Source organism: Triplophysa dalaica, chromosome 1, assembly GCF_015846415.1.
Source record: "Triplophysa dalaica isolate WHDGS20190420 chromosome 1, ASM1584641v1, whole genome shotgun sequence".
Taxonomy (NCBI): Eukaryota; Metazoa; Chordata; class Actinopteri; order Cypriniformes; family Nemacheilidae; genus Triplophysa; species Triplophysa dalaica.
Window position 1 is genome coordinate 29,054,889 of NC_079542.1, and position 130,223 is coordinate 29,185,111.

Below are 130,223 nucleotides of genomic sequence, written 5' to 3' on the forward strand. Positions count from 1 at the left end.
ATAGCACTATAGACATCATACTAGACATCATATTAAGTTGGTTCATACGCATATACTCATATTGAAAAACTCATGATCTCTTTTAAAACTGCATTTGCATGTTATGGAAAATGGAAGAAACTCCTTGCTGTACGGTTTTGTGTGAATTGGGGTCTATTGACTGTTTTTAAACAATAATGTTGTGACGACATACATGAACTGACAATTTAGAGGTGTTATGGGATAGTAAATCAATGCTACTTAACTTGCAATACTGTAAGACACCATCTTCTATTTATGTTATCCTATGCAAAGACTTCTTTACATACCAGCAAATCTAGTTTATGTGCCTATACACTTTGAGAATAATGTCAAACGGTTAAATGACTGTCTATCATTTGTTTTCATGCCCATACTTACTGAAATTGTGGGAAAAGCGGAACTGTTGTTTAATTGGTCTGTTGTTTGCCATTTTAAAATAAAAAAAAAATATTTTTGAAGCAAACAAGGTTTTTTGACTTATTTAAATTGCAATACATTTTCACGAAAAATTACAAATTATAAAATTGGATTAACAAAATAATTGTCACAGAATTTTTTTAATGATTGTAAGACTTTTTCTTAAAAAATGAAGGTTGTCCATATGACTGGTGCTTTATGTTTATTTGTGTAGCAAATTGTTCAAGCCGAAAAGACACATATGAAAAGAATTGACCACTATTTAAACCATGCGCAATTTTCTCTCACTGAGAAACCCCTGAAGTGAAGCCTATATAACGAGGACGGTATTTTGTATTTTAACCTCGAGCTGTGGCTACACAAGCACACAGGCGGAGTTTGTAGGTAAACCTGCCCCTTTGACTTCTGACTTTACCTAAATACTGCCTTTGCGACGGATGTGAATATGTCCGAAACTGAATGCGTTCACGTATAAGTTGGCCATTATAAGTCTTTCTTTTGTGACGAAACGCGGTTGGTCACCTGCGTCTCACCTGAAAAAAACATCATGGACAGCGGAGGAAGAAAAGTGGTCGTTTGTGACAATGGCACTGGGGTAAGACATTTTAGTGTTCCATAAAGATTAAGGAGGTGCCGTGTATTTCAACATTTAATGTTACTCATTTAAACCATATATATGCAATACTATTTCAAAGTTCAATATTTCGCACCGTTACGTCATATTATATTAAAAACCTACAATTTTACTATTAATGTAAACGTTCAATTCTAAGAGTTTATAATAAAAGCTATATAGCGGTCACTATACGACTATGTATCATTATAATTTCGTTTTATATATAGTTTATACAACTTTTAAAGATTTTGATACATAAGCTAAAAAACTAGTTATCTTCGAAAAAGTCTTTATTTACAGAAGTTAATTCACTGCATGGCTGCTGTGGGTGCACTTAATGCATGGGCGTGTTAAATAGTTTGAATGTGTATGAACATGTTTTAAAAGGGAACGCCGAAAAAGCCATGCACATCACCTTAAAAGGTCGTAGGGAAAAAGATTAATGGTTATTGGCTACAAATAAGGAAGTTCTTGTTACACTTTATTGAAGCTCAATCAGTCCCAAATGACACTAGTAAATAGCATACAAACAATGGTTAAATGTAATCATTTATATTAACATTAAATCCCTGAAGTGAAGTATGAGCAATTATTTTAAGACTGCTAATTAGACGTCTACCCAACTGTTTGCAGTTTGTCAAGTGTGGTTTTGCGGGGTCCAATTTTCCCGACCACATCTTTCCAGCCCTAGTGGGTCGACCCATCATTCGGTCAGATGCAAAAGTTGGAAATAAAGAGATCAAGGTGAGTTTAATGTCTAATAGGCTATTTGTAATCCCTTTTTTACTTTTCGCTTTACTGCTCTTTCCTTCTTTCATCTCAATATCAGGATCTGATGGTCGGGGATGAAGCGAGTGAATGCCGCTCCATGTTAGAGATCTCGTATCCCATGGAGAACGGGATAGTCCGCTGCTGGGAAGACATGCTGCACCTGTGGGACCACACATTCGGCCCGCAGCGGCTTAACATCGAGCCTCCTGACTGTAAGGTGCTGCTGACAGAACCACCTATGAACCCGCTGAAGAACCGCCAGAAAATTGCTGAGGTCATGTTTGAGACCTATAAATTCCATGGTGTCTATATGGCTATTCAGGCAGTGCTGACTCTGTATGCTCAGGGTAAAATCAGTCAATTATGTTTTTAGTAATAAACTGGTGTAAAAATATTCTTTGACCTGTGCTATCTCCCTGTGGCAGGTTTGTTAACGGGTCTAGTGATTGATTCGGGGGATGGTGTGACTCATATTTGTCCCGTGTATGAGGGCTTCTCTCTCCCACACCTTACTCGCCGTTTAGACATCGCAGGACGTGACATCACACGCTATCTTATTAAGGTGTTGTACCTTTCTTCTGTTTCCATATTAATGAAAACTGCTTAAAGTTGAGAAAAACTGTTTGATATTGTCTAAAGCTAAACTCAGTTTGGAGACAAGCTGAATTCAACATATTTTAATAAGCACTCAATTGCAAAAAATCTAATAGATTAAAGTTAAAACTAGACTGTTTTGTTGATGTTAAAAAAAATTCAGAAACGACTGTTTTTGAGAAGGATAAATTTATGAGGTCAATTCATGAGTGATGAGCTTATGAAATTTATTTTTCGCAAAACATTTCTTTATCTAGCTGTTGCTTATGAGGGGCTACGCTTTCAACCACACGGCGGACTTTGAGACCGTGCGGATAATGAAGGAGACGTTGTGCTTTGTAGGCTACAACATCGACCAAGAACAGAAACTAGCCAATGAGACCACAGTCCTGGTGGAGTCATACACAGTAATGCACTTTAAAGAGACAGTCTAAAAGTACACTTACGGTTGGTGGAAATAAAAATAGCATTTGCATAAATCAATTGAAGAACGCTATGTTTTGTGTTGGAATATAATTGAAGAACAATTGCCACAGGGCGCAAAAGAGCTCCTCTTAGTTAATTAGTTTTATCTTACTGACACCTATAAAGAGATATTTAAATGATGTCTTGAAGAGATTTGCAATTATATCAAATAAAACATTTCTTTGTGTTACCAGTTACCAGATGGGCGGATGATAAAGGTCGGAGGTGAAAGGTTTGGTGCACCAGAGGCCCTTTTTCAGCCTCATCTCATAAACGTGGAAGGTGTCGGTGTGGCTGAACTTCTATTTAACACCATTCAAGCAGCAGATATTGACATAAGGTAAGAATAACTGAGAGTCGTCATTGTCAAGTTGATGTTTAATGCTAAACTGCAGAATGTTCTGCTTCCTTTTGAGTAAAATTGTATAGAAAAGTGGTTCTTCAGGCAGAAATTGTATATATTATAGAATATAATTATATGTACTATAGAAATTATAGTATTTAATGTCTATAGGTTAATAAATAAAAATGTAAAAGTTAAATACAACATAATCATTTTTGGCATGCTGTTGCATATCAAAGAAAGAAAACCCTCTAATTCCTGACTAAAATAAATATACATTGTACTAGTCCTGGGTTTTTAAATGTTTGGGCTACATTAGCATTAGTCTTGTTTGCACCAACTTGGCCTACACACTTGTGCAACCACCTTCTAATGTAGTATACTCGGCACATTACTGTAACACAGGGTTATAACATGGTATATAGCTTCATGTCTTTATGTCTATTATTTGAAGGGCGGACCTTTACAAACACATTGTTCTGTCTGGAGGCACCACCATGTACCCTGGACTTCCATCCCGATTGGAGCGTGAGATCAAGCAGCTTTACCTAGAGAGGGTTCTGAAAGGGGACACAGAGAAACTCTCTGTAAGCTTAATGCTAATATACCACTTTCACCACTTAACATTAACATAAACATTGTAAAACCCTATGTGGAACCAAGCCACCTAGAAAAAATCAACACTGTTGATTCAATACTTGCTGTTAGCGAGGAATTGAAAACATAAATAGTCTCCTTTATGTACAGTTCTTCAGATATTATGCAACATCAGTAAAAGGATGCTTTGGCAAATCAATATGAATTCTTTAAGGCCGACAAGTTAACTGAGGTTACATTTTTTAGTAATTATCTAAAACATGCCAATTTCTTTTAATGTCTCCAATATTAAAATTTTAAATATTGAAATAATATTAATCTGTAATTATTTCTTCCGCAGAAATTTAAAATTCGCATTGAAGACCCTCCACAGCGTAAACACATGGTGTTCATGGGTGGTGCTGTTCTGGCCAACATCATGAAAGATAAGGAGAGCTTCTGGGTGTCACGGGCAGAGTATGAGGAGAAGGGCCTGAAAGTGCTGGACAAACTGGGAGTTGCATTACGATGAGCGAATCAGCAGGAATCTTTCCATACACATGCATGTCCCATTCATGTTTAGTATTATTACATAGTAATTTTAATGACAACCCCTAAAATGGACCTTTGGGTAGGTTTAGACAATTAAAATAATTTTAAGACATAATCCAGCCCATATATAAACTTTTTGTTTTCTTAGGGTTTAACAGGGGTTTGCTACTCTTGGGAGCATTCCATTCTCATAAACTTGGCAAAAACACTGAAAAAACAAACATATCCTAGTTAACTGCCATATTCCACACACTATTATTGTACAAACTGAAATTATTAAAGACTTTATATTTTAGATTGTAATAGATTGTTTAGTGTTTTATGAACTAGTCCTATTGGTAAAACAGCAAAATGAAACGGAACAGATAAATTAGAGAAATTTAATGATTTAATCCGGAAAAAAGTTAAATAGCATTTTATAACACTTTTGAACATATTCAAGTGATTCATTTGAGGAAATAATTAAAAAACGAATTTACTTATGTACTTACATAGGGAAAAAGCATTTGTTACATTGTACTCCGTGTGCGTTGTTCTACGTAGGTTTAGGGTTAGACATAAGTTGTAGAAACTTAAATGTTAGTACAATGTAAAAGCACATTTTCACAATAGGTACATTGTATATAACACATTTTATCTTATGTAAGTACATATTAGTTAAACACACCTAAACTCCACTTAAACTGCCTTAAATCCTACTGGTAATGAATAATTACTAAAAATAAAAGCAAAAATTCTCACTGCGTCTGTACAATACTGTCATTTCTCTTTTTTATGCAAAATACAATTTACTGCTATAAAACACACAACCATTCAAATATTTCCATACTACATTATAAATGATAACTCAATTGCTGCCATCTAGTGGACTACAAGCACACATAATTTACTTTGATTATCAAACTTTTACAAATGTTCACACACCAGTGAGAGTGTTACACACAAATATTAGCAGTCAGCATTACCATTGGAGTTTAATATTGTATATTAGTGAACAACTTTACAGCACCATTCTGTAAGCAGTCAGCGTTCATAAAAGAAGAGTATGCATAATGTTATATGAAGCGCACTGTTCATTCATGCATCACAATGAACCGCATCACAATCAAATGCATGCAGAGGTCAAGAGTTAACTGATCTAACAATTAAAGCGCCACTATTTAAAATTATTTCTAAATCAGAAAACCATTACAGAAACCATCTCTTCATAGTTCTAGAACATATTGTAAAAGAAAATGTTATAATGTCATATTCAAGGTAAAATAAGAAAACTAACATTTGATGGAACAGTCATGTGTAGGTCTTTCTCAGAAAATAGGGATATTTGTGTCACAGTTAAAGGAACTTTTAATGTATATTCTGTTTAACATCAAGTAAATTTAAACATTAAGTTAAAATGTAATCAATTCACTGTGCATTTTTACTTAAAAACATTTATTATCATTAACATTTCTTTTAAAATAATGGATTAATCATTTTTACATAAATTTTTTACTGAATTATATTCAAATAAAATATTATTCTTAAATCTTGAAATAGTTTTAGCATTTTCATGGTTGATTTTGTTCATGTTCTTTTCTAATTAAGTATCTACATTTCAAAATGATATAATTTTACTGAATTGTTTACGAACACATTTACCCATTTTCTAAAAATGACCCTGGCTCAGAACTAGAATCTATAACTAGAATCTGTCTTTAAAAAAATATTTTTCATATTTTGTGGCCATTGAAAGCAGGAAACCTCCACTGTTGTTCCATTTCTTAACTTTACTTGCTCAACAGCATTGGAATTATCTTCATGATTGCAGCTGAATCAAGCTCTCGTGTTTATCTGCCCACCAAGGTGAAATTTGTACATAGCAACACAATATAGCATTTATTATTTGTTCTTCTGAATCTATTTACATGAAATATTCACATAATTATAAATTGAATCACTACATCCCTCTTTTCAGATAAAAAAAACTTACATTATTCATTATTCAATGTTCAGCTCAACTACTACAGTTCAGGTAATACTTTAGCAACCACAAATTTTAAAAACGAGGGAAAGGTTTATAACAAAATTGTGGGAACATTTTAGAATTGAAGTTTTTGCTCTACAAAATTTTATTGTGACACATTTTGTAGCAAGAAGCATGTGTTCACATATTTATATATAGTGTGATATGGACAGGAAATTAAGATTCTCTCATTATTTACTCATTAGTTTTCCATGGAAAATAACAAAAGACACCATTAAGAATCATTTCACAGTTATCAATGACAGTTTTGGAAAAACTCTCTATTCCCTTAATGTCACTATGAAACAAAACATAATCAGTCCATCACACACACAACATGTCAGATGCGTACATACATACATTTGGTATTGTTTTGGGCAGTAAACACTTCTGACAAGCCAATCAATGAGTGACAATTGAAACTTAGATTATTAGACTTTTCACAGCAAGTCTTTTAAGCAGATATTGCCTTTTGCATTGTTACCATCTCACCTTTGGATCACCTGTAAGTTTGATTCATATACACTGCTGTTGTTCTTCCTGACTGCACAAACCAGACTCACACAACCGTGTACACATAAAAAATAATTATATAACATCCATAAACCCTTCAGCATTAAAGATCAGAATTCCTTACTCCTCATACACAGACTCCCCCAGATCCACAGCACCCCCTCTGGTCAGTCTGCGCATCTTGCTGAAGTCATGATCGGAGCGGAGATAGGACAGAGAAACCCCCTCATGCATGCCCAGTTCATTAGGCTGAAAATTGGCAGGTAGTGTGCGCATTTCCCCTTCATTCCTCCAGAACAGACAGTAGCGCTGGGGCTCTTTCACACCAAAAAGCCCAGCGCAAATTTGGGCTAAAGCGTCTACATTTTCCCCCGCCTTCCAGAGAAGTGTTCGCATTGCACTACGACTGTCGTCCTGAAATAACACACGTACGAACCTCTACACTCACACAAGAAGCCAAGAAAAACACAACATGTTTCAATTTGTGACAGAAGAAGTACACACTTCTAAAAACTACACATGATTATAAAAAAATATCATGTTTTGAATTTTTCATCAAACTCTAATAATGTTCTTCGCCTCAGGAATGACTTTTCTGCTGATGTAACTAAGGCTGTGTGGGTAATATAATAATTTCATAGATTAACATGTTTTACCCCCACACAATCTAACCCAAACTAAACATGTAATTAGAAACCTGCATGTTTTTCTTTTCTGTTTTAACGGAAGAACAGTTAATCTGTTAATTACAGTTAAGATTCTTTTTCATACAACTAAAATGCAACAAAAAGTGACATTAAATTCAAATCATTGGTTATTTTTGGGTGAGTGTTTTTACTGATCAAACAGCCTGTTGTAAAGAAAAAATATTAGATAAAAAAACCTGTTTCTGCTGATTGTCTTTCTGGGTTTTGGCCTCTTGGCCACGCCTCCTGCTCCACTCGCGCAAGCTTTCTTGAGTCTCACTGGTTAGACTACAGGTGGGCACGGTCCCAGGCTTGCTCTGGATCAGGTACAGGCTGGCATACACAGTTGTCAAATAATATCCACCTATGACAAATAAATGACAACAAGAACATTATACATGATTATAAATATGAACACATTTTGAGGTTAGACTGTTATATTTGTCTATACAGAAAAGTATAATCAGTTTACATGAACAATTTTTGTAATAATTTTGCTGCCTACATCTGGAACAGCCTTTACATCGGAAATATCCTTTTAAGGTCTAAAATATTTCCTACGTTGTTCTTTTTGGTTTTTAGATGTTGTTTTTTCTGGTACCTTCTCCTGTCAGCCATGATGCATCAAGCAACTCCATCATGTACTCTGTCTCCAGCAGTAGTTGTGGGATGTTAGACTGCACTAGGACATAGGCCAATGCCGGAAGGAAGTCCTCTGACCCCACTGGCTGATCTGCAAAATAGTTATACTTGAAACATCATAGAAAATTAAAGCTTCACAACCAATGAGACATTTCTCAAAATCTCTTATTTTGTGTAACGCAGATGAAAAGTCAAAGAGATTCGAAATGACAAAAGAGTAAACAAATGACCTAATTTTTATTTTAGTACTCACCCGGTTGGGTCCCCATGGCTTTGTACACGCTCTTGCACACCTGCAGCAAAAGCAACACCTTATCAATAGGCGAATGGCTTCGTTGCATAAGTGTGAGCTTAGTCTTTGCTCGTTCTATGCCTCGAATATCCAGGACCCCCACTCGTACACCCAAATGCTCTAGCGCCCCCTCCTGGCAGGCCAACATCCTGTCTGTGATCCTCTGTAAGGAGCCGTCCAGAGTATGCAAAGAGACGAGCGTCTGGTGCAGCTGAACCTTCAACGGCTTTAACACACAGCCAAACAGAGCTTTCTCCAGAGCAAGATCTGTAGGTCAAATGTCATAAAAACAGAGGGTATATATGCATGTTACAGTATGGGTTTATGTGTGCAATTATTGAGGGACACAGTAATATCGATGCTATCATGCTAAGTTATTATTATTAGCGACACTTTATGATTGTCACTGGGTTTTGGAAATATATAAACAATAAAGAGTATTAAAAAGTGCTTGTCAACTTTGACAACACAGTATTTTAAGAAGCAATGTGGAGATTTTAGCGGTATCCAGGTATTGCGAATTGCAACCAACAGCTCACTCCTCCCCCTCCCATTCGAAGCACTATGGTGGCTGGACAGAACCAAGATGTCGTTGCTTTTTCGCTTTGCCGAAGGAGATAACGAATTTATGAAATGCTCTTAAGAGCAGTTTGTCTGTTTAGGACTACTGTAGAAACAACATAGCGGATTCCCTGCATGGGACCCGCGGTGTATGGAGATATAAATAGCTAAGATAATAAAAACATATTGTCACGATCCTGTCTGTATTTTCCCCAGTAGTTTGGACTTTTAGTTCCTGTTTCCCTATGTCATTTTGTAGTTTCTCAGTTCAGTTTTTCATGGATTGCTTATGTTCCTTGTTGCTTTATTCTTTTATTACTTTGTAATGAGATCTTTGTTTAATTAAATCATATTCTGCACATGGATCCGTTTCCCTGCTTAGTTCCTCATTGTGACAGAACTGAAACAACGACTGAAAAATTAAACACTAGGGATATATATACACATGGACAACAAGCGATAAAAGAAGGAACAACTGACAATTATTAACACTGAACTCATATTCAAAGAAACTACAAAGAACTAAAAAATGACATGGGGAAACAGGAACTCAGGAAAACAAACTAAAAGTCCAAACTATCAGGGGAAACATAGACAGGATAGTAACACATATCGCTTCATTTTGTAATGTCTTTAAACACCTCTGAAGACTTAGTTATGTATACTATATTGCATTTCTGTCAATAGATCCTCGAAAAAACTAGGACTGAACATTTAATCATTTTAAAATAAAAAAATTGGCAAATTTAGAGATCCAAGCTTTTGGAAGGACAGTGACGATATGTTATAGATTCAATTAAGCGAATAGGGATAAAGGGGGAAAACAGGAAAAAAATCAGCAACCAAACCAGATTTATGTTAATAAAGAAATGTAATATAGATCCCAGGTCAAATATGGAGTTCCACAGGGACCCGTTTCAGTCTCTATCTTTTTCTCATTGTACAAGCTTTCTCTAGGACAGAGCCCCCCCCCCCCCAGAAACATACCTAGCGCTCAAAGGCACCCCATTTTTCTTCCGTAGTAAAATATTTTTTAATTAAAAATAGAACGTTGAAAAATAGACACTATGTAGATACTATTGACATTGTATTACTTACTATTTACATTTGTGTAACAAAAGCTCATAATCTTTAATCTTGTCACAAACTGCTCTGAGGCTTGACAGGTGCGGATCTAAATGCATCTATATTCCACATACAGTACAGGCAATGGTTAGGGCAGGCAGGAAACAGGCGTAAACAAGGTCACAAGCATGGGTCGAGGCAGATGGCAGAGGTTCCAAAACGGTAATCAAATCCAATGATAAAAACACAATAATCCAATAGAAGACTGCTCAGAAATGCACTGTAACACAAAAACAAGACTTCTCAATGAGTGAATAAAATGATGGGGTTTCAATAAGCAGAGGTGCAACAGATAACAAGACACAGATGAATGCAATACTGTCTAATGAGTCCAAAGGCTTATGGGAAATGTTGTTCACAAGTCTGGGTAAAGTGGAGAGTGCTCTCTGGTGGAGCACGAGGACACTGCGGCTGACAGATGTTACAAATCTCTGGCAAAACATGTTATAATTAAAATGTAATGCAATAATTAACCATTTTGATGGTAAAAGCTCACTGGGGACACAGTCCACAATCCACAGTTTGAAAAGTACTGCCCTAAGAGGTAAAACTAGGAAAAATAAAGTCCGTTGTAGTGGAGTAGGCGGGCGAGACCGTGGTTCGAGACTGGTGAGTAATTGTTGGTGAGTGCCAGCTGTGCGCGAACCGGTCTCGATTCACGTAGGTGATCGGGACCATATATAAGAGGACGAGGGACCGGACCGTCAAAGAGAGAGGACCGGGCCCGAACATGTTTGTATTTATGTTTTGTTCGCCGGCGGTCGGCCTTGAGGGGCCGCGGGCTGTTATTACTTTATTAAATATTTAAATGTCTTCCGGTTCCCGTCTCCTTCCTTTCCTACTTTGAATCCTTCTACATCCGTTTTTTCTGCTATGCTGATAATGCATAGCTTTTTCATTACCTCAGAACCTGGTGGTTTCTAATCTCAGAGACTGTGTTAATAAAATAATTTCAGATTACTACTTAAAGGATATACTGATTATTGAACCACATATCTCATAATATAAAAATGCATATGTAATATTTCTTCAGATGGTTGTTTCTTTTGAGATTGATGAAGAGTAATTTGGGGTTTGTCTGTATGCTTGTTTACATATGCAGTGTCCAAAATTAACTTCTGTTAATTTGCCATGTCATGTAGTTAAGGCGTGCAAGGTATAATATTACTGTTTTAATGATGGTAGGTCTTTCACGAGTTCGCCCTCGCAGATAAACAGCTCCGTTATGGGGAAAGATTGGTAAGCAAGGGTATGCAGGTTATGCGTATTGACGTGTTGTGCAGGGAGTCGGCTCCGAGCTCACCGGATCTATCTGAACCCGGAGCACTCTACCTTGGTCAGGGCAAGTGCGCCGTGCTTGGAACCGGCTCGAGCCCAGAACACACCCCCCAAATGCTGATAAAACTGAACATCCGCGAAGTACGCATATATCCCCAAAAAGAACCATGCTTGGCGTAACGGAGGTGCAATCCGGAAGTGGATAACTATGAGATGATGAGGGCCCCGCTGGGGCGGTTGCTGTTGTGATGCAGGCCTGAAGATGTGTGCTGTCTGCTGAGAACACTTTTTGGAAGCTCTGACCACTGCAGGGCTGTTGCTGCTATGCTGCAGGCTTCCTGGCGGGTGGTGTCTTTCTTAGCTGGTGGCGTCTGCGCTGCGGAGCCCTAGTTGGAAGCTTTGGCCCCTGCGGAGGCGGTCGCTGCTGCAATACTGGCTTCATGACGAGCCGTGTCTGCGTTGCAGATCACCAGTTGGAAGCTCGGCCCTTGCTGGGGCGGTCGCTGCTGCGATACTGGTTACATGACGAGTGGTGACTGCACTGCAGATCACGAGTTGGAAGTTTGGGCCCTTGCGGGGGCGGTCGTGCTGCGATACTGGCTTCATGACGAGAGGTGTCTGCGCTGCAGATCACTAGTTGGAAGCTTGGGCCCTTGCGGGGGCGGTCGCGATGAGATACTGGCTTCATGACGAGATGTGACTGCGCTGCAGATCACGAGTTGGAAGCTCGGGCCCCTGTGGGGCGGTCGCTGCTGCGATACTGGCTTCATGACGAGATGAGACTGCGCTACAGATCACGAGTTGGAAGCTCGGGCCCCTGCAGGGGCGGTCGTGCTGAGATAATGGTTTCGTGACGAGAGGTATCTGCGCTGCAGACCACAAGTTGGAAGCTCGGGCCCTTGCGGGGGCGGGCGCTGCTGCGATTCTGGCTTCATGATGAGATGTGACTGCGCTGCAGATCACGATTTGGAAGCTCGGGCCCCTGCAGGGGCAGTCGCTGCTGCGATACTGGCTTCATGACAAGATGTGACTGCGCTGCAGATCACGAGTTGGAAGCTCGGGCCCCTGCGGGGGCGGTCGCTGCTGCGATACTGGCTTCATGATGAGATGTGACTGCGCTGCAGATCACGAGTTGGAAGCTCAAGCCCCTGCAGGGGCAGTTGCTGCTGCGATACTGGCTTCATGACGAGATGTGACTGCGCTGCAGATCACGAGTTGGAAGCTCGGGCCCCTGCGGGGGCGGTCGCTGCTGCGATACTGGCTTCATGATGAGATGTGACTGCGCTGCAGATCACCAGTTGGAAGCTCGGGCCCCTGCAGGGGCAGTCGCTGCTGCGATACTGGCTTCATGACAAGATGTGTCTGCGCTGCAGATCACGAGTTGGAAGCTCGGGCCCCTGCAGAAAGATCTGAAATAACCGATACACTGTGAACTACTGGAGTCTCAGACATCGTAAAGAAATTGGACGATGTTTATCTGGCGAGAAGCATCAGGTAAGATTGTTTGTCTATTTATAATGCAGCTTTCCTTGAGCTGATAGGTTAGATGCTGTGATTGCTAGTGATGTACCAGCCGAGATGGTTGTGCTGAGATTGCGTGCTCGGCTGATAGGTATTTGCCGGTGATGGAACGGCATGCTGATTTATATGCTTGGGTTCCTCCCGAACTTTTTAAATAAAACATAATTTCTTGCTGTCCAATGAAATTCCGTCTCACATTTACTTTGTATGAAATGTAGGAGAGGGGGTGTATCCTAAAACTGAGCCGAAAGCTGATTGGTTGCCCCCACGTATGTACTGTCCAAAAGCATTTTTTTTTTTGATTGACAAATGGATCAAGAAAAGCATTTGACAAAACGACAAAGAAACGCAATTTGCAAATAGAGAAAGAAAAGCATTTGTCAAATGCTTATTTTAAATGCTTTTTTTAAATGTGTGTTAAAATGATTTATTAATTACATTTTTATTGTTTTGTTTTTCTATGTTTTAGAACATTAATTAAATAAACAGTTTTAACTTCATCTATTTATTTATACATTCAAAAACGGTCTATAAATGTATTGTTTTATCTCTCAATTAAACTACATTTTAAAACACAACTTAAATAAACCATTTTAAGATACAGGAAAATAATAGAGAAATAAATTTTAACTGAATCGTCTACTGTCATTCCAACTCTTTCCAAAACAACTCATGAGACCTAGAATTACTGTGCGAGAGATGAAGTGAGAAATTAAAAGAAATACGTTCTTGCAATGTTCTTCAATAAGAGCTGGATGCAGAGAACCAACTTGGGAAAGAACAAATGGCTTTCAAAGCACATTTCAATGTGAACTTTACACAGCCCGGTTAACACAGTTTCTAGAATGTGAGAGGAATAATGTAGCTTAAAAAAGTGACGCCATGAGTGTGTAACATAGCACAACAAAGACAAATGAACAATACTTTGTGTTCGAGGCTGTAGAACTTTAAGCATACACGGTAAATTATTCTTTGAGTCATTGAAGCTTGTTCATATAAATGCAAATGAACTGAGTCAGTGCATCAGAAATATAGAACAGATATAATTCTATTTGTAAATATGTACATTACGCTCTTATTTTCACTTTTTAAAATAGAGCTTATAAACATAATGTTCATATAGGAAACATCCACTAAACAGCTTGGTGAAACTAAATAACATCCTCTGTTCAGTTCAAATTATTGTTTGTACACCACAAGAAAAAGGGCCAAACTCAGTGAGCAAGAAACTCTGAGCACTGAGCCAAATCTGCCACCTATCCTTCCTCTCTCTCTCTCTCTCTCTCTCACTCCTTCTCTCTCTACGCCTTCATTCGATTCTGAAGTATGCGTGGGAATTTGTTATGTGCTAATGATAAATGTAAAGTAGAAAATGCAATTGCCTCCAGGAAAATCTGAAACAGCATCCTTCCCTACAGAGAAATGTGGATGATCTTACTTTGATTTAGTGCGATAACTCATAATCCTATGATAACTACATTATCAGTTCTTCCACCTATGTAGGGTATTAAAAATTTGATGGTTTTATTTAAAGTTTTGATTCTTCTGTAATAAATGATGTAATTAAAAATAATCTAATTTCATCCTGTGGCTTAAGCGCACATCGTACCATCTGAAGTTAATGAACTGCAGAAAAAAAGAATTTCACAACAAAAACATTGCTTCACGTTCGGAGAATATGATATTATCCAGGTGCAATACTAATTTATCATCTAACACCATTTTGAATTTTGTTGCCGGATACAACCAGAAACACCTCTTTTCCTTAAAGTAAATTTTTCAAGAAAAATGTGATTCTGAAGATAAAGGATCCGTACTTGTAATGATCGATTTGTATGTTAAAAAACTACAGGGGTTATAAAGGAGTATCATCACTGTGTTTCTTATAAAGACGCTTAGTTTCATGTTCCTCCAGGAGAAATGTCTCTATAATAAGTATCACTGGCAAGAGGCCTTCTTACCTTTCTCATTCTCAGGCACCAACGTCTCAATCGGAGGCTCAATTTCTCCTGCTTCCAGAAGGAGGCTCTTGGCTTGGGACAGAAATCTCCTCAACCCTTCAAGAATCTTGACAGCAGAACTAGAGGCCTTCATCTCCTGCCTCTGTTTCTCTAGAAAATCTTGCACCAATGACCCAAATGTAGAGCGTCTGTCGCGGGAGAGTTCATCTACCAATCGGGCAACTCGTCGTTCAGGAGCAAACACACAGACGAAAGCGGCAGTCATGCGGCGCAAGGTGGAAGTGGGGTTCGCAGAGGGGAATCGAGTACCTCGTGCGGCAGGTGGCCATTGTTCGGCAGAGTCCAAGAGGTTGTCCTCTTCTTCCAGACTACTAAAAGAGCTATTGCTGTCCAGTTCAGCAAGAGAAGGAGCATGAGTTCTTTCCAAAGCGAGGCAAACCCCACCATCTTCAGGAGCTTTGTTGAGTTGATCATCGTCACGCTGTGGCATTAAGTTACTCTAAAAGCACAACAAGATGTAAATGTGTGTTAATTTTAGGACACTGCACTACAGAAATACTTCAAAAAACACATCACGATGACAACCTTCCTGAACTACGTGAAGCGTGGGCACAGCATGTTGAATATCATTACATTGCTTGTAGGAGGCGGTTAAACCACTAAAGGTTACATTTGTGCTAACCTTCCTCCACCCGCGCTAACACGCTACCTCATACAAATGCATGGTGACTGTGATTTAGCAGGATCAACATGTTTTCTTAGTCCTAACCTTTTCCACAACCCTTAGCCTAAATGATGGATGCTCATTCCTGCTCCTGGAGACATTATATTCATCCAACCCCTACAAACCTATGAACATGAATCAGAAACTCTGAGTGTGGTTGAAACTACACTCGTAAGAAAGTAAGATCTACCTATGCAGGTTGGTTACTTCTGCCCTAAAACATGTGTTTAAAAAATACAGAAACGCAACATAACAAACGAACATAACCGAATGTAATTTCTTCCATTTCTCAAATACCATTCACTAAATAAGCGGCTCTATTATAAGCAGGAGAAGCTTTTGTCTTCCATCATTATGAAATTATATATTGCGATGAAATTTTGCAATGAAGACACATATTGGAGTGTGATTTTCAGTTTAAACCTGTGAACCGTTTGAACTGTATTTACATTACACCATTCACGCATTTTGAGAAAGTTACGTTACCCATTTATTTATTATATAACATAAAAAAACATAAAAATAAAAAGATATTAAAGTGAGCACCAACTGCAGTAAATATTCAGATCAGTTGAACGGGTAAAAAACATAATGATATGTTAACTGTAACTGTGATATAGCATTGACTCTCATGTATCTTGTGACCAATTGTTTCATTACGAGAGATTTTAATGTGAAGTGTCATTGGCTCTCAAGACCGATTGAGTCATGACATCTAAAAGTTTAACAATATCTTACTGTGTGCATTGTATTCATGTAAAAATTAGAAGAAACTTATATAATGCCTCAATTCCGAAGGTTTGCAATGCAAGTTGCTTTGTAATATACTGTTTTTTTGGTCAATGTATGAAATATATACCTGTACTTTCACTCATGTGTTATGTTTTGTATGGTTGAGAAGTGGTTAGGTTTAGGCAGGGGTGGGGTCAGGGGCTCCAAAATATCTGGAAATCCATAGATATGCATTAAACTACTAATGCTATGAAAAATACAAAGAATTATATGCATAAAGTGAACAACGTAATGCACATTAGAAAATGGGTACTAAAATGGTACTAAATGGTACTGAAAAAAATTAAATGTAGTACATAGCGTAAATTTATGTATGTGTGGAAAAAATGTTTATAATGTTAACCCTGTTTTTATTCAATGTTCACAGGTCTAGTGCACTTAAATGTCTAATACATTACTCGTTCAGGAGAATAGCCGATACAACCTTTAAAATGTATCTAAAAATACAGTACTTCACAGATGATTAATGTAGCATATATGGTCAACCTTTGTTAGTTACCTCTGTTAGATCACATATACTGTATTTAAAAATAAACGTAGAAAAAGATGGAAATGCTTTCCCTTTGAATTTTGAAGTTTTATGTACACACAATACGAACTACATTTATCTATTACAAACTCCCTTTATAATTTCAGGCTGATGATCCAATGGTTTATGTGTGTGTCTCAGCAAGCCTGAGTGACATTTCACTCTGGATGAAGGACCATCACCTGCAGCTGAACCTTGCAAAAAATAACTGCTTGTGATCTCGGCAGACCCAAATATTCATCACAACCTCTTCATTTTCAACTAGATTCATCAGCAACGGAGCTTCGTTCAATAAAAACTATTTAATACCAAAACCTCAAAAAAGTGGACAGACTACAGAGAGTTCACTCAGCTCTTTGACGCTGTGATAGAGAACACAGGTTCGCGTCTGATTTCTTCCCCCAAACAGCGCATGAAATTTGCATGCTGGTCTCCGCCCCCGAATGTCCGGTATAAAAGGAAGCCGGCGTGCAGCATTCATTTACCTCTTGTTCTGAAGAGCCTGAGAGCCTCTCACGACTGCAGCAGAATACGATACGTTTTTGTGGCATAAGGAACACAACGTCTCGTTCCCTCCATCAGGGAACTGAGGTTACAGACGTAACCAAGACGTTCCCTTTCTTTCGGTCTCACAACGTTGTGTCGAGAACGACAGATTGGGTTACCTATGGAGAACGCCTCAAAACTGTATCGCGTCACAATCTCTAGCGAAGCAACGGTAACAGGCCTGGGCGTGTCATCTCAAAGCGTTCGCGAAACTTTACCTTCCAATGTGGTGGTCCAGGGGTTCCAGAGCTTTCTTGGAGAAAGATGGATACAGCCCTGACCGGTAACCTTTCACGGACGGAGGCCTTAGCTCTCTACTGGCGAGTGGTCGTCCGGCTCGGGTTTACACCTGGAAAGCGCAACTTCCTTAATTAGGGATGCGCTGCAGAGGCCACCTCCTACCCGTGGGGAGGAATATGGTGGACATAGGTATGGTCTCGTCCTTGGAGGAGAACGCATGGAACGTGCGGGCTGAGTAGTTAACCGCGAGGTGGAGGTCCACCTGGGGAGTGGGAGTGGGAACCATTTCATGAGGATACATCGGACGGAACAGCCCACGGAGGGGGTGTAACAAACTTCCGGTAGCACTGGGTCCAGTTAGAGCTATCTGTGATAGTTCATATGGTGTCCCGGCCTAAGGAGGAAGGCTGCTCTGCCCAGCCAACCCCCAGGGGGTGCTTGCTTAGTGATGGATGGAATGCCTGTTCTTAACCAGTGTTCGGGTAAGAAGGAAGGTTGGTGAGATACCTGTTCTTAGCCATATGTTTGGGTAAGAACGGAGGTAGATAGCACACTGACCCAACCTACTGGAGGGTGGAAAGGTGCTTTCGCAGGCATACGCCCCCCCGGATGCCAGTCCTACATGTCGCCATGAAGGACGTGGGCTGACAGCGGGTTTATGCAAAGGTTGTTAACCCTTGCGAAGGTGTTTGGGCGTAGCCCAACCCGCAGCTCTACAGATGTCTGCTAGAGAGGCGCTTCTGGCCAGTGCCCCGGAGGTGGCTATACCCCGTGTGGAGTAAGCCCTCACTGCCAATGGGCATGGGAGATTCTGAGATTGGTATGCCGTCGTAACCGCATCCACGACCAAGTGCGCCAGCCTCTGCTTGGAGACAGCCTTCCCCTTCTGCTGTCCTCCAACACAGAGAAGGAGCTGGTCAGAGCTTCTGAGCTCTGCGTGCGGTCCAGGTGGAGGCGCACTGCACGGACACAACACGGATGGGGTTGGGTCTTCCTCCCCGATGGGGTGCGCCTACAAGTTCACCACTTGGCCCCGGAAGGGAGTAGTGGGAACTTTTGGGCACGCATCCGGGCCTGGGTCTCAAGATAACGTAAAAGTTTCCAGGGCCGAATTCAAGGCAATCAGGGGACACGGAGAATGCTAGGAGGTACCTAAGCCTCTTGAAGGAAGCGAGCACCATCAGGAGGGCCGTCTTACTCGTCAGGTGAGGAAGATCGGAACCCAAGAGGGTATGGAGCATAGACGAGGCGGATTCCGCCCTCTCGCGCCCCTTAGAAACCTGGTGAGGCTCATTGGGGGGGAAGGGGTACTTCTGCCCGTCCGGCGGTCAGCTTAGCGCAAGGGTATCCGTGCCGAGGGGGCCTCCTGTGTTTCGGGAGGGGGCAATGGTGGGGGCAATGGTGGTGTTTCGGGAGGCGAACAGTTGAAAGGTTGAAAGGGAGAACAGGTCGATTGCCACAAAACCAATCCTGACACCTGATAGATGTCAGGATGCGCCTCTGCGTGAGCATCCTAAACGGCAGCTTGTGAAGGTGCTTTGTTCAGGGTATGCAGACCAATGGGGCATGACCCGCCGTCTTTCATGGGAACAATGAAGTGTGGGCTATAACCCACTGAACATCTTGGTTGAGGGACGAACTCAATGTCTGTTTTGCCAGAAGGGGCGTGACCTCTACCCAAAGTACGGAGGCGTCCCTGCCTCTGACAGAGGGAGAGAGGATGCCCCGAAACTTGGGAGAGTCTCTGGCGAACTGGATCGAGTAACCAAGACGGACCGTCTTCATTAGCTACCAAGACAGTTTTGGCAGCTCTCGAGCTCCCAGGGACTGTGACAGGTGGACCTAGGGGACGGTCTGCTTCACCATTCCCACGGGGGGTGGTTCGTCGGCTGGCGGAACTAACCATATGTCCCGGGGGGGTCCCCGGAGGGAAGGTTGGCTCCGCCTTTTTGCCTGCCTGGTAGGACAGCTGCAAACACTGTCGGTTCGAGAGTGGTGGCAGCTGTCGTGTGTGTACGACCCTACGCCTCGCCAGGGCGTGAGTTCAGGTAGCTGGGCACAGTCCAGTGGAGTGTGCGATCGGCTGCAAGTACACCTGGGGAGAACAGAAAAACTCTGTGAGTAAGTGGGCGCCCGGCCCTAAAAAGGGTCCGGCTTTGGTGACGACGCAGGAGCCGTCCGGTACCGACCGATCAGAACTGACTTCATTGGTATCTCAGGGAAAGGGGCCCTCCCATCTGGGGCGAGAATGGATTCGTGTGCTAAATTTGGATTGGTCAAAAGTCAATTATATAGGCGATCCTGTTGAAAAAATGTGTGCGCAACATGCAGACATGTTTAGCTCACATTTGGGCTGTGCAAAAGCCACACTGCCAAATTGAGAGTGGCTCCGTGTGATTTCATGACAGATTGAGACTGAACTGAAGCTGTATTTTGTGTGAAAAACAGAGCTTACGGTGGAATCTGATTGTGTTCTTTGGGATTTTCGAGTGGTAGTTCATGATTTTTGAGGGCACAACTGCAAAAAGAATTACATCACAATTTCCGGGGATGGTAAAAATGAAGGCCATAGCTCGTAGCCATTTCTGGTGGCCAAAGCTTGATGCAGACATAAAAGCTGTAGTTAGCACATGTCGAATCTGCAAAGCAGATAGAAACCATCCTGCCACAGCTCCATTGAATAATTTGAGTTGGCCTGTTAGGCCCTGTCATAGAATACACATAGACTTTGCTGAAAAAGGAAAACACAATTTTCTGGTGGTTACAGTTATTCTCGTTGGCCAGATATTGCGCTGATGTCAAGTACAACTGTGGACAAAACTATTGAAGTACTAGGGGGATATTTTCCCACATGGGGTCTTCCAGATGAATTGGTATCTGATAATGCAACTCAGTTTGTTTCCAGGGAATTTCAGGACTTTCTGAAGAACAACGGGGTAAAACACGTTCGGAGTCCAGCTGACCATCCAGCTTTGAAAGAGGCTGCGGAAGGCTTGGTACAGAACTTGAAAAGAGTGTTGGATAAGTGTCAGCGTGAAAACATGTCTTTGCCTCATTATATTCACAACTTTTTTTTTATTACCGGAGCACCCCACAGTCTACAACGGTGAAGTCTCCTGCTCAGTTGTTTATAAAACAGGAATTGAAAACCAGGTTGTCTCTCTTAAAACCCTGTTTTTCCGTTAGCATGACAAACAGACAGGAAGTTCTACAGATGAAAAAATCTGACGGATCCAAGAGAGTCAATCAGTTTTTGCCAAAACAACAAGTGTTGGTTCGAAACCAAAGGGGAGGAGAAGGTGAAAAGTAGGTATCAGGTAGGGTTGTTAAGATACTTGGTCCTGTTACATACTTGGTGAAATTGTATGAAAAACTGTACAAGAGACATGTCAATCAGAAATAAGGGGAGGAAAATTAGGATTTATGTCAGGTTGATGAAGTAAACACAGAGGTGTTAACAACAAGAGCTCATGGTATTGTGTCTGGGTATGGGTCTGATGTATGTACTGTAACTCCAGGAGAATGAACCACTGCCATAAGGTGGTGTTGTATGTTTCATGGTGTTAATTTTCTGATATACTGAAGATGTGATCCCAACAGTGCAGCGTGGGTTGTGTATCGTGTAACCTGTTTGGCCCGCACATGCCCTCTTCTCTCGGTCAGCAAAATAAAAAGGCATAAACCCTAAACTCTAGTTGTGGTTCTTTCTGTTTGAAAGCAGGATACATGACATGCTCGCAAACAAATTAAAAGCCCTGCTCTTGGCCTACAAACCAACGCTGGTCAGGCAACCCCATACCTTCACTCGCTAATACAGATTTATGTACCCCCTATATCCCTGTGCTCTGTTAATGAACCACATCTTGTCGTGCCATCCTAAAAAGTAAAAAAATCACTCTCACGTGCCTTCTCTGGATCTGTTCCACACTTGTAGAATGATCAACCTATTGCTACAAGATCTGGAGATTTTGTAGCCATCTGTAAGATTCGGCTAAAGACTAACTTCCATCAACACCTGACCCATTAATACAGACTTAAATTTTTTCTACTTCTTTTTCTATCCTTACAAAAAAGGTACTTAGCTTTGTGTACTTTGGTAGGCTAACTGAGACCAGATTTATTGCACTTTTGCATTGTTGTCTTTGGGTTGTTCTAATTGCTTCCATTGTTTACCTCATTTGTAAGTCGCCTTGGATGAGCGTGTCTGCTAAATGAATGAATGTAAATGTCTAAATACATTACATCTACATTTAAGCATTAGGCAGACGCTTTTATCCAAAGCGACTGTGACGAGTCTCCCTTAGCGCAATCAGTGTCGCCATGGAAACAGAGGGTTGCAAGGAGGCGCAGCTGCCGGTCGTCGGAGATTGATGAGATGCAGCATAAAAGCCAGACCAACCCAAGGCATGGTGAGCTACGACTCCACAGCATGAGTTAACTAACGTGTCTCTCCCATTCTTTCAAACCAGATCGTCACGCCACCTGCAAGCACAGCACAGCACATCACACCCCACCACCTCCCGGACCGAAGCCACGAAGTCAGGAAACTTGGGCAAAACCCACAGCCACGGGAGCACTAATTCATTTAATAAAAATCCCCTCTGGGGTGTGTGTTTTTGAGATCTGGTGTACGTGTCATTTCTCCACTCGCCACAGCGACTTTGCATTATCCTATACATTTGTTTCTTAGTATGTGAAGCCCTCTACCTTGGCGTTGACCTTACCACTGAGCTACAGGAAAGCTCACCTGATGCCCTGCAAGACTTGAGCTGACATCGATTTTACACGGAGGCTGTAGAACCTTGCAAAGGTGTTGGGCACAGCCCAACCCGCCGCTCTGGAGATGTCTGCCAGAGAGGTGCTCTGAGCAAGTGCCTACGAAGAGGCTCTACTCCGGGTGGAGTGAGCTCTCACTGCCAGCACGGGCAATCTTGGGACCGGCCCTCCCTTCTACTGACCTACAAAACAGACAAAGAGCTGATCAGAGCTCCTGAAGCTCTACGTGCGGTCCAAGTATAGGCGGAGTGCGCGTACTGGACACAACACGGATGGGGTTGGGTCTTCCTCCCGGGTGGGGAGCGCCTAATCGTTTGCCACCTGGTCCCGAAAGGGAGACATACACTTTCAGTGTGGAAAGGGAGAGGTTAGTCTCAAGTCTCTCTTGTAAAAAGGACAACACGTTTCCGATTGAGCAACTCCGTGGGTCTTCTCTCCAAGAAGAACATTAGGACATGAAGAGGCGCCACTTATAGGTGTATAGCCGCCTAGGGGCCGGGGCCCTAGTCTGAGTGATGGTCTCAACCACCGCGGGGAGTAGATCACTTTGGGCCAGACAGGGAGGTTCCAGATGACTGGCCTGGGATGCCACAACGTGCCCTCCCCCTGAGAAAGCAGGTCCTTGGTCAGGGGAATCCGCCAGGGGGGAATTGTCGTCAGAAGCATTAGCTCCGAGAACAAAGTCCGGTTGGGCCAGTACGGCACAACTAGTAACACTTGTTGCTCCTCTTCCCTGACCTTGCATAGGGTCTGTGCAATGAGGCTCACTGGGGGGACTTGCGCTAGTTCTGCGGCCAGCTGTGCACTAGAGCATCCGTGCTGGGAGGGGCCTCGGGCAGAGAGTACTACAGCGGGCAATGGGTGGTGTCCAGGGAGGCAAACTGGTCTACCTGAGCCTGCCCAAGCCGCACCTAAATGAGCTGGACTGCACTGGGGTGGAGTCTTCACTCTCCGTGAGGGGTCGACTGACGAGAGAGCGTACCTGGTAGGGCATGAACACCTCCTAGTCATAGTCGATTACGCCCCCCGGTACCCAGAGGCCATACCCTAAAGGAGAGCCACCTCCAAGGCCATCGCAAAGGAGCTGTTCGTATTCTTCAGCCGGGTGGGAATCCCCTCGAAGATCCCGACTGACCAGGGAGAGCCGTTCATGTCCCGGTTGATGGCGGACCTCTTTCACCTACACCAGGTCAAGCAACTACGCACGTCCTTATACCACCGCCCAACTGCGTGAGTTCCACCCCGGGGACCGGCTACTGCTCCAACTGCTCACAGCCACGTCAAAATTCCTGGCGTGCTGGAGTCTTCCCTATACTGTTGTGGAAATGATCGGGATTACTGCCTCCGCCAGCCGGGACGCCGACAGGAGGAGAAGATCTACCATGTGAATCTCCTCAAGAGATGGATAGCCCCGCCAGCCCAAATGGCAGCCCTCAAGGAGAAGGAGCCACCAGAGATTCACATGGGAGAAAACCTCTCGCAACGGCATTCATTGAAGACCTCTTCATCCACTCGGAGAGCTGGGGTGATCATCGCGACAGAGTGCGGAGAGTGCTATGCGGCCTAAGGAAAGCCTGGCTGGTTGCGAACCCAAGAAAGTGCCACCTTGGACTCAACAAGGCTCGGTACCTAGGGTTCCGTTTTGGAAGAGGACTGATCCTGCCCCAGGAGAAGAAAGTGGAAGTTGTCCGGAACGCCCCATGGTCACGGTATAAGACCCAGGTACAAGCGTTTCTGGGGTTAGCAGGGTACCACCATTGCTTTATCCCCAACATCTCCTCTGTAGCCAGCCCGCTGACCTACCTAACCAAAAAGGGCAGACAGAACGACTCAGATGGAGCTCCGGGGCTGAGTAAGCCTTCCTCACCCTGAAAGAGCACTGACATCATCACCGGTACTCCACACTCTGGTTTACGGCTGCCCCTTCATCCTCCAGACCGATGCTTCGGACACCGGCCTGGGAGCGGTGTTATCTCAGGAACAGGGAGGGGAAGAACACCCGGTCATCTTCATCAGCAAGAAGCTCAACCCTGCTGAAACTCGATACGCTACTGTAGAGAAGGAGGCCCTGGCCATAAAGTGAGCAGTCCTGGTGCTCCGCTACTACCTGCTGGGAAGGAGTTTCATGCTAGTGACAGATCACACGCCCCTACAGTGGAGGGGAAAGTGAAGGACACCACCGCCAGCTTAATCCTGTGGTTCCTGACGCTCCAGGACTTCCATTGTACCGTGATACATCGAGCCTGGGCCTGTGAGGGTAGGGTGTACCGAGGTTCTGAGGTGCTGAAAGTTATTTGCTGATGGATGATGTTTGTTCAGCGAAAAGTCAGCGAAGTCCTTGGCAGTCGAAGATAAAGTCGTTGGGGGAGGAGGGGGGCAGACAAGAGAGTTGAATGTCTTGGAAAGCTGCCAAGTGTTAGGTACATAACTCACCTTGGTGTTAGAATAGAATAAGAATAGAATAAGAAGGGCTTTAATTGTGGCCACTATTGTCAGATCTCAGAATGTAATCTTAAAGAAAATGCAAAAAAGTTTGACAAGAGACATTTAGACATACTTCACGACTTCCATGTCAAAGTGAAATGACACCCAACTTCAGTACAGAACAGCTGTTTTATGAGCTCTGACGTGGAGACACTGTACCTTGACAGACCAGGCGCAAGCAGTAAAGTGCTCTTGAAGGTCATCCGAGTAATTCTAAAAAATGGGGAGAAAGAGCTTGACACATACGCCATACTCGATGACGGGTCAGAAAGGACCCTGCTACTGTTTGAAGCAGCACAGAAACTATATCTTCAGAGATTACCCGAAGATATAGCTCTCCGTACTGTAAAACAAGACATACATATTGTTCATGGGGTGGCTGTTTCTTTCTCTGTAGCAGCTGTTGCTCAGCCAGACAAAGCCTACACTATCGAAAGAGCTTTCACAGCCAAAGAACTGAGCCTCGCAGAACAAACATTCCCATTTAAGATACTGCAACGGAAATACAGACACCTGCAAGGTCTGCCTATCCCCCCACTGCAGCAGGCACAACCACTCTTACTAATTGGGTCAGATTACCCACATCTAATCACGGCCACATAACCTCTATGCCCTCCGTGAACAACAGAGTACACTCAGGGCTGCTGAAAGGAAATGGCGCAAGACCAAGAATCCTGCTGACCTAGGGGACTACCAGTCACTACTCTCCTCGTTCTCTGCTAGTGTTACCACAGCTGAAACGTCTTTCTATACCACCAAGGTGAGCAATGCACCTAACACTCGGCAGCTTTTCAAGACTTTTAACTCTCTTCTTTGCCCCCCTCTTCCCCCACCATCTGATCTTTGACCAAGGAGGACTTCAATGTATTTTTCACTGAGAAAAGTTAGACACTCTAAATCACCAGATACTGCTAGCAACCCTGTCATCTCTAGGAATCTAAGGCTCTCTACTCTGCTGGTTAAAATCCTACCTCTCTGGCAGATCCTTCAGGGTGTCATGGAGGGGATCGCTGTCCATTGCTCACCACATGATCACTGGGTTCCCTCAGGGATCGATGCTTGGACCGCTTCTTTTTTCCATCTACACAACATGCTTGGGACCCGTCATACGAGCAAATGGCTTCTCGTATCACTGTTATGCTGACGACACCCAGATCTACATCTCATTTCATCCAGACGATAGCACTGTAGCAGTTTGCATTACATTTTGCCTAGAGAACATCTCAGCTTGGATGAAAGAGCATAACCTCCAGCTGAAGCCGGCCAAGACAGAACTACTCGTGTTTCCGGCACACACCACGGTGCAAAATGATCTCACCATCCAACTTGACAATACCACAATAACTCCTTCCAAAACAGCCATATTTGATGAACAGCTGTCCTTCAAAGATCACATTGCAAAGACAACGCGGTCATGCCGATATGCCATATTCAACATTAGAAAGGTTACGCCCTATCTCACTGAGCATGGGGCACAACTCCTTGTCCAGGCCCTGGTAATCTCAAGGTTGGACTACTGAAATGCTCTCCTCGCTGGTCTTCCTACAAATGCTATCAAACCACTCCAACTGGTTTAGAAAGCAGCAGCACGCCTCATCTTCCAACAGCCTAAAAGAGCTCATGCGACTCCCCTTTTCATCTCTCTCCACTGGCTACCCGTTGACGCCCGTATCAGATTCAAGTCACTAATGCTTGCCTACAGGACTATCACTGGATCTGACCGGCATACTTTCACACCCTCCTACACTCCTACACCCCATCAAGATCCCTGCGTAAAGCAAACCAGAGGCGTCTTTTACTGCCATAAGGGCAGTAAATTGCTTTCCCACTCATTCTCATTCACAACTCCTTTCTGGTGGAACATTCTTCCTAATTTGTCCGGTCAACCACATCTCTCACAACATTCAAAAAACGACTTAAAACTCAACTCTTCTGTTAATACTTGACAGACAAATGAGAAGAAGAAAAAACTAACCCCCTCTGTTACTCTCAACAGGTAGTGGTCAAGCTTTTGTTGAAACCAGTAACTTTGTATTGGCACCTATTGCATTATTGCTCCTGTGTGACATATTGCTTATTGCTCCTTAATTACTTTGTAAGTCGCTTTGCATAAAAGCTTCTGCTAAATGACTAAATGTAAATGTCAGAACACAAGCATTTTCTTCATTTCCTATGCAGAAACCTGGAACAGGAAAGACCCCCTTCTGTTTATGAGTGGCAGGTTTTGCCCTTTGGCACAGGTTGAAGCCCCTGTTGTGTAACCTTTGTTTGCAGAACCATGTCTACAATCACAGCAAACCAGGAGATAATGTGCATGTCTCAGTAGAGCACAACTTCTACATAGACAATTAGCCTCAAAGTTTCTCATATGCCGAGGAGGCACAGAGTCTTTGAATTGAGGCAGTGGGCTACTAACACTTCATCTGTCCTTGGTCATTTCCCTGATGAGCTGAAATCTGCAAACAGTCACCTTCGGTTCACTCAAAGTGGAGAAGACCCACAAGAGATGACTCTGGGCCTTCGTTGGCAGTGCCCTTTAGATGTTCTCGGTTACAGATCCAGAAAACAGGAAGATTCCGTGCCAACACTGAGGAACAAATACAAGACACACTACACTCGCACACTACCAGTCGATATGACCCATTAGGTGACTCATTAGGTTTCCTAATCCCATTCACGACAAGACTAAAAATGATTGTCCAACGCCTCTGGGATAAAAAACGTGAATAGGATGATCTAGATCTAGGTATTTTCAGAGTTGAACCCGGCAAATGAAATTACACAAGGACTCACTCTCTTAACCTTCAGAGCAGAGCAGATGGAATCAAGGCCCACAGCTCTTAACTCAGCCATTCAACCCAAACAGCCACTGCCTGTGATGACGCCCAAGAATGCCGTCATTCACAGGCTCAACTGGAACTTTTAAAACACGCTCAGGTTGAAAGCTTTCCAGACGAAACAGCATAACTTCAGTTAAGCAACCCTGTATCTCGCTGGAGTCATTCTCTAACTCTATCCCCAGAATGCGATCACAAAGCCAAATTAATTAGAGTTGGGGGATACCTGCGCCGATGTGATGACCTGGACTCAAATACTCTCCACTCTATTGTCTTGAATCCAACCTATTGCTATATTAAGGACCTGAATGTGTGATAACAGAATTGAGATGAAAATACTGGATCATGAGAGGCAAAGAGGCAGTTAGAGGACATCAGCGCAACTGCTTTGAATGCAAGAAATGGCAAGGGAAGCCAGAAATACCCAGGATGGTTGATCTTAAAAAGTCTAACCTTAGACTGTTTCGTCCAGTTTTTTACTCGACAGGCATTGACTGTTTCGGCCCTTTCCAGGTAAAGTTTGGACGCAGATGTTAAAAAGACTGTGAAAATGCCTTACCATCAAAGCTCTTCATATATAACTTCTATCCTCCCTTGACTCTGACTCCATTCTCATGTCTCTAAGAACATTTAAAGCCTGCAGAGGAAAACCACACAGAATTCTTGTGATCATGGGACAAATTTCAGGGGAGGTAACACAGAACTTCAGAATGCCTTCAATGCACTTTACCCAACCTTGAAAGACCATCTGTTTTCTTAACATATACATTTTCATCTAAATCCGGCAAATGCACCACATTTCAGCGGATCATGGGAGAGATAGGTTGAGTCTATCAAGATTGCACTGCGTACATCTCTTGGTTCATAATCCTTTCCAGAGGAAGTACTGACTACCATACATGTGGAAATAGAAGGAATACTAAATTCCAGACCCCTGGGATACAGTATGTCTCTTCAGATATTGCGATATAGACTCTGTAACACCTAATTGCCTCCTTATGGGACATCTTAGTTCTAAATTATTACAAGTCGTCTACCAAGAGTCTGAAATACTCCGCTGTAAGAGAGCCGGATTCTGATTGAGAACTTCTGGAAATGCTTCTGTAGCGGTTTTAGCTGTTGTTAAAATAGTGATCAACTAAGCTCACCAAATATGATTCCCAACTAGATCCATCAAGATCACATCCACGAAATGAGTTATGTAGCGTTAACTGTCACCCGTTCCGTATTTGGGACACCTAAGTTTGCGTGAATATTATGCATGTCATTTCTTATCGAATAATGACAAACTATATATCATGGGAATGGTCTAAAACTCTAGAATACAGATAAAGTAAAGGTTAAAGACAAAAGCTACACAAGACCAGTGGCTCGGTTGAGTAAACTGCCTGCACAACCATCTAATGGCAACAAGAACTAATCTGCCTTTTCAAAGGTCACACATTTGTTAAACAAATTAGGGAGCGGCTGTACAAAGGTCACATTGAAATGACATTGGCGCCCTCTATCAGACATTTTGTGCTACTGTGTTTGAATGTATATTTTGTTACCCGTGAGAACCAGGTGACTTATTCCTGCAATTTTATTGTTGCAAGATAGCCAAACTAGCTGTCAACCATGAATAGTTCGTTTTCAGGCATGTACCAAGGCTAATAAGCTTGTTAGAAGTTATGTTGATCGTCGCTATTATGTAGTTCAATTTCTAATAAAATGTGTTGATACTGTCAGAAATCGCTCGCAAGAACCCAATTGCAGGCAGCAGTTCAGGGGTTAACAAAAATGGCTTTTATTATACAAGAAACACAAAACAAAGACCCACGATGGGGTATAACAGGACAAGCAGAGTAAGACAGGACGTAGACTGACTATTATTTAACTGAAATAAACAACACTTGACATAAACTAGACTGCACACTTACTAGACTGGACAATATCTTCGACAACTGGAACAGGAACATGAGTATGAGTATAAGTACATGGAACAGGTAAACACACTCAAGGTACTATACACGATGATGCACAAGTGAGTAACAAACTCAAATAAACACAATGACCAAGCACAGGACCATGGAACATGCAGACTATTTAATGGGGAGGAAATTAAGAAGGACAGGTGCAGCATGAACTAATTAACAATCAATAACGAGGTATACAAAAGGGCAGGAACAGAGATGAGACATGGAGAGAGCATGTGGTAGGTCAAAATGGACAAAAACATCTCTCTCCACGTATAACAGGGAGTCCTGCCATGATGACACATACTCCATGCATATATCTGACAGGTAAATTGCTAAATCCTTCCCTTAATCTCTTGTTACATTTGACACCTGTGTCTTGTTTGCGCTACTAAATGTCGGTTTATCCTCTGAAGTATGATTTGGTGAACACAGAATCTCAATTGCCTCCTAATACCAAACTAAACATGATTGATACGATTTTGATTACAATTGTTCTGAATATTACATGGAAAATGTAATTCTGCTTTTTGCATAGTTGGTTTAAAGTGAATATTTATACATCTGAGGTAATTTACATCCGTTGTAATAATGTACATACGTTCTTATGCAATTGCACTATATTTCATGTTGTTAACGTCATAGTACATTGTTTATTTAGTTATTATTGTTTCTAATTCATTCACTTATACTTAGTTTCATTATTATTCATTTGCAGAACCACACGTGTGTGTATCTATTGGAAACAGTAAAGATGTTTATTATGGATATGGACCGAGTGATTTATTGTTCGCCTGAACTTTCTGCAGCAGTTGCCACCCAGTTTAAAATGTCACCTTATCACACTCATACAATCTGTCTCGTCGTAGTGGTGCACTTTTAATAACTATGTTGAGTAGCACAAACACATTTCTGCATGCCGGCATTGTTGTTTGGATTATACTTAGCGCATTAAACTAAACATGTATTATGCATGATGTGATCACAATTTTTAAACACTTGCACTTTTTACGGGTTCAAGTTTATGGTCTCAGCTGCCTCAAAACGTCATTTTCATGTTCAAATGAAAATTGTTCTTAGTTGAAATGTGTCATTGTGTAAATGGCCTCTTAGGAAAAAAAGGTTCTCTTTTTTTTAGAAAAGTCTGTGATTTGTATGACATGAAATTACATTTAGAATTGTTTAACTGTCCGTGCGCACTGGGCGAAAAGCTTTATTTTTATTCTGTTTTGGTTAAAAATGTTTGGCTCTTATTTGTTAATAGGCAGTGTGCGGCTGATGCGCGTAGACATGGTTTTCTTTTGCCGCTCGGTTAATGTGAAATTGTGCTGCTATTACAAGCATGATTTGGTTACTACATTGCATTTGGACCCAATTTTCTACGATTATCAAGGAAAATGACTATGCTGATAAAAAAATTAATTGTTAAAACATTAACTTGAGAACACCATTGGGACATGATGGAGTGCTGCTTCTTAACACCAGAAGAGCCGCACACTGACACAGCCAGACCGTCAGCCCATGAGGCACAGCCCATGTTAGACCCTGCCCACAAACCCCCCCACCCCACTGAACATAGCGACCCCCTCCCCCCCCTCCGCCCATAAACCCAGCTCTTAATCTGCATGTTTTCCCTGGACCAACAAGGATGTTGATACTGGAACACAGCCTATTTGGCAAAATCATTCAAAAAAACATACCGACGGTATTTGGCCCATCATCTGTTCGTCCTCCTCTTCTGAGGTGGGAGACAGAGCTTGAGTCCTCCTGAGCATGCTTATCCCTCCTGTCCTCCTCTGGCCATCCTGGTTGGCATTCTCTTTAGGTCGCTCCCCCTGGGTTAAATCCGATTCTCCACCTGACAGACTAAGAGAGGTTTCATTGGACACACGGACCCTGAGGCTACGTTTGAAGCGGTGACGTTTATGTGAGGCAGCTCTGCTGGGCTGGGGTGGTTGAAGGAACAGGGGATTAATGAAACAGGGGTTTATGACCCTGGGCGTTCGGTGGGGTTTTGAAGGTGGAGGGGGACCATTTGGAAGGCCAGGAGATGTCTGAGAACTCCAAAACTCTAAAGACACCATGGAAGATTGAAAAGATCAGAAAAGAGACAAAAAACACTATTATGTTCATTATAGTTCAAAAGGATACTACCCCCCCCCCCCCCTTATAAATGCCTTTGGAAGAAAGATGTTTGGAAGAATGTTAGCAACTGACATTTCTGGGACATCATTGACTACCATAGTAGGAAGTTTTAGACTCAAAAAGCTCATAACAAACTGGCTACGTGTTTTGCTTTCAGCTATTTTCAGCAGGCAGACATGCCTCGAACTAAATGGGAAAGAAACTTAAAAAGTGAAAATTTCATCCATTGTCCCCTTTATAGCAATTGCAGACCGATTTTATTTTCTGATGCAGATCCAAGCAGAATTTCCAGTGGCTCTGAACCACAAGTAATAAAAAAAAGAAGTTAATTCGCTATAATGAGATATATGTTTTGTTAAAACGAGATGTTAATTCTTTATAACGAAATATTAATCCGTTAAAACAAGATATTTAATTTGTTATGAAAAAATATTTATCTGATAAAACGAGATATTAATTCATCATTTCGAGATATTGCAAGAAATTTTAAAGGAGGGATAAATTAAAATCACAGTTTTAACCCGAGCTTTTATTATATAAGAGGGAATCGTATTTAAGTGAACATCATGTGTCAGAACTGAAAACGCCCTTGTTACTGAGATTATATCTGTTATTGACAGACGCCAGGTTCTGGAATGCACCTATCTATGACGACATTTATAGGTTGAACACCATCTCTTTAGAAAAATATCAACGGCTTGTTCTCTTTTCTAACCCCCGCCCAATGGTTTGCGCATGACAATTCTGAAGTGGCGCGGAACTAGATAGAGCAAGCAAGCAATAAACAAACATGCCATTAAAGCTAAATATTGTGTCATTTGTAATACTTGCAGAGGTTGTCTGTGATATTAAGCCCGTACGAATCGGCATCTCTGTGATTTGGTGGGCTCATATATAATTTTTCAATGTATAATCCAATGTATAAAGCGAATAATGGCTGTTTTAAAGTGTTTTGGTATTATTTCTGGTGCTGGGTGATATCCATAAGCTACCGGGAGTCCCCCGCTTGTATATTTATTATGGAAACTCTTGGGAAATTTGAGACCCACGATCGAGGTGATCTTTTTTTTCCGGTTCGCGATCAAGGGTCTCAAATCCAGACAGGCACGGTCATATGTCCTTACACACAATAAAAGTATAGGGCATACAAACTATACGCAAAGCCTTGTCATCACATCCGGGAAATAAGTCAGTCAATTTGAGTAAAATCCTCCTGTGCGATTGCGTCACATGAAATACTGATGTGGGGAGGTAATTTATAAATCACAGGAGGTCTCCAGATAATACTGATGCCATGCAAAAATCATATTCACAGAAGGCTCAAACTACGCAAACTGCTATCCAATCAAAGCAGTGGGTGTTTTTTTAATAAGTCTTCATTGCGGCACCCCCAAAACCAGTGTAGAAAATAGCCTATTACTTATTGATTATGTTTTTGAATGTACAACCCATGCCAACGTCGTAATTAGACCTCATAAGCAGTATAAAACAATAAACAAATACAGTTCATGGGACCTTTCATTTGTTAAAACGAGATATCACAATACATTTTAAGTCGTTATAACGATATTTTAATCCGTTAAACAAGATATTAATCCCTTTAAACAAGATACTAATCCGTTAAAACAAAATAATAATTCATTATAACTAAATACTAATCCGTTAAAATGGAAAAAATAATTTATTTAATAACGAAATTGTTATCCGTTACATCAAAATGCTAATGGGATCGCTTCATGTCAACTCTTTGATGCCCGAGTTTTGCGATAGTGGCGTTCCATGACTGAAAACAATAGCTTCTACAACAGCTTATACTTTGCTGCTGACACAACAGAGGAGTATAATAGACCTCTAGTCATTCATTTTTGTTTCCTTAGTGTCTGTGCCCCATTTAAACGCACAAGCCGGTTTTCCATACTCGCGCGTTCTCAGATCACACACCAGAGGCAGCCTATGGGACAATAGAGGGAAGAGTAATGCAGGGGCTCTGTCGTCCTGTTAAGCAACATCATGGTGTGATTTATTGAAGTTAAATATACACTGTTAAATTTTTTTGTTAATTTACAGTAAACTACTGGGAGCTAGATTTGCCAGCACATAACTGTAATTTTACAGCAGTCCTGTAATTTACAGCAATAATTTTTGGTAATTTCAGGACTCACCAGCTGACAACGTAGCTGGCACCTCCAATGAACGTTATTTCATTATCATTAAATTACCAATTCATGATGTCACCTACACAAACTCATGACGTTACACGATAACAAAGGACAGTCCAGGTACGTAAAATATTCATCCTATTTTGGTAATAACATGACCTACAGGTAAAGTTAATGGCAAGGTGCGGGCATGTTATGTCATAACCAATCATTTTTTTGATTAACAATAATGATTTAAATCCCGTTTACATTTTAAATATGCGTTTTTATAACGTTTTTAGTCAGGATATTGTACATCTGTTGATTAAATAAGCCAAGAGATATTTAATACGCCACATGCAGGCACTTGTTGTGGGAATGTAACAGTGCGCGCCTCCTGCACACTCAAGTTCATAACTGGCGTGCGCCTCTTGCGTACTCAAGTACAGAACATCGCATGCCCAGCAGAGCTGCGTCCAACAGGAGTACCGATAGTTTCTCCGAAGACATTTTTTTATTTCTCATTTGTCGTTTAATACTTGTAGAAAACGAAGTTCAACTGATTTTTAACTTATATTCTGACAGAATGTCGTCTGACAGCAGTAACAAAGCTTTTTCGAAGGGCTTTCGTACTGACAGGAATTAAAGTTCCTATGACAGGAAATTTATTTTATCAGGTAATATTACTGCTCAATGAATAAACTGCTTTTCCGAAAATAAATGAGAGTTTTAGGTTTCATTTAATTATATTGTTCAGGTACACAGCACCGGTGACAGTTAAGAGTAACAACGGCAAGGGGACATTACACAGTGCCTGAAGAGGACATATAACTCCAGCAATCACATTAAGTATATTTGAAGTGTTTTTTGTTATATTTATGCTTCTGTAATTATCTGTCGTGAATCATGATCGATGCTGTTTTAAATAAAGTTTTGAATAAAGTGTCTGTTATATGAAGTTAAGTATCTGAATAAACACTTGTTGTTCATTTTAATGTTTTCAAACATACTTGTAGCCGTTTTAAACACGATTTGATTTGTTGCTGTTATTATGGTTTCATCTATATAAATGAAAAGTATGTCTGTGTTATTATATGTTATTTTAAAAGTCTCTAAAATAGTTATGGGCAAATAAGGCCCGTTGGTTCTTGTCACATGATTGCGGTGCGTTTGCAGCTTTCTGAAAAGTTTAGATTTTTTCATCTTGATGCTGCGCCGACGTTCCCGAAAAAAAAGAGTGCATCGCACCATATGCGCGTCGGCCCCTATTTCCGTATGGCAAGCCAATGGTGTAACAATTAAGCTATAGATTAAACGCAGTTATATCCCAACGGCATATTTGAAGTAAGTACCCTGCGACACAGATAAACATAACAAAATCAATGATGTCGAAATAGACCCCAGATCCAAGCAGGATTCGAACTGGCAAATGTCGCAACATGCCAATGCGAGCCAAGCGAGCACACACCAGTGAGCCATTCAGTTAACACAGGTTGCAAAACATTTTCACCTTTAACTGGTTTAACTCACTGACCTTAATCGTTACACCCAGGAATGATTTGTAGTGTTGGAAATTAGCGAATAAAATATTTTATTTACCATTACTTTTTTGCTTTTCACGTAAGCAATTAACTGGGCACTATATGTAATAAGCATGGATACGTACAATGGGATTGGAATGGTATATTTGCTGATCACGTTGTGTAACATTACATTTCCCAAAATAAAAAGTCCTTCCTTTAGAAAGCAAGCTATGATATCTTCAATGTTAGCAGAGGTACAGTAACTGTAACACTGCACACATAATATCTTGTAAATTCAAAGGCATTACATGATCAGTGGTAAATTTTTCTGGTCTTGCTCAGTTCATCAGTGATTGGGTGAGAACACTTCATTTTTACTGGCAGTGGAAACCAGCAGGAGGGGCTCATTATACGACAAGCAAAACGCTGTAAATAACACGTGGACTGTGCAACCAAAACGGCGTCATATGGCATATGGCTTTTCGGGCGCCTGAAAACGCTATTAAATACGACGCTATAGATGGCTTTTTACGTGTTCTTTATGGCGTTTGGAATCATATTTTGCGGCACATATACCGTTTGAAAAGCCGTCAAATACGGCTCGGGATATAAACGCGTCTAATCTACAGCGTAATTGTGACACCATTGGCTTGCCATATTTCCCCGCGACTACATTTAAAATAACAAATATGCGTGTGGAAAGACGCGAAATGTGAAACGGGCCTTAAACATTTGTTATTATTCATCCTTTACTTTTTAAATTATAGTTGTGAGAGTTATCACATATTTTAGAGATTTTCGATCATTTTGACTCGTTTAAATGAACTGAGCATGATGTTTGTGAATGGGCCTAATGAATCTTTTGATTGTTGTTTTTAAAAACGGACAACCTGCTTAATTTACATTTTTAAACAACAATATAATGTTAAGCTTAAACCAAATGTTTATTAATCTCTTTCATTAAATATCTGCTTTTAATCCTTGTAATTTGCACTGAGAAAGAATATTCTTGTGGATCAGTAAATATTACCTATGCAAATCAGTTAAATTTTACTTACATATACTAGGTAGCAAAGTAAAATACATGTAAACTTCCTGAATCTACTCAATAAAATTGAGGCAAGGATTTACACTCAGTTAGATTGAGTAGATTTTATTCTATGTTTTTAAGTAAAGAGTACCTAAATTTATAAGACATGAGTCATGACACACAAAAAGAAATTAGATAAAGTCTACCTAATATTTCTCAATATTCATTACTTAAAAAAATTGAGTTATATTAGTTTATATAACCGACAACAGTTCATCTGCTTATTATGAATGATAAATATTGAATTATTAAACAATAAATATGACTTATTCAGAGAAGCTTGAATTGACCTAAAAATGGTCAGAAACAGGAGATCATTTGCTTTTATTGGGCAAATAACAAACGTTTACAAAACCCCTTTTTGACAATGAACACAAGAGTCATTTGATGTCACCATTATTGTGATCATTTTTTTTCAAATACAAATTCCGTAGTTTTTTTACGGAAAAATACCGGCGCCTGTGATTGTCAGCAAACTACTTATTCATCCAATCAATTCACAGTGGAAAACATGAGCCATACCCACTATTCATCTTGGAAATATGTCAGAACCACTTGCTGTTTCACAGGAACTGCAAACTAACATCCATGACTTGATGTTTTATTGTTGTTTAAAGTCATCGTTATTGTGATCAGTGTTTGCTTTAGTTGGGCTCTTACATCCTTCATGTGTAAAATTCCAGATTTGGTTGGGCTGCTATGACAGTGTTTTATATAAAACATAGTTTTGTAGCAAATAACATCTAAAGAAAATGTGATAAGATTCTTTCACAAACGTTTCTCTGATTTTGTTTAATTTCTCATTGGGTTTATAATACAACAGTCTGAGTGAATATACATTCAAGATTCAAATTTCCTGCAACAATCAATATAAAGAGTTGCATTTGGTCTTTGACTCGGAAATCAAGAACCAGTGTATGAATCTCAACAGTGATGACCAACAAATGAAAAGCTTAAAGCCGCAATGCATGCTGGGAGTCATGGATGAGTTTTGTGCTTTGATGATACCCAGAATGCATTGCGTTTATTTTAAGTTTGGTTTTTCGGGTTGTCACCATTGTTGAGACAAATTGTTCAATTCTTGATGTCTGCTAAAACATCGTCCATGTGATGGATATGCTGTTAAAGACTTTCAGCATATTATTTAATTTCATACAATATCATAAATGAAGACAACAAATCAGTTTCAATCAGTACCCAAACTCTAAAACGTAAAATGTAATAACACTCCCAACTAAAGAACATATCGCAGTTATTTTGCTGAGCTTTTTTTCCCATCTGTTTTGGGAAAGCCTTAACATAAGATGCAAAGGGTCAAGATCCCAACTAAAGCAAACACTCATCACCATCAACTTGTAAACTTGTGTCAATTCTCAATTAGAACTTTTGTAGACGTGTAACAGTGTGACTGTGGTGTCTGTGATTGTGGTGTCTGTAAGTGAATGTGATAATTGTGTTTGTGGGGTGAAAAAAAACTCTTTGTAAAAACTATGGAATTTCAATGTTCATTTCCCAGGAAATTTGACAGTGTTTTTCTTATTTTACGTAACTTTTTAGGGCATTTTTCACAGGGCTTTTCCGTAAAAAACATGGAATTTTTGCTGTTAATCTTACAGACAATTTTACAGTTTTTCCTTTTTTTTACGGGCGCTTTCTGATAACAGGTATTTTGTGTGAAAACAACAGAATTTCACTTTTAATTTCAGGGGCATTATTTACAGTGTAATTTAACGGTCTTTTCAAGCACATTGTGCGTTTATACGGGGCACAGACACTAAATTAAACAAAAATGAATGATTAGAGATCTATTACACTCCGTTCTGTCAGCAGCAAAGTAGAAGCGTATTGCTTTCAGTCATGGATCGCCACTATCTCAAAACTCGGGCATCAAAGAGTTGACATGAAGAGATGCTATTTCATTTGAAGAAATTAATCTTCCGTTTTAACAGATTAGTATCTCGTTTTAACTGATTAATATTTCGTTTTAATGGATTTATATCTTGTTATAACGAATTATTGTTTCGTTTTAACGGATTAGTATTTCGTTATAACAAATTAAAATGTATTATAATATCTCTTATGATATATATATGAAATTAAAATTTTGTGTAATATCTCGTTATGACGAATTAATATCTCGTTCTAACAGATTAATTTTTCGTTGTAACGAATTAACATCTTGTTTTAACGGAATCTATATCACATTATAACGAATTAACATCAAATTTCTAATCACTTGCAGTTCCCCCATAAGAATTACTCTGTTCTTATGCCTTAACAAACTGAACTAAGGAAGAAAACATGACAGGTTCCGATAAAAACACTCCAAATGAGTGTCTTTGTTGTGTAAGTGTCTCACTTTTTGTGTGAGCTATTTTTTTTAACAATTTGAGTGGCATATTATAGTGTTGACTGTATATTAAATGTTATAAAATAATATGAGAGTTAAAAACTATAATGGACTCAAAAACAAACCCCCAGTTAGTGTCTGAGCACAGCAAACAATGCTATTACTCATTTTACACACAGAATGGAGTTTAAATAAGGGACAATGTACAGCCAGCCGGCTGTTATTGCAGAAAATTTTGCTACAATATGATCAGGATAAGCTGTACATTGTCCCTCTTATTGTATGATATGACATAACATTTTTATTCAAAATATTATTTGTCATATAAAATATGTTATTTGTGTTTGAGGCAAACCAGATCTTGGAATGTGGCTACTGGCCAAACAGAATCAAGTATTCCAGAGATTGTGTGTAATAAATAGTCTTAAAGGGCACAAAGTCAGAGAGTCAGTCTTACCCAAACCCAAATGTGAAATGTTTTCCAGCTGTGTATGTGTTGTTGCCTGTACAATTGCTTCTGGGAGCTCAAGAGGTAAAGGCAACACATCTCTGTTGAAAATACAAACATACAAATGACACACAGTAGAAATTATTACATTTACATTACATTAATCTACAATGTAATTTACACTGGTCTAATGTACCTGCTGACTGTGTAAAAGGCCACAAGTCTGCAGAGATCCGGGAAGCTCAGGGCTGAACATTCTAAAGAAAATGCTACACAGAGACAAAGCACTTTATAGAACCAAAATAAAAACATTAAAATGTTTTTATAAACATATAAAATGCATACTGTTATTTTTCAACTAAAGAGGGAACACTCTTAAAATGATATTATAGTAGGCTAATCAGAAGATTTAATCATTATTATTTTTTTATTTTAAGAAAAATAAAGACAAAAGATGTCAATAGGAGGTCCTTAAAGTTTTAAATCAATTTTAAAGTTTGGGTTTCGGGTAAGGTTGGGGGTGGGTGTAGGGCTTTATTATTTTATAAATATAATGATTTACACTTTGTCATTATTGCATAATGTTTGACACACAACAATTCTGAGGTGCAAATAGTATCTGCTACTATCTATAAGTATTATAGATATAAGTATTATAGATAGTATAGTATACCGACTACACTTAATCCAAAGAAAATACAGCTATTTTCGGTTAGTGTAAATAGCGTATCGCTAAGACATGTTGCTATTTTCACTTAGTGTAAACAGGAGCTACTGATATTTAAACGTAGTGTAAATAGCATCTGTTACTTTTTTTGATTAATGCAAATAGCAGCTGCCTAAAAATAAACATCTTTACATGTGATGTGTTAAACTCACTGGAGTCTTCTTCACGGATGGGATACTGTGAAACACACACACCAGACTCCCCTACTCGCACACAAAGAACCTTTCTGTGGGAGGCGCTACACTTACACACCAGAAATGTCTATGGACAGAGAGGAGACACAACGTTCATTGAATAACATTAAATATTATGTCAATAGATTAAAAAGGCATAAAATATTAACATTTGTTGTTGGTACATACATATTAAAGGTTGATGAGTTGCTAATTACAGCCATTTCATTAGGCATTGTCACTGGATGATTAGTGTAATTATGCTATATTATATTATCAGCTATGAGAAAAAACATGGCTTGAGGCCAAGTGCTGATGGGCTGATGTCTCACCCCCACAATCTCTCTCTGTAGGATTTGGTGAGCAGAGGTAGGGTTGACGGACAGCTGCAACCATATGGAGTGTGTAAGGAGAAGACGATCCAAAACACTCAAACTCCTTTGGAGAGACACATCCATCTCTAAAGAAGAAAACAGGGTTAAAAAAACATACATTAATACACATATACAGATAGAAGCAGTGGTGTAGTGGTGCCTGGAGAAGTGGGTATATTGTTAATTTATGCCTCCATTTTTAAAGCAGCCCAGCAAAGGATGAACTCCTCTGTGTTATAATGTAGCCAGGTTTCCATCCTGGTTTTAATGCACATTTTGAAGTTTTGTATCCGAAAAGAGTGATGGCCACAGAAGAGGTGCAGATTCTGAAATCAATCCTGGCTACAAGCTATATGAAGAGACAACCAGGGCAGTACGCAGGATTTTAGAAATACTAATGTTCAAAAAATAGTTGACTTCCTTGATCTATATATGTAGATTTTAGACTTTTAGAGTGCAAATTATAACAATAGCTAAAGTACAACCATGTCTGTCTTTTCATGATAACCCTCGACTACACCACTGGATAGAAGTATGATTTCCATAGAAAGCATGTTTGTCAATTAAAATTGTTTCTTTCCTATATCTTTCCTACCTTTCATCGGACGTGTGTGGCTAGTGTCTACACTGTAAAAAATGTTCCGTAATTTTTACAGAAAAATACCGGCAGCTGTGGTTGCCAGTAAAATTCCATACAAAATACAGGAAAAGAACCTAAACAGCTTTGCAGTTTAAAACTTCAGGGCACAAACTTCAAACAGTGAATGAACCTAATACATTTGAGTATTTTATATCAACAACATTTCTTTATAGAAAATGAAAACTTGGTCCAAATGCATAAAAGTGATAACATTACATTTACTTAATTTATTTCTTTGTAATTCATTATTAAAGTCACATTTAAACAAAGCAACATGCAAGCATGACATCAGAATATCTTTGCCTGACCGTGAGTTGAACACAGACTCAACTCTTCAGCTTAGTGGTGACCCACAAAACATTTGATATCAGAAAAGAAAGGAGAAAATACAAATTCCGTAGTTTTTACGGAAAAATACCGGCAGCTGTGGTTGCCAGCAAACTACCGTAAAATTACGGGAACATCCTGTTTTTATTCATCCAATCAATTCACAGTAGAAAACATGAGCCACACCCACTATTCATCTTGTAAATACGTCAGAATACTGAAGACGATCATCACTTCTGCTTCACAGGGACTGCAGCATAACAGCCATAACTTGATGTTTTATTGGTGTATTCAAAGTCACCGTTTTTGTGATCAGGGTTTGCTTTAGTTGGCCTCTTTCAGCTGTCATAAATAAGTTTACAGTTTTCTTTGTGCTGCTATGACATTGTTTTATATTTAACATAGTTTTGTAGCAAATCACATCAAATGAAATTGTGATTAGGTATTTACTCTTTATCTGGGATGTTGTTTAATTACTTATTGTATTTTTTGTTACAAATGCCTCAAATGAATCTACTTTTAAAATTCACATTTCATGCAACTATCAATCTAAAAAGTTTTTGAGCCGTTAAAAAGCTTGCATTTTGTCTTTGACTCAGACATCAAGAATCAGAGTATGAATCTCAACAGTGGTGACTTACAAATGAAAAGCTTACAGCCGCAATGCATGCTGGGAGTCATTGATGAGTTTTGTGCTTTGATGATACCCAGAATGCATTGCGTTTATCTTTAGAGGTTTTTTCTGTTGTCACCATTGTTGAGACAAACTGTTATATTCTAGATATCTGCTAGAACATTTATCAAGCGTTAGATGTGCTGTTAAAGACATTCAGTATATTAATTAATTTCATTCAATATCACAAATGAGGACAACAAGTAACTTTAAAGCACCACCTAAACTCTTGAACATGTACTTACTCTCCAACACAAATAATTTAATGCGTTAGCTTTATCTGAGCTTTCCACCCACCTGAGTCAGTGTGTTCCAACTCATAGATGTCAATACTGGGGAAAGACTTCTTCACATGGAAGGTAAAGGGTCAAGACCACAACTAAAGCAAACACTCATCACCATAATGGTGACTCAACAAAACCATCGACATGTAAACTTGTGTTCATTTTCAATTAGAACTTTTGTAGACGTGCAACAGAAATAAAGTGACAGTGGTGTCTGTAAGTGAAGGTGATAATAGTGTCTGTGGAGTTGAAAAAAAACTCCTCTTGAAAACTTTGGAATTTCACTGTTAATTTCCAAGAGAATTTGACAGTGTTATCCGTATTTTATGGACGTTTTTTGACAACAGTTTTCTCTGTGAAAACTACAGAATTTCACTGTTAATTTCACAGCATAATTTTACAGGGTTTTTCTGTATTTTTTACGGACACTTTCTGATAACAGCTTTTTTGTGTGAAAACAACAGGATTTTACCGTTAATTTCACAGACATTTTTTACAGTGTAACTACATGTATTTTTTTCTGCACAGTCGAATTGCCCAATAGGACTTTATGGATGACAGGGGGAAGCGGCCAATAATAGAGGAATGGAAGTCTGAGGTATCGTGATGGAAAGGGCAGGAGTCAGATGCAGGGTTACAAAAATAATGTTTTATTCAAATAATACCAGCCACAACACAAAAGGTCCAAAAAAACTCAAAGGTAAAAATATGGACAGGGCTTGAGCACTCGGCCGGGGTAAATAAAACGATAAACAATTCTTATTAAGCTGGAACTAGTCGGTAATAATCCAGGGGGACAAATGTTAAACCCCACAGGGAGAGCGGTAGAAGATTCCGTTAGAACAACCCAGAAGGGAGAGATGAATACTCCGCTTGAACAACCACGTAGGGAGAGATGAATACTCTGCTCAAACAACCACGTAGGGAGAGCTGTGTAAACAACCCCCATGTGCTCTACAAACTCCAAACACATACAGCATCTGTAGGTACCCCTCCCCAGCAGCATCCCCCGCTAGGAGGGGGCTCACCTCTTTATCAATCAGTCCCTTGCACCCCTCGACCGGCCTACACCACTTGTTGCTCTATGCCCCATGAGAGAGCCCTGACCACTTTCCTTTAGGGAGGATGGCCTCTGCCGAGAGCTCACCCCAGCGGCCTCGAACTGATGAGAAAGAGCATCTGGTTTGAGGTTCTTAGACCCGGGACGGTACGAGAGGGTGAAGTTGAAACGGCCAACGAAGAGTGCCCAGTAGGCTTGGCAGGAGCTCAATCTCTTGGCTGAACGGATATATTCCAAGTTTTTGTGATCTGTCCAGACCGAGAAGGGCTGCACCGCTCCCTCCAACAATGACACCACTCACCCAGAGCCATTCTTATCGCTAACAGTTCTCGTTTGCCGATGTCGTATTTGCTTTCTGCAGGGCTGAGGCGATGAGAGAAGAAAACGCACAGATACACCTTTCCATCATGAGGGGAACCCTGAGATAGGACTGCGCCGACCTCTACAACAAATTGGAGAGCAGGATCTGGAACAGACAAAATAGGTAAAGACAAAACGGACTTGATTGAGTCATGCTGTGAGAGGTGCGGCCGTTTGGCCGAACTTCCTGATGAATCGCCGATAAAAGTTGGCAAAACCCAAGAAGCGAGGCCTTACGAGAGTCAGGGATGGGCCATTCGGCGACAGCCTTTACCTCAGAGGGATCAGCCTTGATTCCGCTCAAGAAAATGCTATGGCCAAGGAACGTAACTGACTCGGCATGGAATTCATGCTCCTCCGCCTTCACAAACAACTGGTTCTCATGCAGACATTGGAGGACCTTTCTTGGAGGACCTTTCTTGGAGGACCTTTCGTGCTTGGTGTACACCTGGAGGAAGGGGGAAAAAATTGTATATCATCTAAGTACACAAAGACAAATCAATTAATAATGTCACCCAGAACGGTATTGTCAAAGTCCTGGAAGACGGCTTGGGCATTGGTTGGACTGAAAGGAAGAACCAGATACTTGAAATGTCCCATGGGTGTGCTAAATGCCGTCTTCCACTCGTCTACTTCCTGGATGTGGACGAGGTGATATGCGTTGCGGAGCTCTAACTTGGTGAAGACCCTGGCTTCCTGCAAGAGTTTGAAAGCAGAAGACATGAGAGGTAAGGGGTACCTATTTTTAATAGTGATGTCATTCAACCCCTTAATAATCAATACAGGGCCGCAGGGAGCCACCCTTCTTGATGAACGAAGAAGAAACCCGCACTAGCCAGGGAAGAGGAGTGACGAATGAGCCCAGCTAGAAGTGATTCCTGAATATATTTGTCCATCTATGACACAGTCATAGGGGTGATGTGGAGGAAGAGAGGTAGCTCGGGACTTGCTGAACACCATGCTGAGATTGCGGTACTTCACCGGGACACTGGTGAGGTCAGAGGGCTGCCCCTTCGGAGCACAAAACACAGAAACGGGAGAAGAGGCAGGACCCAAACAAGACACATGACTGGAACCAGGCTAGAATAGAACTGTTCTTCCAGTTCACGTGAGGATTGTGCTGTATGAAGCATGGATGTCCCAGAACTACTGGGCTCTTAGGACAATCCTCCGAACAGCCAGCCAGAGGGAGTACCAAGGTCGCCAGGGCAGCAATCTACGTGAACAGTGGAACACCTAGCAGGGTGCAATGAGCTCTGGAGCCTGGACAGACAAGATCAATTAGCTAAGCATGGGACAAGACTTGACTGTGAAACCGGTGTGACGTGATTAGCAGGAGTGAAGTCCGGTGCGAGGTGATGAGAGGATAACGAGGAGGATGGGGCACACACACAGAGTCTGAGCACATGGAGAGCTGTCAAAACAACCCCCATGTACTCGACAGTCTCCAAACACATACACCACGAAACAAGACAAGCAGGCGATCAGAACCGGGACCTGACATGAGGTTTCACTTGTTTCACTAATATTTTAATATTAATATATTAATAATTGTAATAAATATATGATTTATTGAATTTTGTTGTATGTTCATATTAATAAAAGATCTATTTGATAAATGGGTCCTGTAGTCCGGTCGCATTTAAACAAACCGCAGTGTAGTGTATTTCGGGGAAAACTATGAGTTTGATAACAGTAAAAGACGTATAATTAATGATGATTAACTATACCTGTTTATACACTTTATTGGATTCGGCAGACCTGATAATAGCGACAAACTAAATTCACTCGTCCAGCGAGTGATCCGCAGATCGTATATCAAATCTAAGAAATATTACTTTCCTGGCCCTGGAAACAAAACACTCTTACTGTATGTAGTACAGTACCGCTCCAGAAATTATAACGAAATCAAGCAGTTTAAGTGATGTTAATATGTGATAAAGAAACACAGCAACAATTCGAGCGTGCAGACAAATCCAGGTTTATTGACCACACTAAAGGGAAAACAAACCAACTAACTAAGAAATAACAAACAAACATGAAACGTAAAAGCAGTAAAGAAATGGAAGAAATAGACAAAGCAAAGATTGGCAGTATTACAAACAGCTATTCACATCTGCATGAACCATCGAGGACCGTCTCCTTAGTTAAAAGGGGTTACAGCTTAAACGCACCTATTTAGGAAATAGTTGATACTTGCATTGGTTTCCTTTTGAGTGTGCTTGGACAAAGTTTTGTGCCCGTGGAAAAGTGTTCTCAAAGTCCTGATGGTTTCAAAGCAAGCGGGTGAGTCCGTCTACTTCTTTCTTAGAGCTGGGATTGGCTGACGATGTTAGCCGAAGTAATTCTGCCGAAAGGAAAAACTGTCTCCGAAGAGAGAGACAGGTCTCAGGAGGTGTTCTTGAACTGGAACGCGCGAACACACGGAAGTGCTGAGCATCGATAGCTCCGTTCACGGGTGTTTTAAAGCCTGGGGGGTTCCACGCCCCTCCACATCCAATGTGATGAGCTGATTTTGGAGCGAAGTCAAATCCCTTTGTTTCGCCAATTAGCTCATTTGTATTTAGGATTACTTAGGAGTTTGGTGCTGTAAAACTCTTAGAATTACATAAAATGAGTATGGTAGGAAACACCTTACTGTGCTATACATCATCTTTCAAGGAATGAAAAAAGAAACATTTAGATATAAAACATGCCAGGATTATAAGTACATTGACCTGAAGTTTGTACAAGAATGAAAATATAAACAGAATACAACTAAACACATATGCTTTTGAGGTTAAAGTCGAGGCAGAATAACATGGGGACAAACATACAATGTGGAGATATAGAGGTATATCCATTTAGAAAATTCTTTTGTGGATAAGGAGAAAAGATAGACAATTTCCAGAGGAGATGAAACCTAGGCCACATTCCTTTTAGAGCAAATGGTCCATCTTTGGAGAAGCACCCCATCCTCCCCGTTGGGACTTCTTTGAAGTCCAAGGGAGGTGTTAAAAACTATCCTGACCAAATGATGGATGCTTAAGAGAGAGCAGTTGGATCAGACTTGCTGGTACCGGTTAGACCCCTACAGAGAGGTCGTAGAATTTTACGACGACAAATGGTCACCTTTGATCCGGCCAAGATCCTACAGCAGGGTAAATTGATATCTAATGTTTGAACTTGCTATCGCAGTCTAAATTCAAAATATTGGAGAGACAAATTTAGCCAACTAACGCTTATAATCGGTTTCTTTTGATTATTGTGATAACAAATCTACAGGCACTCTATTGTCTGTGAATGTGTACCGAAAGTTCAGTCAGGTCACAAAAGTGCGCATGCTTAGTAATGCTTGTTTATGTTGTTAAGTTGAAACAGTCTATATATCCTGAATAATTAGATAGGCTAATGCTTTCAGCTTCCAACAAAAAGTGGCACACTTCCAACTCCATCCGGTTTAAAGAACACTAAATCACTATGTGACAATAATAGATATGAATTTGATAATAGAACAATGATAAATGACACCTTATTCTGAAGAACAAAGAAAGCCTGTTATATTTTAGCCTATTACACTCTTAAAGATAAAGGTGCTTAAAAGGTTTTTCATAGCGATGCCATAGAAGAACCGTTTTTGGTTCCACAAAAAAACATTCAGTCAATATCTTTCTTACCTTTTTATAATCTGAAGAACCTTTTTTCGACACAAAAACCTTTTGTGAAATAGAAAAGTCATTCAGATGTTACAGGTTCTTTACGGAAAAAAGGTTCTTCTATGAAATTTTCAGTGTATTAAGAGCTTGTTCATCTCTCTTTACTGGCTACCATTTTAAGCCTGGCTCAGGTTTAAATTACTGATGCTTGCATACAGGACCATCAATGACTCTGCGCCTTCATACTTTCACACCCTCCTACACTCTTACACCTCATCTAGAACCTTGTGATCAGTGAATGAACGGCACCTGGTTATACCCTCACAAAAGGGTACTAAACCAAGTTCCTGCTCATTCTCATTCACTACTCCTTACTGGTAGTAATCCAAATGCAGTCCGGTCAACCCCATCTCTCTCAACATTCAAAAAACAACTTAAAACATATATTTTCCGTGAATACTTGACTGGTAAATGTTGACTTCTCTCTCTTGTGTCTCAGCTTAGTGAAAACTAGTATCTTGGTATAAGCACTTATTGTTATATTGCCTCCCAGTGTCAAATCACTACCATAGTGGGAAAATTTTAAATGGTAGGCAAAGGTGCCCTAAAACATTTTGCTTTCCTAAATTCTTCAAAAAAAAAAAATTTGTGCTCAACAGAACAACAACAAAATGATTTAAAGAAATTCTACTATGGAAGTCAATGGTGTCCCAGAAATGTCAGTTGCTAATCTATTTCCAAATATCTTTCTCTCTGTTCTTCAGAACAAAGATATTTATGCACGTTTGGAAAAACTTGAGGGTGAGTAAATTAAAAGGAGCCTGTAGTGTTATAAACTTCATGTAGCCAAAGACACCTGCTTGTTACTGTTACGCATTTGATTTTTGTGATGTGTGATTTTTTTGTTATTAGGTGCATTTGGTTGGAACTATACTCTGCAGTAAAGTTGCATTCCTCAACCATGATTGAAAAGTCCTGCTGTAGTGAGAAGACTAGGTGGAGATTATAGCTCGGGAAGTGTATAAACTCCAAACAGTCGGTGAGTTGGACTCCCAATCCATAACCATGCCACAGTGGTTCTTTTTTTAAACCCAATGTATAAGCCAGCCACTATAAGTTAGTTTTCATGACCCTTCAACAAACTTACCATGTTTGAATCCATTCCGCAAAAAGTGTGCAGAACCGGGCTCAGCATACAAACAGTACGACACACATACACACACAATGAGTGGCACAGCAGTCACTTCTTCAAACGGTTTCTTTCAATATCTCGCTGTGATGACACTGTGTGGGCAGCCCAAGAGGATGCTTATGCATAACAGCAGATGGTTGTCATGGCAACAGAAGCCTACACGTCCTACCAGGCAGTCCCACTCAGGCACAGACACCTACTTACCCATAACACACACACAACACAGACTGTGCTGTAAAAGGCAAGGAACTGGTGGCAAAAACGGAGGATGTTTTAATTTGTCTTTCTCTTGCCCTTTTTGTCAGAAAGCTCTTATTTGCAATCACGGCACTTCATGTTATTTTTATCTAAAGCCCACACCCCCATCCCTTCCTCTACAGTTCTTATTTCAGATTGATTTAGCAGCTGACTGCATTGTAGATGCATCATAATGATGAAAGGCCAGGGATGTCATTGAAGTAATTATACTGCTGTGCTTTTTTATGCAGTAAGTAGGTAAAAGATGTGTTTTCTTAAAAAGTTAGTTAAACCAAATATTACACTTATGTTAAAATAACTCATCCTAATGAAGTTATAAACTGAAGACTTTCTATATGTGCAATACAAAATTCTGAAGAATGAACATAGTGTAGATTTTCCTCCATATAATGATCTGAGGCCCATTCACATTCAACACTTACTTTTGTATTCTACATTTAATGCAGAATAAACTACAGGTTTATGTTGCATTAACAATCGTCTGGATGTAAATTATTCCTCTCAGTACATTTCCTAGTGGCTTTTCAGAGCTCCATGTATTCAAAATATTAAATGAAGAAACAAATGTCAAAATTTTCATTACTGTTTCAAACAGTTCAATGCAACTATTGTATCAGCTGCCTATATATGAAAAATGTCAGTGTTTTGAACGTCCAGTTAATGATATAAATATTAAAAGTTTTATCACATACCAGAATAAAATACTTGAACACAAGAAATGTAATGTACTTTATCAGCGTTTTCATCAATTTTGCATATTAACTTTTCCAGATGTTTATATACTTATTACCAGTTAGGAGTCAAGAGAGTCACCAATTGTATCTGTTAAAGTTCTTATTATTATTCTGCCATTTATTTTTCTCTTTCTTCTTCTGCCATAGAAGTCCATGGCAGCCCATAGAACCGTACATAGGAAAGTTGTGAAATGTGCTGTGTTGGGTGTAACTAGTTACTAAGTAATTAGTAACTGGAATTAAATTACTTTTCACTTACAAAGTAAAGTAATGAATTAATCTTATTTTTTTCTGTAATTTAATTACAGTTACTTCAGATGTAACTGAATCAAATGGTATGTAATGTATACAATAGTGGAATTGACATTAGAATTCAAAGTCTTAATTATAAAATGCATGCATTAATGTATTAGTAATGCCAAGGTCATGGGTTCGATCCCAGGGGATTGCACATAGTCAGAAACAAATATATAATACATTGCAATGAAGGATAAAACGTCTGCCAAATGCAAAAATGTAAGTGTTCATATGTAGCGTGTATTTCCCAAACTTTCGTGTTTTGACTTGAATGTCATCACAGTCATGACCTAAGGAAACATCCACAGTTTGGGCACAGCGCCACCTAAGGGTCCAGAGGAATGGCTATTTTTGCTTATAACTTTGAAAGTTTGGTCTAAAACCATGAAAGCGAACTAATTTGATTCCTTGATTTATCAGATTTGTAGAATTGTGGTATATAACATCTGGAGACAGTACTGAAAAAATGATATTTAAAGATTTTTGATTGGTCTAACGTTTCTCGTTTACAGGGTCATGTGGCAGTATCTTCACGACACTTTTGTATATTGAAACAAACCTTGGTGTGTATAAGATATGCACCAAAATTTTGGCAACCGAAAAATAAAAACTGGCCAAAATAAAAGGCGAAATAGCCAGCTCCCGCGTTTCCCTTAAGTGCTCGCGATCACTCTCTCACTATCTGTTATTAAAGGTGATCATGTAAGCGCACCACTACAAAGTCTAAAACTAATACATATAACAATAAAAGCTCAAAACACGCGAACAGAAAATGACAAGTCGAACTTTAAACGCAACAGACTCTTCACAGACGGCAGTGATCAGCTGAACGAACTGTCAGTAACTGATGATGTATCTCACGTGGACCATCATCCGGCAGGTGCTGATATCACTGAAGCTAATGTTAAGCCTGTTTACATGAAAAGATTCACTGCCCCTCTGTGTTGTGCCTGTTATTTTCATTAAAATGATTGTGCACTGTGTATATAGACTTCTTATATGAGTTTAAGTTTGAATATAACTTGACTACTGTTATGCATATAGGCCTGATAATTCTAGAACTACAATGTAAAGATGATTGGTAAAAATATGACAAGGAAAATCATATTTGTTGTATTGTTTTAAAATCTAGTGGTGGGCCGTTAACGCCGTTAACGCCGTTAACGCAGTGAGACTTTTATCGCGCGATAAAAAAAATGTCGCCGTTAATCTATTCTCAAAGTTGGGTTGGGAGCTGGGTCTATACTACGCAAGCATAGATGACTTTCACCTTGATATTTTAGCGCGGATGTATACCAGCTTAACTGCACTGTACGGGGCGAGAACGAGATTTTTTAACTCGCGTGATTCGCGTCATTCGCGGAAGCAGAAGCCGCCTCATCATCTCATAACCAGGGCTTCATTCGCGCGATTCGCGCAGCAAGTAGGTCTATTGGCTCTTTGCATTACATTTAAATCACTCGCGCTTGACATGCCATTCGCGTTTGGTCTGAACACAACATAACGTTACTGTGAAATTACCGCATCAAACGTGACGTGCTAACATGGATGCAGCTATGAAGCCGCCGGATTTGCTTCAGGGAATATTAATTTTTAAGAAGCTTCCCAATAGAAACATCGACAAGACTAAGGTTGTTTGCACCTTGTGCAATGTGGAATCGGTTTAAAAAAAAATAAACTTTCTTGTCCATGTGATGATTAATTTGATGATTGTCACCATTGTTGAGGTGTGTATCATTAATGTTGATCTATAAGTGTAATCTAGAGCTCAAGTTTCTACATGGTAAATGTAGTGGTAAATTTATTTTATCATTTCATTGTAGAATCTGATTTATAGGTCAATTCAATCTTCTCTGAATGAGTCATATTTAGTGTTCAATTATTCAATATTTGTCATTCATAATAAACAGCTTAACAAAATTTTCTATAAGTAAATATTATTGAGAAATATTAGGTAGACTTTATCTAATTTGTTTTAGTGTGTCAAGACTCATATCTGATAAATTTAGGTACTAATTTTTACCTAAAATTAGGTAATTTTAGGTAAAAACATAGAATAAAATCTACTAACTCTAATTGAGTGCAAATTGCATCTCATCTTGCCTAGCCGACATCTCGCTCTGGATGAATGGCCATCACCTGCAGCTGAACCTTACAAAAACAGAACTGCTTGTAATCCCGGCCAAACAAAGACTCATCACAACCTCTCCATTCAACTGGGCTCATCAACAATCGCATCTTCCAGAAAGGCAAGAAACCTGGTTTCTGATGTGGTGATCGATGATCAGCTAAACTTCACAGATCAAGTTGCCAGCACCGCCCGGTCCTGTAGATTCATCCTCTACAATATTCGGAAAATTAGACCCTTCCTATCAGAGCATGCTACGCAAGTCCTAATACAGGCTCTGGTCCTGTCCAGACTGGACTACTGCAATGCACTACTGGGTGGACTTCCAGCTTGCACAACCAAACCTCTGCAGATGATCCAGAATGCCGCAGCAAGAGTTATCTTTAATGAACCGAAGAAAGCACATGTCACTCCTCTATTAATTAAGCTACATTGGCTCCCTATAGTCGCTCGCATCAAATTCAAGACTCTGCTCCTGGCCTACAAGACCACCACTGGTTCGGCACCCCCTTACATTCACTCGCTAATGCAGACATATGTACCCCCCAGATCCCTACGCTCTTCAAACGAACGACGTCTTGTGGTGCCATCCCAAAAAGGTAAAATTCTCTCTCACGTACCTTCTCCGGATCGGTTCCACCTATGTGGAATGATCTGCCAGCTGCTACAAGATCTGCAGATTCTGTAGCCATCTTTAAGAAATGTCTGAAAACACATCTCTTCCGTCAACATCTGACTGATCAGTTCTGACTTCGATTTCTTCTCTACTCTATATTAAAAAAAAAAAAAACCTCTAACTTAGCTCTGTATACTGTGTTAGGTTATATGAGACCAGTCTTCTTTTTTGATTGCACTTATGCTTTTGTTGTACTTATGCTGTCCCAGTTGCTTCCATTGCCTACCCCACCTGTAAGTCGCTTTGGATAAAAGCGTCTGCTAAATGACTAAATGTAGATGGCATGTAAATGTTTACTTTGCTACCTAGTATATGTAATTAAAATTTAACTGATTTGCATGGGTAATATTTGAAATAAGGGGTTGTACATAATTTTTTTATTGCACATAGCACTGGTGCTACAGAGGTTTAAAGTGTTGTAGCACAGGCCAAACAGTTGTACAGGTAGCACAAGTATAAAATGTCTGTTACCATCTTTAAAGAACACAAATGCAGATCATCACATAAATAGACTGGTTAACAACAAAAGGACATTAATGTTATATACAAATTGATCAATTAGGTCCATTTAATTTTTAGTTTACTTCTGTGTTTTCCATTTTTTACTTTTCAATAGTAATGTATTTTTCCACATAAAAATACTTTAGTATCCTATACTCTAGTATTTACTAGGCCTAAAGAAAACTGCAGTAAAAATTCTAGATAAATTTGTGTTATTGTGTCTCCCCTGCAAACAAAAACAAGTCCAATAGACATCTTTTCTACATCGTTGATGAGCAAGGTCAAATAAAAACACACAAAGACATGACTAATTGGTCTATGAACGTCAACAAAGGTGAAAAACCACATAAGCATACTTTGTGCTGCAATGCATGCTGGGTGACATCATAGTACAAAACTCATCCATGATTCCCAGCATGCATTGCAATAGATCTAATTATCTTAAGTTTTTGTTAATTGTCACCATAAATGAGGTTTGTATGATGAGTGTTGATGTCTAAGTGTGTCAAGGAAGACTTGTAGATAACTATGATTCAATGCTTGTGCATTTGCTAGCCACGTCAGTCATGAAAGATCTAGGTTTATCCAAACCAACTTTGTCATTTAATATGACTTTATAAATATTACAAAAGCAACTATAACTACTCTTTTAGTCTACAGTTTTGAATAGTAAGATTCTGCATCACGGAAATCATTGGGCTACAGATATACTGTAGGTTATATGAACTCAAAGCAGCCGGGAAACGAGTAAATTTGCGGTACACCACCAATTAAGGATACACACAAACAAGTAGACGGAGAAACACAGTTCACACAAACAAGCCGCTCTGTCTAATGCACTTGCAAAACTATATCGCACGCTTGAGCCCTCACAGAATGGCGCGAGTGATTCGAAAGCATACAGAGCTCTTGCGGTGTTTCATTGCCAGACGCCAAAAGGTCTGTGCAGCGCTTAATGATGTCGAACACACCTCTGGCTTTAGAAGACAGACAAGATCATTATCCTCGCAATTCCGTTGAAAAGTGGATTGAGGTAGCCTTCAAGATCGATTGCAATTTAAAGGAGGCATGACTTAGAATCACATTTTAACCCAAGCTTTGTCATATAAGAGGAAATTGTATTCACGCGAACATCATGTAAGTGTCAGAACTGAAAATGCCCTTGTTAATGAGATTACATCTCTTATTGACACCAGGCCCAGTGAACGCCAGGTTCTAGAATGCACCTATCTATGATGACATTGATAGGTTGAACACCGCCTACACAGAAAGAATATCAATGACGACTTCTCTAGCCCCACCCACTTGTTCGCGCATGACAATTCTGAAGTAACACAAGTGTCACGGAACCAGATAGAGCGAGCAACCAATAAACAAACATGCCGTTAAGGATCGATAAATATTGTGCCTTCCCTGGTTATGAAAGAATACAGTCGCTGCATAACCTTTCTTCGGATTCCAATATTAGGGATGCGTGGTTAAAGTTTATTTTTAAAGACGTTCCACCTCATGAGGGAAAAACATGGAGCGTTTGTTTGTTTAATTTCTCAGAGGATTCCTTCTTGAACAAGGCACAAATCCACACTGGATTTGTGGAGAGACTAAAATGAAAAAGCAGTGCTGTCCCGTCAATATTGGATCCGATAGAAATGCCGCAGCATTCTTTTGTTAGTAAAACATTGTTTTACTATGCGTCACTATTGCTTTGTTAGAATTCACCTGATGTGCCCTGAGCACTATTCACACGAGATTAGTATTACCTGGGGACCTCTAGTCATTTGTAGTAATTGCAGAGGTTGTCTGCGATCTCAAGCCAGTGCAAATCGTGATCTCTGTGATTTGGATCAATACAACTGTAGGCTATACATACTATACACAAAGCCTTGCCATCACATCCGGGAAATAAGTCAGTAAATCTTAGTAAAATCATCCGTGCGAATGTGTCACAAGAAATACTGATCTGGGGAGGTCATTTATAAATCACAGGAATTTTCCAGATAATACTAATGCCGTGCGAAAACTGTGAATGGTGCTTATGTGTAACCTAACGTTACGTCTCAAACCAAATTCACAGAAGGCTCCAACTACACAAACTGCTATCCAATAAAAGCAGTGGGCGTTTACTTATAAATTCATCAATGATGCACACCCATTAAAACTGAGCGTTTGCAGAGCTGGCCTCCAAACCTGTGTAAAAAATATCCTATTACTTATTGATTTTGATGTTTTTGAATGTAAAAATCATGCAAACGTCATAAATAGACCTCATACAACAGTATAAAACAATAAACAAGCCCAGTTCATCACACCTTCAGATCACCCATCCCTAATCGATGTTTACATTACGGTACAAAATTGTTTCTATGCTTTATCCTTTGTATAGATAAGCTTAGGAAGGTAAGGAAAATACGTCTACAGTAACACTTGTGTACTGTACATCTTAAGGTTTTAAAGTATTTGTTTTTTTAAGTCAGAATACATTTCAATATGATATTACTCAGTATAATAAACAATGTTTTCTTTTAAATCTGTTTAATCTGTTTAATTAGTCTAATTAATTAATTAAATAGTGCTATATAAATAAATGTGACATTGACATAATATATATATATATATATGTATATATATATACACACCATCCACATACAGATACAGATGGGATTTTTGCACAGGCTCTCATCCACATAGATTTGGAACATATTTCAACAAAATATTAGTAAAATGCAAAACTAAGTTAACATATTTAAAATTGTATTATTAAATGACTATTATTTAACAAAATATTATGAATAATATTTGACTTAAAAAATAAACATACCTTTTAATAGTATTAATCAGTCAAAATTTCGGTTAACGTTTAAATGGTCAATATAAGAATCCCTAGGTCAGAGAAAACCAGTATGATGCAGAAGATGAGCAATAGCCTGGCACAAACTTAAGGGGCTGGCTGAAGGCTTCTTCTAGTCCATTCTTAAAAGATCGAAAAGGTTTTATGCGAAATGGTTTTTATAAGGTAGTGGGGACTAAACCGATAGAACCCCTACAAAAAGAAGAGCAAGTGAGCCAAACAGAAAAAAGCAAGAGAGAAAGGAAGAGACTGTGTTTCTTTTAAACTGTAACGATGTCACATTTTTTGCTGGATCACATATAAATTGTATGTCATGCCATGGCTTTATGTGAGGAGAAAACAGAAGATCATTTAATTTATAAAAACTCTGCTACTGCTGTCATATATCACCCTCCATTCAGCATGCTCTAGTGTTCCGTGGCAGTAAGGACTAGGTATGGGTACCGAGAACCGGTACTTTTATGGACTGGTACATAATTGGGTTGATAAGAGAGAATCAATAAGCTTCATGACAATACTGTTATCGATACTTGCGTTGTTTTATCTCTGTGTATTCGGGTGTTAAATGGTGAATTAGAGGCTGCTGCTGGCCGAAGTTTGCTCGACCATTGCTCGACATATCTAGGGGCACATGATTTACGCGATGTATTTGTAATCTGCTTGTTTTGCGTGTTAATGAGTGAAAGAGTGGCACGGTTGCGCTTGTGGAGCATTCAGCTTCTTCTACTGAAGAAACCCGCATTGGACCCCTCTACTTCCGACAGTTGCAAACCTGTCTCTCTCCTCCCATATATTTAAAAAACACTCAGAAGGGCAGCTTTCAACTAGGTGTCTTCCTACCTATGCCAGAACAAACTACTGGATGACAAGCAGTCTGGCTTCAAAAAAATCCACAACACTGAGACTGCACTGCTATCGGTCTCAGAAAAACTGCGGCTAGCCAAGGCGGAATCCAAATCCTTGGTCCTGATTCTGCTAGACCTATCTGCAGCGTTTGACACAGTCAATCACCAGATACTGTTAGCAATCCTGTCATCGCTAGGAATCTCAGGCTCTCCTCTGCTGGTTCAAATCCTACCTCTCCGGAAGATCCTTCAGGGTGTCATCGAGGGGCTCGCTGTCCACTGCTCACCACATGATCACTGGGGTCCCTTAGGGATCGGTGCTTAGACCGCTGATTTTTCCATCTACACAACATCCTTGGGACCCATCATACAGGCACATGGCTTCTCCTATCATTGTTATGCTGACGACACCTTGATCTAAATATACATACATCTTGGCAATACCACAATCACTACTTCCAAAACAGCCAGGAACCTCGGAGTGATATGTGATGAACAGCTGTCCTTCAATGACCACATCGCAAACACAACACAGTCATGTCGGTTTGCCTTATTCAACATTAGAATGGTTAGACCCTATCTCACTGAGCATGCTGCACAACTCCTTGGTCAGGCCCTGGTGATCTCAAGGTTGGACTATTGCAGTGCTCTCCTTACTGGTCTTCCTGCAAAGGCTATAAAACCACTGCAGCTGGTTCTGAACGCAAAAGCATGCCTCATCTTGCAAAAGCCCAAAAGAGCTCATGTGAGACCCCCTTTCATCTCCCTCCACTAGCTACCGGTTGAAGCCCGTATCAGATTCAAGTCACTAATGCTTGCCTACAGGACTATCACTGGATCTGTACCGGCTTACTTTCACACCCTCTTGCACTCCTACACCCCATCAAGATCCCTGCGTAAAGCAAACCAGAGGCGTCTTGTATTGCCTTCCAATAAGGGCAGGTGCTTGCAGTAGGCGGTCCTCCTGGCCATGTTTTGGGGGAATTGGGGACGGCCATCTCATCCCTACAGTGCCCCCCAAAAAATTATTTGGGTAAAGTCCAGGTAAGCGATTGTGACAGTTGGCGCTAGCTTGCACATCAGCGGCCACCGTGGGGTCCAGGGGGAATCTGGAGTCTCCGGCTCCGTGAACTCTGGAGCGGCCGTCGTGAACTCGGGTAAAGTCCCGATAATAGGTTCCCTTTAAAGTCTATTAGGTCTCTCCCATGTAGAATGGGTCGAACTCAAGGAGTAGCTGAACCTCTGGAGGAAGCTCGGGAGCAGAGGCATCGTGGGGACCAGAGGCAGAGATGCAGGTAGACTCAGGAAGCTGGGGAGTTGAAAGGTCGTGAAGCCCGGGGTCAGTGGCATCGCAGCAACCAGAAGCTGGAATGCAGGTAGCCCGGGAGTGAAAAGACCACGAAACCTGGCAGAGCCGCGACCTGCCGCGACCGTTCCTCACGGCGGCGGGACTTGATGGAGAGCTGGATGGTGGAGGAGTGAGGTTTGGTCTGCTTATGACCAGTGTTGGATGACCATCGCTCCGGTCCCCATCAGCCACCCCGATGCGGAATTCTGAGCCAGTCCCTTGGAGGACTTGTGTTATCAAGTACTCGCTGGAGAAATTCTCCATGTAGCTCTCTATAAGCCGACCTTTCCTCATTTTCAGCAGGCAGTCCTCTGGATTGTCGGCGAAATAAGAGTTCATGTTAGTGGTAAAGTCTTCTGTTATGGTGAGCCACAGACCAGAGACTTGAAGATATTCCATAGACACATATTTATTATAACACAACACTCTAAACTCATCTCAACCACATCAAACAAAAGGTAATCCACAAAAACCAAGAATCTGGAAACAGGGGTCAAAAGTCCTTACGGAAACCACAGAACGTGAACGTAAGACCTGACCTTGAATAAACACAAAGGCTGTGTCCTTTGAAGGCTGCATTTTAAGACAAATTACATCATGGCAGCGCGACTGAAGGCTGGTAAGGCAGTCTCAAATCAAAGGTTGCTTCAAATGCAGCCCCAAAATGCGACCTTATTTTCGTGGATTTTTTAAGGATAGAACGAATGCATCCTTCACACCCTCATGTATCCCGAGATTCATTGTGCGCCTGTTACGGCATGAAAATTTTAAATAATCATTTAAGCTTCAGTTAAATAAAGTATGTAATTCACCAAAACGGACCATTTCAGTGTTTTAATATTAAACATGATGTTGTTCATTAACATTATTGGTGCATTATTGTGTTTTAAATTTGTAAGGTTGGATAATTTAATATACTGTTGGGCTGTGTAGAAACATTTAAGAAATATATCTAGTTATTGCGTGTCTGATCTGTCATAGGCACTACAAATATTATTACAAGCTTATATAGTGATTATATAAGGATACTTCTTTTTGCTTTTACCTATTTTTTCCGGTAGTTATTCAATAATTTATTTTTGTTTAGTTTAAATAAAAAAATGACGGGTTGCCAATTTTATTTTGCATTTTCAAATAAAATAGCAAAATCAGTTTGACACATGATGTTAATTCTGAGACACTCAAAAACCTATTAAATGTAAAATTATTAATTTGCCATTAAATTTTTGTGCTAATATGGACTTTTGTCCACTATGCAAGCAAAAAAAATGGTTTTCTTACATATTTTACCATAAAAGACATTTAATAACCTACTGGGGTGTTTTAATACTAAGTATATGTTTGACTGACTTATTTTAGTCTACATTTCCACATTTACATATCAACCGACAGAGACCCAGCTTCAAAAGCATAAGTTCAATAACTGCTACATTAAAGCACACAACTTCTTAAGGAAAAGTTTAAACCTTGTTTGGCCTGGGTAAATTGTTTGCATTTTTTGCTGGGTAAAATTATTGCATTGTTTAGCCAAATATAACACAATCTACTAGAAGTTTTCAGTATTGATTGTTTTATTCAGTGTGTACATTAAAGACCTCTAACACACATCAGAGGTGTTTATTATGTAAACCACATTTCCGCCCCACCCGACTTTACCACCCTCAAACACAACCACTGGAAGAGAGCGAGTGATATCAGCACACAAAACTCATCATACAATACAATGGGGTTGTAACCTCCAAACCACAAATCCTGACCATGTAACATCAGAGGGATTGAGCGTGATGTCCTTTTGTAGCAGAGGTTTCCTTATATAAAATTCTGTGCAGCCTACACAGAAAGTTATGCAATTAAGCCACGCACAGGGATCAACACAGGAAGAGAGAAGAAGAAAGAAGCTTCTCCTCTTGAAGAACTTTTTTTTCTTTAAGCTATTTTTGAGTCTAGGTTCAGGAGAAACATTATTATGAACCACGGAGGTTTTGAATTTTTATAAGCACTAAACAAATCTCTTGCAGATTTAGATTCTAATGGCTTCTGAATATGTTTCCGCTCTGAGGTTGCTCTTGCTCTCTCAGGAAACAATTTTGTATAGAAATATCGACATTTCCTAGGGAGACAAAACAAATAGAAACACATGTTTTTGTGATTGACATACTGAAAGAGTAAGTTGATAGTTGGTCTATTAAAAATTTAATTCTTAGGTTCATGTTTTGTTCTTGGCTTAACTTATCAGTTTAAGACATTGTTGAGATAATTCCTGACACATTAACTACGTCATGTAGTTTATATACAGTATAAATATGCTATTTTTTTTCCCTTTACAACACCATCCAATATTTGAGCATTGCGTGTATTAAACAGAATATACTATTTAAGGTATTACTCACTACATCTCATCAAAGTCCAATTTTACTGAAAAATCGTTTTTTATCCTAATCATCTGCCATCTGTTTATTTTCATATCATGCCATCCTCTCACACCATCTCACAAGCCTTTTAGAGAGCACAGAGAACGAATATAGGGCTATTCTGAATATTGCTTTCTTGCCTTCTTTCTATAATTCAAGCTTTGAATACTTTACACAGTATAGATAATCGTCTATACTGTCATTTTAGTGAGGTTCAGTACAGTGGTCCCTGTACAGTATGTATACTCTCAAGGTACACAAATACATTTCCGACTGTTCTTAAATAAAATAAAACCCAGCTGCATTTATTTAGGGCCAAAAGTCAGTCAACTTTCTTTAAGAAATGTGGTCGGAAAAAAATATGATTAGACATGCAACCAATTGCAAAATGGTAAGTTAAATACAATGGCTGCAAATATAATTTAAAGGGGGGGTGCAAAATTCTTTCATCATCCCGACTTATTTACACTGTTACAAGTGTTGGATTCTCATGCTAAACATGAGCAAAGTGTCAAAAAACCAGTTGGATGTATAGCATAGTATTTATATGCAAAATATACTGCCTCAGCTTTTTTACAAAGTTCGCAGCGTTTTCTTTTAAACGATAAATTACTGTGACCAAACAGAGGTCGTTATTCCTTTTATGGGCAATTTTTCCCTGGAAATCGGAAGTGCACACATAAATCAGAAAAGGAGAGTGAGAGGAAGAGCCACCCATCAATGTGCCTTGTTCAGCTGTACAAGTGTGTTTGCTAGTTCACTGCATTTGGGTGATGAATGTTATATAAACAGTGGATGTAACGCTGGATTTACAGATCATTTGAAACTGATAGAGGAAGCAGTCCTGGCGCTAAAATATGCCGGTCATAAATGTCTGTGTTTTGTTGGCAATCGGTGCGTACATGCATACAGTAATTTAGACAATACAAACGTATAGTGAATAAACAGTTATGCAGGGATAATGCAATGATGTATTGTGTGTGCATGCTTTAGTTCCGCCCACTGCACGACTCCAGGAGCTTGATTGTTTTCGGAAATGATCATACTGCAGTCTCTGTCTTTTATAAACGTGATAAAACTAAAGACTCTTCAGAGATATGGACTATGCAATACTTCTCTATAGGTTCTCATGATTAACATGAGATTGATAGAAACTGTGTATGTTGCCTCAGCTTTACAGTAAGGTACATGAGAGGCAATGGTTTTGAAGGAAAAACATTTTGGATAATGTTTTGATATTTTGCAATAACATTCTGACATAAATATGAGAGTAAAAGTGTCCCTGTATTTTTTGGGGGTCTCATTCACTAATAATTTGTGATTATACCTTGTACACAAACATTATTATCTGCATTTACAAGGAAACGGTTTCAGCTTGTTTTAAATTAGATTCTCATTTTTTAAAACTGCAAACTTATTTATTTATAATGATCTACTGCATTTGTCCAAAGCGGTATAAAAACAGTTGGCTAAAACCACACACAGACAGGAGTTTTGAGCCACAGTTCAGAGTACAGGTGGTCACTGTCAGGTGCTCGGAGCCTGAATTGACTTGAGGACTGTCTGTCAGACAACTTTAGATTTTAGACATCTCTCAACATATCACAAAAGAGAGAGAGAGAGAGAGAGAGAGAGAGAGAGCAAGGAAAGACGTGTTGGAGAGTCAGAGAAAGATATGTAGATGGTGGTCTAGTGGGTTAAACCACTGAACTGGTAAATCAAAGGTTGCTGGTTCGATCCCAGCATCCACCACCAGTGTGTCCTTGAGCAAGACACTTTACTCCACGTTGCTCAAGGGGGATTGTCCCTGTAATAAGTGCACTGTAAGTCGCTTTGGATAAAAGCGTCTGCCAAATGACTAAATGTAAATGTAAATGTAAATATGGTCTAGGTTCATCAAGTAGAAGTGTGTGGGAGATTAAAAACAAGTCGCAACAAAGCATGTTGGGAGGAATCTCAAGGGACATGAGAGAGGAAGACAGAGAAATAAGGAAGTGAGGAAATAGAGAGGAAATCCTACAGAGGACAGGAACGTTGCATCTTCAGCTGTAAAATGAGCAGCACCAGCTGTCAGAATAATGCAGCTCAGAGAATAAGAGAAAGTAGCAGGAAGAAATTGGGCCTGTTATGATGGCAGTAGGGAAGATTGTGAGAAGGAAGTGTCGCTGCACGAGGCTACAGCCATCAGAAGACTCTATATCACCATAAAATCTCATCCGACAGCACCAAAAAGTTTGGTTTGTCTGAGAAACAAAACAAATATTTTTGGACCCAAGGCAAGGAAGATAAAGATGGAAAGACTCAGTTCAGCTAAAAAATTATCAGTTATTGTAAATAACTGTGATAGTAAAACCAGGGTTATCAATATCGTGCTAATATTACATATTTTATAATTTTGTTAGTTATTCAGTCGCAATGGTTAGTTTCAGACAAATAGTGTACAGACTGCAGTATTTAATGTAATTAACTATACCATATTACTAATATAATGGTAATGGTTATGTTTTTAAACCACTTTTTCACAATCATGTTGTATTGTTCAATTACCCCATAAACATTCTCAAAACAGAAAAAAAGAAAATGTTGTGAAAGACCTATGTGTTAGCTGAGTCAACCATTATTTTGTCTAACTAATCTCATTTGCGATACATTTAAATATTATTTCAATAAAAAAAAAACATATTAAATTTAGCAAAGATCAGCTCAACACAACAGTACTGTGAACTGCAACACTAATTAAAAATAAATTTGATCAGTTATTGAAAGCTGAATCGAGTCAAATTAAATGTTGTTTTTTATGGTCAAGTCTTAAGACCTAAATCTGTCCGAATAATATTTTCATTATTTGCGCAGTGATGGTGTCATATTCTTTTTAAACTCCTGATGAATGATGACACACCGCAGCCATGGCGGATTGCGCTTGTGTCTAAAAATGCCCAAAGTGACGGAAAAGATGAGTGGGATGTGTTAAATCAGGGGTCTTAATGCCAGCTGTCCACTATATAACGCTGGCCTTTCAGTGATATTACAGAATGATTAAAGTCACAGGTGGAAGAAAAAGAATAAACACATAACCAAAAGCAGAGATGAGGGACTAAATCATGAATATGACTTTTTGAAGAAATGAATAGATAAAGCTCTATGAATGTAAAAATAAAAACAAAAAAACTTTTCATGTATGTCCTCACACTTTTCATCTGAGAACAAGACCCTGGTATTCTTATACGAAACCTTCTTCTTACTTAAATGATTCATTCAATCTGCACTGAACTTTACAAGATAAACATGAATAAGACTCAAATTAATATACACAGTACACAAGTATTATGTAAACACAAACATTTATTCTGGATGCGTTGGATTAATCGTTTGACAGCCCTGATTTGGAACAAGAAATTCTATCATATCAAAAAGGGAAGAAATATGTTTGGACCACAATAAGAATCGAGTGGATACCCAATTTATGGGATGTGGTTATACTGCCAAGAACTTTCCTAGCATTTCATGCTGTCTAAAATGGCTGCATAGTACATTGCATCATTGCAAAGTACAGGAGACACATTATGAAGTGCAATAAAAAATTTATAAGAAATGTGGACCATGGAATGTAACTAAAATAGGCTAAAATGCCTATTCTATAAAACTTGTTTTCATGCATTGGGTCATGAACAGAGAACATTATGTTGACATTTTTATTTTTAAGGCTAATATAAAGAAATATGATGTCAGCCTGGTAGCCCAGATCTCATTTCCAGAGAACCTATGATAAAAGCACAATGTTTAAAAAAAGCACATGCTGTCATTATTGGTCCGGGAACAAGGACAGAGAATCCAGGCGCAGACATAAGATTTTAATAATAAAATAAAACAAAAACCCACGAGGGGGTAACATAACAGAGATATAAATAAGAACACGGACTAACTTCACTAGACAAGACTAAAGGTAACACTTGACATAATTACAAATAACTAGACTAGAGGAGACTAGACTAGACTAGACTAACTAACTAACTAACTAACTACAGCAATACAAATCAAGACAGGTGACAAGGATCAAACAATTTAAAATGAACCAGCCCAGGACAGAAAACATTACAAAGGGAACCAAATCAAGAGGGGAACAGGTGCGGGGCATGAAATCATTAACAATACTAATGAGGAAACGTGAGGCCGGGAAAAGAGACAAGACCGGAGATAGTATGGAACACCAAAAGGGCCTAAATGCCTCTCTCCATATGAAACAAGAGGTTCTGTCATGATTCTGCCACTAGATCAAGAAAAGCAAGACAAAATGGGCAGAACCATGACACATGCTTAGGAATCATGTAATCTGGATGAACTGGAACAATTTCCCATGAGGTCAAGACTGACCATTTTCATTTGACAATTTTCAGGGCAAATGTCAATGTAAATCTGTCAGGACCACTACCTTCAAATATTCAAACAATAGTAATATCTGTAGCAGTTAACGGAATTAAACTGTTCTGGGCCAACTCTTTACCTGACCATGCGGACTTAAATAAAGGAATAAAGCAATAAATAACCAGAATGAGAAACCAGAAAATGAGTTGTTTAAGCAGATAACTTTCATATTACAGGGATGTATATCCCTTCATACTGATTTGTAATATAAAAATATATATACTGTATATATTTCAAGGAAACCACCTAAAGAGAATCAATACCTATGAAGAAGGGAAAATAAATAAAATTCAGGATGCATAACACAATGGAATTAAAATGACCAAATAGTTGTAGTCAGATGAAAGAGAGTTGGGGATGTGGGTGGGTTTTAAGTAATGGACAATGTGTCTGAAGTGGCCTTTGAGTATATATTAAATTATACCTTAATGCATGTAAATTTAATGTTAAATATTGTTAAAACGTACTAATATGCATAGTGTAGCATTAACAGTGAAATATTGTATAATTGGTCATTTTAAAAATGTCAAGTGAAATATATAACTTTTTTTCTATGATTCTTGTTATTAGGTACAACATGTACAAGGGTGAAATTTATCATTTTTTTCGTTAAAATAATATAAGTGTGTTATTCCAATGGTGTTTGTCAAAATAATAGTAGTTACACAGCGTCAACTGAGTTTTGCTTTCTTTCTTTTTTTATTGTGTTTTCATAGAGATATTGGACAAAATGTGTTTAGGCATCATGAAAGTAAATTTCTTCATAATTTGTGTTTTTCAATTTCTTATTTAGGTGTGTAAGTCACAAAGATCCAACCTTACATTATCTTTATCACTGTTTTGTTGTACACCTTATTGGCATAGCACCATATTGTAACATGTCAGTCAGTTCTAGCAACTGTTAACCAGGCTTCGAAAAAAAATTACACAGTGGGGTTTGTTCTAACACAGTGTTACAATTAATCCCAATGTGTGAAAATGTATACAAAACAATGAGAATTCCAATCATCTAAATCTGTAACAAATGAATAATCCAGGCACAGAAGTGGATCCACGTGCAGTATATTTGAACACCAAACCCCAAACACAAAAAAAGCCAAACGCCAAACACAAAACACAAAACAAAACTACAGAGGACTACAAAACACATGACACAGACAGGAAGTAACAACCACAGGGAAACATGGACTGGAATTGTGACAAAATAAAATATTAGCAGGAGTAATTGACTTATGATTTTGGTTATAATTTTGCAGCATTTTCTCATAAATCTATCCATACAGTATGTATTTATGTATATTAGAAGGATGGTTATATGGTGGATGGCTGGATGATATCGGTCTGTTATAGAAAGACATACAAAACAATATCCACCTTTAGTTTATAGTAGTAGAATAATATTTTTTTGTGTTGAAACAGAATTTTCTATCAAGTGTTACAACCAGGGCTTAATTTGGGCCGAAATCCAATCCGACACCTCATTTGGCAGATCCCACTCCTCAAGGTTAATGGAAAATGTCCATGCTGACTTGTTGCGTGCATATATTACATTAAGAAGCAAGTATGGCTGTCAAGTTAGAGATGCTGGAATGTTGTGTGTGCGCGTATGGTCACCGGCGCAATCGCTTGAGCTGTTACTTATAACGGCTGAAACAACTTAAAAAACTCTGTGATTATTTATGGTGAAACAAATACTATGAGTACATTATTAGATACTGAAAAGTTAGCTACTTTTCGTCGTGTACACACTTGCACTGAAACAGAACATTGTGCTTTTGCATTCTGTTAATGGTCAAATATTCCCTGTATATTTATTTGCCTCCTATGTTTTGAATTATATATTGAAGGGACCTTGACGTGATGAACACTTCAGAGAGAGATAGTTGTGTTGTTGGACAAATGCTGTGAAGAGACGCAGAAGAACTGATGAAATTCATTTTTTTTTAAAACGTTAAACGATCTGAATTCTACACAAATTTTGAGGGCTATTATATTGGTTTACATGCACAGATATTCACAACATCACCATAATGACAATAAACTTGCCATCACCTTAATGCGCATTTGAACTAAGCCAAATGTAAAAGAAAAAATCTGCGTCTAGCACCTTAAATTTCTTTGATAATTCTGAGATTATCTTCGCATGTCATATTCAATTTAGGTTTTTAATGCGCATTATTAATACATCTAAATAGTTAAAAGTGTAATGAACTGGGCTTGTTTATTGTCTTATACTGTTGTATGAGGTGTACATATGATGTTCGCATGATTTTTACATTCAAAAACATCAAAGTCAAGAAGTAATAGTTTCTACCCGGGTTTTGAGGCCAGCTCTACAAACGCTCGGTTTTAATGGGCGTGCCACATTGAAGACTTTATAAGTAAACACCCAATGATATGCTTGGATAGCCATTGGCGTAGTTGAAGCCTTCTGTGAATTTGGTTTGAGACGTAACATTAGGTTACACATTAGCACCATTGACAGTGTTCGCACGGCATTAGAATTATCTGGAGACCTCCTGTGATTTATAAATGACCTCCCCAGATCAGTATTTCATGTGACGCATTCGCACGGGATGATTTTACTTAAATTTACTGACTTATTTCCGGGATGTGATTGCAAGGCTTTGCATATAGTTTGTATAGCCTATAGTTGTATTGGTCTTAATGATATATGACCGTACCTGTCAGCATTTGAGACCAGTGATCCCGAACCGGACTAAATATCACCACGATCGGAGTTCTCAAATGCTACGATAGTTTCTATGAGAAATAAACAAATGGGAGTCTCTCGGTAACTTATGGATATCACAAAATAGGCCTACCCGAAATAATACAAAAACACTTCAAAACTGCCTCCATTATTCGCAAACGGACAGTGGATAAAACCTTGAAAACGTATATATGAGCCCGCCAAATCACAGAGATCCCGATTCGCACAGGCTTAAGATCAAAGACAACCTCTGCAATTAATACAAATGACTAGAGGTCCCCAGGTAATAATAATCTTGTGCGAATAGTGCTCAGGGCACATCAAGCGATCTCTAACAAAGCAATAGTGACGCATAGTACAAAAATGTTTTACTCACAAAAGATTGCTGCGCCATTCCTATCGGATCAAATCTTGTCGGCACTGCTTTTTAATTTTAGTCCCTCTACAAATCCAGTGACGATCTCTGCCTTGTTCACAAAGGAATCTTCTGAGAAATTAATTGAACAAACCCTCCACGTTTTCACCACATGAGCTGGAACATCTTTAAAAATAAACCTTTACCCCGCATTCCTAATATCGGAATCGGTTATGCAGCGACTTTATTCTTTCACAAACAGGGATGGCACAATATTATGCTATCTTTAACAGCATGTTTGTTTATGCTTGCTCGATCTATCTGGTTCCGCGCCACTTGTGTTATTTAAGAATTGTCATGAGCGAACCAGTGGGTGGGGCTAGAGAAGTCATCGTTGATATTCTTTTTGTGGAGGCGGTGTTCAACATATTAATGTCATAGATAGGTGCATTTCAGAACCTGGCATTCGCTGGGCCTGGTGTCAATAACAGATGTAATCTCAGTAACAAGGGTGTTTTCAGTTCTGACACTTACATGATGTTCGCATGAATACGCTTCCCTCTTATAAAAAAAAAGCTTGGGTCAAAATTCTTTAAAAACCCCATCAGACATTGCACATTCCGTTACTTCTCCCCGCCCCACTAACTTGCCGGATCTGCCCCCTTGTTCGGGCATCTCGGAATTTACAAATTAAAAAGCACTGGTTACAACTATCCCTCTGCTAGTTACAATGAACATGGGGTAAGTTGTGACATTTGCACTTCTGTCACCTTTGCTGTGATTGTACAAGAACGGTAGGTTGTAGAATCACACTTGATTTGTTCATTTGTGGCCATGACGTGTATGTTGCTTGTGTAAGATCTGAATAATCAAGCTTAAATATGTTTCGAGGGATTGAGCTACAACCAAAATGCATTACATTCTACCCTGCTCCACCCTACCTCTTACTGCAGTGCAAGGAGCCACAGCTAGATACAGTATAAATTACTCTGAAAAAGCAAATATGTTGCTTCTGTTAGAGTTATTACCTATTACCTACAGTTTCTCTATATCTCCCTAAGCAATAATAAAAAATCAAATAATGCATCACTTCAGCAGTGGAGAGCAGTTCCACAGAAATAGAAAGTTTGGCTTAGTTTATTTGTATTTGTGTGCGTGTGCGTTTGTGTGCATGTTTGTGAGAGAATGAATGACTAATATAACATCACCATGGATAGCTGTTTAAGAGCCCTCCACAAGCGCAAAAACAGTTGGATACAGTTTGAAATAGTCCTAAACCAGGGGAACTGGTGACTGTGAATACACTCAGGCTGTGTGCTAATTAAATTGCAGGTGTTTATGGTATATCTAAAAACACAAGGGGGCTGGTTACCTCTGTTGGCACATGAAACCTCTGAATGAGAAACTCAAAATTTTGATCCAATTTCACTATAAATCGTACTATCCACATCACATTGAAATAGTTTTGATTTTGTGGTTCTTTGCAGTATTTATTTTTTCAAGTTTAAGAGCCTTGGTCACTACTGTACAGCATATGCTTCTGTATATAATATGAACCTAGCAGATCAGATATTGTTTATTGTTCTTAACAGCCTTGTTTAACACATTTGTTGGATTGATGAATTTAAACTTACTGAAACAAATTACTGCATTTAAATGGTGAAAGATAGATAGATATATATTGGCCATATACTGCCCACAGTGAAAAATTATGACATCATAGTACAAATGACATCAATCTTATAGAATGGTCATTATGGCACTGGAAAAATAGAAGATGAGTTTTATCAGTGAGTCAATGTGCTGTGAAAGAAAGCCACAGCAAGTGTGAACAAACTGCTTGCGAATGTGTGTGTGTTCCCTCATGAGACTCTCCACCACACTTTTCGTTGCCACCCCCGCAGCCAAAGATGTTCAGAGCCGCTGTGTTTTTTCTGTCTAAGCACCAACAGACTTAAAACCTTTACTGTATAGTAGGCTACTAAAACAACTCTTCACAAACCAATAAGAATATATTTTTCAAGACAATTGGAACAATGGTATGACTCTCTCCCAAGCATTTTATTTAACAGCAAACTGGAATACTTTCAGAGATCATTGGTCAAAGCAAGTGAAGACCACCCTACTATATATCACTGTATCAGTTTCAAATCACCACACAGGACACCAGCAATAATGGTTAGGTTATTTGAACATACTTTCATTGGCCTTGCATGCAAGAACGATGTTGTGTACCGAATCGAATCAAATTTACCAAACCAAGTTGATCAAAAACAATGTTTTGTTAAACATATTTTGTAATGCATCAGGCTATTTTGGTTTACATGTTTTGCATAACAATAAGAAAAAGACGTACAATATGAAAAGATAATCACTGTGCAAACTGGGTCAATAGACACTGACAGGCAACAGTAATGGTCAGTATAAGACCTTAGTGTATTGGAATTATGTCTGTCTGTCCCTTAAGTTCCGCGGAGCATGGTGCAGTACAGTGATACTGTACTGGTATTACTGTGATTTAAGTCGACGGAATATTAAAACCATTTTAAGCACAGAAGAATGCATATATCTAATTTCTTAGGCAGTTTTCCACACACAAAAATCAATTATATTGATGCAAATGGCTTTACCAATCTGTGATACTTTCTTCCCCGGAAAAGACTCTTTATGGATGATCAACTTTACCTTCTCCGTTTTTAATTCTTCACCTGTCAGTCCATCAGGCTGGTGAAATCAGACGCAAGAGCTGTCGGCACGCGTTCTGGGATAATCATCATTTGGTCCGTTCGGCAGCACTGGGGGATAATGTGTTTGATATGATGAGCCGATCCTTGATGATGTGATTTGATATCATTAAATGATCATCTTTGTTCATCACGTTCACGCGCAGTGATGCTCCTCGCGCGCACCTCGCGCTGTCTTCGCAAGCACAACTTTCACCATGCGGTACAAAGTATTTTTTTACTATCGTAGACAAAGAACTCAACTAAAGCCTTGTCAAAACACAATGAAATAAAGAAACAACGTGTCTATCTGAAATCATAAAATAAAATGCAACAAATCTGATCATGATGATCATCATCATTTAGTAACGCGCTTGAAAGGTATCGAGAACCGCGCGGAAACGCATGCCCTGAAATTTCTTACCTCATAAATGACTAAATTTGCGAAGTGGAAGTATTGAAGGCACAGCCCACAAGACGCACATGCATTTGAAAAAGAATGAGCGCATGCGTTTGATTTTCTAATCCGATGGATGTCGCTAGAGGAAAGAGATTGAGAGCATACACACGCTATATGGACAGTATTTTCAAACATGTTCGTATACACTCACGCACGTGTGCGCGCACACTCAACACCCGCAAACAAGCATTTGTTTTACTATCAAGGTGAGGGATTTTATTTCACTTTTGTTTACTGAACTAATAATGTTTTGCCCAATGTCGATTTAATATTTAAGTAAAGTTGCATTAATCTACTGGAGAACAGTTGGTGATTCGTGGAAGAAATCAAATCACCCTCTTAGAAGGAAATTGTAAACCGTTACTTTAAAAGAAAATATAGAACTTTTAGCTTCAACAGCAAGAGGTTAAAAAAGTAAGACGTTGACAGTCTAGAAATCGGCTTCTGTGAGACTCCTCACCCGAATTCCAGGCCTACTCCTACGATGCCTTCACTTCTGAGTGTAAACCCATCCAGGGTTTCCTACCTTCTGGCCGCTGATTTGCGAGTTCCCATCCCACCGCTGCCACTTAATGAGATGCAAACGAGCCTACCAGATCGTCTCCGGGAGGAACTTTGAATCCAAGAAGTATGTAAAAAGATGATAGCACACTCGCAGAAGCACTTCTGTGCAAGGTGGTATTTATTGACAGTGCCAAAAGTTCTCAACAATGAAGGGTATATATATATATCCATCCATCCATTTTCTACCGCTTATCCGAACTACCTCGGGTCACGGGGAGCCTGTGCCTATCTCAGGAGTCATCGGGCATCAAGGCAGGATACACCCTGGATGGAGTGCCAACCCATCGCAGGGCACACACACACACACACACACACACACACTCACTCATTCACTCACACACTCACACCCTATGGACAATTTTTTATATATATATATATATATATGTATATATATGTATATATATATATACAGTATCCCAATAACCACAAACGCATCCGCACAGCTTCCTGCGGATACTCTATTTCGGAAACAGGTGGACGGACAAGTTCGACACATGGGCAGTACAAATGAGTATGTCTACTCCAGCAGACCTTCAGTGGGCAGCACTGAGCTGCATTATTCACAGGCTCACTACAAATCAATGATAGTAACAGTGGCCACTCCATTGCAGACGACAGAGATATAGAAGGAACAGAAACCAGCGAGGATGGAAAAAATGCTTCTTTGCTAATTGTTCTTGGAGGAAGAGGAAAATAAGTGAAAGAGGAGAAGACGATGGTGTGTGTATTGACCCCTAGCGGACTAGTGCACTTTTTCGTGCATGCGCTGTTGTACGTGGCACGTCCGCGCGATCTCAAAAAATGTGATGCACGCTCATGGGCGGTTCTGATGAAGAAAAATTTAATTATGCGGATGCAGACGTATGGACCATACCTTGGCCTTAAGTACTCAGTCTGGAGGGAAAATCTACAGTTGAGTTCCCCTGATGAGGTCACTGTCAGGCCAACACAGATGTAAGAAACTCACTTTAGCAATGAGGAGGCCTGGAAAGCTCTCAGATGTCATCAAATATCTTTATTTGTGTTCAAAAGAAGCAGGGAGATCTGGAAACACTTTATAATAACTGCACGCTATGAATCATGAGTTAAGCATCAGTACATAGTTAATTAATCATTTATGAAGCATTAGCCCCACATTAATAGACATTAGTCATATGCTTAATAATCAAATTTTCATACTTTATTAAGGATGAATTCATCATTTCTAAAAGGATTACATTACTTACAAACCAGTTAGTTAGGAGTTGTCAGTGGTTCATGAGATCATTTAGAAAGTGTAAGTAAATGATTAATAAACTCTTTGAATGCACATTTATACATCTTATTATTCTGACATATAGAAACAGTTACTTAATTTGTTAATAAATGGTTTTTTAAAACACATTCCTGCTGTAATTCATGATTAATTAAGGTAGTTATAAAACATTTACTAGTTGTTAGAGAACAATTTTTTGTGAGCTCATCTAAAGTGAGGACTATGTATGCCTTGTAAAGTATGCTTAACTAATGATTCATAGCGTGCAGTTATTATAAAGTGTTACCGGAGATCTTAAAACGTGTAAAAAAATCTTATTTCATTCAACTATTATTGTGATCAGTGTTCACTTTAGTTAGGACCTTGATGCTTTATATTATTACGTCAGCTCCAACACTATCACACAAACCTCATCTGTAACCAAGACTTATCCTTTCTGTCGGTATCTCGATGTTGTGTCAAACCAACAGATAGGGTTCCTATTAAAAAACGCCTCAACGCTCGTAGGTCCCCTACCCTCTTGATGGAAGCGAGCGCTATCAGTAGAACTGTCTTCATCGTTAATTGAGGAAGAGCAGCGTCTCTGAGGGGCTCAAAGGGGGGCCTCTAAAGGCCTGCCAGGACCATGTCAAGGTCCCACGAGGGTATTGAGCACGGACAAGACGGATTCCACCTTCTCGCGGCCCTTAGGAAGTCCGGATCTCTCCCCCTGGGATGGCCCCCAGGGTGGAGATTGGCTCTGCTGACTTACCTGCATCATCACGCAACGTTTCCGATATATGGTCAAGGAACGAGACGGTGGAACCGTCTCTTGGGGAACGGTCAGACGAGACAAGGTGCGAACGGTCCGCAAGCCAGTGGCTGACGGATTTAATGCATCTTCCTGCTTATGCCCATGGAATCAAAGGGCATGCGTCCAGTTCTGTGCGTGAGCAAAAGAAATCCGCTCACACAAATATTGAGGTACTTTCACGCTAAAATAACACGCACTTGACATTTGTCAGTAACAGCATTCCTTAAAAGACTGACATAAGGTTGGCTTGAAGTTGGACAGTCAATATTTGTGAACTAAGGGACCATCAACAAAGTAACATTCACGTTTCTAACGTCAATAGCAGTTAAAGGGAAAACAGTCATAAAGCAGTCCAGACTTGCAGTATAAATCGTTTAAACATGCTTCTGTGGTTTTGCCACATGATAAAATTAGTTTTCTTTGCATTCAGTCCCTCTCACTGTCATTATATGCCTTCCAAAATTCATGAAGTTATCTGCTGAAAAAAAACCTACATCTTAGATTGCATCAGGTAAACTTTTTTTTCAAATGTCAATGGTTGCAGCAAAAAATCTCTATGTATGTTACACACAATTCAGTTTACATTAGTATAGCAAAACCTCTCAAGATTTACTTTTGCAATAGTCCCACAAGGACCAAACAAATTATTAATGGATATTATAGGAAAAGGATACAGTGTAGATCAAATTGTATTTATTGCCAATGTCAAAGCAATCGAATGGACTCAAATTACTTGTACTTATAAACACTCCAATCTCACAAGTAGTAGGTTAACAGAAACTGAAATTAAATATAAAAAAAATGTATTACATTCACATGTACAAGGTAGATTGTAGATTATAATCACTCCCATTTTGTCATGGTCATCTGCAGTAGATCCACAGAACTTGAAAAAAAGATGTATATTTTTTTATTATATTCACACGTACATAGTACACGTTCCACTGACAGATATACAAAACATCAACAAGAAAATGAAGCTATAGGGTGTTGCTATGAAATTATAACAAAATATATAGGAAAAAATTGGACCATGGTAACCTACATGTGTTATAAACATCTATCTGGATCGGAAAATAAATTAATATAATCAAAAACGTTCATAAAACATCTCTGATAAAAACTTTTCATAGGGCCAGGCGCTAGAGGCCTAGGAGTCCTGTGCGCCCGCCCCCCCCCCATTTTTGTGATTTCAACAAACACAAAATTATCATTATAAAAATAATGGTGATATTTTTATTAAAAATGCTCTAATTAGAATTATATTTATGTATTCAATATAAATAGCGTATGAAGTATACACTTGTCACATATCACCTCCGCGTTTCGGCAGCAACACATTCGCTGCCACTTCTGAAATCCCCCTCCCTTCCACCGCTGCCGCTGCCACACTCTACTTTTTTGGCGCTGTCAAAATGACTGAGGATAAGATTACTTTTTTATACTCAATGCTTACACTCCAATACTTTTAACCCAGGATTGTGAAACAACGGAGGTAAAAGGGGAAGCTTCAGCAAATGCGACACAGCAATGAGGATCCAACATCACGTCGGGGAATTTAAATGCTTAATTTCAAAAATTTCAATTGGTTGTACTATTACACTGGGGTATGTTTAATATATAATATTATGACAAAACATATATTTTACTAATAAAAATAATCACCAATACCCAGATAGCAAATTTCATCTGGCCCCCATACGGCGTGGAATAATGGCACTTGTGCGGTCCGCTCCTGTTTGCCAGATTTGGGCCACAGGCATGCCAAAGCTATGCCACATGTCAAACATCAGAACAAATAAAGCAGAGCTGAACCAAATATAAACAACAGTTCATTTCAATTCTGGCCCAGATTTATCCCAAAACCAACACCTTTCTTTTTTAGAACGTTCCTTAGAGGTTTTTGACATGTTTGAATACATAAAAAAATATTTTAATGTTTTATGAATGTTACCATCATGGTGATCAGTGTTTCCTTGGGTTGGGCTCTTGACCCCAGAGCAAATGTTTGTTTGATCTGCAAAAAGTGGGTGCTTCTAAAGTGTACTTGCCATGGCAGAGCAAATGTGAACCTAACCAAATGGTGTTGGTGAAACCAATGTGAAGATAAAAATTAATTCAGTGCTCTCATTTAGTAGTAGTGCTATGCTGTAGATCCTGAAAGAACATTGTAAGATCAGGAAATTTGACTGTATTTAGATATCTAGAAAGATTTGTGAAAAACGGATGTATTTTTTCCAAATTTATTTTAAAATCACACAGATATCAAGAATCAATGTATGAATCTCAGCAATGGTGAGAAACAACCAACTTAGATAAACCGATCAACTGCAATGCATGCTGGGAATTATAAATTAGTTTTGTGCTATGATGTTACCCAGCATGCATCACAGCATGAAGTTTTCTTTTGTTTATACTTACCATTGTTGAGATTCATAAATTGATTCTTCATGTCTGTGTGTCTAAATTCTGAGTAATTGTTTGTTAAATTTTTATTTTAACAAATCTTTGTAGACTCAAAAATGTAATGAAATTCCAAGTTGTTTTGATGTACTTTCAGGATCAGCAGCACAGCAATTTATTCAAATGTAAACATGGTAGATATCTCACTGACCACCAACGAACACCATTGATTAGAGCATCATTTAAATATCTAAGTACATATATGTACAAGAGTAAATGTCAAGGGTCACGAGACTGACAATGGAGACTGTAGTAGTGAAGCAGGCACTAAAGACGTGTTGTTTTCCTCACACAATTTCAAAATGATTGGCGCTTTTAAATGTACTAGTCACATATTTTAATCAGAACAGAAGAAATTTATTCACTGTCACTCGTGCGTTACTGCTCACGGCTGTCCTCAGGAGATGTTTTCAGCAGTACCTGACTGACTTCCACATAATACACTTGTAACGTGTAACTATTATAACATGCGCACGAAAATGAGAAGTATAACCCAAAAAGGGTTTGAAAGAATGTAAACTTCTTATGTCCCCTTGTCTAACAATATTCTACGGTTGAAGAGTCTAGTCGACGGAACACACAGAGTTTCTGGATCCAGGAGACAAAGTTTGACACAGACACAAGTGCTTGTTCAATCAGAGTCCAAAGTTTATTATTTTAGGACTAATACTTATAAGTTTGCATCAGGATGCGTCATATAAAACCAACAAAACAGTGGAAAATCACCAGACTTTCTGTTTAGTCTTTCCTCCTAAACAATCAGATATGATTACATATTCAATATTACAATAATAAAACAATTGTCCATAGGCATCATTAGGAACCTTGATATGGTGAACAACAGATACTTATATCAACATAAGACAGCATAAGACATGATACAACTTTCAACGAGGTTAAACAACAAGAAAGTAAGGAGCAAATATTATGAATAGAAGAGAATAATAAGAATACGTATGATGAATATTGGAATAAACACAGATGCAGTATTTGTGGAGGACAGGACGAAATCCAGATTCTCACAATGGCCACTTTCAGACCAACGGTCTTACAAGCCGTCCTGTGTCCCTTTAAAGAACAAATATATATAGAGTAGTACAAAAGGTTAATACAAAAATTTTAATAAAAGGACAGTTGCATTTGCGTATTTTTATGTGGTTTTCTGGTTTGCAAGCTGCTCTTTGAGGTAAAAGATCAATCGGACTGATTTGTAATAAAAACATAACAACACCAATCACCCTCAATAAAAACGAAAACCTAAACATAATTATATCTACTCTTCATCATCTACCGTGCCAATCTCAATTACCGAATCGTCAAGCACATTATCTCCTTCCATTACATTGTCACGTTCATCAACATTTCTTGGTTCTTCTATCACCGGTATTGGCTCTGGTTCTAACTCATGTGTTTGAACACAATCATTATCATCCTCGTCCGTATCGCTGTTATGATCAAATATGGATCCCCAAGTTTGATTCTGATCTTTCGGACGATAACCTTTAGATGTGCGTCTAACCAGCATAGCCTGGTTGACGTCAGTCGTTCTTTTTGCTAACATCATTCGGTCGGTTCCTTTGGTTGTAAAGGAAGTAACAGATCTTTTAACACATCCCACCACACACTGCAACATGCATGGCAAAAATAGTAACAAGGCTAAGATGGTCATCACAACTGGAATTACTTAACGGTTATCCAATATCCCCATCCCCCGGATAGGCTGTCCAACCATTGAAACCATGTTGCATCTACCGGTGTGGGTTCACAAACTGATTCTCTCATGTGCTTCACAACGTCGGTGACATTGTCTTTATAATCTGGAATTGAAAAACAACAAGATACTCCTAGCATTTTGCACACTCCTCCTTTCTCTGCTGTTAATATATCCAAAGCAAGTCTATGTTGCACGACGGCAACTCTCATTTTCTTTAATTCGTTAGAGATTAAGTTTAAAGCTTGTGCTGTGTCATTTTCCAAAGAAAGAACTTGCCATGCCAGACCATTAATTTTGTTCAGAGCAACAGTAGTACCGGTTCCTGTAAACAAACCTGCTAGGGACCATCCCACATTTTCCCAAGGAGTGTTCCATGGATCACTAATCTTATGGCCTGCATAATAATTTGGCAGTTTTACTTCCCTTTTATGTCTATTCAAAGATGTGGCCAGATTTGTCTTTTCCATTATGCTAGTTCCTGTGGACAAAATAGCAGCATAACAACAACCTTTTCATTCCCCTGCATCTAAATGGTAATATGCAGTTTCACCACAAACCCACACCATTCCTGGTGAACTGTCTAAGTGTGAAAATGGACATTCAAATCCCTCAGTAGTTTTATTGAGATATTGTATGGTGCAATTATGATGTCCGTTATTTGATTGAGACAAAGTAATTTCATTTCTACAATCGGACAATCCTACTATATGTTTGCCTGATTTGGAACACACACATAATTCTGCGGGACGAGCATTTACATAAAATGCAGGACCTTGAAAAGGTTCTCCTGTATATGAACAGTTATAGTCTCGCATTACGGATGTTGGTGGTCTTCCTTCTCGAATATTCAGAGTCATTTGTACAATTAAAGACATTTGTTTTGGCATATTGCAGTCACCCTCATCATTTACTAGCATGTCTGCTGTAAGCTCCTGCGTTCTCCACATTGAGTGGAGCTGTATACATACCAAACAATCTCCTCTAACCTCATCTGCTAAGACTCCTCTCTGCAATAAGGCTAAGGCACATGCGTAATTACCACCACATTTAGATTTTGCAACTCTTACTTTTTTAGTTTCTTGGTCGAGATTAGAACCCATGAAAAAAATTCAACAAGATTTATTAAATCCGCAAGAGAATAACAGATGCAACACATTACATAAAACAAAACTGGATAATGAACTGAACACAGGCACCAACTTAAATAGGGCAGATAATCAGGGACAAACAGGAGATGGTGAGAAACTAATGATGATTGATTAACATAGGGATGAACAGACACAAAAACAAGATCTGAAAGATAACAGAACCGTTACAGTTCGCCCTCCCTCCGGAAGGCCCGTCCACATGCTATGAAATCCAACTGAAGAAGGAGGGTGGGGGTTCAGGAGGCGGGCGTGGAGTTGACAAGAGGCAGGTGAAAGTAAGGAGTCCGGAGGATTGGAGTCCCAAGGCAGCGGATGGTCGAAGACTGACCAAGGCAGGTTAGGAGGGACGAGGGAGCCTGGTGGTGCTGGTGAGTTGATGGGCCGCGGTGGATATGAGGGAGGAAGGAGCCAAGATGTAGCCAGCGGACGGCCGAGGTGGAGTCCGGGATATAAAACAAAATGGGACAAAATCAGTCTGTGAACCAGACTGATCACAGGCATCAACTTAAATAAGGCAGATAATCAAACAGGTGATGGTGATAAACCAATGATGATTAATTAACATAGGAATGAACAGACACGAAAACCAGAACTAAAACATAACCTTGAAACTTGAGTTTGAAAAGTCCCGCTCTGGCTTTGCTGCTCGCACTACCGTCCCTCAGATTCTTTACGATACAAGGAAATGGAATAAAAATTATTAATATAATACTTCTTTCGGAGTGCGAATCACTGTGTAAAAAGAAGTTAAAAATACTGTAATATATTATAGAAATGACCTATTGTTCATATATTATGTTGTATTAGCTATGGTGAATTGATAACTGTTATACATGTAAATACTGCATTTTAATATGTTTGGCAAAGAAAAAAAAATGTATAGCTATAATGATGAGAAGTTGGGTAGGATCCATATGCAAGCAGATTTAATTAAAAGTAACATCCAGGGGAAACAAGGCAGAGAACACAGCACAACAAACACATTACAAAACAATAATACCGGACAACTGACAAGAGAAACACAAGGGCATGGCACAGGAGGCAAAGGCGGAGTGGCAGGAAGAGGCCAAGGTGAGGAACTGGCTCAGGAACGGACTCGTGGGCCATGACTGGAAGCGTGGCAGACATTTACATTACACTGTAAAAAATGTTCCGTAATTTTTACGGAAAAATACCGGCAGCTGTGGTTGCCAATAAAATTCCGTAAAAAATACAGGAAAAGAATGTAAACAGCTTTGCAGTTTAAAACTTCAGGGCACAAACTTCAAACTGTGAATGAACTTAATACATTTTAGTATTTTATATCAACAACATTTCTTTATAGAAAATGAAAACTTGGTCCAAATGCGTAAAAGTGATAACATTACATTTACTTAATTTATTTCTTTGTAATTCATTATTAAAGTCACTTTTAAACAAAGCAACATGCAAGCATGACATCAGAATATCTTTGCCTGACCGTGACTTAAACACAGAGTCCACTCTTCAGCTTAGTGGTGACCCACAAAACATTTAATATCAGAAAAGAAAAGAGAAAATACAAATTCCGTAGTTTTTACGGAAAAATACCGGCAGCTGTGGTTGCCAGCAATCTACCGTAAAATTTCGGGAACATCCTGTTTTTATTCATCCAATCAATTCACAGTGGAAAACATGAGCCACACCCACTATTCATTTTGGAAACACGACAGAATACTGAAGACGATCATCACTTCTGCTTCACAGGGACTGCAGCATAACAGCCATAACTTGATGTTTTATTGGTTTATTTAAAGTCATCGTTTTTGTGTTCAGGGTTTGCTTTAGTTGGCCACTTTCAGCCGTCATAATTAAGTTTACAGTTTTCTTTGTGCTGCTATGACATTGTTTTATATAAAACATAGTCTTGTAGCAAATCACATCAAATGAAAGTGTGATTAGGTTTTTACTAAATCTTTATCTGGGATGTTGTTTAACTACTTATTGTATTTTTTGTTACAAATGCCTCAATGAATCTAATTTTAAAATTCACATTTCATGCAACAATCAATCTAAAAAGATTTTGAACTGTTAAAAAGCTTGCATTTGGTCTTTGACTCATATATCAAGAATCAGTGTATGAATCTCAACAGTGGTGACTAAGAAGTGAAAAGTTTACAGCTGCAATGCATGCTGGGAGTCATTGATGAGTTTTGTGCTTTGATGATACCCAGAATGCATTGCGTTTATCTTTAGAGGTTTTTTTCTGTTGTCACCATTGTTGAGACAAACTGTTATATTCTAGATATCTGCTAGAACATTTATCATGTGTTAGATGCCCTGTTAAAGACATTCAGTATATTAATTAATTTCATTCAATATCATAAATGAGGACAACAAGTAACTTTAAAGCACTACCTAAACTCTTGAACATGTACTTACTCACCAACACAAATAATGCGTTAGCTTTATCTGAGCTTTCCACCCACCTGAGTCAGTATGTTCCAACTCATAGATGTCAATACTGGGGAAAGACTTCTTCACATGGAAAGCAAATGGTCAAGACCACAACTAAAGCAATCACTCTTCACCATAATGGTGACTCAACAAAACCATCAACATGTAAACTTCTGTTAATTTTCAATTAGAACTTTTGTAGACGTGCAACAGAAATAAAGTGACAGTGGTGTCTGTAAGTGAAGGTGATAAAAGTGTTTGTGGAGTTGAAAAAAGACTCCTTGTGAAAACTTTGGAATTTCACTGTTCATTTCCCAGAGAATTTGACAATGTTTTCCGTATTTTTTTGGACGTTTTTTGACAACAGTTTTCTCTGTGAAAACTACAGAGTTTCACTGTTAATTTTACTGTTTATTTTTTACAGGGTTTTTCCGTAAAACTATGGAATTTTTGCTGTTAATTTTACAGACAATTTTACAGTGTTTCTCCGTATTTTTTACGGACACTTTCTGATAACGGGTTTTTTGTGTGAAAACAACAGGATTTTACCGTTAATTTCACAGGCATTTTTTACAGTGTACGTTTATGCATTTGGCAGACGCTTTTATCCAAAGCGACTTACATTGCATTATCCTATACATTTTCACTTAGGGATCTGCGATCCCCTGGGATCGAACCTACAACCTTGCGTTGTTAACGCAATGCAACTACTGAGCTACAGGAAAAAGGACAGGGGAACCACCTCTGTAACCTCCATTACTGAAGGCCTTGGGTCCACCGAACTGGAAGCATTCACACGCAACACATGATGACGGGGAACTCTAGTTTAGTGTCCATGATGAAGGGAATCAATGGTTTGTCGTCCATTACACCTGGGAACACGGGTGTGTCGTTCGTGATGGCTGAAGACCTTGGCGTGGTTTTCATAAAGGCAGGTGGCTCTAGAGGTGAAAGGCCATCTTGCAAACGGGCTCTGGGCTGGCTCTTCCTCATCAACTTCTCCCAAAGTGAAACCACCCAGTAACAGGGCCTGCTCCACAAAATTACATTTACATGTATTTGGCAGACGCTTTTATCAAAAGCGACTTACATTGCATTATACTCTACATTTTGATTCTGAATATGTGCAATCCCTGGAATCGAACCCATGACTCTGGCATTGTTTTCGGCAGGCTCTAACCACTGAACTACAGGATTCATAACTGCCAACTCAAGGGAGCAACAGCTAGGGATAGCTAACGTGAAACCTGCGTTTCGACACTGTGTTGAGATCCCGAAGCGCAGATGTTTAGAAACAGTGCTCCGAAGTGCGATTCAAAACACCCATGTCACGTGACTAAAGGGCTAAACGAAGCATGGGGCGTTTTACGAGTGTTTTCGAAACGTAGCATACCTGCTGAATCTGCGTTTGAATGACAGCTTTGGGAACAAACCACACGATCGCACATCTGTCTCAATTAAACATCCACAAAGTATAAAGGTGGCTTTAAAAGCGTCTTAACCTCATGTTTTTTTGTGAGAGAAGTGAGATTTTGACATAGCGGAAAATTTGCAATATTTACATCTGGAAACCCCAAATAAGGCGAGATGTATGTATTGTGATAGGCAGCTAGCCTATTGCAACAATACATCATCCATGATCCATCATTTAGGGAGCACTCATCCTGCCCTTTTGGAGTGTTCAGAGGATGGTAACATTCCCCCTGTACCTAGGCCTGCTACTGACTGATGGGCCGTCTAAGCAAGGTATCCATAGTATAGAATTTATTTCAAGTCACAAAGTGTTGAGACGCTGTAGAGAAAATCAATAGTTTAAAATAGACTTATGTCTATGTTAACCTAAGCCCTACAACCCAACATCCCAGTCACAACTAGCAATCATGGTAACAGAAGCTTCAATATGACTATCTGAATAAAATACTTCAAAAACGTTGCCACTCTGTTAAAAAATGTATAGCTCTACATTTGATCATATGAATACTAAATAGATGAGGCCAGTGAAAACATAATTTTTTTATTGTTTTACAGATCCCTTGCAGAATCTGGAAAAGCTGAAACTTTTTGGACAATAAGAGGATTTTTTTTAAATAAATGTTTATTTTTAATTAAGGGGTGTGTACATTTTTGCATACCACGGTATATAGATACATACACACACATTATTATTTTATACATTTTCAAATAATGAACCAGTAGGCTAGTCTTAGCTGTGTACTATTTCAAGCAATATCATTTAAAGGTATTTGACTAAAGGTATGTTTTGTCCTTCTCTTTTGAAAGGCAGACAAAAGGAATTGGACGCGGCTCTTGTAAACATGGTGGTGAAGGATTTGCAGCACTTCACTATCGTGGTGGATATGGGTTTCAGGGCGTTTATGAACAAGCTTGATCCAAGCTTTGTCCTCCCATCACGCAAGGCACTGAAAACGATGGTCATTGAAAAGTACCACATCATCAAGGATAAGACAATGAGGGATCTACAAAAGGCAGAATTTGTTAGCCATACGGCTGACATGTTGACCTCTATTAATATGGACGGATACCTTGGAGTAACTTGTCAGTATATAACTCCAGAAGCAAAGATGTTGTAGACAGCTGTTGTATTGGGTGTTAGGAGGTTTTACCAAACCCACACAGCCCAGCATCTAATGGAGGCTAAAACCTTGCTCATGTCTGAGTGGGGAATATTTTCCAAGGTTCAAGGTCCTAAGTTCCTAAGTGCCCAGCTACTCATCCTGTGCCATATCCCATGTTTTTGACAAAGTCTAAATTTGATTGTGAAAATGCCCTAGATCAAACCTCACTCCTCAAGGAGATATGTCAGAAAGCCAGAAAAGTAATAGGGTTGTTTAGATGCAGCTGCAAAGCAAAGGGCAAGCTTGTGGAGATGTTGGTTGAGCCCCTCTTCCCGTGGGCATGTTAGTTCTATGAGGATGATCTATTCCCCCCCCCTTCAGACCACAGTACCACATCCGGCCTCTGGGTTGTCTGGACAATCTGGGGGAAATGCATCCTTGCTCCCAAGTCGAACATCATATCCCACGATTGGGCCTTTTGTAGTAGACTGGTTCTGTGTTTTGGTGTGTTTTGGTTCTGCTGTTGCTGTGGTTGGTGGCGTTTCCCCTCCATTACAAACTGGATCGATTTTGTTTTCCGAAGTGGTTGGCATTTATTTTTTCTCTCCTGCTCTAAGGTGTTAGCGAGTGTCGTGAGCACCTTGTCATGGTCCCACCTGCACCTTCCTTGGGTTAGTGCTGATTTACACCCGGACAGGATGTGTGCCATGGTGCCCCTCTCCCCACACAGCTTGCACAATGGGTCCTTTCTCATGCCCCATTTGTGCAAATTTATTGGGGCTGGGAGTGTGTCATACACTGATCTCAGCAGGAAGGAGATGCGGAATGTCTCCAGTCTCCATAGGTCCATCCAAGTGATCTTCCGTTTTGGAAGATTCCATCTGGTCCACGCAACTTGGAAAGCTAGTTCCACTGCCCTTGACCTTCGTCCTTCCTCTTCCAGGTTCCGTACCTCCTATTGAATCATGCCTCTTCTGTCACTGGTTCCTGCCTTCCTCCACTGGTGGAAATGGGAGGTTCCAAGACCCTGTCATTCTTGTGCATGGAGATCCAATGACATCACGCAGCTTCAGCATGCTCTCAGCTTGTGCAACAGATGGGTCAGCTGCCTACTTGTGTCCTGACCTTGTAATAATGCCTACGTGTCTAACTTGTTCATCCTGGGAGTCTCTGTATGTCATTACGACTCTGCACTTTGCAACTCTGAATTCCTCAACCACGGATGACATTGGAAGTTGGAGCTGCTCCGATCTTATGTCTTATAGGCATACTGCAGTGAAGCTTGGAGGGATTCCCAACCACTTTCGGAGGTATTTATTGATTTTCCTCTCCATTCCTTCAACGCATGTCATCGGGACTTCATACACTCTCAGCAGCCACATGAGTCTTGGTAATGTCTATGTTGATAGAGCTATGCTTTAAACTTCCCCGGGAGCGCTGATTTTTCGATCCTCCTCCAGCCATACCTCCATCTGAAATTCCGTACTGGCTGTGTTGTTCCTTTCAGTGAGTGAGGCATCAAACCACTTTCCGTGGCACTTGATTGGAATCTCCTCTATCGATGGAATCGCTTCCTCTTGCACATACAGCTTGAACCTGTTGGTCAACTTCCCATTCCTAATCATCATACTCCTGGATTTGTTTGGCTTAAACTTCATTCTGGCCCACATTGCCATGTGGTTCAGATCAGTTAGCACCCACCTTTCCTAAACATGGGTTGTGGTCATCACGGTAAGGTCGTCCATGTAACCTCTTATTGGGGGTTGTCGGATGCCTGACTCCATTTTTGGACCCCGGGCTTCCTTCTCCGGAGCTGTTATTAGGAGGTTCATTCCCATAACGAAGTGGATGGGGGAGATTGTGCAGCCAGTTACGATACCCTTATCCATGTACAATCGTTCATTGGGTGTTTTGACCCTCATCCGCAACACCCTCCCGATGGTGGGTCAGCAGTGTTGGCCAAGTCACACAGTCTCGTATCACGGAGGAGATCGGGAGCATAAGAGGAAAATTATTAAATTATAATGTATTGAAGTCTTTATTTAATAATTTATTGTCATGGTATTTGTACCACTCTATTTATTAAAATGCATCTTTGAAATGATTATTATAATGAAGATACTTGGTAAGTTTTACCTGGGATTCGAACCCACAGCTACAACATGCCAGCAGAAAAAACCAACCCCTCCACCTTTTAATAGATAAACTGGTACAACATGGGTGTATTCGACTTGTAATCAAGCCTGTTTTGGAGTCATTCTTGAATATGACCACTAGGTGTCACCGTAGAGACAGGTGTCGGAAGGTTTCGAAGCTTCGACATAGTATGGCATATTTGCTTCAACTTTTTCAGTGTTTCATGAAGCCTCGCTTTGCCAATCACAAGCAACAGCCCTGGTGGAGCATCAACAGGCAAACCCCTGGTGGCCATCCTACGCTGCATCCATTTGTGGTCTGGTATTCTGCATTGACGGGAAGTCGGGAAGGGTACAAATGCAAGCAGGTTTAATTTAAAAGTAACAACGATAGTAAACGAGACCACATTACAATACAACAATACTGGACAACTGACATGAGAAACACTACGGCTTAAATAGACAAACTAATCAGGGAAACAAGACACAGGTGCACACAATCAGGGCGGGGCGGTATGAAATGGCAGAAAAGCACAAAATGGAGGACAAACTAAACATCTAGCAATTTTACAATCTTCTATAGAAATAATGAAGTTGTCAAAATGCAAAGTTGTATATTGTTTAGGTGAGAACAAAAATAAATGTCAAAGTAAATTAGATTTGTGTCTTTAGGATTACCATTTTTTCCCTGCAAAATACCCTAAACGCATAATGACCTTCATCTGCATATAATGACAATGCTGTTGTGCTTAAAAAAAATGCAGGTAAACCTGTAAATTATTACTTAATAACATTTTATTTCGGTAATATTAAATCACAGTCATTTTTTGTAATTTTAATAGAGATATTTTTTTCATTAATGCAAATGCATTAATTTTTCATGCATTAACTGTTAAATAAATTCTCTAAAAAATACAGATCATTACCTGTAAATGATATTTTTTCTTAACAGTTTAAGTAGAATCACAATACACTTTCATCAATCAGACAGCTTTGAGCATAGAGCTATATAATTTATGAGGGTAACATGACCTAGATAATATGAAAGTCTTTGATCTCTGACTTCTCTTTGTCGACTTATCAGAACACCGTTTGAAATATTTTCAGAAAATCTAGACAGAGGTGACAAATGGAAATAAATGGAAGAATATCAATTTGCCCCGGATGTAATCTCGTTAAAGAATATTCTAGAACAATATTGTAGAACATCAGGAAATAGCTGCATGCGGAGGTCTGTGTGAGACGGTGCAAAACAGAAATTGGGTGGGTGTAAATGGGTGCTGCTGAACTCATTTTGTATCTCTCGTCACCAGCTGCCGACTACGAGCTAAATCTTCAACCATCTCTAGGCCCTTTGATAAAACAGGTCACATACGAGTTACCTGCAGTGACCAAGCACTAAAGAAAACACACTTCGATATGAAATAATCCACAAACACCAGATTTTCTGTCCAGGGCTCCCAATCCTCTTTCAGATGTGTCAGCAGAAATGTTGTGGAATTACATAAGCAGCTCTCACATAAGACTGGAACAGAAAGAGAGAGAAGGTGGGAAACAACTGTACACAAGCAAAGTAAATAAATAAGGTAAAAAAAAATGTACAGTTGATTTAAAGAAGAATTGCAGAAGGAGGGGCATGATAGGTAATTAATATGGGAATAAATCTCAGATCCACTACACAGTTACTACTGAATAAAAACTATCCTGATTGAAAACTTTATAAGTAGACGGCCACTGCTTTGATTGGATAGCAGTTTGCGTAGTTGGAGCCTTCTGTGAATTTGGTTTGAGACGTAACGTTAGGTTACACATTAACACCATTCACAGTTTTCGCAGGGCATTAGAATTATCTGGAGACCTCCTGTGATTTATAAATGACCTCCCCACATCAGTATTTCATGTGATGCATATGCAAAGGATGATTTTACTCAAATTAACAGACTTATTTCCAAGGTGTGTTGGCAAGACTTTGCATATAGTTTGTATAGCCTATAGTTGTATTAGGTTTAATGATGATAATGACCGTACCTGTCAGCATTTGAGACCCGTGATCGCGAACCGGACCAAAGATCACAGCTATCGCGGGTCTCAAAGGTACGGAGTTTCCATGATAAATAAACAAATGGGAGAGTTCCGGTAACTTATGGATATCACCCAACACCCGAAATAACACCAAAACTCTTCAAAACTGTCTCCATTATTCGCAAACGGTGGATAAAACCTTGAAAAATGATAGATGAGCCCGCAAAATCCCAATTCACACAGGCTTAAGATCACAGATAACCTCTGCAATTAATGACTAGAGGTCCCCAGGTAATACTAATCTCGTGCGAATAGTGCTCAGGGTACATCAACTGATCTCAAACAAAGCAATAGTGATGTATAGTACAAAAATGTTTTACTCACATAAGATTGCTGCGCCATTCCTATCGGACCCAAATTTGACGGAACAGCTCTGCTTTTTAATCTTAGTCTCTCCACAAATCTTGTGTCGACCTGGGCCTTGTTCACGAAGGAATCTACGGAGAAATGAAATGTTTTTCACACATGAGCTGGAACGTCTTTAAAAATAAACTTTAACCACGCATTCCTAATATCGGAATCCGAAGGAAGGTTATGCAGCGACTGTATTCTTCCACAACCAGGGGTGGCACAATATTTAGCTTTCTTTAACGGCATGTTTGTTTATTGCTTGCTCGCTCTATCTGGTTGGTTCTGCGCCACTTGTGTTACTTCAGAATTGTCATGCGCAAACCAGTGGGTGGGTCTAGAAAAGTAGTCATTGATATTCTTTCTGTGGAGGTGGTGTTCAACTTATTATTGTCGTCATAGATAGGTGCATTCCAGAACCTGGCGTTTGCTGGCCCTTGTGTCAATGTAATCTCAGTGAAACCTTGAAAAATTATAGATGAGCCCGGCGTTTTCAGTTCTGACACTTACATGATGTTCGCATGAATATGATTCCCTCTTATATAACAAAAGCTCCGGTTAAAATTGTGATTTTTTTATAGTTTTAGTTTAAGACACCCAGGGGTAACATTTAGGCTATACAGTGTTGAAGTTTAGTAATGGCATGATGGGTAATTAATAGGGATGCTCCGATCCGATATTTGTATCGGAAATCGGCGTCGATACTGAATAAAATTCTAGATCGGGTATCGGTGACAAATTGCACCGATACCCGATCTAGCTGACATAAAATTTCTGCTAGGCGATGTAAAAGTTCATGGAGACAACGGCGCTTAAACACTCTCGTGGCTGTGCTTTGCGAAGCGTGTGACATCATACGCTAGCAACGTGCTCTGTACGTAGTGCGCGTGAACAAGCGAACGTACCTTACATTGAGCAGCGAACAGCATGGAGCGACAAAAAATATCTGCCATTTAGATTTATTTTAGAACAGCCACGCCAACAAGTTACACCGCTGTTTGCAATACATGCGAAGAAAATGTTCCGAGGGGTGGTGATAAAGCTGTTCATTATAATACTACTAATTTAAGCACGCCGAGTTCAATAAGCTGAAGAAACTAAAACGAGACGGTACGAAGCAGCTAACTTTGGAGGAGACAACGAAAATAATTCAGAAATTTCCATCTGGTAGTGTGAAAGCAGCGAAAATCATTGAAAGCATTTTGAATTTCATGGTAATGGATTTGCAACCGCTGTCCGTCGTTGCGAACAATGTCTTCAGACTCCTTATAAACCACCTGGAGCCGCGGTACGACATTGTGAAGCGTAACTGAGACCTGAACTGTACCAAAAAGTCTGCAAACACGTATACGAAAAAAATAAAGATGTTAATGCGGTGAGTTTTGTGGATAATTTGACTTTGAATTTCTATTTGCACCGACTAAACTATTATATCTTTTTTCCGTTTATTTTTACATGTGCAGCACAAGCTAGGGAAGCTAGTGTTTTGTTTATCTTTCGGTGTTGGATGTTAAATTTGATTTCCACTAACTTTAGCTTAGTTTAGTGGACTTTGCTTTAATGACTAAAGCATTAAAAAGAACTGATTCCTGTTTGAATATCTAAAGCAGTGAAGCTATTGCTTTTTTGCTCAATTTCAGCTGCTTTATTGTTTATTGTGCATTGATTTTTTAAATTATATTTGCACATAACAGTTATTAAGAGATTTTGTTTCCATTTATTAATACTTGTCTATCAAGCTAGTGAAGCTGTTGTTTTATTCAGCTGCTTAATTTGCACTTTAATTTTGAATTTCAAGTTTAAGATAGTGAACATTTTGTTTTATTTTGCTGGTTTAATAAATAATTCACAAAATTTGTGAATCATTTGTTTGTTATTTTGTTTTACGGGGTCAGGAAATTAATGTTAAGTCGAGCTTGATGTCTTGCACAGCAATGCACACAGTTTATTAAGTAATTGTGCACTTTAAAAATGTTACCTCAGTATCGGATCGGTACTCGGTATCGGCCAATACTGAATCTCAGGTATCGGAATCGGTATCGGAAGCAAAAAAGGTGGATCGGAGCATCCCTAGTAATTAATATGGGAATGGTGAATAATTAAAACAGTGAATGATGGGAAAGAAGAGAAATAGTTGGAATGATGGCTTGTTGAAGGAGAGAGTGATGGGTAACCAAAATGAGGAAGGAGGGGAAAAACTTGCTTTACAGAAAATGAACTTGCAGTTGTGTAATTGGAATGACAAATGAATTGGGTAGATGCTAAGATGCTGGGCACAAGGAGAGGGGCATGATGGCTAATTGGAATGAGGAAGTAATGGACTAAGGGCTGATGAGAATTTAAACACCCACCCATTTTGTATATTTGTTCAGAAACCACACATTTTGTAATTTGTTGAGAAACCACAGACACCTCTCTGTAATCGCTTCACATCTACATCCAATTGAAGCTCCAAAATGTAGTTAAATCACAAATACAGTGATGCTGTATGTAAGAACAATCATTCAGAGATATTAACTTAGAGATTACTGTCATAATCTTTTATGTTTGCCACTTGTCCAGAACTGACTGAACATGTTTCCAAAACTGGACAAAGGTACCTTTTACATTTATGTTACAGGTACATTTGGCAGACACTCTTATCTGAAAGTAATAACAGCACATTTAAGTTATACATACAATGTATTTGAATTCCAAACTGATGTTACAATCACCATGGTCAGCGATATATAAAAATGTTTTTACAATCAGACATGTTTACCTTCTTTAAATGTCTTGTAAGAGTCTTTTGGCTAATACACGGTACAGTGTGATCCTGACAGTCTGTATTCCAAATGAATGCAAACTGTCATATGCATAGAATTATGAGGAATGTTGTTGATGGGGAAGGGAGACACCATGAGAGAGGAACAAACCTCATTCAGATGATGAAATCCAATTCGGAAAGCTGTTGTTCCCTAGGAGGCCCAGCGTAAAATGGCCAGGGCTTGATTTCAGATTCGATTGCAACCCTTTAGAAACTGAACGCAATGGGGGGTCGTATTGCACATTTGCACATACACAAAACACCCATTCCGTAAATCTCAGATCAACTACACAGTTAAAAAACTCGAATTACCTACTATCCACACGCTTTTATTTAGGGTTTGGGTTACATTGATGATAGGCTTGCGAGAAAGAGACCCAGCTAAAGAGAGAGAATGGTATTGACTTGAGACTCCAATGGGCACCATCTAGGCGATACAGTATTGATGTTTAATGATGGCGCATCTGTGTTTCTCTTTGTGTAATCAGAAGCGCTCTCAGTCCATCTGTGAGTATTGAGCCAAGGCTTTTTCCTAAAGAGCAAAATCTTGTTCATCTTGGAGAGAAGTCTCTCAATGGCTCATTGATGTTATTACTCTCCTGTGCTTGTTGTTAGGATGTTGGCTGCGGTGCTTTATGGCCTAGTGTCACAAAAGGGATAGAGCCATTTAATTGGAGTAAGTGTATGATAAATTAACATTTCACAAAAAAACATCAGACATTTTTTTATATTTTTTGTAATTATGTATTTTTAGTTCTGATAAAGAACGAAAAGAAAAACTGCTAGGTCACTAAGCTTTTTAATGGATAGTACACCCAAAAATTAATATTCTGTCATTATATATTCATCATGTTTTTCTAATCATGTACAACGACTCAAGAAAATGTAGCAAAATGATTTTGAGTCCATACAATGGAAGTCAGCTAGGTCCAATGTTGTTTGGGCACCAACGTTCTTAAAAATATCGTAATTTGTTTTCTGCAGTAGAAAGAAAGTCATAAAAGTTTGGAAATGAAGGGTGAGTAAATGAAGAAATATTTTCATATTGGGGTAAGCTATCTCTTCAAGTCGAGTTCATTCAGAAGGATTGAGTAAAAACCACCTAAATCAAATACCCCACAGTACGGGTAGAAGGTGTTGCTCTTCACAGGCGACATCTGGATAAAACTCCTGTGCCAAAAGTTAAAGGAATGAAATCGCAGGAAATACGAGTTTTTCTTTGTCTTTGGTTTGTTATAAGTTGCCATGCATGTTTTAGACACGTAAAATAGCAAAAATTGAAGTCTCGGTGCAAAAGATGTGTTTTATCTAGAAGAGAATGCTCACCCAGACCTATCTGAAACGCCTCATGTAACCACACCCCAGCGAATCTATGTCAGTTGTAACACGATTTGACTATGACCGGCCAAATGTATATGTAGGTAAGGAGGGCATACCTGTCAGTACAATTGCTTTGGAACCTGATGTTCCAAATGTGGTAAGAGGCGTTACATGTCCGTGCAGTATTCGACCAATCACTATGCACTAGTCAACTGGCAAATCATAGCACACTTCGCTTTTCAGAGCGATGAGCTTTGTAAAATATCAGTGCATTTCAGAGAGGTGGAGCAAAGAGGAGATACAAACATGCACGTTATGTGGAAAATACAGCGTTGTTTAACTTTAAATCGTGTATACACATTGTATTACATCTAAAGCAAACATCCATCCATCCATCCATTTTCTACCGCTTATCCGAACTACCTCGGGTCACGGGGAGCCTGCGCCTATCTCAGGAGTCATCGGGCATCAAGGCAGGATACACCCTGGATGGAGTGCCAACCCATCGCAGGGCACACACACTCACTCATTCACTCACACACTCACACCCTACGGACAATTTTTCCAGAGATGCCAATCAACCTACCATGCATGTCTTTGGACCAGGGGAGGAAACCGGAGTACCCGGAGGAAACCCCCGAGGCACGGGGAGAACATGCAAACTCCACACACACAAGTCGGAAGCGGGAATCGAACCCCCAACCTTGGAGGTGTGAGGCGAACGTGCTAACCACTAAGCCACCGTGCCCCCCTAAAAGCAAACAATAATATTCATTTAAACCGCGTCAAATGACAACCTGGACTTTTATACAAACACATCTTAAGTGTGACATCAGCATGGTCACAACCATTATACCTGCCAATATTAATCGTTTGTTTTAAACTTTAAATGTTGAATGGTAATGTGTTTTTGAGGTATGTTTGAGGGATATTATTTTTGAGGTATATGATTTCATTTTAGTAATATGCATGTTTATTTCATTGGTTTTATCTCCAACATGGTATGATTCTGAGGCGCAGCCTAGGATATAAAATCCCAAATCACCATGAGGGAAGGTTGGAACCTGCTCAGAACAAAGAGTAAAAGGTAGGTTTAGACTGTTGGAGTAAGAGTGGATATTTGCAAACAGATGCTGTTTAGACCTTTGTGGTTTAGCTGAACTAGCCTGTATATTGTACATTTTATTTATTTTGATATTATGCTGTTGAAACATTCTTGGCTGGCTTTTTCATTTTTGGAAGAGGGGAAAACGATAAAACTCTCTTCATTATACCTACAATCTTTTGTGTGTCACTTACTAACCCATTGCTCGGGTCAGCATGTCAACACACATACAATTTTATGTACACACATAACACACATAAAACAAACATAAAATTTTATCAACACATTTTAAAATCACACTCTTATTAATGTAACGGCTATTAAACTACTTTAGCAGTGTAGATAGAAGTGTAGATTGACAGCATGATGCAGTTGCTTCCCTCAGCACCGGTGGGCCACTGCTCATGAGCAGACGGGGGGAACTGGAACAGGAGGGGCTGTGTGGTGCGCTGCTCTTGAAAAAAATGTCCAGGGTCACTTATTAGTCTTGTCCTCATAGACAGTACACAGAAGCATCTACAATATGCCTATATAGTACATACCATGGTGTGTGTTTGCGTTTCATAAAAAAACATTATTTTATGAACTCAACTCAACTCAACTCAACTCAACTCAACTTTATTTATATAGCGGTTTTTACAATTTTCATTGTTACAAAGCAGCTGTACATGAGACACATTTAATACAAGTATGAATTCTAAAGCAGCCCCCTTTTTATTCTTAAAATGGAAAAATGCAATTTTACAGGTGTTTGCGACATGGCTTTCAAATGAGAGAGTACTGTCGAATACAACGCCAAGATTCTTAGCTGATGACGAGGATTTTATAGAGCATCCGTCAATCGTTAAGCAGTATTCTTGGTTGTTACGCATAGCAGTTTTCGGTCCAGTAAGTAACACTTCTGTTTTGTCCGAGTTTAGTAGTAAAAAATTGTTACTCATCCACATTTTTAAGTCAACTATGCAATCCTTTATTCGATGAAACTGCTGGGTTTCATGAGGCATCGAGGAAATATAAAGTTGAGTATCATCAGCATAACAGTGAAAGCTAATTCCGTGTCGCTTTATTATATCTCCTAGAGGTAGCATGTATAATGCGAAGAGCAGGGGTCCCAAGACTGAGCCCTGTGGTACACCGTACTGGACTTGTGATTTGCGGGACACCTCATTGTTTATTGCTACAAATTGAAAACGGTCGGATAAATAAGACTTAAACCATTTCAATGCTATTCCGTTAATGCCGACGTAATTTTCGAGTCTATGTAGAAGTATGCTGTGGTCAATGGTGTCAAATGCAGCACTGAGGTCTAGCAGCACCAATAACGAAATACAGCCACGGTCAGACGCTAAAAGCAGATCATTTGTAACTCTGATCAAAGCAGTCTCTGTACTGTGACATGCTCGCAATCCATGAAGTCAATATTGGCGGTTTAAAACACAACAGACATCAGTTGCATGCTTTAAAACTGTTACGTTTCGCGTGAAACCACAAGCATTTTAGCCATAAGCACAGTAACTTATGTCGCGTTCACTGCGCGTAAGCATCGCATCATAAATAGACTCGGCGCCAAAATGACCGCAGAACTTCTGCTTCCACGTGCAGTACGAATGTTATAACCTGTTCTAGCAATAAGTTTCCATTTCTATGATTTCTGTTAGAGAAAAAGCAGGCGCTGATAATGCGCTGGTTACACATGCAGTGAACAACAGACTATCCTCTCTTCTCCATTGCTCATCTGACATACCTCTGAACATGACGTACAAGGAACTAGCACATCAGAGAGCTTGTTACATCTCTCTTGCCATAGCTAATTTGCATTGTTTGACCTCGTTTTACCAATGCAAGGTCCCAAAGTGTCAGGGAAATGCTAAATAGAGAGGTTTAAAGGAAAAGCTAAACGACTAAGCAAATCGGAAAAGGAAAGGCAGCGGGGAAGTGGAAACGCAAATGGTAAAATAAATTGTCTTTTAAATGACTGATTTAAACTCGTATTCCTAGTTTTATTTGTAATACAATTATTTATTCCTCTTTTTAAATCGCATTTTCAAATAAATTTTGAAATTCCACTATTTAGAATGGAATTAATTAATGCACTTTAAAATTATGTATTTATCTCGTGTCTTATGATTTTTTTCTTAAGTCCCTTTTTAATTTAAAGAATTTATCGATGGGAATCAGCACCTCCAAATCTGAGGCCATGGTTCTCAGTCGGAAAAGGGTGGCTTGCTCACTTCAGGTAGGTGGAGAGTTCCTGCCTCAAGTGGAGGAGTTCAAGTATCTGGGGGTCTTGTTCACGAGTGAGGGAAGGATAGAACGGGAGATTGACAGACGGATCGGTGCAGCTTCTGCAGTAATGCGGTCGCTGTACCGGTCTGTCGTGGTGAAGAAGGAGCTGAGCCGCAAGGCGAAGCTCTCGATTTACCGGTCAATCTACGTTCCATCTCTCACCTATGGTCTTGAGCTGTGGGTCATGACCGAAAGGACAAGATCCCGGATACAGGCGGCCGAAATGAGCTTTCTCCGCAGGGTGGCTGGGCGATCCCTTAGAGATAGGGTGAGAAGCTCGGTCACTCGGGAGGAGCTCAGAGTAGATCCGCTGCTTCTCCACATCGAGAGGGGCCAGCTGAGGTGGCTTGGGCATCTTTTCCGGATGCCCCCTGGACGCCTTCCCGGGAAGGTGTTCCGGGCATGTCCCACCGGGAGGAGACCCTGGGGAAGACCTAGGACACGCTGGAGGGACTCCAGCTGTCCCCCCGGAAGAGCTGGAGCTTCTAGAAGTGGGGCGCGGCAAAACGCAAAGCAGCAGCTCTTAAAGGGGCTGCATTCTTACACCTGCTGCTGTGACACCAGTCACTATAATGTTGAGCAAAGAATAAAAGAAAAGAGAATTTCAATGTGTTTTGTAGTTTTAATGAAAATTCTTCTGTATTTCATTTAGAATTTTGCATTAAAGACTGTAAAGTGTTTGAGAACTTTTTGAGGACAATAAATTTAAATTTAAAGTTTAGTATTAGTTTCCTACTAATTAACAACTATAATTAAAAAAGGAAATATAAGAAATAAATATTGAGTAAATGTTAATGTTTTTAAGTAGCCAGGAAAGTTTAGTATGCAAACTTGTGCTTACATTAAATAGAAATTAAATATAAGTATTAAATGTAAAATTAAATTACTATTAAATTCAGTTCCATCAGATTCTTTCATAATTCACACACAAACACACCGGATTCACAAAACTGTTCTTAAGAGTAAATATAAGAACTTTCGTGAGATAAATTACAATACATAAATTTAACGTTCTTAAGAATAGAATATTCTTAAATGCAATTCTCAAATATTTTCATCCTCATTTTTTTCTAAGATTAAACGGGCAGTCTTTGTCAATGATTATACTACAAGAGTAATTAGTCCATTTGTTAAACCTTATTTGCGTTACAAGCTGCTGCTTCCTGCCGCTCACTATACAGATAGACGCCCAGACCAGGCATGATTTTAACTGTGGTTAATTGTGGTCAACTGGTGTCAAGGTTAAAAAACGAAAGGAACTACAATATTAAAAAAAAACTAAACTAAAAATGTTTACAAAACAAAAGACTTCCCACAAGGGGGCGAAACAATAAAGAACAGAGAATCTACAACTTGCAAACTAAGGCACGACAGAAAACAAAAACATCCAAGGGAAAGGGCAAGGTAATACAAGAATGTCCAGATAGGGGTTAGGATAGGGTGGGACAGTCTTAGGTGGAATCTTTGTCCGGGGTGGCTGTGGGGAGCATGAAGCCCCGGTGGGATTGAGGGGGGAAGTCCAGGGGGGAACAGGGGCAGGGCTTGAGGCCTGCTGGAAGGTCGCCGGCAGGGCTTGACGCCGGCTGGCACACGGACTGGAAGGCCGGCTGGCACACGACCTGGATTGGCTGGGCAGTGCTCTCCGGCGTCTGGGCGGGACTAGGTACCGGACTCAGGAGCACCGGACTCGGGACCACCGGAACTGGGACCACCAGAACTGGGACCACCGGCCTCGGGACCACCGGATTCGGGACCACCGGAACAGGGACCACTGGAACAGGGACCACCGGACTCGGGACCACCGGAACTGGGACCACCGGAACTGGGACCACCGGAACAGGGACCACCGGACTCGGGATCACCGGACTCGATCCACCGGAACTGAGCCCACCGGCTTGGGCAGTGCACGACTATCTCCGAGCTGGAGGAGTCAGACGGGGAGTCCCACGAAGCCTGCCACCGAGTTACAAATAAACAAAAAATGGGTTTTTCATGCTGTAAATGGGGTGTTAAATGTTTAAAACACTTATAGAGCTGCCGAGATGTTTTCATTAGTTTTTCAGCGTTATTTTCTTACTTTACCACTTCTTAGTTATAAGCACTTGCATGTTTACTTCTTTGTGATTTTTTGTTTAATTGTTCAGAAAGCCTTTGTTATAAATTGTTATTTGACTTTGTACAAAAAGCGAATTCTTACATTTTGAGTTCTTGTTCAATTGGCTTATTTTACTCACTAATTTATCCAAAATATCTTGCTTTAATGCTGGTAAGAACAGCTGATCATTTGAAGTTTTCTCATTGTTCGTGCCGTGTTTAAGGGTTGATGTATGTTTGCTTTGATTTAATAAAAAACAAGTATTTACATCCAAAACCTTCTTCATCTTAATGTCTCTATTTTATTACACATCTAGTATTTTAGCTATTGAGTATGTAAGTTTTATTTTATACATCTGCACCAATATTTGGCACAAAATATGCATGCCGTCCTTATGATCTAAATAGATGATTGCTATGCTGTTGCTCAGTTGCATTTTACTAAAGACAGCATCTTGATTTAGATTTGTCTTTCTTTAAAAGGAGATAAGGAATGTTGTTTAATATATCAACCGTTAAACCTGTTTCAATGGAAAGTACATACAAACTTGTTTGGTTACAAAATTTACGGCACAAACAGTGTTTGTGTGTGTCAACACAACACTCTTTACATTATCCATGAAAGTCTGATTATTTATTGTTTTATAGTCTGTATGCAGTTTTTTATGGCAATAAAAGAGCTCTCAGAAGATCAAGAATTGTTGACTTACATAAAGCTGGAAAGGGCTACAAAAGTATATCTAAAAGCCTTGATGTCCATGTGTCCACGGTAAGACAGATTGTCTACAAATGGAGAAAGTTCAGCACTGTTGCTACACTCCCTAGGCATGGTTGTCCTGTAAAGATGACTGCAAGAGCACAGCTAAGAATGCTCAATGAGGTGAAGAAGAATCCTAGAGTGTCAGCTAAACCCTTACAGAAATCTCTGGCACATGCTAACATTTTTATTGACAAATCTACAATAAGGAAAACATTAAACATGAATGGACTTCATGGGAGGACACCACGGAGGAAGCCACTGCTGTCCAAAAAAAACATTGCAGCACGTTTGAAGTTTGCAAAAGAGCACCTGGATGTTCCACAGCACTACTGGCAAAACATTCTGTGGACAGATGAAACCAAAATTGAGTTGTTTGGAAAGAACACACAACGCTATGTGTGGAGAACAAAAGGCACAGCACACCAACATCAGAATGGCTTCAACAGAAGAAAATACGCCTTCTGGAGTGGCCCAGACAGAGTCCTGACCTCAACCCGATTGAGATGCTGTGGCATGACCTCAAGAGAGCGATTCACACCAGACATCCCAAGAATATTGCTGAACTGAAACACTTTTGTAAAGAGGAATGGTCCAAAATTTCTCCTGACCGTTGTGCAGGTCTGATCTGCAACTATAGGAAACGTTTGGTTGAGGTTATTGCTGCCAAAGGAGGGTCAACCAGTTATTAAACCCAAAAGTTCACATACTTTTTCCACCCTGCACTATGAATGTTTACATGTTGTGTTCAATAAAAACATGAAAACGTATAATGTTTGTGCGGTATTAGTTTAAGCAGACTGTGTTTCTCTATTGTTTTGACTTAGATGAAGATCAGAACACATTTTATGACCAATTTATGAAGAAATCCAAGTAAGCCCAAAGGGTTCACATACTTTTTCTTTCAACTGTATTACAGAAAGTATTTAGTTAAATTTCATCAGAAGTAACTGTAATTAAATCACAGACATTTTCAAGGGAAAAGTAATGTAATTACAGTAACTAATTACTTTGTAACTAGTTACACCCAACACTGGTCAGGTGCTATTATACCAACATAGACCGTGGAAACTGTGGGTTAAAGATCCTTTACTTTGAGACAAGAGATGGGTATTAAAACTACTTAGGTTCTGAATTTCTTAAAACCAACCTGTTTGTGGGGGAAGGGCAAACGGTATGTGGAACAAAATGTAGTGGACATTTTTAGGAAACAAGCTCATAAATCATACAGAATTAGCTTTTAAGAAAATCTAAAAGAGCAGAACATTTTGTTTGATGTTCGGTTTAGGGGTAGGGAATATGATATACAGTTTGTACAGTATAAAAACCATTGCGTATATGGATAGCCCCCATAAAACATGGAAATCCATGAACTGTGTGTGTGTGGTTTCTAAAGATGATGAGATTCTGGCTTGAGAGTACAGACCTCCATTTTGTGTTGTATAATTCTTTACTATGTGTGGAGTTGTGAGTCCGTGTTTTTGTATATGGATATGATTGAACATGCATGTGTGTGTGTGTCTTTCGTCTGTGTTTTTTACCTTTTTTTACTTGTATAACTATAGTTAAAATGTTTCATGTACAGCTGCTCTGTAACAATGAAAATTGTAAAAACTAAAGTTGACTTGACTATATTCTACATTCTGTTGGATGATGTATCTGCATTGTCTTCACAAGTAGATATGAGTTTGAAGTGGTATCATTCGCAATGTTGGTATAATAGCACCTGACAAAAGTGTTTCTAGTCAGATGAAGTTAGAATGACTAAGTCAGACGAAGATAGAAAGAGATGGAGTGAACTCTAAACAGAGACAGAGTTAGAATGGGCATCTGAACTCAACTGTGATTCTCTCTCTACAATAAACTTTGCTCATTTTATTATAACATCACTTCGTCTCCTGCCTGCTGTTCTTACCCTCTGACATCCATGTCTGCAGGATGGTTAGATTTATCAGTTTTGGCATATGAACAATATGGCCTTGCAATGCCCATCCATGAGAGAATCGTTGATGGGAGAAAAAAGTATGGACGGAAATGCAAAACAGAGATAAACATTTTGTAGAGTATAAATCAAGAATTACTCATAAATTAGACATAAACAAGAATTTAATGCATTTTTTATAAAATTTATAAAAATTTATTAAATAGTGCCAACTTGTGAAATCTGAAGACAAGAGCTATTGTTACAACTCCAGAAGACTACCAAAAGAGAAACAAATGTTTGAAATTTACTAACTACTAAGACGTACTACTTAAAAATGCAGTCCTTATGATCTAAATAGATGACTGCTATGCTGTTGCTCAGTTGTATGTTACTAAAGAAAGCATCTTGATTTAGATTTGTCTTTCTTTAAAAGGAGGAAAGGAATGTTGTTTAAAGTGTCAATCGTTAAACCTGTTTCAATGGAAAGTACATACAAACTTGTTTGGTTAAAAAATTTACGGCACAAACAGTGTTTGTGTGTGTCAACACAACACTCTTTACATTATCCATGAAAGTCTGATTATTTATTGTTTTATAGTCTGTATGCAGTTTTTTATGGCAATTATAATAGCAAATAAAGGAAATATAATTATTGGTCCTTGTAATACTGTTCAATAAAAGGAAGGAAGGAGGCGGGAACCGGCGAACATTTAAACAGACTTTCATTAAATAATAACAACGTAAATAAACAGCCAGCAGCCCCTCACGGACGACTGCCGGCAACACAAACACAAATATAAACAACTTAACATTCGCCCCTTTGTCTGACGGCTCTCGCCCCGCCTTCCTCGCTACAGTCCTGAAGCCAGAAACTATTCAAAGGTAACTATCTTCCAATGTAATGTGCATTTTCCATGCCGCTGTTCAGAATCAGGATTCGTAAACTGTAAATGAATTCCTGAAAAAGATCTAATAATATCATAATATTGCTGTTTCATTAACCGAGCAGAACAAATTTTGATTTTTACAGACAACATTGATCCCCATGTATCCAAAATCATACAATTTTAGCTCAAGCTCATCCAAATTAAAAAAACTTTTATTAACAATGTTAAGTGTACCTTTGAACAATCCCCTACACTCTTAGAAATGAAATGTTGTATTTAATTAATAAAGTTATGTCAACTGGTCCCACAAAACTTAGTTGTGTGACGATCCTGTCCTTTCGGTTCTTGGATTTCGTGCCTTGGGACAGGGTTGCTACAGTATCATGTCTTGTGTGTATGTTTTGTTTTATGTGGAGACACGTGGCGGTATGTTTGGTTAATTCGCCGCGTGTCATCCTGTGTTCCGTTAAGCTCCGCCCCCTTGTTTCTCCGTTAGGCTCCCTTAGTGTGTTATCTCCGTCACCTGTCTCCCATTAGTGTTTAGTCTTGTCACCTGCCCTTCTCCGTCCCTGTGCAATCTCCCCTCGTTATTATGTCCCTATTTAATACCACTGTTTCCCCTCACACCTTGTTCGGTTCATTGTATTGTATTTGTCTTTCTTGCCTTGCCCCATGTTCCGGATTATATTTGGATTACCCTGAGTGCTTTTCCTCCCCGTGAGTTCTGTCCTAGTATTTCGTGTTTTGGACTTATTATTTTATTTGCTATCATGTTTAATTTCTTCCCCTCGTGGAGAGTTTTCTGTTTGTGAGTACTAGTATCTGTTTTGCCCCATCGTGGGTTTTGTTATTTAAATAAAATTATTTGCTTTAACTTCGTCTGCCTGCATCTGGGTTCTGCTCATACGTTTCGTGACAGAATGAACCGAACCAAAGGAACCCAGCGGGCAGCAACGGACTCCATGCGAGCTTACCAGGCCCGTATCCTGTGCGGATTCCGGCAGAGGGGTATCCCCGTGAGAGAGTTTGCCACGGACTTCCTGTCCATTGCGCACAGCACGGATTTCACGGAGGCAGAGTTGAAGGCAATCTTCAACGGCTGCCTCGATGAACCCTTTGTGCGGGCTGACATGCGCAGGACGAGTGCTGTGGGCTTCGTGGACTGGCTCCGGATCGCTATGGAGCGTGAGGAGTCCAGGACACTATCCGTGGCGGAGCCTCTCACGGGGCCGGGATATACCCCAGAGAACGACACCTCTCAAGTCGGGGTTCCGGTTGTCGCCTTGTCCCCTGACTCCTCTCCGCCACCAGCAGGACTCCTTGGCGGACATGGGAGGAGAGAGCCTGTGGGGCCCTCGTTGGAGGAATCCCGGTCGGTGCTAGCCGTGCCCTTCGTCTCGCTGTTGCAGCCAACCACCAGTCCGGTTGCCCGCCTTAAGAGGAAGAAGCAACGGAGAGAGGCGTGGTGTCCGTCCCAGCCGGAGTCCAGTCAGGCGCAGCAGCCGGCCCAGCCGGCCGCCCAGCCGCCGGATCCTCAGCCAGCCGCCCAGCCGCCGTATCCTCAGCCGGCCGCCCAGCCGCCATATCCTCAGCCGGCCGCCCAGCCGCCGTATCGTACTTTTCCTTATTTGTTTGGACACACCCCTCACCCCAGCTCTCCCAAGTCCCCACCAGCCTCGCCCGGTTTTTGTAAGTCCCCACCGGTCTCGTCCGGTCTTCCTAGGTTCCCTCATCATGTCCCACCCATGCCTAGCGTTCCCAAGTTTGGTCTGCCTATTCCCCCCCCTCCCTTCCCTTTGATGTTTATCTTATTGTCTAACCCCAACCCCTTCATAGTTATGTCGGCCCTGCCCCTAGTTTGTTGTGTTTTGTCTGTGTGGTGTCTGTCTTCGTTCTTGTCTATTTTGTCCCGCTGAATTTTTTTTTTTTTTTGGCCGCTCGGTGATCGGCTCTTGGAGCGGGGGTACTGTGACGATCCTGTCCTTTCGGTTCTTGGATTTCGTGCCTTGGGACAGGGTTGCTACAGTATCATGTCTTGTGTGTATGTTTTGTTTTATGTGGAGACACGTGGCGGTATGTTTGGTTAATTCGCCGCGTGTCATCCTGTGTTCCGTTAAGCTCCGCCCCCTTGTTTCTCCGTTAGGCTCCCTTAGTGTGTTATCTCCGTCACCTGTCTCCCATTAGTGTTTAGTCTTGTCACCTGCCCTTCTCCGTCCCTGTGCAATCTCCCCTCGTTATTATGTCCCTATTTAATACCACTGTTTCCCCTCACACCTTGTTCGGTTCATTGTATTGTATTTGTCTTTCTTGCCTTGCCCCATGTTCCGGATTATATTTGGATTACCCTGAGTGCTTTTCCTCCCCGTGAGTTCTGTCCTAGTATTTCGTGTTTTGGACTTATTATTTTATTTGCTATCATGTTTAATTTCTTCCCCTCGTGGAGAGTTTTCTGTTTGTGAGTACTAGTATCTGTTTTGCCCCATCGTGGGTTTTGTTTTGTTATTTAAATAAAATTATTTGCTTTAACTTCGTCTGCCTGCATCTGGGTTCTGCTCATACGTTTCGTGACAAGTTGCTTAAATGGAAAAGGTAATATACAATTAATCGTAACATAATGTTTTAAGTAAATCGCTCATAACTTTGTTATTTAAATGGTACATCACACACTTATTTTGAATAAATGTAAATTATTGTCTTGAATTTAATGACTATAGCTTGATCTAAGATGACCTGATTTAGTTCAATTTATTTAACAGAAATAAGCTTTGCTAATGTTATCCATTTGTGTTGATTGTACTTAATGATTGGAACTCAGAGCAACTAAGTCTGTAGGTCAAATAAAAACACTAAAATAAAATGAATTGCTCAACATTTTTTATATTATACATTTGTCACATTTATTAGACATTATCTCATTTAACTTCAATAAGATGATATTGAGAAAATAGAACTCAACAGAAATGCAAAACAATTATTGTTACTGCCCACGACCTAACCAAAGGCAACACTTTTCTGAACAAGGGTAACCACCAAACTCAAAAATATAACTAACTCTTTAAAACTTTTAAGATAAAGGAACATTAAACACTAACAAGTGTTTCTTTTTACTGAAAAGTGCACAATATAAAACACTTATTTAAGAAAATAACTCTCAAAATGCAGTGTATGCAGTGGGAAATATAAGTCGTCTGCCCTATTATAACTATTTTATGTTAACACAACACAACTCCTTTATGTTGTCCCAACATGAATGGATTCAGTTATATGACTAAACATAAAACAATCATGTTGTAACCATATTTTCCAAAAGTTGTGTTGATTTAACTTAAGCAAGTTAAGTAAATTGAACAGGCAGCAAAAACATTTTTTTTGAGTGTACATATTTGATAAGTAACAATGATTTGCGAAGTGTCAATGAGTTGCTGACAAGCACTGGTGAGATAAAAGATTTTACATCTATATGTTTGTTGTTTTGCTCTGTGGTGGTATTGTAAGTTCTGGTTTTGTCTCTGTTTTTTCATCTGCTAATTAATTTGTTGATGTCCCAATCTAAAAAATACACAAAAAAGTTTGTTTTGAAGCAATATTTAGAAATGTTACTATCCTAACATATGACATATAACATTACATGTGCTACACTTACTTTTAAGTAGTACGTCTTAGTAGTTAGTAAATTTCAAACATTTGTTTCTCTTTTGGTAGTCTTCTGGAGTTGTAACAATAGCTCTTGTCTTCAGATTTCACAAGTTGGCACTATTTTCACCTACATTTCATTATTTAAATTTATACTAATTTCACAACGGATAATAAAAAATGCATTAAATTCTTGTTTATGTCTGAGAATGAGTAATTCTTGATTCATACTATACAAAATGTTTATCTCTGTTTTGCATTTCCGTCCATACTTTTTTCTGCCATCAACATTTCTGTCACGGTTGGGCATTGCAAGTAGGGCTGCAACAACGAATCGATAAAATCGATAAAAATCGATTAGTAAAAAAGTTGTCAACGAATTTCATTATCGATTCGTTGTGTCGCGCGACGCGGAGACGTTTGGTTATTAAAAAAAAACTTTATTTGAGCGCGGAGCGAGGTAAACACACTCGGTCTCTCTCGCGCACTGATGCTAGCAGAGTTCGGCGCCTCATATACAGGGCGGAGCAAAAATTAAAAAACGAGCGGAGGAAAGATACATGACGGAGGCAGAGAAATCAGCGCGACCCAAGTCATCATAGGTGCGGGAGCATTTCACACTAAATAAACAGAAAAACTGTTAACTACAAAATATGCAAACGCGACATGGCGGGAGCAACGCGGCAATGATCCAGCACCTGAAACTCAAACATGTTGGAGTCTGTGATGAGGAGGAAGGGAGTTCAACAGCAGGTTAAGTCACTACAGAATCATACTTTTGTTCCGTTTCGAAGTGAAGAACGTTATGTCCCTGGTGCGGATGTTTACTCGTTATCCAGATTGACAAGCATCACAAGTTAGCATTAGCTCGTTAATAACAGTATAATCAGGGGTGGTGTAGTTACTTTGCGCTTTGCATTGTAAGACTAAAAACACGTTTTTATTCACTCGCCTTTTTTGGACCATTCATTTATCAATCTGTTGTCATGTATAGCTACACTGCAAAACTTCCTTAGTAATTTTGTCTAATTTCCAGTCCAAATATCTAAAAAATCTTAAATCAAGATTACTAGACAAGAAAATTAATTGATGCTTAAAACTTCTGTTTGAAATTATATCTCATTAAGATTATTTTTGTACCCCATTGGCAGATAATTTTTCTTGCTTTAAGCAAACAATCACTTAATTTGACGTGTTTTTTCAGAAAACAAGACATAATTTCTTATGCTTTTTCATGTGTCTAGTACATGTTTCTTGATATAAGATTTTTTTTAAATTTGGACTGACAACGGGACAAAACTACTAAGTTAGAAAAGCAATTTTTGCAGTGTATAGGCTATTCTGTGCTTTCTCCCATATAGGTTGTTATTGACAAATATATTTGTGTGTGTTGTACTTTTTAATTTAATTTTAAAGTTCTTTTATAGCTCTTGGTCATCTTAAGCTTTGTTAAAATGTGGTGTATAAATGAAGCTTGCACTTACTACAATGATGGTAGTAATTGAATGAATAAGCTTCAAGTGAATTTGAGAGAGAGTGTGTGTGTGTGTCAGTGTTTGTCAGTGTGTGCGTCTGCAAAAGTGTGTGCGTTTGCGAGTGTGTGCATCTGCGAGTGTCTGTCTGCAGTGTAGTGTAGAGAACAAGTTCTTACATTCAAACAAATCCTGTTAAGTTTTCTGATTTGTATTGTTCTTTAGTTTTTATAAATTATTTATTGTTCTGGCAGCTCAGGTGGCACTTTTATTTTAAAAAAGTCTATATATTTGGCAGATGTAAAGCATACATGTGTATGTTTTTTGTGTTAGTCCATTTTTGTTTGATTTTATTATTTTTATAACAGCTCAGGGATGTTCAAGGAGCAACATGCTTGTGCACTTTCTAAAGATTTTAGTTCTGTTTTTGAATAAAGGGTTGGAAATTATTGCTTTTCTTGTGTTTTTTTTTTTATCCGATTCATCGATTAATCGAAAAAATTATTTACAGATTAATCGATTATTAAAATAATCGTTAGTTGCAGCCCTAATTGCAAGGCAACATTTATTTATATAGCGCAATTCATACACAAAGGTAATTGTGTACACAAAGTGCTTTACATAGAATTGATTCACAACGAAAAACGATTCAAAATGAATGAGTTCTTTGGAAGTAAATTAGTTAAAATCAGAAGTGCTTAAGAATGCATAATACAAAAGGAAATTAATTTTCTTTTGAAATGCGTACTAAAAAGAATGACAACTAAAAGGAAAAGAAGAACGATTATTTCAAACTACTACCATTTGTCTGATTTGCATAAAATTATGTTATTTTGTTGCAATGATGGACAGTCACATCAAAAAAGTGATCAAAAGCTTCTTTTTTGGGGGGGCAAAAAAGGTTTCATAGATAAAATTGGTATATTTATACATACCATTTGGTATGATAGATCTGATAGATTTTACTATCTTGATATTGATCCAAATGATACCATAGTAGTGTTCCATATTGTTCATGCCAAAACTGATAGATCTAACTATCCTGCAGACATGGATGTCAGAGGGGAAGAACAGCAATTCAATTTAAGTTTATTTATATAGCGCTTTTCACAATGTGTATTGTTCCAATCCAAAGCAGCTTTACATGGGCAAACAGGAAGAACAGAAAAGGTGAAACACAGCACAGTGCATGGTGTTTATAGAACAAGCAAGATCATTCTAATAAATAATATCTAATTAATAAATGAATAAATAAACAGCAGGCAGGAGACGAAGTGATGTTATAATAAAATGAGCAAAGTTTATTGTAGAGAGACAATCACAGTTGAGTTCAGATGCCCATTCTTACTGTCTCTGTTTAGAGTTCACTCCATCTCTTTCTATCTTCATCTTACTAGAAACACTTTTGTCAGGTGCTATTATAACAATATAGACCGGGGAAATTTACTGCTTCACAACATTGTCTTGTGACGTTATAAGAACCTTGCGAATGATACCACTTCAAACTCATATCTACTTGTGAAGACAATGCAGATGCATCATCCAACAGAATGTAGAATATAGTCAAGTCAACTTTTCTTTTTACAATTTTCATTGTTACAGAGCAGCTGTACATGAAACATTTTGACTATAGTTATACAAGTAAAAAAAAGGTAAAAAACACAGATGAAAGACACACACACATACATGTCAATCACCTCCATATACAAAAACACGGACTCGCAACTCCACACATAGTAAAGAATTATACAACACAAAATAGAGGTCGGTACTCTCAAGCCAGAATCTCATCATCTTTAGAAACCACACACACACTTGATGGATTTCCATGTTTTATGGGGGCATTCCATAGACGCAATGTTTTTTATACTGTACAAACTGTATATCATATTCCCTACCCCTAAACCTAACAATCAAACAAAATATTCTGCTCTTTTAGATTTTGTTGGTAAAACACACCCAAAAATATTTTGGCTTTAAATGACCTCAGCAGGTGACGTGGCTAATTACACCCACACATGCAGGTTATAAATACGCGTGAATAAGGATGCGTCATCAGGTTCGAACTTTGTCTGAAGGGACGTCAAGGCACGCCTACAGTGTGGAATTGTGGCGCAGCATCTCGTTCCCGCTTTTTCAGGGAACAGGGTTACAGCCAAGTAACCTGAGACGTTCCCTATCAAAAGCTACACTCGATGCTGCGTTTAAAACGCTATGGGAACGAGAATACCAACGCCGCCGCACTGGAAGTGTCTGGACCCCCTAAGGTTGTGTTCTGTTTGTGCAAAATCCAAGAGGAGGCCTCAGATATGAGTCTGGGATATAGACTCCAGGACGGGTGTGCCCGGAGTTGCATGGGCATCCAGACTGTAAAGTAACAAATGTGTGCGGAGAGGACCAGCCCGCCGCATCACCCACTATGCAAGGGGACACCACTTGCTAAGGCCATAAAGGATGAAATCCCTCTTTCCTTTCCTGTTCTCTGAAAAGCCTTCCCCAAAAGTGCAGATGTAAGTCTGCAAGGCTTGCTGAGGAGAGAGGGCTTTTTAGTGATGTCCCAGGGGATATAGCTTGCAAGCGTCTCTTTTAACCGGGGAAACATCATATACCCCCGTTGTCTCGCGTCAACGATAGTCGAATAAATCGGCGTCGGTGGCTTGATCACATGGAAAGGGATGATTCGTCCTCAGACCGGTCCGAAGAAAGTGCCAGGACACGCTTCGCCAGCTGACGCGAGGACGTTTCGGCTCGGCGAGCGTACAGGAGAAACGTCATCCGTCTCCCGTGCCTTCGCTAAATCAAACCGCGATCCCCAGTACGAGGGAGAGGCGGCTCGGTCTTTTTAAAAAAATTTTAAGAAAGAAAGGCGAGCAGGGAGAACCCGGATGGCGAGCGCATCGAGGGATGCTATCATGCTATCCCCAGGGTAGCATGATCCGCCCCCAAACACTCAAAGCTGAATTCATGTCGATACAGATCGGATAGGAACCTCTCACAAGGAGGAACACATCTCCTCTCTGAATCATACATGACTTATATCAGTAACCTTTTTAAATATAAGATGAGGCCTAATCACAGTGCTTAGACACTTTAACTCTATGTGATGTGGTTACTCTCGTATTCAAACTCCGAACTACTTCAATATTTCGCAAGTAGTGGACACACACAATCAACACAAAGCGGTCCTTGAAGACATAGAAACCTGATGACGCGTCCGCAGGTGCAGTAGTAATTAGCCACGTCACCTGCTGAGGTTATTTATTGCAAAAATCATTTTTGGCGTATTTGACACGGTTGAACAAAGACTGATCTCCCATAGCGTTTAAAATGCAGTATCAATTGTAGCTTTTGATAGGAAACTTAATTTCCTTTTGAATTATGCATTCTTAAGCACTTGTGATCTTAACTAATTTACTTTCCAAGGAACTCATTAGTATCGTTTTTCTTTGTCAATCAATTATATGTAAAGCACTTTGAATTACCTTTGTGTATGAATTGCGCTATATAAATAAATGTTGCCTTGCAATGCCCATCCGTGAGAAAATCATTGATGGCAGAAAACAGCATGGACGGAAATGCAAAACAGAGATAAACATTTTGTAGAGTATAAATCAATAATTACTCCTAAATGAGACATAAACAAGAATTTAATGCATTTTTATTATCCGTTGTGAAATTAGTAAAAATTTAAATAATGAAATGTAGGTGAAAATAGTGCCAAATTGTATAAAATCTGAAGACAAGAGCTATTGTTACAACTCCAGAAGACTACCAAAAGAGAAACAAATGTTTGAAATTTACTAACTACTAAGACGTACTACTTAAAAGTAAGTGTAGCACATGTAATGTTATATGTCATATGTTAGGATAGTAACATTTCTAAATATTGCTTCAAAACAAACTTTTTGCGTATTTTTAAGATTGGGACATCAACAAATTAATTAGCAGATGAAAAAACAGAGACAAAACCAGAACTTAAAATACCACCACAGAGCAAAACAACAAACATATAGATGTAAAATCTTTTATCTCACCAGTGCTTGTCAGCAACTCATTGACACTTCGCAAATCATTGTTACTGTTCAATATGTAGGTGATTGTTCAAAGGTACACTAAACATTGTTATTAAAAGTTTTTTAATATTGATGAGCTTGAGCTTAAATTGTATGATTTTGGATAGGTGGGGACCATGTTGTATGTAAAAATCAAAATTTGTTCTGCTCGGTTAATGAAACAGCAATATTATGATCTTATTAGATCTTTTTCAGGAATTAATTTACAGTTTGTGAATATTGAATCTGAACAGCGGCATGGAAAATGCACATTGCATTGGAAGATAGTTACCTTTGAATAGTTTCTGGCTTCAGGACCAATAATTATATTTCCTTTATTTGCTATTATAATTGCCATAAAAAACTGCATACAGACTATAAAACAATAAATAATTAGACTTTCATGGATAATGTAAAGAGTGTTGTGTTGACACACACAAACACTGTTTGTGCCGTAAATTTTGTAACCAAACAAGTTTGTATGTACTTTCCATCGAAACAGGTTTAACGGTTGACACTTTAAACAACATTCCTTTCCTCCTTTTAAAGAAAGACAAATCTAAATCAAGATGCTTTCTTTAGTAACATACAACTGAGCACAGAGATGGGAACAAGTCACATATGGTCAAGTCCAAGCAAGTCTCAAGTCTTAACCATCAAGTCTCGAGTCAAGTCTCGAGTCACAGTTTAGACAAATCAAGCAAGTCAAGTCAAGTCAAGGATTCACCCTAAGCAAGTCAAGTCGAGTCCTGATAAGTTTCAAGTCAAGTCAAGTCGCAGTACTAAAATAAACAGAGGTTAATTTTTTAGATACATGTTTATTTTTGCACAGAAAAGATGAACTTATATACATACATTATGTATCTTATTCACATTGCTATATATGAATTATATGCATATCTGTGCAACATTAATATCTGAAAATAAAAGTGCTGCTTACACAAAAGAAATCCAGTCTGAATGTATAATACAATCTAATTCAATTTAATTGAAACGGTCTACACAGAAATGGAAATACTTGTATCTGACAGAATGACTTAAGCATTTACACAGGCTATGAAGCTTATAAACTAAGTATTGTGACTGAAAATCTGCCTATTATATGTTTTAAATATATGATGCTGTAATACTTGTGCTGTCCATTAAAGTGCAGAGTAGGCCTATAGGGAATTTGCAATTTATGGGAATCCCGGATCATTTTATTGACTTCAATATTGAATCCTGTTTTTCAAAATGAACGGATCTTTTTCATTTCGGTAGAATATAAATTAAATGTATGTTAATATAGCCCAGTGAGGAAGTTATGATGCTTAATCGTCATCTCTGCGGTGGACGCGCAATATGCACGTTTCATACGTAATATATAACCTGAGAATATTTGTTTTCTATTTGAACTGGTTTCATTATTCATTAATTTAATGCATTTTTTATAAAATTTATAAAAATTTATTAAATAGTGCCAACTTGTGAAATCTGAAGACAAGAGCTATTGTTACAACTCCAGAAGACTACCAAAAGAGAAACAAATGTTTGAAATTTACTAACTACTAAGACGTACTACTTAAAAATGCAGTCCTTATGATCTAAATAGATGACTGCTATGCTGTTGCTCAGTTGTATGTTACTAAAGAAAGCATCTTGATTTAGATTTGTCTTTCTTTAAAAGGAGGAAAGGAATGTTGTTTAAAGTGTCAATCGTTAAACCTGTTTCAATGGAAAGTACATACAAACTTGTTTGGTTAAAAAATTTACGGCACAAACAGTGTTTGTGTGTGTCAACACAACACTCTTTACATTATCCATGAAAGTCTGATTATTTATTGTTTTATAGTCTGTATGCAGTTTTTTATGGCAATTATAATAGCAAATAAAGGAAATATAATTATTGGTCCTTGTAATACTGTTCAATAAAAGGAAGGAAGGAGGCGGGAACCGGCGAACATTTAAACAGACTTTCATTAAATAATAACAACGTAAATAAACAGCCAGCAGCCCCTCACGGACGACTGCCGGCAACACAAACACAAATATAAACAACTTAACATTCGCCCCTTTGTCTGACGGCTCTCGCCCCGCCTTCCTCGCTACAGTCCTGAAGCCAGAAACTATTCAAAGGTAACTATCTTCCAATGTAATGTGCATTTTCCATGCCGCTGTTCAGAATCAGGATTCGTAAACTGTAAATGAATTCCTGAAAAAGATCTAATAATATCATAATATTGCTGTTTCATTAACCGAGCAGAACAAATTTTGATTTTTACAGACAACATTGATCCCCATGTATCCAAAATCATACAATTTTAGCTCAAGCTCATCCAAATTAAAAAAACTTTTATTAACAATGTTAAGTGTACCTTTGAACAATCCCCTACACTCTTAGAAATGAAATGTTGTATTTAATTAATAAAGTTATGTCAACTGGTCCCACAAAACTTAGTTGTGTGACGATCCTGTCCTTTCGGTTCTTGGATTTCGTGCCTTGGGACAGGGTTGCTACAGTATCATGTCTTGTGTGTATGTTTTGTTTTATGTGGAGACACGTGGCGGTATGTTTGGTTAATTCGCCGCGTGTCATCCTGTGTTCCGTTAAGCTCCGCCCCCTTGTTTCTCCGTTAGGCTCCCTTAGTGTGTTATCTCCGTCACCTGTCTCCCATTAGTGTTTAGTCTTGTCACCTGCCCTTCTCCGTCCCTGTGCAATCTCCCCTCGTTATTATGTCCCTATTTAATACCACTGTTTCCCCTCACACCTTGTTCGGTTCATTGTATTGTATTTGTCTTTCTTGCCTTGCCCCATGTTCCGGATTATATTTGGATTACCCTGAGTGCTTTTCCTCCCCGTGAGTTCTGTCCTAGTATTTCGTGTTTTGGACTTATTATTTTATTTGCTATCATGTTTAATTTCTTCCCCTCGTGGAGAGTTTTCTGTTTGTGAGTACTAGTATCTGTTTTGCCCCATCGTGGGTTTTGTTATTTAAATAAAATTATTTGCTTTAACTTCGTCTGCCTGCATCTGGGTTCTGCTCATACGTTTCGTGACAGAATGAACCGAACCAAAGGAACCCAGCGGGCAGCAACGGACTCCATGCGAGCTTACCAGGCCCGTATCCTGTGCGGATTCCGGCAGAGGGGTATCCCCGTGAGAGAGTTTGCCACGGACTTCCTGTCCATTGCGCACAGCACGGATTTCACGGAGGCAGAGTTGAAGGCAATCTTCAACGGCTGCCTCGATGAACCCTTTGTGCGGGCTGACATGCGCAGGACGAGTGCTGTGGGCTTCGTGGACTGGCTCCGGATCGCTATGGAGCGTGAGGAGTCCAGGACACTATCCGTGGCGGAGCCTCTCACGGGGCCGGGATATACCCCAGAGAACGACACCTCTCAAGTCGGGGTTCCGGTTGTCGCCTTGTCCCCTGACTCCTCTCCGCCACCAGCAGGACTCCTTGGCGGACATGGGAGGAGAGAGCCTGTGGGGCCCTCGTTGGAGGAATCCCGGTCGGTGCTAGCCGTGCCCTTCGTCTCGCTGTTGCAGCCAACCACCAGTCCGGTTGCCCGCCTTAAGAGGAAGAAGCAACGGAGAGAGGCGTGGTGTCCGTCCCAGCCGGAGTCCAGTCAGGCGCAGCAGCCGGCCCAGCCGGCCGCCCAGCCGCCGGATCCTCAGCCAGCCGCCCAGCCGCCGTATCCTCAGCCGGCCGCCCAGCCGCCATATCCTCAGCCGGCCGCCCAGCCGCCGTATCGTACTTTTCCTTATTTGTTTGGACACACCCCTCACCCCAGCTCTCCCAAGTCCCCACCAGCCTCGCCCGGTTTTTGTAAGTCCCCACCGGTCTCGTCCGGTCTTCCTAGGTTCCCTCATCATGTCCCACCCATGCCTAGCGTTCCCAAGTTTGGTCTGCCTATTCCCCCCCCTCCCTTCCCTTTGATGTTTATCTTATTGTCTAACCCCAACCCCTTCATAGTTATGTCGGCCCTGCCCCTAGTTTGTTGTGTTTTGTCTGTGTGGTGTCTGTCTTCGTTCTTGTCTATTTTGTCCCGCTGAATTTTTTTTTTTTTTTGGCCGCTCGGTGATCGGCTCTTGGAGCGGGGGTACTGTGACGATCCTGTCCTTTCGGTTCTTGGATTTCGTGCCTTGGGACAGGGTTGCTACAGTATCATGTCTTGTGTGTATGTTTTGTTTTATGTGGAGACACGTGGCGGTATGTTTGGTTAATTCGCCGCGTGTCATCCTGTGTTCCGTTAAGCTCCGCCCCCTTGTTTCTCCGTTAGGCTCCCTTAGTGTGTTATCTCCGTCACCTGTCTCCCATTAGTGTTTAGTCTTGTCACCTGCCCTTCTCCGTCCCTGTGCAATCTCCCCTCGTTATTATGTCCCTATTTAATACCACTGTTTCCCCTCACACCTTGTTCGGTTCATTGTATTGTATTTGTCTTTCTTGCCTTGCCCCATGTTCCGGATTATATTTGGATTACCCTGAGTGCTTTTCCTCCCCGTGAGTTCTGTCCTAGTATTTCGTGTTTTGGACTTATTATTTTATTTGCTATCATGTTTAATTTCTTCCCCTCGTGGAGAGTTTTCTGTTTGTGAGTACTAGTATCTGTTTTGCCCCATCGTGGGTTTTGTTTTGTTATTTAAATAAAATTATTTGCTTTAACTTCGTCTGCCTGCATCTGGGTTCTGCTCATACGTTTCGTGACAAGTTGCTTAAATGGAAAAGGTAATATACAATTAATCGTAACATAATGTTTTAAGTAAATCGCTCATAACTTTGTTATTTAAATGGTACATCACACACTTATTTTGAATAAATGTAAATTATTGTCTTGAATTTAATGACTATAGCTTGATCTAAGATGACCTGATTTAGTTCAATTTATTTAACAGAAATAAGCTTTGCTAATGTTATCCATTTGTGTTGATTGTACTTAATGATTGGAACTCAGAGCAACTAAGTCTGTAGGTCAAATAAAAACACTAAAATAAAATGAATTGCTCAACATTTTTTATATTATACATTTGTCACATTTATTAGACATTATCTCATTTAACTTCAATAAGATGATATTGAGAAAATAGAACTCAACAGAAATGCAAAACAATTATTGTTACTGCCCACGACCTAACCAAAGGCAACACTTTTCTGAACAAGGGTAACCACCAAACTCAAAAATATAACTAACTCTTTAAAACTTTTAAGATAAAGGAACATTAAACACTAACAAGTGTTTCTTTTTACTGAAAAGTGCACAATATAAAACACTTATTTAAGAAAATAACTCTCAAAATGCAGTGTATGCAGTGGGAAATATAAGTCGTCTGCCCTATTATAACTATTTTATGTTAACACAACACAACTCCTTTATGTTGTCCCAACATGAATGGATTCAGTTATATGACTAAACATAAAACAATCATGTTGTAACCATATTTTCCAAAAGTTGTGTTGATTTAACTTAAGCAAGTTAAGTAAATTGAACAGGCAGCAAAAACATTTTTTTTGAGTGTACATATTTGATAAGTAACAATGATTTGCGAAGTGTCAATGAGTTGCTGACAAGCACTGGTGAGATAAAAGATTTTACATCTATATGTTTGTTGTTTTGCTCTGTGGTGGTATTGTAAGTTCTGGTTTTGTCTCTGTTTTTTCATCTGCTAATTAATTTGTTGATGTCCCAATCTAAAAAATACACAAAAAAGTTTGTTTTGAAGCAATATTTAGAAATGTTACTATCCTAACATATGACATATAACATTACATGTGCTACACTTACTTTTAAGTAGTACGTCTTAGTAGTTAGTAAATTTCAAACATTTGTTTCTCTTTTGGTAGTCTTCTGGAGTTGTAACAATAGCTCTTGTCTTCAGATTTCACAAGTTGGCACTATTTTCACCTACATTTCATTATTTAAATTTATACTAATTTCACAACGGATAATAAAAAATGCATTAAATTCTTGTTTATGTCTGAGAATGAGTAATTCTTGATTCATACTATACAAAATGTTTATCTCTGTTTTGCATTTCCGTCCATACTTTTTTCTGCCATCAACATTTCTGTCACGGTTGGGCATTGCAAGTAGGGCTGCAACAACGAATCGATAAAATCGATAAAAATCGATTAGTAAAAAAGTTGTCAACGAATTTCATTATCGATTCGTTGTGTCGCGCGACGCGGAGACGTTTGGTTATTAAAAAAAAACTTTATTTGAGCGCGGAGCGAGGTAAACACACTCGGTCTCTCTCGCGCACTGATGCTAGCAGAGTTCGGCGCCTCATATACAGGGCGGAGCAAAAATTAAAAAACGAGCGGAGGAAAGATACATGACGGAGGCAGAGAAATCAGCGCGACCCAAGTCATCATAGGTGCGGGAGCATTTCACACTAAATAAACAGAAAAACTGTTAACTACAAAATATGCAAACGCGACATGGCGGGAGCAACGCGGCAATGATCCAGCACCTGAAACTCAAACATGTTGGAGTCTGTGATGAGGAGGAAGGGAGTTCAACAGCAGGTTAAGTCACTACAGAATCATACTTTTGTTCCGTTTCGAAGTGAAGAACGTTATGTCCCTGGTGCGGATGTTTACTCGTTATCCAGATTGACAAGCATCACAAGTTAGCATTAGCTCGTTAATAACAGTATAATCAGGGGTGGTGTAGTTACTTTGCGCTTTGCATTGTAAGACTAAAAACACGTTTTTATTCACTCGCCTTTTTTGGACCATTCATTTATCAATCTGTTGTCATGTATAGCTACACTGCAAAACTTCCTTAGTAATTTTGTCTAATTTCCAGTCCAAATATCTAAAAAATCTTAAATCAAGATTACTAGACAAGAAAATTAATTGATGCTTAAAACTTCTGTTTGAAATTATATCTCATTAAGATTATTTTTGTACCCCATTGGCAGATAATTTTTCTTGCTTTAAGCAAACAATCACTTAATTTGACGTGTTTTTTCAGAAAACAAGACATAATTTCTTATGCTTTTTCATGTGTCTAGTACATGTTTCTTGATATAAGATTTTTTTTTAAATTTGGACTGACAACGGGACAAAACTACTAAGTTAGAAAAGCAATTTTTGCAGTGTATAGGCTATTCTGTGCTTTCTCCCATATAGGTTGTTATTGACAAATATATTTGTGTGTGTTGTACTTTTTAATTTAATTTTAAAGTTCTTTTATAGCTCTTGGTCATCTTAAGCTTTGTTAAAATGTGGTGTATAAATGAAGCTTGCACTTACTACAATGATGGTAGTAATTGAATGAATAAGCTTCAAGTGAATTTGAGAGAGAGTGTGTGTGTGTGTCAGTGTTTGTCAGTGTGTGCGTCTGCAAAAGTGTGTGCGTTTGCGAGTGTGTGCATCTGCGAGTGTCTGTCTGCAGTGTAGTGTAGAGAACAAGTTCTTACATTCAAACAAATCCTGTTAAGTTTTCTGATTTGTATTGTTCTTTAGTTTTTATAAATTATTTATTGTTCTGGCAGCTCAGGTGGCACTTTTATTTTAAAAAAGTCTATATATTTGGCAGATGTAAAGCATACATGTGTATGTTTTTTGTGTTAGTCCATTTTTGTTTGATTTTATTATTTTTATAACAGCTCAGGGATGTTCAAGGAGCAACATGCTTGTGCACTTTCTAAAGATTTTAGTTCTGTTTTTGAATAAAGGGTTGGAAATTATTGCTTTTCTTGTGTTTTTTTTTTTTATCCGATTCATCGATTAATCGAAAAAATTATTTACAGATTAATCGATTATTAAAATAATCGTTAGTTGCAGCCCTAATTGCAAGGCAACATTTATTTATATAGCGCAATTCATACACAAAGGTAATTGTGTACACAAAGTGCTTTACATAGAATTGATTCACAACGAAAAACGATTCAAAATGAATGAGTTCTTTGGAAGTAAATTAGTTAAAATCAGAAGTGCTTAAGAATGCATAATACAAAAGGAAATTAATTTTCTTTTGAAATGCGTACTAAAAAGAATGACAACTAAAAGGAAAAGAAGAACGATTATTTCAAACTACTACCATTTGTCTGATTTGCATAAAATTATGTTATTTTGTTGCAATGATGGACAGTCACATCAAAAAAGTGATCAAAAGCTTCTTTTTTGGGGGGGCAAAAAAGGTTTCATAGATAAAATTGGTATATTTATACATACCATTTGGTATGATAGATCTGATAGATTTTACTATCTTGATATTGATCCAAATGATACCATAGTAGTGTTCCATATTGTTCATGCCAAAACTGATAGATCTAACTATCCTGCAGACATGGATGTCAGAGGGGAAGAACAGCAATTCAATTTAAGTTTATTTATATAGCGCTTTTCACAATGTGTATTGTTCCAATCCAAAGCAGCTTTACATGGGCAAACAGGAAGAACAGAAAAGGTGAAACACAGCACAGTGCATGGTGTTTATAGAACAAGCAAGATCATTCTAATAAATAATATCTAATTAATAAATGAATAAATAAACAGCAGGCAGGAGACGAAGTGATGTTATAATAAAATGAGCAAAGTTTATTGTAGAGAGACAATCACAGTTGAGTTCAGATGCCCATTCTTACTGTCTCTGTTTAGAGTTCACTCCATCTCTTTCTATCTTCATCTTACTAGAAACACTTTTGTCAGGTGCTATTATAACAATATAGACCGGGGAAATTTACTGCTTCACAACATTGTCTTGTGACGTTATAAGAACCTTGCGAATGATACCACTTCAAACTCATATCTACTTGTGAAGACAATGCAGATGCATCATCCAACAGAATGTAGAATATAGTCAAGTCAACTTTTCTTTTTACAATTTTCATTGTTACAGAGCAGCTGTACATGAAACATTTTGACTATAGTTATACAAGTAAAAAAAAGGTAAAAAACACAGATGAAAGACACACACACATACATGTCAATCACCTCCATATACAAAAACACGGACTCGCAACTCCACACATAGTAAAGAATTATACAACACAAAATAGAGGTCGGTACTCTCAAGCCAGAATCTCATCATCTTTAGAAACCACACACACACTTGATGGATTTCCATGTTTTATGGGGGCATTCCATAGACGCAATGTTTTTTATACTGTACAAACTGTATATCATATTCCCTACCCCTAAACCTAACAATCAAACAAAATATTCTGCTCTTTTAGATTTTGTTGGTAAAACACACCCAAAAATATTTTGGCTTTAAATGACCTCAGCAGGTGACGTGGCTAATTACACCCACACATGCAGGTTATAAATACGCGTGAATAAGGATGCGTCATCAGGTTCGAACTTTGTCTGAAGGGACGTCAAGGCACGCCTACAGTGTGGAATTGTGGCGCAGCATCTCGTTCCCGCTTTTTCAGGGAACAGGGTTACAGCCAAGTAACCTGAGACGTTCCCTATCAAAAGCTACACTCGATGCTGCGTTTAAAACGCTATGGGAACGAGAATACCAACGCCGCCGCACTGGAAGTGTCTGGACCCCCTAAGGTTGTGTTCTGTTTGTGCAAAATCCAAGAGGAGGCCTCAGATATGAGTCTGGGATATAGACTCCAGGACGGGTGTGCCCGGAGTTGCATGGGCATCCAGACTGTAAAGTAACAAATGTGTGCGGAGAGGACCAGCCCGCCGCATCACCCACTATGCAAGGGGACACCACTTGCTAAGGCCATAAAGGATGAAATCCCTCTTTCCTTTCCTGTTCTCTGAAAAGCCTTCCCCAAAAGTGCAGATGTAAGTCTGCAAGGCTTGCTGAGGAGAGAGGGCTTTTTAGTGATGTCCCAGGGGATATAGCTTGCAAGCGTCTCTTTTAACCGGGGAAACATCATATACCCCCGTTGTCTCGCGTCAACGATAGTCGAATAAATCGGCGTCGGTGGCTTGATCACATGGAAAGGGATGATTCGTCCTCAGACCGGTCCGAAGAAAGTGCCAGGACACGCTTCGCCAGCTGACGCGAGGACGTTTCGGCTCGGCGAGCGTACAGGAGAAACGTCATCCGTCTCCCGTGCCTTCGCTAAATCAAACCGCGATCCCCAGTACGAGGGAGAGGCGGCTCGGTCTTTTTAAAAAAATTTTAAGAAAGAAAGGCGAGCAGGGAGAACCCGGATGGCGAGCGCATCGAGGGATGCTATCATGCTATCCCCAGGGTAGCATGATCCGCCCCCAAACACTCAAAGCTGAATTCATGTCGATACAGATCGGATAGGAACCTCTCACAAGGAGGAACACATCTCCTCTCTGAATCATACATGACTTATATCAGTAACCTTTTTAAATATAAGATGAGGCCTAATCACAGTGCTTAGACACTTTAACTCTATGTGATGTGGTTACTCTCGTATTCAAACTCCGAACTACTTCAATATTTCGCAAGTAGTGGACACACACAATCAACACAAAGCGGTCCTTGAAGACATAGAAACCTGATGACGCGTCCGCAGGTGCAGTAGTAATTAGCCACGTCACCTGCTGAGGTTATTTATTGCAAAAATCATTTTTGGCGTATTTGACACGGTTGAACAAAGACTGATCTCCCATAGCGTTTAAAATGCAGTATCAATTGTAGCTTTTGATAGGAAACTTAATTTCCTTTTGAATTATGCATTCTTAAGCACTTGTGATCTTAACTAATTTACTTTCCAAGGAACTCATTAGTATCGTTTTTCTTTGTCAATCAATTATATGTAAAGCACTTTGAATTACCTTTGTGTATGAATTGCGCTATATAAATAAATGTTGCCTTGCAATGCCCATCCGTGAGAAAATCATTGATGGCAGAAAACAGCATGGACGGAAATGCAAAACAGAGATAAACATTTTGTAGAGTATAAATCAATAATTACTCCTAAATGAGACATAAACAAGAATTTAATGCATTTTTATTATCCGTTGTGAAATTAGTAAAAATTTAAATAATGAAATGTAGGTGAAAATAGTGCCAAATTGTATAAAATCTGAAGACAAGAGCTATTGTTACAACTCCAGAAGACTACCAAAAGAGAAACAAATGTTTGAAATTTACTAACTACTAAGACGTACTACTTAAAAGTAAGTGTAGCACATGTAATGTTATATGTCATATGTTAGGATAGTAACATTTCTAAATATTGCTTCAAAACAAACTTTTTGCGTATTTTTAAGATTGGGACATCAACAAATTAATTAGCAGATGAAAAAACAGAGACAAAACCAGAACTTAAAATACCACCACAGAGCAAAACAACAAACATATAGATGTAAAATCTTTTATCTCACCAGTGCTTGTCAGCAACTCATTGACACTTCGCAAATCATTGTTACTGTTCAATATGTAGGTGATTGTTCAAAGGTACACTAAACATTGTTATTAAAAGTTTTTTAATATTGATGAGCTTGAGCTTAAATTGTATGATTTTGGATAGGTGGGGACCATGTTGTATGTAAAAATCAAAATTTGTTCTGCTCGGTTAATGAAACAGCAATATTATGATCTTATTAGATCTTTTTCAGGAATTAATTTACAGTTTGTGAATATTGAATCTGAACAGCGGCATGGAAAATGCACATTGCATTGGAAGATAGTTACCTTTGAATAGTTTCTGGCTTCAGGACCAATAATTATATTTCCTTTATTTGCTATTATAATTGCCATAAAAAACTGCATACAGACTATAAAACAATAAATAATTAGACTTTCATGGATAATGTAAAGAGTGTTGTGTTGACACACACAAACACTGTTTGTGCCGTAAATTTTGTAACCAAACAAGTTTGTATGTACTTTCCATCGAAACAGGTTTAACGGTTGACACTTTAAACAACATTCCTTTCCTCCTTTTAAAGAAAGACAAATCTAAATCAAGATGCTTTCTTTAGTAACATACAACTGAGCACAGAGATGGGAACAAGTCACATATGGTCAAGTCCAAGCAAGTCTCAAGTCTTAACCATCAAGTCTCGAGTCAAGTCTCGAGTCACAGTTTAGACAAATCAAGCAAGTCAAGTCAAGTCAAGGATTCACCCTAAGCAAGTCAAGTCGAGTCCTGATAAGTTTCAAGTCAAGTCAAGTCGCAGTACTAAAATAAACAGAGGTTAATTTTTTAGATACATGTTTATTTTTGCACAGAAAAGATGAACTTATATACATACATTATGTATCTTATTCACATTGCTATATATGAATTATATGCATATCTGTGCAACATTAATATCTGAAAATAAAAGTGCTGCTTACACAAAAGAAATCCAGTCTGAATGTATAATACAATCTAATTCAATTTAATTGAAACGGTCTACACAGAAATGGAAATACTTGTATCTGACAGAATGACTTAAGCATTTACACAGGCTATGAAGCTTATAAACTAAGTATTGTGACTGAAAATCTGCCTATTATATGTTTTAAATATATGATGCTGTAATACTTGTGCTGTCCATTAAAGTGCAGAGTAGGCCTATAGGGAATTTGCAATTTATGGGAATCCCGGATCATTTTATTGACTTCAATATTGAATCCTGTTTTTCAAAATGAACGGATCTTTTTCATTTCGGTAGAATATAAATTAAATGTATGTTAATATAGCCCAGTGAGGAAGTTATGATGCTTAATCGTCATCTCTGCGGTGGACGCGCAATATGCACGTTTCATACGTAATATATAACCTGAGAATATTTGTTTTCTATTTGAACTGGTTTCATTATTTGTTGTTATTGTGAGTATAAAAATAATCCAAACAGTTAACAGATTCGAACTATGAAATTATTCTCGTCAGTATGACCGCAAAGTTTTTAAAGAGTTATTTAAGTCCAAGTGATGTCACCGGCGCGTCCATCACCCGGTCATGCGCAGTATATAATCGAGCTGCTATTCAGCTTCCACACACAGTCCACACAAACACTTGAACATGCGCGCATTTAATATAGACATTCGCCTACATGTAATACAGAGAAGCCCTTCTTGATTTTAATGTTTTAAGAACATAAAAATCGGGGCTACGCCGTTATAGCCAGATTCCCCAATTCATCTAACTATGAGATGAGATGTAGGCCTATCAGTGATGATCGATGACCACATTTCTAATAATTAAAAAACAACCAAGGCAAAGTTATGACAAACAGAAACGATTAATTCATTATATTAGTAATCGTTTTATTACACTGACTATAAAGAAATTACTTTCTTACCTTTCCTTGTGGTTCTTGTAATGTCGGACGAAATTGGACGTTGTGGTTGTCGTGTCAGAAATCCTCGCGTTGCATACTCTGCATCTGGCAAATCTTTTTTATTTTTCACGGTCCAGTTCAAAGTCCTTATAGCCAAATGTGACTATCTGTGGAGCTCGACTGTTGTCCGCCATTGTAACGGCCACAACTGTTTCAAGACGCCAGGCGCATGCGCAGTTTCCTCTCTATCGTAACTGCTCTACAGTAATTGGCTGTTACACCTTGTTTGGCGCGGTTTGAGTTGAGCAGCGTTAAAGGGACAGGCGCTGTAGTGCTGCTGAGTCACGATAATTATTTTAGCTAATTTCATTACTTTACAAAGTTCAAGTCATTGTCGAGTCTTTCATTTAAAGTCAAGTCAGACTCGAGTCAAGTCATGTGACTCGAGTCCCCCACCTCTGACTGAGCAACAGCATAGCAATCTTCTATTTAGATCATAAGGACTGCATGCATATTTTGTGCCAAATATTGGTGCCGATGTATAAAATAAAAATTACATACTCAATAGCTAAAATACTAGATGTGTAATAAAATAGAGACATTAAGATGAAGAAGGTTGTGGATGTAAATACTTGTTTTTTATTAAATCAAAGCAAACATACATCAACCCTAAAACACGGCACGAACAATGAGAAAACTTCGAATGATCAGCTGTTCTTACCAGCATTAAAGCAAGATATTTTGGATAAATTAGTGTGTAAAATAAGACAATTGAACAAGAACTCAAACGTAAGAATTAGCTTTTTGTACAAAGTCAAATAACAATTTATAACAAAGGCTTTCTGAACAATTAAACAAAAAATCACAAAGAAGTAAACATGCAAGTGATTATAACTTAGAAGTGGTAAAGTAAGAAAATAACGCTGAAAAACTAATGAAAACATCTCGGCTGCGATGTGTTTTAAACATTTAACACCCCATTTACAGCGTTTCACAAGACACATTGTCTGCATTAATTGCCTAATGTCCTGCATGCAAAAGCCATTTTTAGCTTATTTGTACGTTCGTTCAAATCTAATTTTTTTCACGTAAAAGATATTCTTTAATGCAACTACATTGTAACAATCACGTTTAATGCACAATCCAGTACACAGATCTGTCTGGAAAAGCATTGTGTAAAGTTTAGATCTAAAGAGAACCGTTAGAAAACATTTAATCAATTGATTAACACTTACAAATATATGCCCTTAAAACAATGTGAAATGGAAACACTATCTGTTTAGACTTCTTTGCTATCAGATGATCAACATGAAATAATTGCGATGAAGGGGGGTGAAATAAAAAAGAAACTACTATAGCCTCAGTCTGATGCAGTCTCATGAGTTAATCTGTGAAAAGTGGATGTAGGGGTGTTTGAATCCCCCAAAAATTCTTCGACCTATTACCATAAACACATCCTTACCTACAACTCTATTAACAGAAGCTAAAAACCCCACTGTTGTGACTCAGTCTTTACTCAACAGCATGCCAAGAAGTTATTGGACTATTCTACTTTTTTAAAGAATACAGTTATAGATCTTGAATTTTGAAAGGAGCGCTAAACAATTGTATTTTAACTAGTGGTGGGCATAGATTAATTTTTTTTATCTAGATTAATCTAGATTAATTCCAAAATTAATCTAGATTCATCTAGATTAAAATGGCTCATTTGAATTCTGCCGAAGACATTCAGAATATGTGTGCTACCCAAATAATGACTAAAAGTAAGTCTTTGAGAACGGGTTTCTCAAGCCAGGTGGCGCATTAGACCAGTGGCTCATCTCCTGTTTCCAAAATGCATCACAAACTGCTTGAGAAAGCTGTTCTACTATGATAATTGGTGATGAAAATTAAATTATGTTCAATAAGATGAACTTGTGTTTACTTCCGCAATAGCTAAGGGATGATTTGCGTTTAGGTGGTACTTGAGACTGGAAGAGCTCCTACAGTACATTTACATTTAGTCATTTAGCAGACGCTTTTATCCAAAGCGATTTACAAAGAGTGAGGGAGCAACAAGTGATATGTCATACAGGAGCCATAATACATTAGATCTCAATACAAAGTTACTGGTTTCAACTAAAGCTAGACCACTACCTGTTGAGAGAAAGTGTTTTTTTTAAACCAATTCCGCATTGCACAAGGTGCAAACAACCTCAGTCTTGTCGATGTTTCTATTGGGAAGCTTCTTAAAAATTAATATTCCCTGAAGCAAACCCGGCGGCTTCATAGCTGCATCCATGTTAGCACTTCACGTTTGATGCGGTAATTTCACAGTAACGTTATGTTGTGTTCAGACCAAACGCGAATGGCGTGTCAAGCGCGAGTGATTTATTTGTTAATGCAAAGAGCCAATAGACCTACTTGCTGCGCGAATCGCGCGAATGAAGCCCTGGTTATGAGATGATGAGGCGGCTTCTGCTTCCGCGAATGACGCGAATCACGCGAGTTGAAAAATCTCGTTCTCGCCCCGTACAGTGCAGTTAAGCTGGTATACATCCGCGCTAAAATATCAAGGTGAAAGTCATCATAGCTTGCGTAGTATAGACCCAGCTGCCAACCCAACTTTGAGAATAGATTAACGGCGACATTTTTTTTAACGCGCGATAATAGTCTCACTGCGTTAACGGCGTTAACACCGTTAACGGCCCACCACTAATTTTAACCCATGGTTAGAACTATAGGGGATAGAACAATCCTTCTTGAAGATCTTAAGATATCATCTGAAACTTAACATTTATCAAATAAAACAGTGTAGAACTATGACAATTGAAGATGAAATTATTGACTAGTTATCTTTGTTATTCCTGAAATACCTGAATTTTGTTAACCCTAAACCAGATGTAGTACATGTTAGATTTTTTTAATTCCAAAAATATCAAAAAGAGTCAATAAGACAAACATGAAAGATTTATTGTCGCACCAGATCGTAGACACACAGACATATCCAGAAAATCAGTCAGGATGGAAACCCAAAGTTTTGTTTGGGTTCATTGTCTTAAGACTATACCATTTATCAGACACGCACCCCTTAGAGGTGCTAAAAAAATAAATAACCCATTCCTCCATGACCAGGAAGAACATGTCAGGGCATGTCATTGAATCAAAAATATATAGTTTATGACACAATGATAAAGAGGGTGACTTGATATCTAAAAATGCTTGACATTTAGATAATTGCATTGGAACTCATGATTTGATTTATTAGACTGAGCTTATAGTTTGCATCTAGAAACCTAATTAAAAATGCATTTTAGACAGAGTGTAGAACGGAAGCCGATAGGTGTCGCCGCGCTGCAATGGAAGAAAACAATTGCAAACAAAAAAACACCAGCAAATTCACAAAGCCTCTTTATTAGTTTGGTGACACATGTCCTGCAAATTCTCGCAACACAAACAAACAAACACAAAACCCGCAGCAAATCCTAGCAACACAAACAAATACAGAAACGCGCTCCTAATTGGCAACAACACAACGGAAGTGTTTCCAAGGGGACTCAAATAACAGAAGCACAATGGTTGGGACGCGCTTCATTTGGCCATATTATACCATCTTTTGACGTGAGGTCCCCAGATAGTACTACTCCCGTGCAAATAGGGCGAATGTGTAACCTAACTTACGTCTCTAACCAAATTCACAAAAGGCTCCTATGCAAACTGTTAGGCTATTCAATCATATCAGTGGGCGTTTATTTCAAAGTCTTCAATGGGGCAGGCACATTAAGCCGACCCGGTTTCAAACCCCGAGTAGAAAATAGCCCATTACTAATTTATTTTTATGTGTTCGAATGTAAAAACCACGCGGACGTCATAAGTAGACCTCATACAACAGTATAAAACAATAAACAAGGCCAGTTCACCTTTATCTTTAGACATATTGTAGTATAAATCGTTAAAATGTGCTTTTTTGATTGTGCCCCGTGATACATTGTAATATTTGTTTGGTTGTAAAATAAATACAGTTTGGCTTGTATTTACATAAACAATGTGTACCCAAGTCAGTGGGGGGGCGCTGTTGTACTGTGTTACTGGTGACACCTGTAGAATAAGAACGGTGATTTGCCTTCAAATACGTCACGTCCCAAGAGTACGTTGTTCGTATCGTTTGGCGTCTCTTTGGTTGTTGGTCGCTGGAAGAACTTGCTTTTTGTTCTGTGAGTATTTTGGAAATCGTTTCTGCCTGTGTTGGTGGATATTCATAGACAGGTACAGCACAGGTATGCGAGTTGAACGAGATTATGCGCCATGCATATTCTTTCCGTGGTTAATTGTTTGCGTGGTTTGAATAGTACGGTTAAATGTTTAAAAAGTATTTTAATTCATTGCCATTTAACAATCACTAAAATCAGTAAACAAACGAATACCTTTCAATATCTGTCAACTGCACCTGGAAACTCAGACACGTCTCATTCATTGAGTGCAGCGTATCTCAGTATTCCTCACACTTGTTTACGGCAACAGATACCTGGTGTTGTATCAGTCGTACAGCCCTTATTACTCACGGTCAGTCTGAATAACCGTACTATTCAAACCACACATACATGCATACAATTAAACACGGAAAGAATATGTATGGCGCATAATCTCGTTCAACTCGCATACCTGTGCTGTACGATTTCCAAAATACGCACAGAAGGATGTGACGTATTTAAAGGCAAATCATCGTTCTTATTCTACAGGTTCACCAGTAACAAAGTACAACAGCGTCCCCCACTGACTTGGCTACAAATGCACTGTCAGTTTAATGAAGCATCGATGACGCATTGTTTGATGATTACAAAGCGTTCTACATTTAATAAAAAATATGATTAAAAATAGATTTGTGGTTTCTATTTGTGGTTTGTGGCCTGGATGAGTTTGGGATTTCGAGGCCTGAATTTGTGGCCCAGTCCAGCCGTGCTTACCTCTCTATTAAAACACATTCGAGAGTGGATCATCTGTCGAGCCAAGTTGTTGGCGAAGCTCTCTCCAATTACAAAATGCCACGCCAATATAAACCTTCTTTTATTTCTTTGTTTGTCCATCAGCCTGCTTGCCTCATTTCTTCTACGTTTACACTTTTTGGGGTTTCCTTTACTCGCCAAAGAGTATTCAGGATCCATAATAGCAGAACAAATATGCTGCGTCCCAGATGCTGTGTAACCACTTCCGCATTTACGTGTTGCCGTAGTTTCTACAACCAGAATCTTCGCATGCGCGGAACAAATCGTGTTTCCGGGACGGATCGGGTAGCGACAGTGCGGAGCAGGGGATATTAAGTCACTGATATGCGACAAATGCAAGGGAGACAAGTGACGGGCGATTATTTTAAATAGGAATTTATCTTATCTTGCACATTCTTGGGAACATTTGGCTCATATTTAATTTAAGTGTTGGAATTTAAATAAGCACCACCCAAAGAATATTTAATTTGAATCACAGTTAAGTTTAGAAATGTCCACAAAATATAACGATCTCCAAAGCCAGGCTTTTTATCTGTTATATGGCGATCACACTGATTTTTGATGGAAGTTCAACAGACAACTAA

The 130,223-nt window shown here is 39.2% G+C and overlaps 2 protein-coding genes across 2 annotated transcripts; one reads left to right on the plus strand and one right to left on the minus strand.

The window, feature by feature from the left end:
- The first annotated feature begins 842 nt into the window (after positions 1-842).
- zgc:101810 (uncharacterized protein LOC493612 homolog) lies at positions 843-5,891 on the plus strand. The gene is made up of 8 exons (XM_056733146.1): positions 843-1,033; positions 1,688-1,798; positions 1,884-2,172; positions 2,251-2,387; positions 2,677-2,826; positions 3,079-3,224; positions 3,682-3,814; positions 4,165-5,891. Exons 1-8 carry the CDS (start codon positions 986-988, stop codon positions 4,333-4,335), a joined length of 1,185 nt encoding a protein of 394 aa, XP_056589124.1. The 5' UTR covers positions 843-985; the 3' UTR covers positions 4,336-5,891.
- A 139-nt stretch (positions 5,892-6,030) lies between these two features.
- rin1b (Ras and Rab interactor 1b) lies at positions 6,031-71,627 on the minus strand. Its single transcript, XM_056733017.1, has 11 exons — positions 71,183-71,627; positions 40,749-40,876; positions 40,396-40,504; positions 39,713-39,785; positions 39,526-39,617; positions 31,523-31,893; positions 14,940-15,438; positions 8,455-8,760; positions 8,161-8,292; positions 7,757-7,923; positions 6,031-7,311 (listed from the first exon to the last, which is right to left on the minus strand). The coding sequence occupies exons 2-11, from the start codon at positions 40,872-40,874 to the stop codon at positions 6,994-6,996; spliced, it is 2,193 nt and encodes a 730-aa protein (XP_056588995.1). The 5' UTR covers positions 40,875-40,876; positions 71,183-71,627; the 3' UTR covers positions 6,031-6,993.
- Positions 71,628-130,223: the final 58,596 nt, after the last annotated feature.

Excerpts from the sequence above, each read along its gene's own strand:
- zgc:101810 (XM_056733146.1), top strand. The coding sequence starts at position 986 with ATGGACAGCGGAGGAAGAAAAGTGGTCGTTTGTGACAATGGCACTGGG. Across the intron at positions 1,034-1,687 it reads TTTGTGACAATGGCACTGGG|TTTGTCAAGTGTGGTTTTGC; the intron begins GTAAGACATTTT and ends AACTGTTTGCAG. Across the intron at positions 2,827-3,078 it reads TCCTGGTGGAGTCATACACA|TTACCAGATGGGCGGATGAT; the intron begins GTAATGCACTTT and ends TTGTGTTACCAG.
- rin1b (XM_056733017.1), bottom strand. The coding sequence starts at position 40,874 with ATGGATGTGTCTCTCCAAAGGAGTTTGAGTGTTTTGGATCGTCTTCTC. Across the intron at positions 40,505-40,748 it reads TACAGAGAGAGATTGTGGGG|ACATTTCTGGTGTGTAAGTG; the intron begins GTGAGACATCAG and ends CTCTGTCCATAG. Across the intron at positions 7,924-8,160 it reads ATCATGGCTGACAGGAGAAG|GTGGATATTATTTGACAACT; the intron begins GTACCAGAAAAA and ends TATTTGTCATAG.